The sequence below is a fragment of the Oncorhynchus mykiss genome, chromosome 7, assembly GCF_057628025.1.
Source record: "Oncorhynchus mykiss isolate SJ-2025 chromosome 7, ASM5762802v1, whole genome shotgun sequence".
NCBI classification, from domain to species: domain Eukaryota; kingdom Metazoa; phylum Chordata; class Actinopteri; order Salmoniformes; family Salmonidae; genus Oncorhynchus; species Oncorhynchus mykiss.
Window position 1 is genome coordinate 24,025,406 of NC_143028.1, and position 144,179 is coordinate 24,169,584.

At 40.3% G+C, this 144,179-nt stretch overlaps 4 protein-coding genes, 3 long non-coding RNA genes and 1 pseudogene across 8 annotated transcripts in view; 4 read left to right on the forward strand and 4 right to left on the reverse strand.

The window, feature by feature from the left end:
• LOC110527617 (uncharacterized) overlaps window positions 1–585 on the reverse strand; it is a 17,026-nt gene extending 16,441 nt beyond the window's left edge. Inside the window, exon 1 of the mRNA XM_021609015.3 lies at window positions 1–585. This exon is cut by the window's left edge and continues 6,257 nt beyond it. The gene's annotated coding sequence lies outside the window, so the exon portion shown is untranslated.
• A 12,755-nt stretch (window positions 586–13,340) lies between these two features.
• LOC149982356 (uncharacterized) lies at window positions 13,341–20,487 on the reverse strand. The gene is made up of 2 exons (XM_090240558.1): window positions 19,929–20,487; window positions 13,341–15,984 (listed from the first exon to the last, which is right to left on the reverse strand). The coding sequence occupies exons 1-2, from the start codon at window positions 20,257–20,259 to the stop codon at window positions 14,447–14,449; spliced, it is 1,869 nt and encodes a 622-aa protein (XP_090096684.1). The 5' UTR covers window positions 20,260–20,487; the 3' UTR covers window positions 13,341–14,446.
• Window positions 20,488–20,804: 317 nt separating this feature from the next.
• LOC149982357 (uncharacterized) lies at window positions 20,805–81,934 on the forward strand. Its single transcript, XR_016497157.1, has 2 exons — window positions 20,805–21,084; window positions 81,634–81,934. It is a non-coding gene; the product is annotated as an uncharacterized LOC149982357 (long non-coding RNA).
• Window positions 22,161–26,222, reverse strand: LOC149982358 (uncharacterized). Of its 2 annotated transcripts, none has more exons than XR_016497153.1 (3): window positions 25,768–26,222; window positions 22,796–25,536; window positions 22,161–22,494 (listed from the first exon to the last, which is right to left on the reverse strand). It is a non-coding gene; the product is annotated as an uncharacterized LOC149982358 (long non-coding RNA). The 2 variants fall into 2 exon arrangements; XR_016497154.1 differs by lacking the exon at window positions 22,161–22,494 and having other exon boundaries at window positions 23,985–24,326; window positions 25,180–25,536.
• Window positions 53,174–65,164, forward strand: LOC110527621 (uncharacterized). Its single transcript, XM_021609022.3, has 2 exons — window positions 53,174–53,764; window positions 63,392–65,164. Exons 1-2 carry the CDS (start codon window positions 53,437–53,439, stop codon window positions 64,456–64,458), a joined length of 1,395 nt encoding a protein of 464 aa, XP_021464697.3. The 5' UTR covers window positions 53,174–53,436; the 3' UTR covers window positions 64,459–65,164.
• LOC110527153 (uncharacterized) lies at window positions 80,467–97,146 on the reverse strand. Its single transcript, XM_036983126.2, has 2 exons — window positions 96,517–97,146; window positions 80,467–85,096 (listed from the first exon to the last, which is right to left on the reverse strand). Exons 1-2 carry the CDS (start codon window positions 96,896–96,898, stop codon window positions 83,883–83,885), a joined length of 1,596 nt encoding a protein of 531 aa, XP_036839021.2. The 5' UTR covers window positions 96,899–97,146; the 3' UTR covers window positions 80,467–83,882.
• A 2,601-nt stretch (window positions 97,147–99,747) lies between these two features.
• On the forward strand, window positions 99,748–111,054 carry LOC149982359 (uncharacterized). Its single transcript, XR_016497148.1, has 2 exons — window positions 99,748–100,235; window positions 107,893–111,054. It is a non-coding gene; the product is annotated as an uncharacterized LOC149982359 (long non-coding RNA).
• A 4,180-nt stretch (window positions 111,055–115,234) lies between these two features.
• Window positions 115,235–116,489, forward strand: LOC149982360 (uncharacterized; annotated as a pseudogene).
• Window positions 116,490–144,179: the final 27,690 nt, after the last annotated feature.

Here is a 144,179-nt window from a genome sequence, read left to right on the forward strand (position 1 = left end):
CGGAAGTTTACATACACTTAGGTAGGAGTCATTAAAACTTGAAAATAAAAGAGAGCCGCACACTCTTGGAGCTCAGATGCAAAAATGTAATACCAACGTTTCGACAGCCAAGCTGTCTTCATCAGGGTATGAAACAACACATTTCTTGTTATCAAACTATAGTTTTGGCAAGTCGGTTAGGACATCTACTTTGAGCATGACACAAGTCACTCACCCTCTACTTGTTGTTTTACTGTGACATCCCCCTCTTCCTTCTCCTCTTTCACGACAATGTTCAGCCCCAGAGCTTCTTTCTACGTCCAGCAGACCCCCTCTTCTTTAACAGGAGGGGAGAAGTTTAGGGAGCTCATGGCGGGGATGTTAGCTAGCTATCTAGTTAGCATGAGCGACTATGCAAATTTAAGACATCTGCCTGACTAAATATTAAAATAAAGTAAATATTAAAATAAATTAGGCAGAAGTATGTCTAAAACACATCGGCAAATATGCACTAAAACAGTGTAAAGAGCGTGAATGTTGTAGCTGTTCGCTAGAAAGCTACCGAGGTGTCTGACTTGCTGTTGTTGTTTGTTGTTGTTGAAGGAGCGTCCCGTCCACTAGATTATACGTCACACTGGCAGGATCGTCATCAGCTGACTGGAGTGGGTAACGCGGAAAAGGAAATGTTTATTTAATTTCTTGACAAAAAGGGGTATTTTTAAAATGTATTTCATTAAATAATATTATATTGATACGTCCAAAGGAAAGCATGTGTTGATTGATTAGTGAAGATTTGTAATGAATGAGAATGTATACTTGACATCTAACGCTGCATTTAAGGCATTGTCATATTAATTCAGTCAAACTAACGCTCTGCAGCCTCGTTTAACAATGATCTACGTTCTATGAAAGCTGCTAGGAGCAAACTGGAGAATAGCTAGAGGAAAACGAAGCTAACTGTGCATCCTCAGGCCCTGGTATATCATCAGACTGCATACAAACCTAACTGCATCCCCAGGCCCTGGTATATCATCAGACTGCACACAAACCTAACTGCATCCCCAGGGCCTGGTATATCATCAGACTGCATACAAGCCTGACTGCATCCCCAGTCCCTGGTAAATCATCAGACTGCAAACAAACCTAACTGCAACCCCAGGCTCTGGTAAATCAATAGACTGCATACAAAGAGGCACTGCACACAAGTTATACTTTACCAATCTCATTGCAAAAAAGTTTTATTTTATTTTTTATTTCACCTTTATTTAACCAGGTAGGCTAGTTGAGAACAAGTTCTCATTTGCAACTGCGACCTGACCAAGATAAAGCGTAGCAATTCGACACATACAACAACACAGAGTTACACATGGAATAAACAAAACATACAGTCAATAATACAGTAGAACAAAATAAAACAAAAAGTCTATATACAGTGAGTGTAAATGAGGTAAGATAAGGAAATAAATAGGCCATGGTGGCAAAGTAATTACAATATAGCAATTAAACACTGGAATGGTAGATCGGCAGAAGATGAATGTGCAGGTAGAGATACTGGGGTGCAAAGGAGCAAAATAAATAAATAAATACCAGTATGGGGATGAGGTAGGTAGATAGATGGGCTGTTTACAGATGGGCTATGTACAGGTGCAGTGATCTGAAAGCTGCTCTGACAGCTGGTGCTTAAAGCTAGTGAGGGAGATGTGAGTCTCCAGCTTCAGAGATTTTTGCAATTCGTTCCTGTCATGGGCAGCAGAGAACTGGAAGGAAAGACGACCAAAGGAGGAATTGGCTTTGGGGGTGACCAGTGAGATATACCTGCTGGAGCGCGTGCTACGAGTGGGTGCTGCTATTGTGACCAGTGAGCTGAGATAAGGCGAGGCTTTACCTAGCAGAGACTTGAAGATAACCTGTAGCCAGTAGCCAGTGGATTTGGCGACGAGTATGAAGCGAGGGCCAACCAACGAGAGCGTACAGGTCGCAATGGTGGGTAGTGTATGGGGCTTTGGTGACAAAACAGATGGCACTGTGATAGACTGCATCCAGTTTGTTGAGTAGAGTGTTGTAGGCTATTTTATAGATGACATCACCGAAGTCGAGGATCAGTAGGATGGTCAGTTTTACGAGGGTATGTTTGGCAGCATGATTGAAGGATGCTTTGTTGCAATATAGGAAGCCAATTCTAGATTTAATTTTGGATTGGAGATGCTTAATGTGAGTCTGGAAGGAGAGTTTAGTCTAACCAGACACCCAGGTATTTGTAGTTGTTCACGTATTCTAAGTCAGAGCCATCCAGAGTAGTGATGCTGGACGGGCGAGCAGGTGCGGGCAGTGATCGATTGAATAGCATGCATTTAGTTTTACTTGCGTTTAAAAGCAGTTGGAGGCCACGGAAGGAGAGTTGTATGGCATTGAATCTCGTCTGGAGGTTAGTTAACACAGTGTCCAAGGAGGGGCCAGAAGTATACAGAATGGTGTCGTCTGCGTAGAGGTGGATCAGAGAATCACCAGCAGCAAGAGCAACATCATTGATGTATACAGAAAAGAGAGTCGGCCCGAGAATTGAACCCTGTGGCACACTCATAGAGACTGTCAGAGGTCCGGACAACATGCCCTCCGATTTGACACACTGAACTCTATCAGAGAAGTAGTTGGTAAACCAGGCGAGGCAATCATTTGAGAAACCAAGGCTGTCGAGTCTGCCAAAAATAATTTTGTGATTGACAGAGTCGAAAGCCTTGGCCAGGTCGATGAATATGGCTGCACAGTCTCTTATCGATGGCGGTTATGATGTTGTTTAGAACCTTGAGCGCTGCTGAGGTGCACCCATTACCATCTCTGAAACCAGATTGCATAGCGGAGAAGGTATGGTGGGATTCGAAATGGTCAGTCATTTGTTTGTTAACTTGGCTTTTGAAGACCTTAGAAAGGGTAGGATAGATTTAGGTCTGTAGCAGTTTGGATCTAGAGTGTCACCCCCTTTGAAGAGGGGGATGACCGCGGCAGCTTTCCAATCTTTGGGAATCTCAGACGATACAAAAGAGAGGTTGAACAGGCTAGTAATAGGGGTTGCAACAATTTCGGCAGATCATTTTAGAAAGAGAGGGTCCAGATTGTCTAGCCCGGCTGATTTGTAGGGGTCCAGATGTAGCTCTTTCAGAACATCAGCTATCTGGATTATGGTAAAGGAGAAATGGTGGGGACTTTGGCGGGTTGCTGTGGAGGGTGCCGGGCAGTTGACCGGGGTAGGGGTAGCCAGGTGGAAAGCATGGCCAGCCATAGAGAAATGCTTATTGAAATTCTCAATTATAGTGGATTTATCAGGGGTGACAGTGTTTCCTAGCCTCAGAGCAGTGGGCCGCTGGGAGGAGGTGCTCTTATTCTCCATGGACTTTACAGTGTCCCAGAACTTTTTTGAGTTAGTAATACAGGATACAAATTTCTGTTTGAAAAATCTAGCCTTAGCATTCCTAACTGCCTGTGTATATTTGTTCCTAACTTCCCTGAAAAGTTATGAAGAAAGACAGACATAAAGGCCACTCGGGTCCTCAATGAAGAGGTAGGGCAAGAGCAGAATTGCTGCACATGTAACGTTTCCAAATGGGATAGTATTGTCCATGTAACATTTCCAAAATGGGATAGTATTGTACATGTAATGTTTCCAAAATGGGATAGTATTGTACATGTAACGTTTCCAAAATGGGATAGAATTGTACATGTAACGTTTCCTAAATGGGATAGTATTGTCCATATAACGTTTCCAAAATGGGATAGTATTGCCCATGTAACGTTTCCTAAATGGGATAGTATTGTCCATATAACGTTTACTAAATGGGATAGTATTGCCCATGTAACGTTTCCTAAATGGGATAGTATTGTCCATGTAACATTTCCAAAATGGGATAGTATTGTACATGTAATGTTTCCAAAATGGGATAGTATTGTACATGTAACGTTTCCAAAATGGGATAGAATTGTACATGTAACGTTTCCTAAATGGGATAGTATTGTCCATATAACGTTTCCAAAATGGGATAGTATTGCCCATGTAACGTTTCCTAAATGGGATAGTATTGTCCATATAACATTTACTAAATGGGATAGTATTGCCCATGTAACGTTTCCTAAATGGGATAGTATTGTCCATATAACGTTTCCTAAATGGGATAGTATTGCACATGTAACTTTTCCAAAATGGGATAGTATTGTACATATAACGTTTCCAAAATGGGATAGTATTGTACATGTAACATTTCCTAAATGGGATAGTATTGTCCATATAACGTTTCCTAAATGGGATTGTATTGTACATGTAATGTTTCCTAAATAGGATAGTATTGTCCATATAACGTTTCCTAAATGGGATTGTATTGTACATGTAATGTTTCCTAAATAGGATAGTATTGTCCATATAACGTTTCCTATATGGGATAGTATTGTACATGTAACGTTTCCTAAATGGGATAGTATTGTCCATGTAACGTTTCCAAAATGGGATAGTATTGTCCATGTAACGTTTCCAAAATGGGATAGTATTGTACATGTAATGTTTCCAAAATGGGATAGTATTGTACATGTAATGTTTCAAAAATGGGATAGTATTGTACATGTAACGTTTCCAAAATGGGATAGTATTGTACATGTAACGTTTCCTAAATGGGATAGTATTGTCCATATAACGTTTCCAAAATGGGATAGTATTGTACATGTAACGTTTCCTAAATGGGATAGTATTGTCCATATAACGTTTCCAAAATGGGATAGTATTGCCCATGTAACGTTTCCTAAATGGGATAGTATTGTCCATATAATGTTTCCTAAATGGGATAGTATTGTACATGTAACGTTTCCTAAATGGGATAGTATTGTCCATATAACGTTTCCTAAATGGGATAGTATTGCCCATGTAACGTTTCCTAAATGGGATAGTATTGTCCATATAACGTTTCCTAAATGGGATAGTATTGCCCATGTAACGTTTCCTAAATGGGATAGTATTGTCCATATAACGTTTCCTAAATGGGATAGTATTGCACATGTAACTTTTCCAAAATGGGATAGTATTGTCCATGTGACGTTTCCAAAATGGGATAGTATTGTACATGTAATGTTTCCAAAATGGGATAGTATTGTCCATGTGACGTTTCCTAAATGGGATAGTATTGTCCATATAACGTTTCCTAAATGGGATAGTATTGTACATGTAACGTTTCCAAAATGGGATAGTATTGTACATGTAACGTTTCCTAAATGGGATAGTATTGTCCATATAACGTTTCCAAAATGGGATAGTATTGTACATGTAACGTTTCCTAAATGGGATAGTATTGTCCATATAACGTTTCCAAAATGGGATAGTATTGCCCATGTAACGTTTCCTAAATGGGATAGTATTGTCCATATAATGTTTCCTAAATGGGATAGTATTGTACATGTAACGTTTCCTAAATGGGATAGTATTGTCCATATAACGTTTCCTAAATGGGATAGTATTGCCCATGTAACGTTTCCTAAATGGGATAGTATTGTCCATATAACGTTTCCTAAATGGGATAGTATTGCCCATGTAACGTTTCCTAAATGGGATAGTATTGTCCATATAACGTTTCCTAAATGGGATAGTATTGCACATGTAACTTTTCCAAAATGGGATAGTATTGTCCATGTGACGTTTCCAAAATGGGATAGTATTGTACATGTAATGTTTCCAAAATGGGATAGTATTGTCCATGTGACGTTTCCTAAATGGGATAGTATTGTCCATATAACGTTTCCTAAATGGGATAGTATTGTACATGTAACGTTTCCTAAATGGGATAGTATTGTCAATGTAACGTTATGCCCCCTTGTGAGTTAATAGTATTGCATGCTGTAGCAGGCTTTATAAAGAGGAAGACCACCATTGACGATTCAGTTCGTTGTAACATCTCGTCTGGACAGGTTACCGTCCTTAGTTAGTTAGTTAGTTAGTTAGTTAGTTTGCGCGTTCATTTTCACAAAAGTGAGAACTGCTCTAGATTGGAAACTTACGTTAATGAATGTAAAACCATGTTGGCTTTATGGAAACGATATGCAATATATGGGAAATAATATAGTAGAGGGAAATAAACCAAACCTAGTTGTGCCTAGTTAGGACATAACGTTATCTAGCTAGATAACGGTACTGTACTGTAGCTCATACAACGCCGACGGTCAAACCCAGCTTTCTAATATTTACGGTAATTAACTATAGTAACGTTATGGAAGATATTCACAGAAAACCATCATTGTCTTCGTTACTCATTATTATTATGTTATATTATTATTATATAAATTATTTAGAGACATATTCAGAGCCAAACATCAACCCAACTGAACCTTTTTAACTTGTTGTCAAATCCAAACTTGTCACCATCAAGTTCTTTTAAGAACCTTTTGGGGCTGTTTTTCATTGACCAAGAACCCCAGGGTTTATAGGGGATCTGAGAACAACTCCAGTTGAACCCTTCATTTTTAGAGTGTAGTCGGCTCTATTCACTTTCAGATTCAAACATGCTGATTCGCATCAACGATCAAGTCAGCTGCTGCTCCTCCAATACAGTATGAGGTGAGACGGTAAACTGATGTTGAACTGGGCAGTAGGTCATTCATTCTTCACAGTCTGGTCTACCATTGTTGTTATTGAAAAAGCCTACTGCACATTGTGGTGGAGATTCTAACCAATCAGGAGAGACTTTGTAATTTCTTCAAACAATCAAACTTTATTTGATAAGAATTGCAATAATGTAGCTGGTCAGCCCTACACTCTGAGGTGGAAGGCCGAGAGCTCGATGACACAAGGAGTTCAGAAGCCTTATATAGTCAAACTATCTTGTGCATATAGAAAACACGTGATCTTGGTATGTGTCTGTGTGTGGAGAACGAGACACAGACGAACTGTGAATTGGTCGTCTCGTTCTGTAGCAACAGCGAGTTATTCTAGTTTTCCAGTGAGGTGTCAAAACAACAGGAAATCACTCTCGAAACAGTTCCTCTGAAGTAGATCAACGGTTCCCTGAATTGGGCCAAGCGCCTTTGGCCTGTCTGCCGAGAGGGTGTGTGGTTGCACACCCACACAAACATACACATAAACTTCTCAACCTTAAAGAGATCCTTCAACACATAAGAAGTCATATCAACTTAAAGAGGTTGTTAACATAGGATTTTCCCTCACAACATTGCACAGAGATAAATCAGACCGAGTCTGAACTGTGTGATGTAGTAGGGAGTTGTAGTTTCTCTAGAGATAAATCGGATCCAGACTGAACTGTGTGATGTAGTAGAGTTGTAGTTTCCAACAGGCCAATATTCAACATAATTATGTTTTATGCACTAAACTAACTACAATGACCATAATCCATTGCGTGCCTACTTGTCTTGTCTGTGTTTCTTTTACACCTGCTATGTGAAAGAGACGAATGAATGCACAATGGTCAAGAATGCACAATGGTCAATGCTATCTGGGATCCTTGGGACATCACTACCCTAAACCCTAACCGTAACCCCTTCCTTAACCATTTTAAATGTCAACTTCAATGGGCTATGGACGTCCCGAGGATGTATCTCTACCTGAAAATACATGATCTAAGTGACTGATAGTTGGTATTCAGCAGTCATAAAGCCTTATTTACTTTAATGAACTACTAAAATAGGGATTTTGTCAGACAGCAACTCTACACTTTATTGACTGACTGATCCATTCATCCTTCCATCCCTCCTCAGTCTTCCTCTCCTCTGAAGATCCAGTGAGGGTGGAGCTCAGTCAGAGAGCTGTTGAGGGACTGGTAAGGAAGAACACTTCTACAGCCAGAGAGGTGAGAGGTCACACATGGTTTAAATGGTAAATATTTATGTCCCCTTAGCGGTTCATCACAGAAGCAAAAGGTAATATGTTCCATCTATGTTTATTTACATTAGTGCCAATTGTCCACTGATATTGGTGTAATTTCTCACCCCTTTTGGCTGTATGAAAGTGAATTTCCCCTCAGACACACGCATTTGTTCTTTGTTATTAACCGAGCCACTGCCTGTTCACCCCAGTATCATTCAGAAGGCGAGGTCAGTACAGGTGCATCAAAGTTGGGACCAAAAGACTGAAAGAAGCTGTTTTTCTCAAGGCCATCAGACTGTTAAACAGGCATCATGAAATCATTGGCCCTTTAATAATGTTTACCTATCTTGCATTTCTCATCTTATATGTATAAACTGTATCTCAGTCTATGCTGCTCTGACATTGTTTATCCATATATTTATATATTCTTATTCCATTACTTAGATGTGTGTATTGGGTACATGTTGTGAAATGGTTAGATATTACTGCACTGTGGGAACTAGAAGGACAAGCATTTCGCAACACAGTCATAACATCTGCTGAACACCTGTATGTGACCAATAACATTCGATTTATTATGAAGGTAATTTGTGTAGAATGTATTTTTCCACGCTCATTCACCCCACACCTCTTTACATTGCTTATTTATATTCAGTGACCTGACTGCATCCAGACTGTCAAAGGCCCATCCTGGTAGATCTGAACCTAATGCAGGTTGGAGTGATCAGATGACAGAAGTCACATTTAGGTGCCAGGTGTAACTGAGGCAGTGCTCCATATCCATTACTTTGAGTGTTTCTGTGTTGCAGGGGCAGTCAAGAAATGGAACGGCAAGGCCACAGAACATGATATAAGCAGAGCTGTGCGAGACCACCTCAAGCCCCTGGTAGAGCCGGGGATGGTGTGAATGGGTTGGTTGAAAAGTGATACTAAACTTACATACCATGCACTATTTTGACAGTGGGAGAAAAACTGAAGTTACAGTTTTTCATACCAAGATATGTGTTGCCTTGAAAGAGTCTTGATTGTCAGTCATTGGGTTAATTTGTTTTGCAATATGTTTAAATCAAAATCAAGATTTAATTATAGGAGTACATTTCAGACATGGATGCAACACAATAGCTTCACAGGAAAAAAACAATTTAAAAAATGAAAATAAACAGAATTATTTAGTACATAACATAAGATTTAATAAAACAGAAGATCAACAACTGAAAGACTAATGAGCACCTTAAGGAAATGCCATTGATTAAAATGTTAATTGGATGCAATATCCAACTGAAAATATAAGCTCGTTTTACTCCATTGTTACGTTCCCCAGCAAGAAAACCAGAAATGTCACTTAAATAGAAGAGGGAACTAACAAAGAGTCACTGACAAGAACCACAACTAAACTGGTTGGGTTTAAGGAGGGGTTCTGAAAGACACTATGGGGGTGTCCACTGAACGTTGACTAGCAACAACAACTGGGACCTAAAAGACACCCACTAAATCTGCCCAAGAAGAAGCAAACAAAATAAAAACCCACAAGAAACTTAAAGACAGGAAGCAAACCAAAAAGTGGTTAAAATAATTTATTACAATCAATACCATTCATACTATTACAAAATCATAATTCTCATTCATTCTTAATTAATTGTATTTACAAAAACATCAAACAAAAACAAACCTCAGGGGAGTATCGTCCCTCCCCGTCATACCTAACCAATACCTAACCCTTTCCCTATCTCCCCTTCCCTAATCTATCCCCTTACCAAACTCACTCTAACACTCCCAGCCCTAAACCCCCTTTCCACCTCTCCCGTGCCGCATGCTTCCCCCACTTCCTCTCCTCCCTCTTCATCTTCCCCCTCAAATCACCTTGCACCCTTCTCACTATCCCTTCCACCCCCCAATCTCTCCCTGTCTTGACTAAATTCTGCCTGGCTTCCCACAGTCCCTTTTTAAAGAGACTCATGAGAAGCCACAGCAGAAACCTGTCCCTATCCGTTCCCTTTGCTCTCCCTACGCCTCTCTCTAGCCTAGCCCATGTCAAAACAAAATCACTCCTAACCACACCTAGCATTACCCGTGCCCTAGCCCAGACTAGTCCGGCAAAGGCACAGTCCCAGAAGGCATGGCGCACAGTCTCCTCCCTGCCACAAGAGGATCTTGGACAGGTGGGGGATTGCACCAAACTATACCGGTACAAGATGGCACGTACCGGCAAGCACTTATGGAGGCCCAACCAATTCAGGTCCTTGAGCCTATTGTCCAGGCCCCGCGCCTGCACTCCCTCCCAGACCACTGACGAGATGCCCGCTACAGGCGCAGGACTCCCTGCCTGCCTGACCTCCTCGTACAGGTGCCTGTGGTCTAAACCTACTCGGGCAACTTCAACCTCGGGGTGCGCACGCAGCCACTTGGCCGCATGGCCAAAATGCCACGGCAGCTGTTCTGCCCGAGGACCCGCGTTAGACCACACCATTACGCTTCTCGCCTTATACGAGAAGAACACCCGCAGGAGGTAACCGGACGGGTGTATAACCGGACGAGCAAGCTCCGTCAACAAGAAAGAAACAAAAATGGCGTCCAGCTTGAGGGGGAAATGTGGTACCCCCCTACCTCCCTCCCCGATGGGACAGATCATGCGTGCCCTGGCGACCCACTCGCACCTGCCACTCCACATAAACTGAAACACAAGCCTCACTAGAGGCCTCCTCAGACAAGCCGGCAATGGATAGATGTATGCCACATACAAAAGAGACGGCAACACATCCACCTTTAGGACCAGGACTTTGCCCATAAAAGACAAATACCTAGCCTTCCACATTGCTAGCTTCCTCTGTACCACTGCGATACGCATGTTCCAGTTTAGCGTCGCTGAGCCGGAGGTCTCAAAATGAACCCCGAGAATCCTCAGGGCCCCTTCACAGAGAGATAACCCCCCAGGCACATCCGTTCTACCGTGCCATCTTCCGAAAAACTTGACGGAAGACTTTGCATGGTTCAGAACTGCTCCCGACGCTCTGGTGAAATCCCCAAAGATGGCAAGGGACCTTGTCAGGCACGAGTCCTTGCACAACAGCAAGGAAGTGTCGTCGGCGTACTGCGTCATCTTAACACGCAGCCCACCGCTTCCAGGGATCAACAAGCCTTCCACCCCTGTGTCTGCCCTAATGGCAGCCCCCAGAGGCTCCATGTACAGAACGAAGAGGAGAGCCGAGAGTGGGCATCCCTGCCTGACCCCAGACGAGAGGTCAAAAACGTCACCTAAGTGACTATTTACACTAACTCGACACCCCGCTCCGACATATAAAGTACGGATCCATCCTATAAACTTCTCCCCAAATCCTAATCTACCTAACACCCTGAATAGAAAAGATCTATTCACGCGATCAAAAGCTTTCGCCTGATCTAGCGCTGCTACCATTAAAGGCAGCCCTCTATCTTCAACCCAAGCGATGGAATCCCTGATCAACTGTAGGTTCCATCTTATAGAGCGGCCCTCTACCCCGCACGTCTGATCCTCGTGGACGACGTAGGGAAGGGCTGTGCGCAACCGGTCTGCTATTATAAAAGCCCTTATCCTCCCCTTGACTAAATCCCACCACTCTAACACCCCCTCGCACATGGACCGGAGGCCGTCAAGCCTCCGAAAGAAACAAAAAGATGCATCAACGAAAGCCTGCTCCTCCAGTATATCCCGATCTAACTTCCAGTACCCCCTACCGAAGAGGCAGACTGGCGACCCCACCTGCAGGAACACCCCGTCGTGATCCGTGAAGAAAACAGGCCACAGCCGCCCAGACAACTGACCCAAAGACCTGGATACAAAAATGTAGTCGAGCCTCCGCGCAACCCCCCTGGAGTTGCGCCATGTAGGACCGACCATTGCCGGAGTAGTGTGCAGGCCACCATCAACCAGACCATGGCAAGCCATTAGCCCAGAGATGGCACCTGCACTGCTATCACCGCCTAACCCTAAATCTATATTAAAGTCTCCTCCTATCACCAAGTGCCTGTTTGTAACACACAGGGGCGCCAGACAGTCCACCATCTCCCTCCTGTCTGCCGCCACATGTGGCCCATACACCCCAATTAACCTATATCTAGCTTCTCTAAACTTAACATCTATCCCCAAAACTCTACCCTGCATTATTACAAAAGTGTTCTCTATTTTAACCTCTCTATGCCCACACAAAATCCCTACTCCTGTTGAGTGCACCCCTCCTATGCCCCAAAAAGATTCCCCCTTATCCCACTCCCTCTTAAATCTACACACATCCCCACCATCCCTCAGGTGAGCCTCCTGTAAAAAACAGAAATCAAACCCCACACCCTCTAAATAACAGAAAACCGCCCTCCTTTTAACATTATCCCTTAACCCCCTAACATTTAGACTAAAAAAAGAAACAGAACTATTCATTTAATTATTTACAACAAATAAAAAACCCAAAACCCAAAGAAAAACCAGGAGACTCACCCGATGCTCCCCTGGTCCATCTCCACCGGCGGGGACGTCCTCTCCTCTCCTGACGCCCCCCCGTCCTCCATCCCAACCCATGATCCAGGCAATGTGTTGGGTCCTCCCTCCCCACCCACCATCCCCCCCTCCCTGTTTGCCTCGGGGCTGCATATAGGGGACCCCATCTCCCCAAACAGGAGTTGGGATCCCTCTAGCAAACAACCCACCGACCCCTCACTGGAGTCATCCACTAAAATGCAAGGGGCTGAGGCAAACCGGGAGGACAAACAGGGGTCCTTTTCTTTACGCTTCCTTTGCCATCTTCAATACATCATCATGTTTCTCTTGCTTGTGAAACGTCACATCAAAACCCTTTTCATTTGGGTTGCCTTGAAGGTAGAGTACTTCCTTCACCTCTATCCTGAGGCATCCCATCAATATGGTCCTTCCAAAAGTTTCCCTGCCCCAAGGTTCCATCTCCTTTTCAGTCCATGAAAATCTTACGGTATTTGCTATACCAATCTCCGGAACCGACCAGGTTTGCTTGTTTGTATTCATTTTTCTTCTTCAAAAAAAAACTCTCTTCAGAAAGAAGCTTCAACCTGAAATGAAAACATCTTCAACCAAAAAGTTGGCGCAACTAAAGGTGTTGACTCTCCACATCTTTCAAGACAACTGGAGTACTGGGCCAGACACTCTTAAATAGAACCTGGACCAGCTCAGGTGAAACACCTTCCCACTAACGAGATGGACAAGCCAGCACAGGTGTAACACATACTAACGAGGTGACAGCAATCAGTGCGTCCTACGTGCTAACGAGCTAGACGTGCTAACAAGCTAGACGTGCTGACGAGCTAGAGGTGCTAACGAGTTTGACGAGCTAACATCAAAACATAAATGGAAAATCCAAAGCCTGTAACACCTTCCCCCTTAAGACAACAAATACAGTGCCTTGCGAAAGTATTCAGCCCCCTTGAACTTTGCGACCTTTTGCCACATTTCAGGCTTCAAACATAAATATATAAAACTGTATTTTTTTGTGAAGAATCAACAAGTGGGACACAATCATGAAGTGGAACGACATTTATTGGATATTTCAAACTTGTTTAACAAATCAAAAACTGAAAAATTGGGCGTGCAAAATTATTCAGCCCCCTTAACTTAATACTTTGTAGCGCCACCTTTTGCTGCGATTACAGCTGTAAGTCTAACCCTAACCCTACGTTGAAATTACGTTGTTTTAAAGTAATTTAAAAAATGACCCGAAAATACATATTTTCAACAACATTTTGCTCGGTGGAATAGCCCCAATGTTAAAACACAGTTTTAACGTGTCCAAATCAATAAACAATATTCAGAAACAGTTTGGGTTATATTGAAAACCTAAACATAAAATGTGCTATGTAAACAAACATCTGTTTGTAATAATCATATTACTTGTATTTTTTAAACAAGCTCCTTATAAACTGCACAAGCATCAGAAACACTGTTGTTTTGACAAGTAGCAATAAATCACCGATATCAATTAGGGGGGAAATCAGGTTGTACACAAGAAACTAACACAACTAAAAAAACAAACACGGAAATGGGAGATATCTTTCCCCTCACTGGTTAGAGGACAACCTGCAGAAGACAGTCAGCTACATTTTGGAGTGATGCATAAAAATGTAGGGGTCGCTAAACAAACGAACACAACACTTATTTGTCATAACTCATGCAAAAATAATGTGTGCAAGAGGAGGGAGAGTAGGTTGCACGTCCTGTTAAAACCAACAGCTCAAAAACCACACGGAACCTGGGAATAATGCCTACATCCCTGGTTAGAGGACAATTTGTATAAAACAGACTGCTTCATTTTGATTCAAGTGGGTCGCCAACATCTCTTTTTTTGGTAGTCACTTTTTGTTAAATCACATAAATAGTAACTCTTTCAATTCAGAACCTGGATTTTTCCGTGAGGCGAATATAAATTGAAATAAATAGAACAGGGGGCAAATGATTATGGATCGACATTGTGACATTATCAAAATACTCCTTGTACAACATTGACATGAATTCATTGATATCATGAAACAACTCCTTCGTGTATGAATTTTCTGATGTTTGATCCGAGGTATTTTATCAGAGTATCTCTGGTCACACTGATCACAGCTGGGATTTCTCTCAGGTATGTGTTACATGGTATAAAGTTCGCTTGCTAGACGGAGTAAAACTCTTCCCGCATTCAGCACAGCTATAAGATTTCTCTCCTGTGTGTGTTTTCTCTGGTGTGACATCAGGCTGGTCGACTGAGTAAAACTCTTCCCACATTGAGCACAGCTATAAGATTTCTCTCCTGTGTGTGTTCTCTGGTGTATAGTTAGATAGCGAGATGTAGTAAAACTCTTCCCACATTGAGCACAGCTATAAGGTCTCTCTACTGTGTGTGTTCTCTGGTGTATAGTTAGATAGCGAGATGTAGTAAAACTCTTCCCACATTGAGCACAGCTATAAGGTTTCTCTCCTGTGTGTGTCCTATGGTGTGATATCAGAGTGGTTGACCGAGTAAAACTCTTCCCACATTGAGCACAGCTATAAGGTTTCTCTCCTGTGTGTGTTCTCTGGTGTATAGTTAGATAGCTAGACGTAGCGAAACTCTTCCCACATTGAGTACAGCTAAAAGGTTTCTCTCCTGTGTGTGTTCTCTGGTGTTTAGTCAGACAGGAAGACCCAGTAAAGCTCTTCCCACATTGAGCACAGCTATGAGGTTTCTCTCCTGTGTGTGTTCTCTTGTGTATAGTCAGACTGCTAGAAGTAACAAAATTCTTGCCACATTCATAACAGCTATAAGGTTTCTCTCCTGTGTGTGTTCTCTGGTGTTTAGTCAGACTGCTAGATGTAACAAAACTCTTCCCACATTGATCACAGCTATAAGAATTCTCTCCTGTGTGTGTTCTCTGGTGTATAATTAGATACCTAGAAGTAGTAAAACTCTTCCCACATTGATCACAGCTATAATATTTCTCTCCTGTGTGTGTTCTCTGGTGTATAGTTAGATACCTAGAAGTAGTAAAACTCTTCCCGCATTGAGCACAGCTATAAGGTTTCTCTCCGGTGTGTGTTCTATGATGTGATATCAGAGTGGTTGACCGAGTAAAACTCTTCCCACATTGAGCACATCTATAAGGTTTTTCTCCTGTGTGTGTTCTCTGGTGTGTAGTTAGATAGCTAGAGGTAGTGAAACTCTTCCCACATTGAGTACAGCTAAAATATTTCTCTCCTGTGTGTGTTCTCTGGTGTTTAGACAGACAGGTAGATGCAGTAAAGCTCTTCCCACATTGAGCACAGCTATAAGATTTCTCTCCTGTGTGTGTTCTCTGGTGTATAGTCAGACTGCTTGATGTCACAAAACCCTTCCCACATTGATCACAGCTACAAGATTTCTCTCCTGTGTGTGTTCTATGGTGTGATATCAGGCTGGTTGACTGAGTAAAACTCTTCCCACGTTGTGTACAGCTAAAAGGTCTCTCTCCTATGTGGATTGTCTGATGAATTTTAATGCCTGATGAGGTGAATCTCTTCCCACAATCAGAGCAGCGGTGAGTTCTCTTCCCTGTGGGTCTCTGCTGGTGTTTCTTGAGGTGTTCTGATGTGGAGAGACTCTTCTCTGCCTTGTCAGCATCATGATGTTGTTGAAGCTTCCCAGAGGATCTACGATAGTCACGTCTCTCTCCTGGATGAACAACAAAGTCAGACAGATGGTTAAAGGCCCACAACAGCAGAAATCCATTGTAAAAGTTAAAAATAAAAAAAAAGTAAAAATGAGCAAGAAGTGTCATATTTTGCCTTGTTTTCACGTTAGTAGTAACATCGATTATTGAGGTATTCAAGTTGTGGAAAACCCTAAGCAATGTGCCAGACGACTTTTGATCTCCAATATAGGACAATTTCGGTGTTCGCTAACATTGCGGCACAAGGGCGATGCACACACAATTTGGTTGTAGGAACTCCTCCCTGCTAATGAGGAAACCGCTAGTTATGGATGTAGTATATCTGCTAATGAGGAAACCACTAGTTATGGATGTTGTATATCTGCTAATGAGGAAACCGCTAGTTATGGATGTACTATATCGGTTTCCTCATTGACAGATAGTTATGGATGTACTATATCTGCCAGGGGCAAAAAAGGTGAGCAAAGATTTGTTTTTAACAATGTATTCTGAATGTGAATGGGGGAAAACTCAGGGGAGTAACCTCTATTTCCAGGTTGTTTATGAGTGCATTTCACACTACTTTGGATTATAATTGTAAGGCTCGTTTGAATGTCCTACTTAATATAATGTTTGTGTTATTGTCACAAATCAACTGCTTTATACTTTTTTTTTTAAACATTTCAACCAGTAAAATGCTATTTGGCTAGCATATCCATCAGCCTGACAATTAGGGTTTGTACACTAAGTGTTTGCCAATTTGGCACAAAACTTCACCTAACAACAACATAGACCCACTGTAGAACCCCTAACAACAACAAATTAGACCTACTGTAGGACCCCTAACAACAACATGCAGTGGGGAGAACAAGTAGATGATACCACTGCCGATTTTGCAGGTTTTCCTACTTACAAAGCATGTAGAGGTCTGTCATTTTGATCATAGGTACACTTCAACTGTGAGACGGAATCTAAAACAAAAATCCAGAAAATCACATTGTATGATTTTTAAGTAATTAATTTACATTTTATTGCATAACAAAAGTATTTGATACATCAGAAAAGCAGAACCTAATATTTGGTACAGAAACTTTTGTTTGCAATTACAGAGATCATACGTTTCCTGTAGTTCTCGGCCAGGTTTGCCACACTGCAGCAGGGATTTTGGCCCACTCCTCCATACAGACCTTCTCCAGATCCTTCAGGTTTCGGGCTGTCGCTGGGCAATACGGACTTTCAGCTCCCTCCAAAGATTTTCTATTGGGTTCAGGTCTGGAGACTGGCTAGGCCACTCCAGGACCGTGAGATGCTTCTTACGGAGCCACTCCTTTGTTGCCCTGGCTGTGTGTTTCGAGTCGTTGTCATGCTGGAAGACCCAGCCACGACCCATCTGCAATGCTCTTACTGAGGGAAGGAGGTTGTTGACCAAGATCTCGCGATACATGGCCCCATCCATCCTCCCCTCAATACGGTTCAGTCGTCCTGTCCCCTTTGCAGAAAAGCATCCCCAAAGAATGATGTTTCCACCTCCATGCTTCATGGTTGGGATGGTGTTCTTGGGGTTGTACTCAATCCTTCTTCTTCCTCCAAACACTGCGAGTGTAGTTTAGACCAAAAAGCTATATTTTTGTCTCATCAGACCACATGACCTTCTCCCATTCCTCCTCTGGATCATCCAGATGGTCATTGGCAAACTTCAGACGGGCCCGGACAAGTGCTGGCTTGAGCAGGGGGACCTTGCGTGCGCTGCAGGATTTTAACCCATGACGGCGTAGTGTGTTACTAATGGTTGTCTTTGAGACTGTGGTCCCAGCTCTCTTCAGGTCATTGACCAGGTCCTGCCGTGTAGTTCTGGGCTGATCCCTCACCTTCCTCATGATCATTGATGCCCCACGAGGTGAGATCTTGCATGGAGCCTGATTACGCATACAGAAGTAGGACTAGTCTACCTTGCCTGCGCGCAAATGTAGGTCTATAAATGTGCCCATTTGGGGATGTCTGATAGTATTTCAGATTGTCTTAACGCACCACCACTAATGAGCTGAGGAGCTTCTCATAGCAAATTTCTCTTCACCTCAAACAGCAAGTAAACAAAGTCTACTCAAAATCAATTGCAAGTGAGAATAGTTCTTTAAAGTACTTCAAAAACATTTCCAGCTCTCGCTCTTTCGATAACCAAAGGGAAAAATGTAATGCTGATCCAGTGGAAATGTCATAAAATACCAGAGTACCTCTTATCCCTTCCACAAATAGCCATATATTTTTTTTTACATAGTTGGCAATGGCAATAAAAGTAACTTTTCTAAATTTTCATTTAGATTTAGAATGTAGATTAATCGCAGACAAGGATTTTGAGATACTATTATCAATTAAATGAAACTGTTCCATGAAAATGTGAATATTAAAATCATAACTGGCATGCAGATCAGTATAAATGGTAAGATAAATTTGCACTCCAAATGTAGGTTGCCCGACTACTTGTGTCGACTATTACCAGCACCGTCAGAATTTATGATCGCCAGCAGGAGGTGGTGGTTCAGGAAGAGTTCTCTCTCTTCTGGTTGGGCATATTGATGTAAATGCATGAAATAAATATGATACAATGACTTATCAACAGCTCTAACAATTTGACCCCCACAGGAAATTTTAACTGGCAATTCTAGTATATACTATATATCCTAGAAACCTGGTTAAACTATCATTATGACATCATGGATGGATTCTAGAATATACTATATAGCCTAGAAACCTGGTTAAACTATCATTATGACACCATGGATGAATTCTAGTATATATGATATCGCCTAGAAACCTGGTTAAACTATTATTATGACATCATGGATGAATTCTAGTATATATGATATAGTCTAGAAACCTGGTTAAACTATTATTATGACATTATGGATGAATTCTAGAATATACTATATAGCCTAGAAAACTGGTTAAACTAGCATTATGACATCATGGATGGATTCTAGAATATACTATATAGCCTAGAAACCTGGTTAAACTATCATTATGACACCATGGATGAATTCTAGTATATATGATATCGCCTAGAAACCTGGTTAAACTATTATTATGACATCATGGATGAATTCTAGTATATATGATATAGTCTAGAAACCTGGTTAAACTATTATTATGACATCATGGATGAATTCTAGAATATACTATATAGCCTAGAAAACTGGTTAAACTATCATTATGACCTCTTGGATGAATTCTAGAATATACTATATAGCCTAGAAAACTGGTTAAACTATCATTATTACCTCATGCATGGCCAGTCCTTGTATTCATAGTGTAGTGAATTCGGGGGGTAGCCCTGAGCTGAACTCAAACCTGGGTCCAGCGACTGTCAAGCCAACACCTTATAAGTGTTACACCAAGATGTCTGAAATTCTTGACGAGGTCGCTAGATGTTGGGTTACGGTTTCTACAATAGCGTTCTCTATGAATCTGAGAGAGGTTACACTTCTCCTTCCCCCATCCCTCAGATGTTTACCAAACAGAGTCTCTGTGCAGCCATTTTGTTGCTGTTTAAAAAACACAAATCCCAGCAATCGGCAGATCAGACAATAACAAATCTGTAATTTCACCATTGTTTTGGTAAAAAGATGATTATGGGGTTGGAGAAATGTAACTACAGACAGACAGACCTATGGATGCAAGGACTGACCATCGATGATATCAACATTATAGTTAACCATGTTGAGGCTATACAGTGTTGATTTACATTGTTTCTAAACATTCGAGTAAAAAAAGCTTATTTGGGGATCCGATGGGGTACAACAGCTGAACTAAGCTCATGAAGCATGTGTTATATTCTTCAAGAATCAATGGCTATAAATAAATAATTTAAAAGTCACGATATGGATGTAGCAATTGCAGATTTCCGCTTTAACACCAAACATCAGTACAACAACTGCAGAGTTTGTGCCCCTGTTTTTAGGACAGTACTTACTAGTGTTCAAAACCATCTTATGGCTAAATTCACCGTTAGAACCATTGGATGCGGTTTGGGAAACCGGGCCCAGATATCCAGTTTCCTCCTTCTCTTCTTCCTCCTCCTTTTCCGGTTTAACAGTCATCTCCCACTCCTCCTCTTTCAATCCATAAACTGCCTCCTCCTCTCCTTTTACTGTAACATCCTCCTCTCCTTTTACTGTAACATCCTCCTCCTCTTTCACTCTGAACGCGTCTTCATCTTCTTTCACTGTAACAGCATCACACTCTACTTCTTGTTTTACTGTGATATCCTCTTCATTAGAAGGAAAGTAGCTTAGTGACCGCATGGTCGGGATGTTAGCTATGCTAATGCTAACTTAACCAGTCCGCTAGCTGAATAATAACAACAACACCGTAAATATTAAATTAAATCGGATAACTAACTAGACGACAGAAGTGGTTTTAAAACACAGTGACTAATATACACTAACGCGTCTAAAGAGCTTTATTGGTTCAGCTATTTCGTCTAGCAATCTACCGAGGTGGCTGACTAACTTGCTGCTGTTGAAAGAAGCGTTCCGTCCACTAGATTATACGTCACACTAACAGCATTGCCTTAAAGTCGCAGACCGCCATCTGCTGACTGGAGTGGGTAACGCAGTTGGGTAAATGTATATTTAATTTTCAGACAAAAAGTTAAAGGGTAGGAATCTTTGACGTCAATAGGCCTAAAATATTAATTAGCCCCCACTAAATAAATCAATATCAGTCAATATATTTTTTATGTGATTTCCTTTTTTCGTCAACTGCTCCATCGCATCTTAATCTTACGATCGGGCCAGCACTAGGACCAGGGTAGGCTGCTGCTGCACTAGACTTTCTTCAGCAATGATGGCGGACAGAAATACTAGGAGAGAGGGGTACCTCTACACAGAACTGAACTGGATCAAATATGGCGGAACAGAAATACTAGGAGAGATGGGGTACCCCTACACAGAACTGAACTGGATCAAAGATGGCGGACAGAAATACTAGGAGAGATGGGGTACCCCTACACAGAACTGAACTGGATCAAAGATGGCTGACAGAAATACTAGGAGAGATGGGGTACCCCTACACAGAACTGAACTGGATCAAAGATGGCGGACAGAAATACTAGGATGGAAGCAAATGTATGGGATTGTGACGTCATAACGAATCATGCAAAAACATGTACAGTTGACAGGAATGTTAGTTAATGTAGAGACAAACTATACTGCATTTTTGAAATCATTTAATCATAAAGTTAATAAGCTATAAGCTAACATTAGCCAGCTAGCTAGGCTAGCTTTATGGGTGTTGTGACATGAGTATGAAATTGTCATTCTGGTTGTTTTAGGGACTCCTGAAACTCCAGCAAACCAGGCTGTAGTTTTGTGAAACAGTGGATGTATAGAATCTAGCTAGCTGAAGAATTTACTGCAAATTGAATGTTAAATTTTGTAAGCTTGCCTTGCTGATATTTGCCATGCAGATAGCTTAAATAACGTAGCTAGCTATGTTCTTGCTTATTGTGCAGTGGATTATAAAAATCCCTGTATGCCTATGGATGTTTAGCTAGCTATCTAGCTGATCTGTGTATGGACCCAAACGTTTGGTATACATATTAGTTCAGAACCTAGCTATGAACCTCAGCTATCATAGCCAGTTGTATAAACTTCAAAACAGCCTGAATGACATTAATGAAGCCTATGGATTGAGTAGAATATAATATCATGTTGTGCCAAGGATGCAAGTCGTATATACATGTAGTTATTACCATGCATGAGATCCCCACATTGTAGCCTGTAAATTTAATATATTCACTGATCATGTACTCTACCTTGGTAAATAAAGGTGCAGTTTAGGTATGAATGTCTTTGAGATTATTTTTCAGTCATATCCAATACCAGGAGTATCAAATTCCAGTCTTTAAATGACTGTGTCTGCATATATGTATTACAATTATACACTTCAACAGTGTTTACCAATCTTGGTTCTGGGACATCAATGGTTACACATTCTAACTAATAGACTGGAAACAGGAGTTAACTAGTTAATTCATATATCCAGAAATATAATGTTAAAAAACAGAACACTACACTTCCTATGCATCATGTAAATACTCTAACACCGGTTCATCTCTATCTAATGACCTTCATCTGCATTGATCTGATAAACACAGGATAGGTGGAGTATTTCATCACATTACACTTCATTTCAACCAGTAGAGAATGTGAAACACTTTATTGAAAAGCTCATTATAAAAATGTTATAAATACAAGTTCAATCTGTACTTCAATGCACAGAGATTGTGCATTATAAAAACAGAGGAAGAATTAGGAGGTGGCGAGAGAGGTGTAAAAGACAGAAGGGGAAAGAGGTAAGCACATAGGAGCAGGGAAGGCAGCACATGATTAATGAATCACAGTGCTACCTAAATATTCTCTCAGTTCATCACAATTACATAATAGTGTCTCTCGTCGGCCCAAAGGTCATCTTAAAAGCGGGTGAGGTGGCGATGATGGGACTGGGGGTTGGCATCCTCTCACATCAAAATATATCTGCAGATGAGAGACAGATGGAGAGAGAGAGCATGTTTAAGCCTTGGGTTTTTATTTTTTATTCTAACATTGTTAGTCATCATTCAGGAGGTGAAATGCAAAACTGACCTGGTATCATTAACTCTGGGACTACTGCATCTATCTGTATTTCAATATAAAGCATCTCTTTAATAATACTTCCTGTATAATATAAACTGACCTTGGATCATTAACTCTGGGACTACTGCATTTCTAGCTGTATTTCAATGTAAAGCATCTCTTTAATAATACTTCCTGTTGACCTGACCAAGGGACCTCTCACCTCTGATCATGCTGTGACCTCTATGTAGCCAGTTCAGATGCAGGAGGGGTTCACCGACACAGCTGATATAACCTAAAGGATTTAGGGAGACAGGGATGAAGTGAAGGAGAGAGACTGTTATTGAGAAAATAAGGTAGTTAAAGCCACAGTGTTCAACAGGAATCTGTATGTGGCCTCACCTGGTGTCCACACCACACTAAGTGGCTGCAGAGTACTTTATGCTGAAAAACATGAACGGACCCACAAGGACAAACAATATAGCGTAGTTATAGAAATAATGAAGTGTCTTACTATTGGAAGGTGGAAGAAGCCACAGTTTTCCACCTGAGCCTGCTTACTGCACAACAAAATCCATCAACCAGATTGATTCATGAGTGTGTTATAAGTTATAGGGTGTCTAATTGTTCTATATTTGTTTCAATATGGGTGATTTAAAATAGCCTGTTTGGTTTTTGTTTGGTTTTTGTACAGACATCACACCCTTACTTAAACAGCACCCTCACATGAGAAGTAGAAATCAAAGGGAGAGAAACTGCGAATTGAATAACTGTAGTTGACATTGCTAAGTAAATGGAAGAATACTCTTATTGCAATGTGAATGGCTCTTAAAAGAGCCTTTGGTTGTGCATAGTGTAGTCTATGGTGTTGCCAGGGAACAGCACCCTCTTTGAAGAAGTAGGAGGTGAAGATCTCTTGCACACGGATTGCCTCTCTTGCTGCATTGATGGACCCCATCCCCATCCTTGAAACATCCTTGTTACGGGATTTTTTTATGAATAATGACTAAATAATGTTTACAGTTAACGTAGAATTATAACTAACAGAATTCTACCCTGTATTTCTAGTAGTGTTAAATAATGTTTGTTCATTAGGAAGGGGTTATGTAGCATAGATCTAGGAAGAAAGGAATGTATGTGAGTGTAGAAAGAGAATGAAGAGGAGCATTAACCTATGTTTGAACCGACCTGGCTGTAACTCTGGAGAGATAAGATAGGACAGGGAGAGCCCCTCCAGAGCTCTAGTATCTGGGGGAGACTGGAACTGTCAGCTGAGTGGTTATAAACTGTGGTGAGACTCGTGAGAAAATCCCTATATTTGTGTGTATGTATGTGCGTAGGTTAGAATGTTATAAAAGGAACGTATTTGTGTATGCACGGCAGAGCTCTCGCAAATAAAATTGGATCTGATCAACTGTGAGCTGGGAATTCTGTCTGTTTTATTTGAAACCAGAACTTTACAACCTCTGGGTATCAGACGGATAAAGATAATTGGAATTTATGAACATTGATTACAAAATTACTGAACAATCCTGCAGAGCAGCAGACTTCTCCTCTGGCACTTGGCGGTGAGCTGCAGGTCCCCTCCTGGTCCTAGAGTCCATCTTCATGAAGTTACGCAGGACACCGGTAGCCTTAACACACCTTAATTCCTCCAGGAGGCAGTCCCAGATGACCCTGGTCACCCGACCTTGCAGTGCCCTACACGGTAACTGTAGGCAAACGTTTTGAAGGAATCTCCAGTTACAAGGTATCTGTAGGAATATGGAAAACAATGTAATTACTAGACTGTTACATCACCAGGTCATTATGGATTACTAAAGTATAATATCCCTGATAGCAAATCATGATAACATTGGATTGATAGATGCATGGGCATACATACAGTGGGGCAAAAAAGTATTTAGTCAGCTACCAATTGTGCAAGTTCTCCCACTTAAAAAGATGAGAGAGGCCTGTAATTTTCATCATAGGTACACTTCAACTATGACAGACAAAATGAAAAATGAAACGTGGCTGGGTCTTTCAGCATGACAATGATCCCAAACCCACCGCCCGGGCAACGAAGGAGTGGCTTCGTAAGAAGCATTTCAAGGTCCTGGAGTGGCCTAGCCAGTCTTCAGATCTCAACCCCATAGAAAATCTTTGGAGGGAGTTGAAAGTCTGTGTTGCCCAGCAACAGCCCCAAAACATCACTGCTCTAGAGGAGATCTGCATGGAGAAATGGGCCAAAATATCAGCAACAGTGTGTGAAAACCTTGTGAAGACTTACAGAAAACGTTTGACCTCTGTCATTGCCAACAAAGGCTATATAACAAAGTATTGAGATAAACTTTTGTTATTGACCAAATACTTATTTTCCACCATAATTTGCAAATAAATTCATAAAAAATCTGTGATTTTCTGGATTTTTTTTCTAATTTTGTCTGTCATAGTTGGAGTGTACCTATGATGAGAATTACAGGCCTCTCTCATCTTTTTAAGTGGGAGAACTTGCACAATTGGTGGCTGACTAAATACTGTTTTGCCCCACTGTATGTGCATGTGTAGCATGTGACAATAACAGGATCATATCAAGGACGGCATCACAAATGAATACAGAAATACCACTTGAAGCTTGATAATGAGTTGATCATTTGAATCAGCTGTGCAGTGCTGAGGCAAAAACAACAATATGCCCCTCGTTGAGTCCCCTGGACTGAGAACCACTGCTCTTCATTGGGACCTCTTCATATGTAGACTGGCTTTCATAGCGCTATTTATCTGAGGACAGAAAACCTCACAAGAAACAGACTTCATTATAGTCAAATTACACCACACTGAATATTATGTTACTATTGTCTTAGTCCTCACTTCTAGGAACATGAACTACACAAAAGTACCTGCCTTATCCAGAATAGCCTCCTCTCTCACTGACAGTTGGGGCTGCTATCCTTTCACCCTCCATGGCTGTTAGCTGGCTACCTACAAATGCATTTGGAGTTTGTTTTTTCAGTGATAAATAGATAACTAGCTAATATTAAGTTAGGTAGCTGGTGAAATTGAATTCACTTAGATAGCTATCTATCTATACAGTATTTGAAGTTGGTTAGATAGGTCATTTAGCAGCTCATTTGAGTTAGCCTGCACTGTAGCTAGTTAGCTAATAATACATTGTTGTTTTTTTACATTTTCAAAATCTATTTACTTACTTACTTGAATAGGTTATCCCAGCCATGTGGACAACTGGAAATAGGGAACCAAAGTTTGTCACCAGAGCGTTTTAGAGGATTTTAGAGGATTTTACTATTGAACTATGTACCCATTTGATAACCAGACCTTCATACAAACTTGTTCTGCTGAATTCTTGCCGGAGTCACAACGGGCGGCCTAAGCGGCACACAGCAATTTACCGCTATTTATCTAGTGTACATTCACCCTCAGTCACCTTGTCCTAGAGAGATTTACATGGTTATCAAAACATCACACCACGGTGAGCCTAAACAAAACACAGCGCTGTGGGAAAAATTAATGGTGGAAAAACGATGTGAACCATTTCCCTGTTTGACCTGTAGTTGTTATGGATATTATGACTCTACAGCGCCCCACAGTGGACGGGTCACAATATGTTACATTGATAAAGCACACTTTATTTAACCTCAATGTTATCTTGTTTTTACATGGCGTTGTAGATTGCAGCGGTATACAGGATGTATTTTGTGTTTTCAGTGTGTTTTTAACCCTTTCAGACAAAATGGATTCATCACAATGATAAAATAGTGCACTAACATTACAAAAAGGTCAAGTCTGACAGCCCAAACAAACACACACATTCTCAGTCAACAACACAAGTCAGAACACAGCCTCTCGATTCTCTCAACCTGCTTGCTCCTTTTTGTTTTGTCAACTTTTCATTTGGGGGGTTAAGTTTGAGACCGGGGGCCTGTTGCACAAAAGTAGAATTAAGACATCCGGGATAAATGACTCAGCTGAGCTCAATGAAGCCAAAACATGTGCGTCCAGGCTTAATTGGTTGCACAAAGACCAAGCCAGGATGAGCAGACACGGATTCATTAAGCCAGGTGAAACCAATCCTGGATAGGTGCGCGCTCACGGCTCACTCAAATAGACCCCGCCACAGATCACAGATTAACTGATTTACCATGGCAACTAGAGCCGCGTACTTTTCCCCGTCGGAAGCACAAATCCTCATGGAGGCATACGAGGAGGTAAAAGATATAATTAAGAAGAAAGGCAACACCGCCACAGTGATAAAGCAAAGAGAAAAAGCGTGGCAAAGTATTGCAGACCGCCTGAATGCGTAAGTAGTGCACAATTACACACTCACCGCTCCGCTGAAACATCACAATTACAATTCAAATATTTAATTCACATCTCCAAAAATGCAGTTGTACTGTAATTATGAAACGGTTAATTTTTTTTATTGAAATGCACTGCAGATATGAGTGAAATTGTGTAAAGTAACTCCATCACACTGTATAAAGCTATGATAAAATTTTTGATATTTTTACTGAAAACAAGACAAAAATACCAAGTAATTTTTTGCAGTGTGACTCCATTAAGTGTGTGTGTGTGTGTGTGTGTGTGTAGATTAAACATGAACGGGCCAAAACGGACATGGCAGCAGGTCAAAATCAAATACAAGAACATTCTGCAGAATGGTATGGTCCCTGACTAATATTTAACAAAGCACAAGCATATATTGTACCCAGAAGGTGCCTGCTCACACATTGTCTGTACTGTTTTAGCAGTGAAAAAGAATACCCACAGACAAGGCACGGGTGGTGGGTCACCAAAGGCTGACCTTACCCCAGCAGAGGACATGGCCTTGGAGCTAAATAAAGGCAGGCCCGTCTTAGAGGGGATCCCTGGGGGGAAAGAGACGAGCATAGGTTCCTCCCAAGATGCCACCCGCTTCATTCAAGGTATGTCCTTCCATCTCTACATGGGATACAACCACATTCATATTGAATCAATTTGGACTGTCTGACTTTGGTTTACCTATTGCCTTGCAGTGTCTGGCAGCACTGTGTTCCTGTTAGAGCCACCAGCACAAGCACCAGACGATGCTGATCCAGTGAGTACTCCATCAAAGGCATACTGTAGGCCTGGCATGTCTTGTCTACTAGCTTCAATATGAATCCGATTAAATGTGATAGGGTGAAGGCCCCAGTGCAGCAGCAACAGCACATGATGGAGACGATGATGAGGAGGAGACCATCTCTCTGGATTCCAGAAGGCATGAGGTATCATGTTAAGACTGTGAAAGTACTATTTACTCTACAATGGTGAGGAGTCCTCATCAAAATCAAAAAATCTAATTTCTTTTACAGGACCCAGATGCTATACAGTGGGAAAACCAGCCTGGCAACATAGTGCGTATTAATAAAAGGACACCACATCCTGCCAAATTCCAGCTGCGCTAATTGTATTGTGTTCACAGAGCTCACAAGCTATCAGAAAGTTGTATGGCAACCACCTCCGGTGCCAAAAAGAACTGGCAGACATAGACATTCAGTACAAGAAGAAAAAGATGGAAAATCTTGCACTGGAGTTCGAAATAAAAAAGAGGACAATTAGGAAACTGGACCTTGAAATAAAAAAACTTGAGAGGGAGGTGAGATATGCCTTCAATGTACACTGTATGCTAACTGTAACACAAATGTATTAATCATTATTTTTCTTTCCTCCCCCAGCTCCAAGAAGATGACACAGCTCAAAATAAAAATTAGGTATATTCTCGTAAAGTCAAGTGAGCCATGACATATGAGCTCTTATTGTGAGCACACAGGACGGTGGCATCTTTCTAAGGTTTTTTTTTATTTTCCCAGCAATCAGTACAACCAAGTCATCGTTATAAGGCATTGCCCTCTTTTGCCCACCCCCCCCAGCACCAGGTGTGGCCACTAGCCTATATGAAGGCCCAAAATTGTGTGTTCCTTTCTGCTCTGACAATGGCATGCCCATTCGTGCGAGATGTGGTGGATGAAGAAGCACTTGTGCTGAGGAGACCCTTCAGGTGAGAAAGGGTCTTCAGGGACCGGTTGGACCCACTGGCCTTCCCTGATGACCATCTATATGAAAGATACAGGTTTTCTGCAGATGGCATCAGGTATCTATGCAGACTACTGGGTCCCAGGATTAAGCACCGCACTGCACGGAGCCATGCACTGAGTGTGGAGCAAATGGTTTGTGTGGCCTTGCGCTTTTTTGCTAGTGGAGCCTTCCTGTACTCAGTGGGGGATGCAGAACAGCTGAACAAGGCCACAATTTGCCGCACAATAAGGAGTGTGTGTCTGGCTATCAAAGCATTAGCAGATGTCTTCATCTCCTTCCCTGGCCACAGAAGACTCTGTGACATCAAAGAGGAGTTCTATAGGATTGCAGGTAAGAGGATCTACAAATTACAGGACAACTGTTAACACATAGTAGGATACTCATTACTTTGTGTGACAGGTTTCCCCAATGTCATTGGTGCAGTGGACTGCACACACATAAGGATAAAAGCCCCCTCAGGTGCCCATGAGGCCGATTTTGTGAATAGGAAATCCTTTCACAGCATTAATGTTCAGGTGAACATAACTTTTTGATATTGTCCATTGACGAACACTCTGCATTGCCAGTGATGTGCATTGATTGGTGTAATATTCCTCATCTTATGATTTCAGATGGTCTGCAATGCTGACTGTGTGATCAGCAATGTTGTGGCAAAATGGCCTGGCTCAGTCCATGACTCCAGAATCTTTCGGGCCTCTGAAATCTATCAGTGCCTATCACAAGATAAGCCACACAACCCCTATTTATAACCATCATGGCTGTGTCAAGAATATCACTGTGTTTATGAGGTAGTAATGATGAGATTTTGTGTTGACAGGTGAATTCTCTGGTGTGTTGCTGGGAGACAGGGGGTATGGCTGCCAGCCTTTTCTCCTGACACCTTTCACAGACCCCCAGGAAGCACAGCAGGCCTACAACCATGCCCATGCCAGGACCAGGGCCAGAGTTTAAATGACCTTTGGCCTCCTGAAGGCACGCTTTCACTGCCTTCACAAATTAAGGGTCAGCCCTGTTAGGGCATGTGATATTACTGTGGCTTGTGCTGTCCTCCACAATGTGGCCTGCCTGAGGAAGGAGAGGGCCCCCAGAGTGCCACCAGCCATGGACTGGGACAATCCGGCAATCTTCCCTGATGACGACAGTGGTCGGCTGCTGAGGGACCAATATGTGTTGAATTATTTTAGTTAGTATGTGTGCTTTCAATTTTGGTTAAATATGTCCTGCGGTGGCAGAGGAATTTGGGTTTTTTTGGGTTCGTTTTTTGACGAATTTGGCCTCTTATGATGTTTGTGCGGTATACTGTGTGTAATACAAGGCTGCAGGGAGGCTACTGCATCCATTCATTTGTCTGTTCAGTTGATGTGTATGGATTTGTCCTGCATTTATTTTAGTGTGCAGACATGCAGGGTGTGTTATACACATTCAAAGGTCTGTATATGTATCATTTTGTATAATATGCTTAGATTCTGTGCTTTCCATCTTGTAGAGTCACTGTGACTTCAGTTTTGAAAGGAGCTGATGGTTTACCTGCTTTGTTTTGTCCTTATTCAATAAAGGAACATAATGTTACACATTGTGTTTTTATATTCATATGGAATGTGTATTTGTTTATATGACAGAGTACTAGGGCCACACTGAAGAAAAAGGATAAAGTCATAAATTTATGAGGCTGGTTCTTTCTGCAGAAAAGCTACATATTGTTTTTACAGTTTTGATACTTATGACAATGTGATACTTAATATTCTGGCACATCAGCATGTCTTTGTTTATGAAACCATACAGAAGTACAATTTCACGAAATGCCCCACATCTGTCATTTTAACAACTGTCCTCCTTTAAAACAACTGGTTACAATATTATGACTTGTGTTTTTTTCCCCTCTGTGGCCCTAATATTCTAGCATTTTATATATAGCCTTATAGTCTATGGGAAACTGTAAATTATCTAATGATAGCAACATCATCTAAAAATCATTTTTTATCCAAAATCATTGAAATTAATGATCACAAACGTTTAAATAACAGTGGGTCTAGTTATATGTGATAACAATGTATAGTGAGCAGTGAAATAACTATTGGTTTCCATTTGTGGTGACTGCTGACTGACATTAGGGATGAGATTAAATAGATCCTGGAATTTAGCCTGGTCTGGAGCAGGCTAGCTCCACAGAATAAATCTCCATGGTAATTTATACCATAACATATCCTCCTGCCCCCTATCCATCTTTAGTGCAACCGGATTACGGATCAATTGAGCCAGGATCACCAAGATATCCTGGCTTAATCCCTTATCCTAGTTTTGTGCAACAGGCCCCGGAGCTACAAGGCATGCTTCCAAATCGCTAAGCAGTAAACTTCAAAGCAGTGTGCCTGTGTCACTTTATCAGCAGCACGTCATCAATAACGTCGGAAGATTAATTTCATCAAACAACCACTTGATTGGTTTGGTATTGGGCTCGTTCGAGACTGCAGGAGACACTGCAGGTGACTGCTGACTGACTCAACTACAAATCACCTTGCATCATAAATAAATCCTCATTATTATTTATAAATCAGTCAGCCAGTCACCGTTTACCCACAATGCAGCATGGATTTGATGCTCTCGAACACGGCCAGTGGTTTAATATATGACATAATGGCTACGCTGCTACGTTGTGGGACGTCATCTATAAAAATGTGGTTGTTCTAAATTCTGTGTTGCTCAAAGCCTTGAGTAATGAACCTATTTTTGACACAATTAGCTGGAAAGCATCAATGCTTCAGGAAGCTTTGTTTCCCCATCACTACTTTTCAGCATGTTCTCTGTGAAGTAGACTACGGGAGTTTTGTAACGTTTTCCACCTTGGCTAACTAGTGGGTTCTAACTTAGTGGGTTCTAACTGGTCTCCTGTTGTTGGGCTCCAGCTCGCTGACCATAGATAGTTGGCTAAATAGCTAATGTTAGCTGGCTGGCTAAGATAACTAAATATAGCTAACATTCTTTGATATTTTGTTAGATGGCGTTATGTATTTCCAAAACGTTGGTTTACTTTAATCACTCAAGTCATGAGCGCAAACGATTGGTTTAATTTGAAGTTCTACATGTGAAGATATTTATGTTGTAGTTGACATCATAGGGAATAGGCTGGTCCTCCATATTACATCACACCTGACTTTGGCATTCTTCTGAATTCTGATTGGTTTTATGTATTAACTTAAAAAATAGAACAGTGGTGTGTAACTTTGCAATGGAACTTAAAACATTTTTTGGGAAAAATATTTTATTTGATCTTTTATATACTTTACCGTAACTTAACCATTTTATTACCCTCCATCACTCACTTTCAATTTTTCGATAATAAAGCATTTGACCTTTCCACTGCGTCAACAATGGAGGATTGGTTGATTTCCAGTTGAAGTATTTAAGATGATTGAGGAGAAAAGTATCGTCCAACCATCGGGTAACTTGTTTCATGCACATCAAAGGTGAGGGTGAATTTCAGATGTTCACTGCATGTATTGATGAAGGAGTGGAATCGATGAAGTTCCTCTGCTGTCCCCTGGAATAGAAGTAACACGTAAAAATGAAGTCTTTTTTAAGAGCCTGATGAGCTGCTAGAATGGATTGTTAGGGCTGACAATCACGTTCTTCTCAAACAACCCCGCATACAGATTGGCATAATTAGATGCAAGTTTTTAAACTGCAATGACCATAATCCATTGCGCATTTTAAACATTTTCTTTACTCAAATATGACAATTGGGTACTTTTTACACCACTGTTTCTTTTACACCTGCTATGTAAAAGAAACAGAAGAATGCAATGATGGTCAATGCTATCTGGTACCCTAACCACTACTGTAACCATTTTAAATGTCAACTTCAACGGGCTAGGTAGGTCCCAAGAATGTGGCTCTACCTGTAAATACATGATCTAAGTGATTGATAGTTGGTATTCAGCAGTCATAAAGCCTAATTTACTTTAATGAACTACTAAAATAGTGATTTTGTCAGACAGCATAGACTGTAGCTCTACACTTTATTGACTGACTGACCAATTCATTCTTCCATCCCTCTTCAGCCTTCCTCTCCTCTGAAGACCCAGTGAGGGTGGAGCTCAGTCAGAGAGCTGTTGAGGGGCTGGTTAGGAAGAACAGTTCTACAGCCAGAGAGGTGAGAGGTCACACATGGTTTAGATGGTAAATATTTATGTCTCCTTAGCGGTTCATCACGTAAGCAAAAGAGAGTATGTTCCATCATCTATGTTTATTCACATTAGTGCAAAATGTCCACTGATATTGGTGTAATTTCTCACCCCTTTTGGCTGTATTAAAGTTAATTTCCCCTCAGACACATTTGTTCTTTGAAATTATGAAGGTAATTTGTGTAGAATGTACTTTTCCCCACATCTCTTTACATTGCTTATTTATATGCGGTGGCCTGACTGCATCCAGACTATGTCAAAGGCCCATCCTGGTAGATCTGAACCTAATGCAGCTTGAAGTGATCAGATGACAGAAGTCACATTTAGGTGCCTTGTGTAACTGAGGCCATAGATGCTCCACATCCATTACTTTGAATGTGTTATATAATATGACTAAATGTGTTTCTTTCTGTGTTGCAGGGGCAGTCAAGAAATGGAACGGCAAGGCCACAGAACATGACATAAGCAGAGCTGTGGGAGACCACCTCAAGCCCCTGGTAGAGCCGGGGGTGGTGTTTACCACTCCACCACGCCTTCAGCAGGCTTGAAAAGTGGGATTGATCTGTTTGATCCATTTGTTTGTATCAATTTTCAGTAGTTGAATATTTTGACGTAATGTTGATTTGAACATTTTTCATCTTCAACAAATGGGTGGTTGAAAAGTGATACTAAACATACATACCATTGTGGAAGATTTACTGAATTTACACTAAGATGGAGCAAGATGTGTGTTGCTTTTGCACATATTTGTTCATTGGTTTAGCAAGAGTCTGTTGGTCAGTCATCCGGTTCATTTGTTTTGCAATATGTTCAAATCAAAATAAAGCTTTATTTATACAGCAAATGTCAGACATGGATGCAACACAATGGCTTCACAGGTAAAAACAAGTAAAAAAAACAAATTAAATAAACAATTATTTAGTACACAAACAGAATTATAACTGAAAGACTAATGAGCATTCTACAGAATTGCCATTGATTAAAATATTAAGAATTGGATGCAATATCTATCCCAAAATATAAGCTTGTTTCACTCCATTGTTTGTTGCTAAGTTCCCCATCAAGAAAACCCAAATATCCCTAATATAGAAGAGTGGAACAAACAAAGAGTCACGGACAACAAAAATTAAACAGGTGGGGTTTAAGGAGGGGTTCTGAAAGACACTATGGGGGTGTCCACTGAAAGTTGACTAGTAACAACAACTGGGACCTAAAAGACACCCACCAAATCTGCCCAAGAAGCAGCAAACAAAAGAAAAACCCTCAACAAACTTAAAGACAGGAAGCAAACAAAAAAGGTGGTTAAAATAATTTATTACAATCAATACCATTCATACTATTACAAAATCATAATTCTCATTCATTCTTAATTAATTATATTTACAAAAACATCCAACAAAAACAAACCTCAGGGGAGCATCGTCCCTCCCCGTCATACCTAACCAATACCTAACCCTTTCCCTATCTCCCCTTCCCTAATCTATCCCCTTACCAAACTCACTCTAACACTCCCAGCCCTAAACCCCCTTTCCACCTCTCCCGTGCCGCATGCTTCCCCCACTTCCTCTCCTCCCTCTTCATCTTCCCCCTCAAATCACCTTCCACCCTTCTCACACGCTTCCAGGGATCAACAAGCCTTCCACCCCTGTGTCTGCCCTAATGGCAGCTCCCAGAGGCTCCATGTACAGAACGAAGAGGAGAGCCGAGAGTGGGCATCCCTGCCTGACCCCAGACGAGAGGTCAAAAACGTCACCTAAGTGACTATTTACACTAACTCGACACCCCGCTCCGACATATAAAGTACGGATCCATCCTATAAACTTCTCCCCAAATCCTAATCTACCTAACACCCTGAATAGAAAATATCTATTCACGCGATCAAAAGCTTTCGCCTGATCTAGCGCTGCTACCATTAAAGGCAGCCCTCTATCTTCAACCCAAGCGATGGAATCCCTGATCAACTGTAGGTTCCATCTTATAGAGCGGCCCTCTACCCCGCACGTCTGATCCTCGTGGACGACGTAGGGAAGGGCTGTGCGCAACCGGTCTGCTAAAACCTTTGCAAGAATCTTGTAATCTACGCACAGCATGGTCAATGGCCGCCAGTTGCCAAGGTCAGTTGCTTCCCCCTTCTTATAAAGAAGTGACAGCACACCAACAGCCATTGATCCCCCCGGGACCCCCGTCTCAAGGATGGCCTTCAAGACTTCGAGAACCACTGGTCCAAGTATACCCCAAAACTTGAGGTAAAACTCAGCCGGCAGCCCATCCATCCCAGGCACCTTCCCTTTTCCCATCCTCCTAAGAGCGCTCTCAACCTCTTCTAGTGAGATCTGGGCCTCCATCACGTCTCTAATGTCCTCTGGCAACCGCCGGTACAAGTGTTCTAAAAACACGTTTCCCTGCTATACATCTATTTCCCTTTCCTTAAATAAACCTTGGAAATGATCAGTTGTCACCCTGACCATTTCCTCTGGTTTACTTACTATACTACCATTTTCTTCCCTAACTCCCTTCATTACCTTCCTACTCTGTCTGGCCCTAACCGACCTAAAGAACATAGCGGAACAAGTCTCATTATGTTCTAGAAAGCCACTATGCGCACGCTCCAGGAAAGCTCGAGCCTTCTGCTCCTGCAGCTCCCTGAGCTGCGCCTTTAGGGCTGCGAATCTCTCCCAGTCAATCGACCCGCCGAGGTTGCCTGCCTCGTACTCGAGTTCAATTAACCTTTGGATACGATCCACCTCCCTCCTTTCCTCCCTTTTTTTCCTTCTACAATATCCTATTATAAAAGCCCTTATCCTCCCCTTGACTAAATCCCACCACTCTAACACCCCCTCGCACATGGACCGGAGGCCGTCAAGCCTCCGAAAGAAACAAAAAAATGCATCAACGAAAGCCTGCTCCTCCAGTATATCCCGATCTAACTTCCAGTACCCCCTACCGAAGAGGCAGACTGGCGACCCCACCTGCAGGAACACCCCGTCGTGATCCGTGAAGAAAACAGGTAACAGCCGCCCAGACAACTGACCCAAAGACCTGGATACAAAAATGTAGTCGAGCCTCCGCGCAACCCCCCTGGAGATGCGCCATGTAGGACCGACCATTGCCGGAGTAATGTGCAGGCCACCATCAACCAGACCATGGCAAGCCATTAGCCCAGAGATGGCACCTGCACTGCTATCACCGCCTACCCCTAAATCTATATTAAAGTCTCCTCCTATCACCAAGTGCCTGTTTGTAACACACAGGGGCGCCAGACAGTCCACCATCTCCCTCCTGTCTGCCGCCACCTGTGGCCCATACACCCCAATTAACCTATATCTAGCTTCTCTAAACTTAACATCTATCCCCAAAACTCTACCCTGCATTATTACAAAAGTGTTCTCTATTTTAACCTCTCTATGCCCACACAAAATCCCTACTTCTGTTGAGTGCACCCCTCCTATGCCCCAAAAAGATTCCCCCTTATCCCACTCCCTCTTAAATCTACACACATCCCCACCATCCCTCAGGTGAACCTCCTGTAAAAAACAGAAATCAAACCCCACACCCTCTAAATAACAAAAAACCGCCCTCCTTTTAACATTATCCCTTAACCCCCTAACATTTAGACTAAAAAAATAAACAGAACTATTCATTTAATTATTTACAACAAATAAAAAACCCAAAACCCAAAGAAAAACCAGGAGACTCACCCGATGCTCCCCTGGTCCATCTCCACCGGCAGGGACGTCCTCTCCTCTCCTGACGCCCCCCCGTCCTCCATCCCAACCCATGATCCAGGCAGTGTGTTTGGGCCTCCCTCCCCACCCACCATCCCCCCCTCCCTGTTTGCCTCGGGGCTGCATGTAGGGGACCCCATCTCCCCAAACAGGAGTTGGAATCCCTCTAGCAAACAACCCACCGACCCCTCACTGGAGTCATCCACTAAAATGCAAGGGGCTGAGGCAAACCGGGAGGACAAATTACCCTCCCCTCCCCCCCCCGCCACTCTCTTAACCCCCCCTCCCCCTCCACACCCCCCTCCCTCTCACTTCCTGCCAAGCTCCCCCTCTTTATCCCTTTCTTCTTTGGTGAAGGAGGTAGCGGGGAGACACAACGTCCCATCCCCGCTAACTCCTCCACCAAATCCCTCATTTCGACCTCGAGGAAGCCTGGCAGGCTGTCCCCCCACTCCTTCCCCCCATCCCCCCCCCCCCTCCCACCCCGTCCCCTCCCACCTCCACTCCTCCCTCCTTCTCCGTCACTGTCCCCGTTCCCTCTTGAACTCCTTCTCGTACCACTGTCCCCTTCTCCCTCTTCTCAGCTCCTCCACCTTCTTCCGTCCCCTTTTTCTTCTCTCCTTCTGTTCCATTCTTTTCTTCTCCTCGCCTCTTTCTTCCCACCTCATCCTTCTTCCCATCTTCTTCCTGCGCCGTCTTTTCCCCTGTGCCATCCATGCAATCCGCACGCGTCCTTTCTTTCCTCCCCCCATCCCCCGCTTCCCCCCCAGCTGCAGACGCGTATGACCTGTGACAAGCCGGGCAATCACGCCACAGGTGTGCTCTTGAGCCACACCCGTGGCAAGCCTTGGGCTCGTCACACTCCTTGGCCTCGTGCTCTTCCGACCCACAAAAACGACATTTCTTGGCGCTGCACGAGGCCAGGATATGGCCGTAGGCCATACAACGCCTGCAGAACGGGGGCTGACGTGCATAGTAGAGTGTTCCCCTGTCAGCCCCCAGGGAGAACATCGCCGGAGGATGGAGGTAGCCATCCACACTCTTCGGGGACTTCCTGAGTAACGCCTGGAACCCTCTCCTCCCGTTCCAGAAACCCAGGGAGTCCCTGAGGTACCTCGCTGAGGAGACATTGTCCATGTATCTCCCCAGAAAGGCCCTCACTTCTTCATCCTTCACGTGCGGATTGTACATGTTTACGGTGACCACCCTGAAGTTGTTCTTTGCCAGGCTGGTCACCGCATAATGGCACAGGGGTCCTTTTCTTTCCGCTTCCTTTGCCATCTTCAATACATCATCATGTTTCTCTTGCTTGTGAAACGTCACATCAAAACCCTTTTCATTTGGGTTGCCTTGAAGGCAGAGTACTTCCTTCACCTCTATCCTGAGGCATCCCATCAATATGGTCCTTTCAAAAGTTTCCCTGCCCCAAGGTTCCATCTCCTTTTCAGTCCATGAAAATCTTACGGTATTTGCTATACCAATCCCCGGAACCGACCAGGTTTGCTTGTTTGTATTCATTTTTCTTCTTCTTCAAAAAAAGCTCTCTTCAGAAAGAAGCTTCAACCTGAAATGAAAACATCTTTAACCAAAAAAGTGGCGCAACTAAAGGTGTTGACTCTCCACATCTATCAAGACAACTGGAGCCCTGGGCCAGACATTCTTAAATATAACCTGGACCAGCTCAGGTGAAACACCTTCCCACTAACGAGATGGACAAGCCAGCACAGGTGTAACACATACTGACTAACAAGGTTACACCAGTCAGTGCGTCCTACATGCTAACGAGCTAGACGGGCTAACGAGCTAGACGTGCTGAAGTCCAAACCTCAAAACATAAATGGAAAAACCAAAGCATGTACACCTTCCCCCTTAAGACAACAAATATATCCTATATTTTTGTTGGACAAGTTTACTCACCACCAACAGAAAACAACTTCCATTTCATATAATAATCAACTACAATGCTTCACCTTCTACAATATAAACATGGTGTGTACTGGCTGTCAACAATTAAAATCAAGAAAAAACATGTATTTCTAAATAATAATATTCAATCATATAACTATTGAATCTTATCTTTTCTCATTTTTCTTTCTATAGAATCCTAAAACTTCTGGAACTCTCGTCTTCCTAAAACTCACTCGCTTCTAGAACTCTTGGAACGAGCCCAAACAAAACTCATCTCCAATACGGAAAAATGTGCAGTCAAAATGAATTGTGATCCATGGTAACCCACTGGCTAAACACAAAACTTTTTGACTGCCCAACCGTGAGACAAACAGAAACCAAGGTTTCCTTACCACGGACATGTCTGATTTCAAGAGGAAACTCCTGCAATATTCATAGTAATTTTACACTTCACTGCGGAGCTTCTCTCTCTTTTCAGGGTTCACTCGATAGGCATGTTGTTGGATCGTGGCCCAGTCCCCGATGTCATGGTCTGGTACATTTGGGTTGGCACATGTGAGAATTAACCCTGATATTCTAAAAGCAGGGCAACAATGTCAATATAATTGTACCAAAAACTTGTCTGTTGTTTGCATGAATAATTTTCATGACTAAATGTTACATGAAATGTAAATATGAAATATTTGATTGCATAGTCTTATTTTCAAACTCTTTTCAATTACATTTTTCTAGGTGAGATAGCCCAATGTCAAAACACAGTTTTAACGTGTCCAAATCAATAACCAAACCTAAACATAAAATGTACAAACATCTGCCACAATAATCATATTACTCGTATTTTTTAAACAAGTTCCTTATAAACTCCAGAAGCACCAGAAACACTGTTGTTTTAATAAATAGCAATAAATCATTGATATCAATTAGGGGGGAAATCAGGTTGTACGTGCTGTTGAAACTAACACAACCAAAGAAACATGGAAATGGGAGATATCTTTTACCTCACTGGTTAGAGGACAACCTGCAGAAGACAGTCAGCTACATTTGGGAGTGATGCATTTAAATGTAGGGGTCGTTAAACAAAGGAACGCAACACTTATTTGTCATCACTCATCGATATCATGTTGAAATCAATTGTGTGACAGGAGGGAGATGAGGTTGCACGTTCTGTTAAAACTAACAGCTCAAAACCCACAAGGAATCTGGGAATAATGTGTCCATCAGTGGTTAGAGGACAACTTGTAGAAAACAGCTAGCGACATTTTGAAGTGCGGCATTTTGATTCAAGTGGGTCACTGATGTGGTAAGGGTAACCCAACTATTTTTTTGTTAATACCTTTTTGTTAAATCACGTAAATAGTACTCTTCCATTTCAGAGCCTGGATTTTCTCCCTGAGGCAAATATCCATATCATGTTGAAATCAATAGAACAGGGGACAAACGATTAGGATTCTACATTGTGACATCATTAAAATACTCCTTCTACAATGTTGAAACATTCTACATTGTGACATTAATTCATTGATATCATGAAACATCTCCTTCATGTATTTTCTGATATTTAGTTAGAAATATTTTATCAGTGTGTCCCTTCAAGTAAAACTCATCCCACATTGAGTACAGCTAAACTATTTCTCTCCTGTGTGTATTCTCTGATGAATTGTAATGCCTGATGAGGTTCATCTCTTCCCACAGTCAGAGCAGCAGTGAGTTCTCCTCCCTGTGTGTCTCTGCTGGTGTTTATTGAGGTGTTCTGATCTGGAGAGACTCTTCTCTGCCTCTTCAGCATCATGATGTTGAGGCTCCCCAGAGGATCCGCGACTGTCCCACCTCGCTCCTGTGTGAATGACAAAGTCAGACAGACGGTTAAAGGCCCACAACAGCAGAAATCCATTGTTTATTTGAGGTAGAAGGTGATGCCCAGATCATACCCACAAAGTTGTACAACAATTCACGTTTGTTAAACTATTTGACCATTAAGACAGTCAACTTAGAAACAGTCATATCTTGTCTTGTTTTCACATTAGTAGTAACTAGAAATAAGTTATTAAAGTTTATGAAATCCCTAGCAGTGTGCCAGACGACTTTTGGTCTCCAATATCGGCCCCTTTCTGTGTTTGCTAAAATTGCAACACGAGGGCAATGCGCACACAATTTGATTGCAGAAACACCTCCCTACTAATGATGAAACCGCTAGTTATGGATGTAGTATATCTCCCTGGAGCAAAAAATGGTGAGCAACGATTTTTGTTTTTCACAATGTATTCTGAATATTACAGCGCAAGATCAGGAGTGCAACTCAAGGAAACTCACATTAATCTCTGTGTCTATTCACTAATTCACCACCATGGGGGAAAACTCAGGGGAGTTCTCATTGGCTGACAGCAAAAAGAGCCTCCATTTACAGGTTGCTTATAAGTGCATTTCACATTAAATATGGATTATAATTGTAAGGCTCGTTTGAATCACCTGCTTAATATGTTTGTGTTCTTGTCGCAAATCAACTGATTTATAGTTAAACACTTCAACTAGAAACATGCTCTTTGACTAGCTTTGCCATCAGCCTGACAATAAGGGTTCGTACACTAAGTTTTTAACCAATTGGCCCATAACTTCACCTAACAACATAGACCTACTGTAGGACCCATAACTTCACCTAACAACAACAACAGACCTACTGTAGGACCCATAACTTCACCTAACATATAAATACTGTAGGACCCATAACTTAGGTGACTAACTAAACAGCTACAGTATTAAGTATTATGTGTAATTATTGTAGAACTGCGTTAATGACAGTATCCATTTGGGTGTTGTCAATAAAGTTAAAAACCATTGGATTTAACAAACTCTGAAATTATTTATAATTTCTGTGCCCATGAAAACTGTTTTCCCAGCGTAATATAAGGAGACACTAAATGTTACGTAGTTCGAGTGCATTTCAGAGATCTGAATACAAAAAAACTGTCCGACAGCAAGATCCAGTATTTAAGTTGAAGTTCATCATATAACAAGCTTAACGTTATGACTATAACTACTGTTCCCTGAAGGAGGGAAACTCGGTACAATATACTATTAAATCCAAATGTTATGACTATAACTACTGTTCCCTGAAGGAGGGAAACTAGGTACAACATACTATTAAATCCACGCCTCACTGGAAGCCCCCCCTTCCACAGGTGATGGGTGTGAGGTTTGGATTTATTCCTTAAATATAATACCGCTCTTCACCGACCCAGGAAGGGGCGGGGCCAAACATGTGTTTTGTACCTCGTTTCCCTCCTTCAGGGAAGAGTAATTATAGTCATAAAGTCACGCTTCCTTTCAGTACAAGATACTATAGGGAAATACAATCATTCCCCAGGTCGACCCAAACGTATACTAAATGAAATGGCCTATGGCAGACAACCCAGACATGACCCTGCAAGATGCGTGAGTTTTGTACATTTTTTCATAGTCTTTGGTTTGAAACACTCATGTCAATGCGCTGAGTAAGGACAGGCAACTGATTAAATAACAAAAAAACGCCCTCCTTTTAACATTATCCCTTAACCCCCTAACATTTAGACTAAAAAAAGAAACAGAACTATTCATTTAATTATTTACAACAAATAAAAAACCCAAAACCCAAAGAAAAACCAGGAGACTCACCCGATGCTCCCCTGGTCCATCTCCACCGGTGGGGACGTCCTCTCCTCTCCTGACGCCCCCCCGTCCTCCATCCCAACCCATGATCCAGGCAGTGTGTTTGTTTGTCCCCCCACTCCTTCCCCCCACCCCCCCCCCTCCCACCCCCTCCCCTCCCACCTCCACTCCTCCCTCCTTCTCCGTCACTGTCCCTGTTCCCTCTTGAACTCCTTCTCGTACCGCTGTCCCCTTCTCCCTCTTCTCAGCTCCTCCACCTTCTTCCGTCCCCTTTTTCTTCTCTCCTTCTGTTCCATTCTTTTCTTCTCCTCGCCTCTTTCTTCCCACCTCATCCTTCTTCCCATCTTCTTCCTGCGCCGTCTTTTCCCCTGTGCCATCCATGCAATCCGCACGCGTCCTTTCTTTCCTCCCCCCATCCCCCGCTTCCCCCCCAGCTGCAGACGCGTATGACCTGTGACGAGCCGGGCAATCACGCCACAGGTGTGCTCTTGACCCACACCCGTGGCAAGCCTTGGGCTCGTCACACTCCTTGGCCTCGTGCTCTTCCGACCCACAAAAACGACATTTCTTGGCGCTGCACGAGGCCAGGATATGGCCGTAGGCCATACAACGCCTGCAGAACGGGGGCTGACGTGCATAGTAGAGTGTTCCCCTGTCAGCCCCCAGGGAGAACATCGCCGGAGGATGGAGGTAGCCATCCACACTCTTCGGGGACTTCCTGAGTAACGCCTGGAACCCTCTCCTCCCGTTCCAGAAACCCAGGGAGTCCCTGAGGTACCTCGCTGAGGAGACATTGTCCATGTATCTCCCCAGAAAGGCCCTCACTTCTTCATCCTTCACGTGCGGATTGTACATGTTTACGGTGACCACCCTGAAGTTGTTCTTTGCCAGGCTGGTCACCGCATAATGGCACAGGGGTCCTTTTCTTTCCGCTTCCTTTGCCATCTTCAATACATCATCATGTTTCTCTTGCTTGTGAAACGTCACATCAAAACCCTTTTCATTTGGGTTGCCTTGAAGGCAGAGTACTTCCTTCACCTCTATCCTGAGGCATCCCATCAATATGGTCCTTTCAAAAGTTTCCCTGCCCCAAGGTTCCATCTCCTTTTCAGTCCATGAAAATCTTACGGTATTTGCTATACCAATCCCCGGAACCGACCAGGTTTGCTTGTTTGTATTCATTTTTCTTCTTCTTCAAAAAAAGCTCTCTTCAGAAAGAAGCTTCAACCTGAAATGAAAACATCTTTAACCAAAAAAGTGGCGCAACTAAAGGTGTTGACTCTCCACATCTATCAAGACAACTGGAGCCCTGGGCCAGACATTCTTAAATAGAACCTGGACCAGCTCAGGTGAAACACCTTCCCACTAACGAGATGGACAAGCCAGCACAGGTGTAACACATACTGACTAACAAGGTTACACCAGTCAGTGCGTCCTACATGCTAACGAGCTAGACGGGCTAACGAGCTAGACGTGCTGAAGTCCAAACCTCAAAACATAAATGGAAAAACCAAAGCATGTACACCTTCCCCCTTAAGACAACAAATATATCCTATATTTTTGTTGGACAAGTTTACTCACCACCAACAGAAAACAACTTCCATTTCATATAATAATCAACTACAATGCTTCACCTTCTACAATATAAACATGGTGTGTACTGGCTGTCAACAATTAAAATCAAGAAAAAACATGTATTTCTAAATAATAATATTCAATCATATAACTATTGAATCTTATCTTTTCTCATTTTTCTTTCTATAGAATCCTAAAACTTCTGGAACTCTCGTCTTCCTAAAACTCACTCGCTTCTAGAACTCTTGGAACGAGCCCAAACAAAACTCATCTCCAATACGGAAAAATGTGCAGTCAAAATGAATTGTGATCCATGGTAACCCACTGGCTAAACACAAAACTTTTTGACTGCCCAACCGTGAGACAAACAGAAACCAAGGTTTCCTTACCACGGACATGTCTGATTTCAAGAGGAAACTCCTGCAATATTCATAGTAATTTTACACTTCACTGCGGAGCTTCTCTCTCTTTTCAGGGTTCACTCGATAGGCATGTTGTTGGATCGTGGCCCAGTCCCCGATGTCATGGTCTGGTACATTTGGGTTGGCACATGTGAGAATTAACCCTGATATTCTAAAAGCAGGGCAACAATGTCAATATAATTGTACCAAAAACTTGTCTGTTGTTTGCATGAATAATTTTCATGACTAAATGTTACATGAAATGTAAATATGAAATATTTGATTGCATAGTCTTATTTTCAAACTCTTTTCAATTACATTTTTCTAGGTGAGATAGCCCAATGTCAAAACACAGTTTTAACGTGTCCAAATCAATAACCAAACCTAAACATAAAATGTACAAACATCTGCCACAATAATCATATTACTCGTATTTTTTAAACAAGTTCCTTATAAACTCCAGAAGCACCAGAAACACTGTTGTTTTAATAAATAGCAATAAATCATTGATATCAATTAGGGGGGAAATCAGGTTGTACGTGCTGTTGAAACTAACACAACCAAAGAAACATGGAAATGGGAGATATCTTTTACCTCACTGGTTAGAGGACAACCTGCAGAAGACAGTCAGCTACATTTGGGAGTGATGCATTTAAATGTAGGGGTCGTTAAACAAAGGAACGCAACACTTATTTGTCATCACTCATCGATATCATGTTGAAATCAATTGTGTGACAGGAGGGAGATGAGGTTGCACGTTCTGTTAAAACTAACAGCTCAAAACCCACAAGGAATCTGGGAATAATGTGTCCATCAGTGGTTAGAGGACAACTTGTAGAAAACAGCTAGCGACATTTTGAAGTGCGGCATTTTGATTCAAGTGGGTCACTGATGTGGTAAGGGTAACCCAACTATTTTTTTGTTAATACCTTTTTGTTAAATCACGTAAATAGTACTCTTCCATTTCAGAGCCTGGATTTTCTCCCTGAGGCAAATATCCATATCATGTTGAAATCAATAGAACAGGGGACAAACGATTAGGATTCTACATTGTGACATCATTAAAATACTCCTTCTACAATGTTGAAACATTCTACATTGTGACATTAATTCATTGATATCATGAAACATCTCCTTCATGTATTTTCTGATATTTAGTTAGAAATATTTTATCAGTGTGTCCCTTCAAGTAAAACTCATCCCACATTGAGTACAGCTAAACTATTTCTCTCCTGTGTGTATTCTCTGATGAATTGTAATGCCTGATGAGGTTCATCTCTTCCCACAGTCAGAGCAGCAGTGAGTTCTCCTCCCTGTGTGTCTCTGCTGGTGTTTATTGAGGTGTTCTGATCTGGAGAGACTCTTCTCTGCCTCTTCAGCATCATGATGTTGAGGCTCCCCAGAGGATCCGCGACTGTCCCACCTCGCTCCTGTGTGAATGACAAAGTCAGACAGACGGTTAAAGGCCCACAACAGCAGAAATCCATTGTTTATTTGAGGTAGAAGGTGATGCCCAGATCATACCCACAAAGTTGTACAACAATTCACGTTTGTTAAACTATTTGACCATTAAGACAGTCAACTTAGAAACAGTCATATCTTGTCTTGTTTTCACATTAGTAGTAACTAGAAATAAGTTATTAAAGTTTATGAAATCCCTAGCAGTGTGCCAGACGACTTTTGGTCTCCAATATCGGCCCCTTTCTGTGTTTGCTAAAATTGCAACACGAGGGCAATGCGCACACAATTTGATTGCAGAAACACCTCCCTACTAATGATGAAACCGCTAGTTATGGATGTAGTATATCTCCCTGGAGCAAAAAATGGTGAGCAACGATTTTTGTTTTTCACAATGTATTCTGAATATTACAGCGCAAGATCAGGAGTGCAACTCAAGGAAACTCACATTAATCTCTGTGTCTATTCACTAATTCACCACCATGGGGGAAAACTCAGGGGAGTTCTCATTGGCTGACAGCAAAAAGAGCCTCCATTTACAGGTTGCTTATAAGTGCATTTCACATTAAATATGGATTATAATTGTAAGGCTCGTTTGAATCACCTGCTTAATATGTTTGTGTTCTTGTCGCAAATCAACTGATTTATAGTTAAACACTTCAACTAGAAACATGCTCTTTGACTAGCTTTGCCATCAGCCTGACAATAAGGGTTCGTACACTAAGTTTTTAACCAATTGGCCCATAACTTCACCTAACAACATAGACCTACTGTAGGACCCATAACTTCACCTAACAATAACATGGACCTAGTGTAGGACCCATAACTTCACCTAACAACAACAACAGACCTACTGTAGGACCCATAACTTCACCTAACATATAAATACTGTAGGACCCATAACTTAGGTGACTAACTAAACAGCTACAGTATTAAGTATTATGTGTAATTATTGTAGAACTGCGTTAATGACAGTATCCATTTGGGTGTTGTCAATAAAGTTAAAAACCATTGGATTTAACAAACTCTGAAATTATTTATAATTTCTGTGCCCATGAAAACTGTTTTCCCAGCGTAATATAAGGAGACACTAAATGTTACGTAGTTCGAGTGCATTTCAGAGATCTGAATACAAAAAAACTGTCCGACAGCAAGATCCAGTATTTAAGTTGAAGTTCATCATATAACAAGCTTAACGTTATGACTATAACTACTGTTCCCTGAAGGAGGGAAACTCGGTACAATATACTATTAAATCCAAATGTTATGACTATAACTACTGTTCCCTGAAGGAGGGAAACTAGGTACAACATACTATTAAATCCACGCCTCACTGGAAGCCCCCCCTTCCACAGGTGATGGGTGTGAGGTTTGGATTTATTCCTTAAATATAATACCGCTCTTCACCGACCCAGGAAGGGGCGGGGCCAAACATGTGTTTTGTACCTCGTTTCCCTCCTTCAGGGAAGAGTAATTATAGTCATAAAGTCACGCTTCCTTTCAGTACAAGATACTATAGGGAAATACAATCATTCCCCAGGTCGACCCAAACGTATACTAAATGAAATGGCCTATGGCAGACAACCCAGACATGACCCTGCAAGATGCGTGAGTTTTGTACATTTTTTCATAGTCTTTGGTTTGAAACACTCATGTCAATGCGCTGAGTAAGGACAGGCAACTGATTACGCATATAGAAGTAGTACTAGTCTACCTGGCCTGCATGTTCCAAGTTTGTTGTAGACAGGCCACGTGATTTATAGGATATTTATTTGCAATGTTTTTATTTGTTGGCTTTGTGTAGACTATTTTTTTTACACAGTTGGCAATGGCAATAAAAGTTATTTAGATTTGTATAATTTTCATTTAGATTTAGATAGAATGTAGATTAATCACAGTGATTAAAATCAGACAATGATTTTGAGATACTATTATAGATTAAATTAAACTGTTCCAGTAAAATGAACATATGAAAATCATATCTGTCATGCAGATCGGTAGAAATGGTCAGATAAATTTGCACTCCAAATGTAGGTTGCTGACTGCTTGTATAGCCTATTACCAGCAACGTCAGAATTTATGAAGGCCAGCAGGATGAGGTGCTTCGGGAAAAGTTTCTGTTCTGGTTGGGCTGTATTGATGTAATGGCATGAAAATAAATTGGCTGAATATTATCCAATGACTTATCAACAGCTCTAACAATTTGACCCCCACAAGAAATCTTCACTGGCAATTATAGAATATACTATATAGCCTAGAAACCTGGTTAAACTATCATTATGACCTCATGCATGGCCAGTCTTTGTATTCATAGTGTAGTGAATTCAGGGGGTAGCCCTGAGCTGAACTCAAACCTGGGTCCAGCGACTGTCAAGTCAACACCTTATAACTGTTACGCCAAGATGTCTGAACTTCTTGACGAGGTCGCTAGGTGTTGGGTTACGGTTTCTACAATAGCTTTCTCTATGAATTTGAGAGTGGTTACACTTCTCCCTCCCCCATCCCTCAGCTGTTAACCAAACCAACCTCTGGGCAGCCATTTTGTTGCTGTTTAAAAAACCCACACAACCCAGCAATCTGCAGTTCAAACAATAACAAATCTGTCATTCCACCACTGTTTTGGTAATAAGATAATTATGGGGTTGGAGAAATGTAACTACAGACCGACAGACCTATCGATGCAAGGAATGACCGTCCATGATATCAACATTATAGTTTCAACCATGTTGAGGCTATACAGTGTTGATTTACATTGTTTCTAAACATTGGAGCTAAAAAAGCTTATTTGGGGTTCTGATGGGGTACAACAGTTGAACTAAAAACCTCTTTGCGATAGGCGCAAATGTCTCAACTGGCCAATTGCCAGGGAAAATGCAGAGCGCCAGATTCAAACACAATACTATAAAATTCAAACTTTCATTAAATCACACATGTAAAAGTAAGATACTCAATTAAAGCTAAACTCGTTGTGAATCCAGCCAACATGTCAGATTTTAAAAATGCTTTTCGGCGAAAGCATAAGAAGCTATTATCTGATGATAGCACCAGCAGTAAACAAAGGGGTTAGCATATTTCAACCCTGCAGGCGCTACACACAACGTTGAAATAAAATATAAAACATGCATTACCTTTGACGAGCTTCTTTTGTTGGCACTCTAATATGTCCCATAAACATCACATATGGTCCTTTTGTTCGATTAATTCCCTTGATATGTATCCAAAATGTCCATTTATTTGGCGCATGTGATCCAGAAAAACACCAGTTCCAACTTGCGCAACGTGACTACAAAATATCTAAAAAATGAACTGTAAACTTTAATTTCAAACTACTTTTGTATTACAACTTTAGGTATTTTTTTAACGTAATATTCATTGCATGTTTTCGAATTCCCAAAATAAGGGATTAATGAAAAATTGAATTATCTGTTACAACTATGGTACTTATTGAATGTATCAATGAGCGCTGTTTCCGCCCGGGTTCAAACCGGGGACCTTTTGTGTGTTAATTCATAACCCATCATTTATACCTGTTAATTCATAACCCATCATTTATACCTGTTTGTTCATAACCCATCATTTATACCAGTTAATTCATAACCCATCATTTATACCTGTTAGTTCATAACCCATCTGTAACGGTTTTCTTCCTGGGAAGGAGAGGAGGACCAAAATGCAGCGTGGTTATTGTTAAGCATCTTTAATAAAGACGAAAACGTAAACACTATACAAATACAAAATAAGAAAACGTGGCAAAACCGAAACAGTCCTAACTGGTGCAGAGAACACAGAGACAGGAAACAACCACCCACAAAATACCCAAAGAATATGGCTGCCTAAATATGGTTCCCAATCAGAGACAATGATAAACACCTGCCTCTGATTGAGAACCACTCTAGGCAACCATAGACTTACCTAGACAACTACACTGAACACAACCCCATAATTCTAATAAACCCCTAGACAAGACCAAACACAATAAATCACCCATGTCACACCCTGGCCTAACCAAAATAATAAAGAAAACAGTAACCCCCCCCCAAAGGTGGGCGTCTATCCACGGTGGCGGCTCTGGCACGGGACGTGGACCCCACTCCAACATAGTCTTAGTCCGCTTTCTTATGAGGGTCGCCTTTGAGTGGCGACCCTCGCCACCGACCTTGGCCTAAGAACCCACTGGACTGAGGGGCAGCTCCGGACTGAGGGGCAGCTCCGGACTGAGGGTCAGCTCGGGACTGAGGTAGCTCAGGACTGAGGGGTAGCTCAGGACTGAGGGGTAGCTCAGGACTGAGAAGTAGCTCAGGCTGGTTGACGGCTCTGGCGGATCCAGGCTGACTGGCGGCTCTGGCGGATCCTGGCTGACTGGCGGCTCTGGCAGATCCTGGCTGACTGGCGGCTCTGGCAGATCCTGGCTGACTGGTGGCTCTGGAAGATCCTGGCTGACTGGCGGCTCTGGAATATCCTGGCTGACTGGTGACTCTGGAAGATCCTGGCTGACTGGCGACTCTGGCGGCTCATGACAGACGGGAGACTCTGGCGGCTCATGACAGACGGGAGACTCTGGCGGCTCATGACAGATAGGAGACTCTGGCGGCTCATGACAGACGGGAGACTCTGGCGGCTCATGACAGACAGGAGACTCTGGCGGCTCATGACAGACAGGAGACTCTGGCGGCTCATGACAGACGGGAGACTCTAGCAGCTCTGGACAGACGGGAGACTCTAGCAGCTCTGGTTCATAACCCATCATTTATACCTGTTAATTCATAACCCATAATTTATAACCCATCATTTGTACCTGTTAGTTCACAAACCATCATTTATACCTGTTAGTTCATAACCCATCATTTATACATGTTAGTTCATAACCCATCATTTATACCTGTTAGTTCATAATCCATCATTTATACCTGTTAGTTCATAACCCATCATTTATACATGTTAGTTCATAACCCATCATTTATACCTGTTAGTTCATAATCCATAATTTATACCTGTTAGTTCATAACCCATCATTTATACCTGTCAGTTCATAACCCATCATTTATACCTGTTAATTCATAACCCACAATTTATAACCTGTTAAGTAATAACCCATAATTGATAACCTATCATTTGTGCCTGTTAATAAACAACCCATCATTTATACCAGTTAATTCATAACCCATCATTTATATCTGTTAATTCATAACCCATCATTTATACCTGTTAGTTCATAACCCATCATTTATACCTCTTAGTTCATAACCCATCATTTATACCTGTTAGTTCATAACCCATCATTTATACCTGTTAGTTCATAACCCATAATTAAAACCTGTTAAGTCATAACCCATAATTGATAACCCATCATTTGTTCCTGTTAATAAACAACCCATCATTTATACCAGTTAATTCATAACCCATCATTTATACCTGTTAATTCATAACCCATCATTTATACCTGTTAGTTCATAACCCATCATTTATACCTGTTAGTTCATAACCCATCATTTATACATTAGTTCATAACCCATAGTTCATAACCCATCATTTATACCTGTTAGTTCATAACCCATCATTTATACCTGTTAGTTCATAACCCATCATTTATACCTGTTAGTTCATAACCCATAATTTATACCTGTTAGTTCATAACCCATCATTTATACCTGTTAGTTCATAACCCAAAAATTTATCAATTTTAGAATAAGGCTGTAACGTAACAAAATGTGGAAAAAGGGAAGGTGTCTGAAGACTTAACAAATGCACTGTATACCACTGGCAGAGTTTTCTACCTCTGGCAGAATTTTCTACCATTGGCAGTTTTGTATACAGTCACGTGATACGTGGTATAGAAGTCTAATCTTAGGAGAGTACTTGGGAGGCACTATACTGTTTGTATAGGTGTCTATCTGGTCATAACCACTGATACAGGAGCCCCTCCACCCTCTGGTGGGATGGACCATGTCTACAGAGAAACTTAGATTCAAATACTTAGATTTGTGTGTATTGGTTATATGTTGTGAAATTGTTAGATATAACTTGTCAGATATTACTGCACTGTCGGAGCTAGAAACACAAGCATTTCACTACACCCGCAATAACATCTGCTAAACACGTGTAAGTGACCAATAAATTGTTTTATTTTTATTTTTATTTCACCTTTATTTAACCAGGTAGGCTAGTTGAGAACAAGTTCTCATTTGCAACTGCGACCTGGCCAAGATAAAGCATAGCAGTGTGAACAGAACACTGAGTTACACATGGAGTAAACAATTAACAAGTCAATAACACAGTAGAAAAAAAGGAGAGTCTATATACATTGTGTGCAAAAGGCATGAGGAGGTAGGCGAAATATTACAATTTTGCAGATTAACACTGGAGTGATAAATGATCAGATGGTCATGTACAGGTAGAGATACTGGTGTGCAAAATAGCAGAAAAGTAAATAAATAAAAACAGTATGGGGATGAGGTAGGTAAAAATGGGTGGGCTATTTACCAATAATATGTACAGCTGCAGCGATCGGTTAGCTGCTCAGATAGCAGATTTTTGCAATTCGTTCCAGTCACAGGCAGCAGAGAACTGGAACGAAAGGCGGCCAAATTAGTTGTTGGCTTTAGGGATGATCAGTGAGATACACCTGCTGGAGCGTGTGTTACGGGTGGGTGTTGCCATCGTGACCAGTGAACTGAGATAAGGCAGAGCTTTACCTAGCATGGACTTGTAGATGACCTGGAGCCAGTGGGTCTGGCGACGAATATGTAGTGAGGGCCAGCCGACTAGAGCATACAGGTCGCAGTGGTGGGTGGTATAAGGTGCTTTGGTGACAAAACGGATGGCACTGTGATAAACTGCATCCAGTTTGCTGAGTAGAGTGTTGGAAGCAATTTTGTAGATGACATCGCCGAAGTCGAGGATCGGTAGGATAGTCAGTTTTACTAGGGTAAGTTTGGCGGCGTGAGTGAAGGAGGCATTGTTGCGGAATAGAAAGCCGACTCTAGATTTGATTTTCGATTGGAGATGTTTGATATGAGTCTGGAAGGAGAGTTTACAGTCTAGCCAGACACCTAGGTACTTATAGATGTCCACATATTCAAGGTCGGAACCATCCAGGGTGGTGATGCTAGTCAGGCGTGCGGGTGCAGGCAGCGAACGGTTGAAAAGCATGCATTTGGTTTTACTAGCATTTAAGAGCAGTTGGAGGCCACGGAAGGAGTGTTGTATGGCATTGAAGCTCGTTTGGAGGTTAGATAGCACAGTGTCCAAAAATGTGATTTTGATATTAAATAAACAGTCAACATGACTCCAAAGGATTTGAATTTGTTGAATTTGTTAATAGTCCATATTGATACAGAAACACTAAACCATGATTTATATTTATTAAGAACAAGTTGATTGACAAAGTCATGAAAAATTGGAAGAATTTAAAAATGATCCATGTCAGAAGTATGGTTCAAAGCAAATATGTAGTGAGTGTAAAGTTTGATTCGTTTTTAATGAGTGAGAATTTAAAACAATCAACACGTGATTCTCTTTGAACGAGTTAATATAATATTAAACCTTTATGAAATAAATGAAAAATTTACATTTTGGTTCCTCAACTGCGTTGCCCACTCCAGTCAGCAGATGGCGATGTGCGTCTTTTAGATACAGGCGACGCTGCCAGTGTGACGTATAATCTAGTGGACGGGCGCTCCTTCAACAACAACAGCTAGTCAGACACTTCGGTAGCTTTCTAGCAAACATAGCTACAACATTCACGCTCTTTACACTGTTTTTGGTGTATATTAGTCGCTGTGTATTAAACACACTTCTGTCGTATGTACTTGTTGGCCCATTTAATTATATGTTTACGTTGTTTGTCAGCTAGCTGGTTTGCTAAGTTATCTTAGAACTAAGCTAGTCGCTAATGCTAGCTAGCTAACATCCCCGACCATGAGTTCACCAAGCTACTCTCCTCCTGATAAAGAAGAGGTCTGCTGGACGGAGAAAGAAGCTTTCGTCAAAGAGGAGGAGGAAGAGAAGGATGTTACAATACAAAAAGAAGTAGAGGGTGAGGCTGTTACCGTGAAAGAAGAAGAGAAAGACGTTTCAGTGAAAGAAGAGGAAGACGCGTTCAGAGTGAAAGAGGAGGAGGATGTTACAGTAAAAGAAGAGGAGGAAGAGAAAGAGGAGGAGGATGCAGTTTATGGAGTGAAAGAGAAGGGGGAGATGACGGTCACATTGGAGGAAGAAGAGGAGAATGGAGATATGTTTAACACCAGTAAGTACCGTCTCTGCAGTCGTTGAACCAATATGCACTTGAATGTTGTTCTGTAGGAATGGCTGAAGCTACACTGTAACGTGTAGAACATCAAGAGTGGACCATCAACAAAACGTTAACAATTGATCAAATGCATCCAATGACAATGTCTGAAATACTGTAGTCCTCAATATCTCTTATTAGATTGTCCAAATATGTAGTCTTAAAGGAGCAATCAGCTTTTTGTTTTACTCCAATGTTTGTCAGTAAATATAAACAAACACTGTATATCCTCAAAACATGGTTAAAGCTATAATGTGGATGTCATGGATGGTTGCATTTCTCCAGCCCCATCCCTCAGCTTTTTACCGAAACAGGCAGGGAGTACGCTTTGTTATTGTTTCTACTAGAGGTCGACCGATTATGATCTTTCAATGCCGATACCGATTATTGGAGTACCAAAAAAAGGCGATACCGGTTAATCGGACGATTTATATATATATTTATATACACACACATTTTTGTAATAATGACAATTGCAACAATGCTGAATGAACAATGAACATTTATTTTAACTTAATATAATCCATATATAAAATCAATTTAGTCTCAAATAACGTGAGAACATATGTTAAAAGGAACCACCAGCTTTCATGGGTCTTCAATATTCCCAGTTCAGAAGTTTTAGGTTGTAGTGCAGAAAGCAGAGCTTGTCTGCATGCTCCCCTGTCAATCAGCTCCTCTGCTTATCATAAATGACCACCCCTCACTGAACACTCTCTCGCTTGGGACCTAAGAAGGTGAGGGACAAAGAAATGTCTTTGCCAGTGGAGCGAATGATTGAAGTCTGTCCTCATTCTGCTTCCACCACTCCAAAAGCAAGCCGCTCTTTCTGTCAATGACAGGCTCTGTGAGCTAATGCTCAAACTCAATTTCAAAACAACACTGGACTTCCGCCTTGCTCTCTTGGCTTCCAAGTATTCTAGCGTAGAGGCTGTCCACCAGACTGGGTGGCTGATCTACCTGGACTCTTTGCCTTTTTGCACCTGGATCTAGGTCCTCCTCTTCACTCGTCCCATCTGCTGTGGCTCTGGGATTTGGTTTCCTTAGTAGGTCAGACTCCTCCTTCAGCCACTCTTTTGCTTTCTCTAGTGCTGTCCCTGAGCTGAAGGCATAGCTCTTGTAACGTGGATCCAGGACAGTTCCAGCACCAGGCACTTTGTCTCCTCGGCCTTGGAGAACCTCCTTGTCAGACTGTCCAACATGGTCTTCTGAAGTTTTTATGCCTTGAGTAGAAGAACCCTCCTGCTGTAGCATCAGATTCAGCACCGACACACTGGGGATGCTTCATGCTGCAGTAGAGTTGTAGTGGCTCATCTCCAGTGTCACCTCCTCCATAGGTGCCAGAGTCTCAATTAGGTTAGAGACAATGTCCCACTGTGCAGCAGACAAACTGCTGATGTGTCTGTATTCACCTGCATACACACTCAGTGCATGCCTCTGTTCAAACATCCTTTGCAGCATGTGTAGTGTTGAGTTCCAGTGAGTTTGAACTGTTTGGATGATGCTGTGTTTGGGAAGGCCAAGCTCTTCCTGAATGGCCCTCAGCCTCTGTTTGGCCAGTACAGAGTGGTCAAAGTGAGTTGCACAGCTCTGACAGGATAGTCCATCATTGATTACAAGCTGTAGGGTGTGTGCACTGCAGCTGAAGTCTGGAAGCTCTGCCGGTCTCATACCTTTCACCATGTTTGCCCCACTGTCCCTGAGGACCAGCACTACACGTTCTGTGTGGATTTCCCAGTATTCCAACATGGTCAAAAACATCTCTCTGATGTAGTTTCCTGTGTGTGATCCAGTCATAGTCTTGACATTCAGCACAACCTGCTTTCTTGTCCAGACATTGTCAATGAAATCAGTGCCTGACCAGCAGTCAGTTGTGAATGCCATATGTGGAGCGTTGACTGGTGCCACCAGATTCTTCACTTTCATCACAACTCTTTCATGTGTTTTATCTAGCATTTCGGTGCAAAATAATGTTTTATCTTTGATCCTGTACCGGGGTTCAGCAAGAGTAATCAGCTGCTGAAAACCAACGTCAGACACCACTGTGAATGACTGTTTGTCAGTGGCAATAATCTCAATAATTGCTACATCCATCTTCTTGGCCGTCTGGTCTTTGTCCTGCCATTTTGCTTGTTTATTAAAAAGTTGTAAGATTGTAGTCTGTGACGTGTCTGTATCACTTTTTCCTTGTGAAGAATGTGTTTGCTTTTTCATCATTGCTTCCTTATAGGCTTTTGGGTCGGTGTTCTTAAGGTTATTCCTCAGGTTCGTGGTATTTTTTGATTTAGCCGTTGCTGACCCCATGCTTACATGTTTTTTTTTTTTTTTTTTTTTACAAATAAGACACCTTGCTTTCCCTGGTGCCAATTCCATGTAATAGTCCCACATTGGTGCACTGATTTTCTCTGCCACCTGTAAAACACACACACACAGCTCTGAAGTGACAACGATACTGAAGAGTCTGCTTAGGAGACAAATACTTTCAACTGTTTGAATAATAAAAATTGAGTTTAAGTTACCTGTGTTGAATGTTGAAAACAAAAACACATTTATATATGCAGGAAATCCTATTTTAATAGTGGGCATGGTAAGAATTGACTACCAAAGTGTGAGTCATAATCCCCATGACACCTAGCAAAATCTGAAAAGTGGTTCCTTCATTCATTTATTCCATAGGATATTTTTTAGATTCACTTAAAATAAGGTCTATGTTTCGTGTAGGTTTACACCACCTTGCCACTTTGATAACTGTGTAGATATCCATAGGACAAGGTAACTCTGATCAATATAAGCGAAGATCATTTTTTTTGTAGAATGGATTTATGAAAATATGTTGACAAATGTTACCTTATCCTAGTGAGATTTACACGGGTATCAAAATGCCGAGGCGTTTTAAGCCTGCATGAAACACAGACCTTATTGGAAGTAGATCAAGACCTTCTCTATGGAAGACATGAATGGTAAAATAACGAAGGAACCCATTTCAAGTTCAGCCGCGTGTTATTATAGGAATTATGACGCGTCTACTATTTCGCTCTAAACCATATACCTTTGACTATTACGAGCCTGCTGCTGCCTACCACCCCTCAGTCAGACTGCTCTATCAATTATCAAATCATAGACTTAACTGTAATATAATAAACACACAAATACGAGCCTTAAGTCACTATGGTCAAATCCGGAAACTATAATTTCGAAAACAAAACGTTTATTCTATCAGTGAAATACGGAACTGTTCCGTATTTTATCTAACGGGTGGCATCCATAAGCCTAAATATTGTTGTTACATGGCAAAACCTTCAATGTTATGTCATAATTATGTAAAGTTCTGGCAAATTAGTTTGCAACGAGCCAGTCAGCCCAAACTGTTGGATATACCCTGACTCTGCGTGCAATGAACGCAAGAGAAGTGACACAATTTGCCTAGTTAATATTGCCTGCTAACATGAATTTCTTTTAACTAAATATGCAGGTTAAAAAAAATATCCTTCTGTGTATTGATTTTAAGAAAGGCATGGATGTTTATGGTTAGGTACAGTCGTGCAACCATTGTGTTTTTTTCACAAATGCGCTTTTGTTAAATCATCCCACGTTTGGCGAAGTTGGCTGTTCGCAACAAGCCAGGCGGCCCAAACTGCTGCATATACCCTGACTCTGTTGCACAGAACGCAAGAGAAGTGGCATAATTCTCCTAGTTAAAATAAATTAATGTTAGAAGACAATGCTAACTAAATATGCAGGTTTAAAAATATATACTTGTGTATTGATTTTAAGAAAGGCGTTGATGTTTATGGTTAGGTACACATTGGTGCAATGACAGTGCTTTTTTCACTAATCGTTTTTGTTAAATCACCCATTTGGCGAAGTAGGCTGTGAATCAATGATAAATTAACAGGCACCGCATCGATTATATGCAACGCAGGACAAGCTAGATAAACTAGTAATATCATCAGCCATGTGTAGTTAACTAGTGATTATGTTAAGCTTGATTGTTTTTTATAAGATAAGTGTAATGCTAGCTAGCACCTTACATTGGCTCCTTGATGCATTCACATAACAGGTAGTCAGCCTGCCATGCAGTCTCCTCGTGGAGTGCAATGTAATCGTCCACAATCTGTGTCCAAAAATGCCGATCACCGATTGTAATGAAAACTTGAAATCGGCCCCAATTAATCGGCCATTCCGATTTAATCGGTCGACCTCTATGCTACACAGCGCGATATCAACCCTGAACATATTGGGTTGTATTTCTCCACTACTTCACTGTATTCCTGCCGTAAGCTCTGGACCATTACACTGGATAATCGCACCTAGCTAGCTGCTACCGAGTGGCCCAGTCCCGAAGCTAGCCTTGAGCCATCTACCGGCCTGCTCAGTGGACCCTATGATCACTCGACTACACAGCTGATGCCTCCCAGACTCTTCACTAAGACGACTAGAAGCCACTACATCACCGGTTTCCTGCCATAAGCTCTGGACCTTTGCACCGGACGCATCGGATTGGCTATAGTGGCTAACGCCCTTGTTCCGAAGCTAGTACCAGTTAGCCTCGAGCCAGGTGCATCTCTCAGCTAGCAAACAAAATTACTCCAGCTACAATACCTCTTTTGCCAATTGGCTTGGACCCTTTGTCAACACGGAGCCCCACCGATCCATCACGTCTGGTCTGCCGCCGTAATTCCGTCCGATATGCCCTCAACCGGCCTTTGCCGGACATCGGTGATGCCCTTGTCCCGACGCTAGCACCAGTTAGCCTCGAGCCAGGCGCATCTCCTGGCTAGCATAGTAACGACTACCTAACGGTTTCCCTGTTTCATACAGTTGAAGTCGGAAGTTTACATACACTTAGATTGGAGTCATTAAAACTCGTTTTTCAACCACTCCACAAATTTCTTGTTAACAAACTATAGTTTTGGCAAGTCGGTTAGAACATCTACTTTGTGCATGACACAAGTAATTTTTCCAACAATTGTTTACAGACAGATTATTTCACTTATTCACTGTTTCACTGTTTCACAATTCCAGTGGGTCAGAAGTTTACATACACTAAGTTGACTGCCTTTAACTTCTCTAGGGTATGTGGGACGCTACCGTCCCACCTGGCCAACATCCGGTGAAATTGCAGAGCGCGAAATTCAAAAATACTAAATTCAAATATTTAACATTCTTGAAAATATATGTTATACATCAAAATAAAGCTTAACTTCTTGTTAATCCAGCCAAAGTGTCAGATATCAAAAAGGCTTTACAGCGAAAGCACACCATGCGATTATCTGAGGACAGCGCCCGCATACAAACACATGAAAATCCTTTTTCAACCAGGCAGGTGCAACACAAAAGTCAGAAATAGCGATATAATTAATGCCTTACCTTTGAAATTCTTCTTCTGTTGGCACTCCAAAATGTCCCAAAACATCACAAATGGTCCTTTTGTTCGATAATGTCCTTCTTCATGTCCCAAAAATGTCAATTTATTTGGCGCTCTCAGAAATACACCGGTTTCAACTCGCCCAACATGCCTACAAAGTATCTAATAAGTTACCTGTAAACTTGGTCCAAACATTTCAAACCACGTTCCTAAACCAATCTCAGGTACCCTAAAACGTAAATAATCGTCGGTGATGCCCTTGTCCCGACGCTAGCACCAGTTAGCCTCGAGCCAGGCTCATCTCCCAGCTAGCATAGTGATGACTACCTAACGGCTTCCCTGGTTCATATATTGCTGTTCACTGGACCCTATGATCACTTAGCTACAAAGCTGATGCCTGCTGGACTGTTCATTAATCACGGTACTCCATTTTGTTTATTTTGTTTACCTGTCGGCCCCAGCCTCGAACTCAGGCCCTGTGTGAAGTTAACTGACCCTCTCTGCCCATTCATCACCATTTTACCTGTTGTTGTTGTCTTACCCATTGTTGTCTTAGCTTGCTCTCCCAATCAACACCTGTGATTGCTTTATGCCTCACTTTGTCTCTCTCTAATGTAAATATGCCTTGTATACTGTTTAGGGTAGTTATCATTGTTTTATTTTACTGCAGAGCCCCTAGTCCCACTCAACATGCCTAAGAGAGCTCTTTTGTCCCACCTCCCACACATGCGGTGACCTCACCTATCATAACAAGTGCCTCCAGAGATGCAACCTCTCTTATCATCACTCAATGCCTAGGTTTACCTCCACTACCCACACCCTACCATACCCCTGTCTGTACATTATGCATTGAATCTATCCTACCACGCCAAGAAATCTGCTCCTTTAATTCTCTGTCCGCAACGCACTAGACGACCAGTTAGCCTTTAGCTGTACACTCATCCTACTCCTCTGTTCCTCGGGTGATGTAGAGGTTAACCCAGGCTCTGTGTCCCCAGGCGCTCTCATTTGTTGACTTTTGTAACCGTAAAAGCCTTGGTTTCATGCATGTTAACATCAGAAGCCTCCTCCCTAAGTTTTAAATTAATTTCTCCAGAAATGTCTCTCACTATTGCCACCTGTTACAGATCCCCCTCAGCTCCCAGCTGTGCCCATGACATCATATGTGACTCGTTTGCCCTCCATCTATCTTCATAGTTCGTTCTGTTAGGTGACCTAAACTGGCATATGCTTAATACCCCGGCCATCCTACAATCCAAGCTGGATGCCCTCAATCTCACACAAATTATCAAGGAACCCACCAGGTAAAACCCTAAATCCGTAAACATGGGCACCCTCATAGATATTATCCTGACCAACTTGCCCTCCAAATACACCTCTGCTGTTTTCAATCAGGATCTCAGCAATCACTGCCTCATTGTATGCATCCGTTATGGGTTCCTGGTCAAATGACCACCCCTCATCACTGTCAAACGCTCCCTAAAACACTTCTGCGAGCAGGCCTTTCTAATCAACCTGGCCCGGGTATCCTGGAAGAATATTGACCTCATCCTGTCAGCAGAGGATGCCTGGTTGTTCTTTAAAAGTAATTTCCTCACCATCTTAAATAAGCATGCCCCTTTCAGAAAATGTAGAACTAAGAACAGATATTGCCCTTGGTTCACTCCAGACCTGACTGCCCTCGACCAGCACAAAAACATCCTGTGGTGTACTGCACTAGCGTCGAATAGTCCCTGCGATATTAAACTTTTCAGAGAAGTCAGGACCCAATACACACAGTCAGTTAGGAAAGCAACGGCTAGCTTTTTTAAACAGAGATTTGGCTTCCTGTAGCTCTAACTCCGAAAAGTTTTGGGACACTGTAAAGTCCATGGAGAATAAGGGCACCTCCTCCCAGCTGCCCAATGCACTGAGGATAGGAAACACTGTCACCACCGACAACTCCACGATAATCGAGAATTTTTTGACTAGGCTGTTCAAACTCTTTCGTATCGTCCGAGATTCCTAAAGATTGGAAAGCTTCCGCAGTCATCCCCCTCTTCAAAGGGGGTGACACTCTATACCAAACTGTTACAGACCTTTTTCCATCCTGTCCTGCCTTTCTAAAGTCTTTGAAAGCCAAGTTAACAAACAGATCACTGACCATTTAGAATCCAACCGTACCTTCTCCGTTGTGCAATCCGGTTTCCGAGCTGGTCATGGGTGCACCTCTTCCACGCTCAAGGTACTAAACGATATAACCGCCATCGATAAAAGACACTACTGTGCAGCCGTCTTCATCAACCTGGCCTGTTGTCCAGACCTCTGGCAGTCTCTATGGGGGTACCACAGGGTTCAATTCTCGGGCCGACTCTTTTCTCTGTATATATCATCGATGTCGCTCTTGCTGCAGGTGATTCCTTGATCCACCTCTACGCAGAGGACACCATTCTGTATACATCCGGCCCTTCTTTGGACACTGTGTTAACAAACCCCCAAACGAGATTCAATGCCATACAACACTCCTTCTGTGGCCTCCAACTGCTCTTAAACGCTAGTAAAACTAAATGCATGCTCTTCAACCGATCGCTGCCTGCACCCGCCCGCCCGACTAGCATCACTACTCTGGACGGTTCTGACTTAGAATATGTGGACAACTACAAATATCTAGGTGTCTGGTTAGACCGTAAACTCTCCTTCCAGAATCATATTAAGCATCTCCAATCCAAAATTAAATCTAGAATCGGCTTCCTATTTCGCAACAAAGCCTCCTTCACTCACGCTGCCAAACATACCCTCGTAAAACTGACTATCCTACCGATTCTTGACTTCGGCGATATAATTTACAAAATAGCCTCCAACTCTCTACTCAGCAAACTGAATGCAGTCTATCACAGTGCCATTTGTTTTGTCACTCATACCACCCACCACTGCGAACTGTATGCTCTCGTCGGCCGGCCCTCGCTACATATCCGTCGCCAAACCCACTGGCACCAGGTCATCTATAAGTCTTTGCCTGGCTGCCTTAACTCAGCTCACTGGTCACCATAGCAACACCCACCCATAGCACACGCTCCGGGAGGTATATCTCACTGGTCATCCCCAAAGCCAACACCTTCTTTGGCCGCAGTTCTCTGCTACCAATGACTGGAACGAATTGCAAAAATCGCTGAAGTTGGAGACTTATATCTCCCTCACTAACTTTAAGCATCAGCTATCTGAGCAGCTTACCGCTCGCTGCAGCTGTACACAGCCCATCTGTTAATAGCCCATCCAACTAGCTACCTCATCCCCATTTTTTTTGCTCTTTTGCATACCAGTATTTCTACTTGCACATCATCATCTGCACATCTATCACTCCAGTGTTAATTTCCAAATTTGTAATTACTTCGCTACTATGGCCTATTTATTGCAGTGCCTCCTTACTCCATTTGCACACTCTGTATATAGATTTTTCTATTGTGTTATTGACTGTACGTTTGTTTATTCCAAGTGTAACTCTGTTTTTTTGTCGCACTACTTTGATTTATCTTGGCCAGGTCACAGTTGTAAATGAGAACTTGTTCTCAACTGGCCTACCTCGTTAAATAAAGGTGAAAAACAAAATGTAATTAAAAATACATTTTAAAAATCATAACTTTTTTGACAACACCCAATTGGATACTGTCATTAACGCGGTTCTTAATACTGTAGCAAACATTATTTTAAGTAGGACATTCAAGCGAGCCTTACAATTATAATCCAAAGTAGTTTGAAATGCACTCATAAGCTTCCTGGAAATGGAGGTTACTTCCTGAGTTTTCCCCCATTCACATTCAGAATACATTGTGAAAACTAACATCGTTGCCATTTTTGCTCTAAACAGATATAGTACATCCATAACTATCGGTTTCCTCATTAGTGGGGAGGAGTTTCTACATCCAAATTGCATGTGCATCGCCCTCGTGCCGCAATTTTAGCAAACACAGAAAGGGGCCTATATTGGAGACCAAAAGTCGTCTGGCACACTGCTTAGAGTTTCAAAAACATGAATATCTTATTTCTAGCCTACAATCATCGATGATACTACTAAAATATGACTATTGTTGCTCATTTTAAGACAATTGTCAAATAATTTTAACATTCATAACAGGCGTCAATTGTTGTACAACATGGCTACGCTGTTGTCATCACCTTTTACAGTGGATTTCCACTGCTGTGGGCCTTTAACCAGCTGTCTGACTTTGTTGTTCACACAGGAGAGATATGGGACTATCGTGGATCCTCTGGGGAGCCTCAACAACCTCATGATGCTGAAGAGGCAGAGATGAGTCTCTCCAGATCAGAACACCTCAATAAACACCTGCAGAGATCCACAGGGAAGAGACCTCACTGCTGCTCTGACTGTGGGAAGAGATTCACCTCCTCATCAGGCATTAAAATTCATCAGAGAATCCACACAGGAGAGAAACCTTATAGTTGTGGTCAATGTGGAAAGAGGTTTACTCAGTCAACAGGCCTGATATCACACCAGAGAATACACACAGGAGATAAACCTTATAGCTGTGATCAATGTGGGAAGAGTTTTACTACATCTAGCACTCTGACCTTACACCAGAGAATACACACAGGAGAGAAACCGTATAGCTGTGGTCAATGTGGGAAGAGGTTTACTCAGTCAACCGGCCTGATATCACACCAGAGAATACACACAGGAGATAAATCTTATTGCTGTGATCAATGTGAGAAGAGTTTTACAACATCTGTCTCTCTGATTTTACACCAGAGAATACACACAGGAGAGAAACCTTATAGCTGTGGTCAATGTGGGAAGAGTTTTGGTCAATCTGGCAATCTGACAGTGCACCAGAGAATACACACAGGAGATAAACCTTATAGCTGTGATCAATGTGGGAAGAGGTTTACCACATCTGTCTCTCTGACAGTGCACCAGAGAATACACACAGGAGAGAAATCTTATAGCTGTGGTCAATGTGGGAAGAGTTTTGGTCAATCTGGCAATCTGACAGTGCACCAGAGAATACACACAGGAGAGAAACCTTATAGCTGTGATCAATGTGGGAAGAGTTTTACTACATCTGGCTCTCTGACTTTACACCAGAGAATACACACAGGAGAGAAACCTTATAGCTGTGATCAATGTGGGAAGAGTTTTACTACATCTGGCTCTCTGACTTTACACCAGAGAATACACACACGAGAGAAATCTTATAGCTGTGATCATTGTGGGAAGAGTTTTACTACATCTGGCTCTCTGACAGTGCACCAGAGAACACACACAGGAGAGAAACCTCGTAACTTATAACTGTTGTCAATGTGGGAAGAGTTTTACTACATCTAGCCAGCTGACTTCACACACAGGAGAGACATCTCTTAACTATAATCAATGTGGGAAGAGATACTCTGATAAAAGTTCTCTGATTAAACATCAGAAAATACATGAAGGAGTTGTTTCATGATATCAATGAAATAATGACACAATGCAGAATGTTTTAACATTGTAGTAGGAGTGTTTTAATGATGTCACAATGTAGAACCCTAATCGTTTGCCCCCTGTTCTATTGATTTAAGCATTATATGGATATTAGCCTCAGGGTGAAAATCCAGGCTCTGAATTGAAAGACTACTATTTATGTGATATAACAAAAGTGACTAACGAAAAAAGAGTTGTGTTACACTTAACACGTTGGTGACCCACTTGAATCAAAATGCAACACTGCAAAATGTTTAGGTTTTCAATATATCCAAACTGTTTCTGCATATTGGTTATTGATTTGAACATGTTAAAACTGTGTTTTTACATTACGCTATTCCAATTTAGCAAAATGTAATTGAAAAGAAGACTATGCCCCAAGTCCAATATACGTTCGGTTGAAAGTGAAAGTTGAGAAGATGTATTTTCCGGTAGTTTTTTCAATGACTTAAACATCTTAATTTCAATGTTCTTGCAGCCTATACACATGGACACAGTATAATAAATTGGTCTATAATACATTTTATTAACAATCCTACATCACTCCAGCATTTCTTGACAACATTCAAGTGCTAATTGTCTTTTTTCCACTACTGAAGTAACATGACTCAAGTCACTTTATATTTCAAACATTCAGCCTGACAAAAGATACATGTTTTATTATTCCATGCCTCACCATTAAGTGAATTATTGCCAATACATATTAACCTTTCTAGGGCGGAAACCCTCAACAACATTCCGCCGAAAAGGCGGAATTGATTGTTAATCTACCCATCTTGTCTGATTTCAAAAATGCTTTCCAGCGAAAGCACAACAATCCAGCCAGAGAAATATCCGCCATTTTGGAGTCAAAAGAAGTTAGAAATATTCACTTACCTTTGATGATCTTCATCAGAAGGCCCTCCCAGGAATCCCAGTTTGACAATAAATGACTGATTTGTTCCATAAAGTCCATAATTTATGTCCAAATAGCCACTTGTTGTTAGCGTGTTCAGCCCAGCAATCCATCTTCATGAGGCGTGAGCACTTCGTCCAAACAAAAACTCTAAAAGTTCCATTACAGGTTATAGAAACATATCAAACGATGTATGGAATCAATCTTTAGGATGTTTTTAACATAAATCATCAATAAGCTTCCAAACGGAGGATTCCTATGTCTGTAGAAAAGCCATGGAACGAGAGCTAACGCTGTCGGGAGCGCGCGTCATGAGACCAAGGCACTCTGCCAGACCACTGGCTCAAACAGCTCTCATGAGCCCCTCCTTTATAGTAGAATCCTCATTCAAGTTTCTAAAGACGGTTGACATCTAGTGGAAGCCTTAGGAAGTGCAACTGTATCCATATCCCACTGTGTGTTCGGTAGACCAAGCTTTGAAAAACTACAAATCTCAGATTTCCCACTTCCTGGTTGGATTTTTCTCAGGTTTTCACCTGCCATATGAGTTCTGTTACATTCACAGACATCATTCAAACAGTTTTAGAAACTTCGGTGTGTTTTCTATCCAATACTAATAATAATATGCATATATTAGCATCTGGGACAGAGTAGGAGGCAGTTCACTCTGGGCACGCTATTCATCCAAAAGTGAAAACGCTGACCCCTTTCACAAAAAGGTTTTAACAAAGGGGTGTACTTTAGCACGTATAGCTCGTTAGCATGTAGGGCGCACTGATTGGTGTCACCTCGTTAGTCAGTATGTGTTACACCTGTGCTGGCTTGTCCATCTCGTTAGTGGGACGGTGTTTCACCTGAGCTGGTCCAGGTTCTATTTTAGAGTGTCTGGCTCAGTGCTCCAGTTGTCTTGATAGATGTGTAGAGTCAACACCTTTTAGTTGCGCCACCTTTTTGGTTTAAGATGTTTTCATTTCAGGTTGAAGCTTCTTTCTGAAGAGAGCTTTTTTTTGAAGAAAAATTAATACAAACAAGCAAACCTGGTCGGTTCCGGGGATTGGTATAGCAAATACCGTAAGATTTTCATGGACTGAAAAGGAGATGGAACCTTGGGGCAGGGAAACTTTTGGAAGGACCATATTGATGGGATGCCTCAGGATAGAGGTGAAGGAAGTACTCTGCCTTCAAGGCAACCCAAATGAAAAGGGTTTTGATGTGACGTTTCACAAGCAAGAGAAACATGATGATGTATTGAAGATGGCAAAGGAAGCGGAAAGAAAAGGACCCCTGTGCCATTATGCGGTGACCAGCCTGGCAAAGAAGAACTTCAGGGTGGTCACCGTAAACATGTACAATCCGCACGTGAAGGATGAAGAAGTGAGGGCCTTTCTGGGGAGATACATGGACAATGTCTCCTCAGCGAGGTACCTCAGGGACTACCTGGGTTTCTGTATCCAGGTCTTTGGGTCAGTTGTCTGGGCGGCTGTTGCCTGTTTTCTTCACGGATCACGACGGGGTGTTCCTGCAGGTGGGGTCGCCAGTCTGCCTCTTCGGTAGGGGGTACTGGAAGTTAGATCGGGATATACTGGAGGAGCAGGCTTTCGTTGATGCATTTTTTTGTTTCTTTCGGAGGCTTGACGGCCTCCGGTCCATGTGCGAGGGGGTGTTAGAGTGGTGGGATTTAGTCAAGGGGAGGATAAGGGCTTTTATAATAGGATATTGTAGAAGGAAAAAAAAGGGAGGAAAGGAGGGAGGTGGATCGTATCCAAAGGTTAATTGAACTTGAGTACGAGGCAGGCAACCTCGGCGGGTCGATTGACTGGGAGAGATTCGCAGCCCTAAAGGCGCAGCTCAGGGAGCTGCAGGAGCAGAAGGCTCGAGCTTTCCTGGAGCGTGCGCATAGTGGCTTTCTAGAACATAATGAGACTTGTTCCGCTATGTTCTTTAAGTCGGTTAGGGCCAGACAGAGTAGGAAGGTAATGAAGGGAGTTAGGGAAGAAAATGGTAGTATAGTAAGTAAACCAGAGGAAATGGTCAGGGTGACAACTGATCATTTCCAAGGTTTATTTAAGGAAAGGGAAATAGATGTAGAGCAGGGAAACGTGTTTTTAGAACACTTGTCCCGGCGGTTGCCAGAGGACATTAGAGACGTGATGGAGGCCCAGATCTCACTAGAAGAGGTTGAGAGCGCTCTTAGGAGGATGGGAAAAGGGAAGGTGCCTGGGATGGATGGGCTGCCGGCTGAGTTTTACCTCAAGTTTTGGGGTATACTTGGACCAGTGGTTCTCGAAGTCTTGAAGGCCATCCTTGAGACGGAGGTCCCGGGGGGATCAATGGCTGTTGGTGTGCTGTCACTTCTTTATAAGAAGGGGGAAGCAACTGACCTTGGCAACTGGTGGCCATTGACCATGCTGTGCGTAGATTACAAGATTCTTGCAAAGGTTTTAGCAGACCGGTTGCGCACAGCCCTTCCCTACGTCGTCCACGAGGATCAGACGTGCGGGGTAGAGGGCCGCTCTATAAGATGGAACCTACAGTTGATCAGGGATTCCATCGCTTGGGTTGAAGATAGAGGGCTGCCTTTAATGGTAGCAGCGCTAGATCAGGCGAAAGCTTTTGATCGCGTGACTAGATCTTTTCTATTCAGGGTGTTAGGTAGATTAGGATTTGGGGAGAAGTTTATAGGATGGATCCGTACTTTATATGTCGGAGCGGGGTGTCGAGTTAGTGTAAATAGTCACTTAGGTGACGTTTTTGACCTCTCGTCTGGGGTCAGGCAGGGATGCCCACTCTCGGCTCTCCTCTTCGTTCTGTACATGGAGCCTCTGGGGGCTGCCATTAGGGCAGACACAGGGGTGGAAGGCTTGTTGATCCCTGGAAGCCGTGGGCTGCGTGTTAAGATGACGCAGTACGCCGACGACACTTCCTTGCTGTTGTGCAAGGACTCGTGCCTGACAAGGTCCCTTGCCATCTTTGGGGATTTCACCCGAGCGTCGGGAGCGGTTCTGAACCATGCAAAGTCTTCCGTCAAATTTTTCGGAGGGGGTTATCTCTATGTGAAGGGGCCCTGAGGATTCTCGGGGTTCATTTTGAGACCTCCGGCTCAGCGACGCTAAACTGGAACATGCGTATCGCAGTGGTACAGAGGAAGCTAGCAATGTGGAAGGCTAGGTATTTGTCTTTTATGGGCAAAGTCCTGGTCCTAAAGGTGGATGTGTTGCCGTCTCTTTTGTATGTGGCATACCCATTGCCGGCTTGTCTGATACCCATTGAACGGATAGGGACAGGTTTCTGCTCTGGCTTCTCATAAGTCTCTTTAAAAAGGGACTGTGGGAAGCCAGGCAGAATTTAGTCAAGACAGGGAGAGATTGGGGGGTGGAAGGGATAGTGAGAAGGGTGGAAGGTGATTTGAGGGGGAAGATGAAGAGGGAGGAGAGGAAGTGGGGGAAGCATGCGGCACGGGAGAGGTGGAAAGGGGGTTTAGGGCTGGGAGTGTTAGAGTGAGTTTGGTAAGGGGATAGATTAGGGAAGGGGAGATAGGGAAAGGGTTAGGTATTGGTTAGGTATGACGGGGAGGGACGATGCTCCCCTGAGGTTTGTTTTTGTTTGATGTTTTTGTAAATACAATTAATTAAGAATGAATGAGAATTATGATTTTGTAATAGTATGAATGGTATTGATTGTAATAAATTATTTTAACCACCATTTTGGTTTGCTTCCCGTCTTTAAGTTTGGTTTGGTGTGGTTTTTTGTTTTGTTTTCCTCTTCTTTGGCAGATTTAGTGGGTCTCATGGTGGGTGCCTTTTATGTCCCAGTTGTTGTTACTAGTCAACTTTCAGTGGACACCCATAGTGTCTTTCAGAGCCCCTCCTAAAAAACAAGCTTGTATTTTGGGTTGGATATTGCATCCAATTAGTATTTTAATCAATGGCATTTCCTTAGAATGTTCATTAGTCTTTCAGTTGTTAATCTTGTTATTTTATCCTGTTTGTGTACTAGATATTTCTGTTTATTTTCATTGTTTTTTCCTGTGAAGCCATTGTGTTGCATCCATGTCTGACATGTGCTGTATAAATAAAGCTTGATTTGATTTCAACAAATGAACCCAATGACTGACCAATCAACAGACTCCTGGTCCCTCTTAGTATGAAAATCAGTATCAACCCCATGTCAAAGGATTCAACTTCTGAACATCGAAACAAACAGATGGATAAAGCAGATCAATCCCACTTTTCAAGCGTGGTGGAGTGGTAAACACCTCCCCCGGCTCTACCAGGGGCTTGAGGTGGTCTCCCACAGTTCTGCTTATGTCATGTTCTGTGGCCTTGCTGTTCCATTTCTTGACTGCCCCTGCAACACAGAAACACATTTAGTCATATTATATAAAACATTCAAAGTAATGGATATGGAGCATCTATGGCCTCAGTTACCCCTGGCACCTAAATGTGACTTCTGTCATCTGATCACTACAAGCTGCATTAGGTTCAGATCTGCCAGGATGGGCATTGTGTTCGGAATTTGTGTCTGGCCACCAAATATTCATAAGCAATGTAAAGAGATGGGGTGAATGAGTGGGGAAAAGTACATTTGACACAAACGACCTCCTAGTGGTTAGAGCGTTGGACTAGTAACCGGAAGGTTGCAAGTTCAAACCCCCGAGCTGACAAGGTACAAATCTTTCGTTCTGCCCCTGAACAGGCAGTTAACCCACTGTTCCTAGGCCGTCATTGAAAATATGAATTTGTTCTTTACTGACTTGCCTAGTTAAATAAAGGTAAAATTAAAATAAAAAAATAATATCAAAGAACAAATGTGTGTGCCTGAGGGGAAATTAACTTTCATACAGTCAAAAGGGGTGAGAAATTACACCAATATCAGTGGACAATTTGCACTAATGTAAATAAAAATAGATGATGGAACATATTCCCTTTTGCTTATGTGATGAACCCCTGTACCTGTACACAACCAATCTGTAAATAGCACCCGACTACCTCATCCCCATGTTATTACTTACCCTCTTGCTCTTTTGCACCCCAGTATCTCTACTTGCACGTCATCATCTGCACATCTATCACTCTAGTATTAATGCTAAGTTGTAATTATTTTCGCCTCTAGGGCCGATTTATTGCCTTACTCTTCTACATTTGCACACACTACATAGATTTTTCGATTTTTCTTTTGTGTTATTGACTGTACGTTTGTTTATGTGTAACTGTGTCGTTGTTTGTGTCGCACTGAGAACTAAATGAGAACTTGTTCTCAACTGGCCTACCTGGTTAAATAAAAAATAAAAAGGGGACATAAATATTTACCATCTAACCATTTTTTACCTCTCACTTCTCTGGCTGTAGAAGTGTTCTTCCTAACCAGTCCCTCAACTGCTCTCTGACTGAGCTCCACCCTCACTGGGTCTTCAGAGGAGAGGAAGACTGAGGAGGGATGGAAGGATGAATGGATCAGTCAGTCAATAAAGTGTAGAGCTGCTGTCTATGCTGTCTGACAAAATCACTATTTTAGTAGTTCATTAAAGTAAATAAGGCTTTATGACTGCTGAATACCAACTATCAATAACTTCGATCATATATTTTCAGGTAGAGATACATCCTTGGAACGTCCCTAGCCCATTGAAGTTGACTTTTAAAAGGGTTAAGGTTAGGGTTTAGGGTAGGGATATCCCAAGGATCCCAGATAGCATTGACCATTGTGCATTAGTCTCTTTCACATAGCAGGTGTAAAAGAAACACAGACAAGTAGGTGTGCAGGTCATTATGGTCATTGTAGTTTAAAAATAGCATCTAATTATGCCAATCTGTATGTGGGGCTGTTTGAGAAGAATGTGATTGTCAGCCCTAACAATCCATTCTAGCACCTCATCAGGCTCTGGAAAAGGCTTCATTGATGACGTGTTCCTTCTATTCCAGGGGACAGCAGAGGAACTTCATCAATTCCACTCTTTCATCAATGCAAGCAGTGAACATCTGACATTTACCCTCTCCTTTGATGCACATGAAACAAGTTATCTGGACATTTTGATTAAGAGGGAGGGGAGTGGCTTTAGCACAGACCTATACAGGAAGCCGATGTACAGGAATTCCCTGTTACGCAGAGACAGCTTACACCCTAGCTGTCTGAGATACATTGGTATCGAACATGTTAAGACTCCTAGGGGAGGGATGTCACGTGATGCAGCAAAGCTAAGACAGAGCTCCCGATAAATCTTTAACAAACTTGTACTAAAACTCGATAACTTCACCCATACTGATTACTACACTTTAGCCAAGTGTGATGATATGCCTACAAGTCAAAAAAAGACAAGGGAAGCACTGAAACAGGCCAAGAGTCGGCGAAGAACCTCTGGCCATGGCCTCTTCGGAAACACAAAATGGCCTTATTACTGCTAGCTGGGCTGTGTCCCACTACCCTGCCTTATTACTGCTAGCTGGGCTGTGTCCCACTAGCCTGCCTTATTACTGCAGAACTAGTAGGACTGTTTTGCTGGATTATACTATAGCTGAGATCCCAATACCCATGTAAACATAGCTTACTGACTGATCAATGAGGTCAGATCCCAATACTCATGTAAACATAGCTTACTGGCAGATCAATGAGGTAAGATCCCATGTAAACATAGTTTACTGACAGATCAATGAGGTCAGATCCCAATACCCATGTAAACATAGCTTACTGGCTCAGCAATGATGTTAGATCCCAATACCTATGTATTGCGAACAGGTCGATTGTAGTGGTAGCCGTTTCGATGGTGACGTACTTTACAGTTATTTCGACCGCAGTGGTTATTGGAGTCGTGGTTTCCTGGAAGAAACCGTTGTTGTGCATCATCTTTCAACGCTCCAATACCTGATAATGACCAAACCTGTGTAGGATATTTGGGAATTAAACTTGAATTAACCTGAAAGCATTGCTTCATAGTAGAAACATCTGTTAGGTTGCTATAATGTGTAAAGACCCACCTCATTGGTTAATATTCCCTGTAGTAGAAACATCTGTTGTGTTGGTAGAATGTGGAAAGACCCACCTCATTGGTTAATATTCCCTGTAGTAGAAACATCTGTTGCGTTGGTAGAATGTGGAAAGACCCACCTCATTAGTTAATATTCCCTGTAGTATAAACATATTTTGGGTTGGTAGAATGTTTTACATTCATATTTATTACAAATCTGCAGTTGTCTGACTATTCTATTATTATTTAATGAAAGAAATATAAAATGCACTTTTTGTCTGGAAATAAAATAAACATTTATCTGCGTTAACCACTCCAGTCAACAGATGGCGTTGTGCGTCTTTCAGGCGAAGCGATCTGCATGACGTATAATCTAGTGGACAGAACACTTCTTTAACAACATCTAGTCAGCCACCTCGGTAGCTTCCCAGCGGAAACATTCAAGCTGTTCAGACTGCTTCGGTGAATATTTGCCTCTGTATTTGAAACATAATTATGTCTTTTAACTACTTTCCCCATTTAATGTCATATTTCCGTTTAGTCAGGTAACGGTAGCTGGCTTGATAAATTAGCCTATCACTAGGCTAGTCGCTAACTAGCTAGGTTAGCAGGCTAACAACCCCAACCATGAGCTCGCCAAGCTACTCACCTTCTGCTAAAGAGGTCTGCTGGGCGGAGAAAGAAGGTATTTGGCTGAATGTTGTCGTGAAAGAGGAGAATGAAGAGGAAGATGTCACAGTAAACAAAGAAGTAGAGGGTGAGGCTGTTCGTGATGGAAGAGGAAGAAAAAGTTTATACTTTTTTGGACTTGAAAGAGGAGTATCCCATAGCTAGATAGCATTAGCTATAAAGTATTGTTCAGTTTGTTCTCCTAAACAAAGTTCCTATCTCGTTCTTGGTACCACTTAGGACCAAAACATTACCCCATCTAATGGCATATATCAATTGTCAATTCTAGATACTCCCATCTCAAATACACCTCCTCCTGGACAAGTTCACCGAGACAGTGAGCCTCTTAGGTCATATACTAGATCAAGATAAGGGCAACCTCAGAGGGGACATACAATAGTTACAGACACATTCCCATATGAAGACAAGCCTGACCTCTCCCCTCTCTGGGCCCCTAGTGACTAAGCCCTAGCAGAGAAGGGATAACTGCAAACTGCCAACAGTATTATCCAAAAGAAGACATTCTGATGACATATCTCACATAAGCATTATTATGTAAATAAAACATTTATTTATGAATGTTACCTAACTAATTCTGATTCATCCCCAACAAAGAACAGATACGATTTTGTTCTTAACTGACCTGCCTAGTTAAATAAAGGTTATATTTAAATAAATAAAATAATATTTTTTGACAAACCGTTTTTTACAAATCCGTCAAGGCAACAACTTTGAGAAGGGAAAGGAAAGGTTTCAAACCAATTCATGAATGTTATTGAATCTGGGTATGTTTCGCCTTTAATGTAATGGCATGAAATAAATTGGCTGAATATTACACAATGACCTATCAACAGCTCTAATAATTTGACCCCAACAGGAAATCTTCACTGGCAATTCTAGAATATACTATATATCCTAGAAACCTGGTTAAACTATCATTATGTCATCATAGATTAATTCTAGAATATAATATATATCCTAAAAACCTGGTTAAACTATCATTATGACATCATGGATGGATTATAGAATATACTATATATCCTAGAAACCTGGTTAAACTATCGTTATGACATCATGGATGGATTATAGAATATACTATATATCCTGGAAACTTGGTTAAACTATCGTTGACATCATGGATGAGTTCTAGAATACACTATATATGTGTATAAAACCCACATAGCAATCAAACAACCAATCTGCAGTTCAAACACTGTTTTGGTAATAAGATGATAGGGTTGGAGAAATGTAACTACTTTCAAATTCATAGACATACCTATGGATGCAAGGACTGAACATCCATGATTTCAACATTATAGTTTTATCCATGTTGATGCTATACAGTGTTGGTTTACATTTAGACATTGGAGTAAAACAAGCTTATTTTGGGTTCTGATAGGGTACAACAGTTGAACTAAGCTCATGAGGCATGTGTTAAATTCTTCAAGAATCAATGGCTATAAATAAATAATTGAAAAGTCCAAAAATTGATGTAGCAGTTGCATATTTCCCCTTTAACACCGCATATCAGTTCAACAACTGCAGAGTTTGTGCCTCTGTATTTAAGACAGTACTTCTGTTAGTCAGGGCCCGGTTTCTCAAAACCATCTTACGACTAAGTTCACCATTGGATGCCTTGGATGTGACAGTCATCTCCACCTCATCTTTCACTCCAAAAACTGCATCCTCCTCTTTCTCTTCCTCCTCTTCTTTTACAGTAACATCCTCCTCCTCTTTCACTGAAACGTCTTTCTCTTCTTTAACTATAACAGCCGCACCCTCTACATGTTTGTGTAATGTAACAGCCTCCTCTTCCTCCTCCTCTTTCACGAGAGCTTCTTTCTCCGTCCAGCAGACCCCCACCTCTTCTTTAGCAGGACGAGAGAAGCTTAGTGAACTCATGGTCGGAGATGTTAGCTAGCTAGGCTAATGCTGACTTAACGAGCCAGCAAGATGACTAAAAACAACAGCACCGTAAATAGGAAATTAAAATGGATAACTAACTAGATGACAGAAGTGGGTTTAAACCACAGTGGCTAATATACTATAAAGCGTCTAAAGAGCTTTATTGGTTTGGCTATTTTGTCTGGCAAGCTACCGAGCTGGCTGACTAACTGTTGCTGCTGTTGAAAGAAGCGTTCCGTCCACTAGATTATACGTCACACTAACAGCATTACCTTAAATTCCCACACTGCCATCTGCTGAGGGTAATCCCATCTGGAGTGGGTGACGCTGTTGAGTAAAATGTATATTTTATTTTCAGACAACAAGTCAAAGTGTAGGAAGCATGAGTCTTTACTCACCAGTGTAACAAAACGGTATGGTTAAAGCCTTTAGTAACTTAGTTGTAGTGAAGATCTGGTTACCTATAAGCACAAACATGTTTTTCCATTATTACTTATTTATTAATTTATTTTGGGTAATCTTCTAAACTACCCACAATGCAGTATTTGTCAACGTCATATCGATGATCAACTCTGTGCTACTTAGTTTGCATGCCAGTGTAACGGTGTAATGAAGTTACATTTTTTTATATATTTAACCCTTATTTAACTAAGCAGGTCAGTTAATTAAGGACAAATTCTTATTTACATTGACGGCTTACCCCGGCCAAACCCTAACCCAGACGATGCTGGGCCAATTGTGCGCTGCCCTATGGGACTCCCAATGAGGCTTGTTATGATACAGCCTGGATTTGAACCAGGTTCTGTAATGACACCTCTAGTACTGAGATGCTGTACCTTAGACCGTTGCTCGTATGTTTACATTACACTCGGTGTAATACACTCAGTGATAAAGGTATGGGATTCTGGGTAATCCACAGCAGATTTTGGGGGAATCTGAAAATGGGATAGAAATGTATAAAGTTGACATTACATCATAAAATCCACGTTTTAAATCATACATAACATGTAATTTATGTTTTAGTAACTACTGTTGTTGGTTTGGCGTCAAATAAGCCATTCGTTATATGTTATTTGCCGAATCTCAGTTTTTCATGTGGGTTTTATGCTAAAGTTCACTCTTTCAAGTTGGAAACTAACTGGAAAATGCATCGTCTTTAGGAGTGATATTTTTACCCTGTCGACTACTGATCATACATCCACACTGTGTGTCCCGTCAATGCAGGTAATTTATGACAAATGTATAAAGTATATGTTTTATAAACTCTTGAACACCAGCCAGTTTATTAGCCCGGTTTTGTTAGTTTAGGTGTGTTATACATCTTCGCCACCAGAGGGGGACATTGAGTAATTTTCCAGGTTAATTTTAAATATTTTGATACTAAAATGGATGACAGTTTATTCTGATGTTGTGAATATGAGATTACACATGGAAACAGTGTATTCGTTTTATTATAGTAAATGAGGAATTATTAGGAATTGTTAAATCCACCATATGATTTTTTTTGTTAGTATATTATAGGGCAGATTTATGGAGAATTGCTGTGGGAGTGCTATTTATATCACATCACTACTGATCATTCATCCATACTGTGTGTGTCCCATCATTGCAGTTTTGGAAATAAATGAACTGTCCATTCATTGCTCCTTCCTGTGTTGACTCACTGACTTGAAAGACGGGACCAGGAAGGTCACACTAGGTCGATATCTAGCTCAAGCGTGCAAATGTTAACCACACCTCATGCTTTTCATGAACTGTGTGGTTGTGTTATCTAGTAGGAACCCGTTAGCACGGTAGGCTCTGGTGCCTTCTTGCTGTGGGTTCAAAACGACAGAGGAAATCAACTCGATTCATTTCGTCGAACAACCACCTGATTGGTTTGGTGTTGGGCTTGTTCAACATTGCAGCCGACATTGCAGGCTGCTGCCAATTGACTGATCTACAAATTACTATACATCATAAATAACTACTCATTATTATTTATAAATCAGTCAGCCAGTCAATTTACCCACAATGCAGCATGGATTTGATGCTCTCGATCAAGGCCAGTGGTTTAGTAGAAGACATGAAGGCTACGCCGCACAAGCGCTACGTTGTGGGATGTCATCTGTAATAATTTGTCTGTTCTAAATTCTGTTTCGCTCAAAGCCTTGAGTAATGACCCTATTTTTGACACAATTGGCTGGAAAGTGTCAATGCTTCAGGAAGCTTTGTTTCCCCATCATTACTTTTCAGCATGTTCTCTGTGAATTAGTCTATGGGAGTTTTGTAACTTTTACAACCTTGGCTTACTGCTAGTTGGGTTCTAACTGGTCTCCGGTAGTTAGGCTCCAGCTCGCTAGCCATAGCTAGTTGGCTAAATAGCGTTAGCTGGCTGTCTAAGATAACTGCATCTTATGTATTTTCAAAACTGTGGTTTACTTTACTCACTCAAGTTATGAGTGCAAACGATTGGTTTAATATGAAGTTATACATTTGAAGTTATTTCTGTTGTAGTTTACATCATAGGGAATAGGCTGGTCCTCCATATTACATCACACCTGACTTTGGCATTCTTCTGGATTCTGACTGGTTTAATGTAATAAAACCAAAAATAGAACATATAACTACTTCACACCTGCCCAGACCCACTAGAACACACCTCCATCTCCATTAACTACTTCACACCTGCCCAGACCCACTAGAACACACCTCCATCTCCATTAACTACATCACACCTGCCCAGACCCACTAGAACCCACCTCCATCTCCTGCATCACTCTCCACCACATGGCCTATGCACTATTTTATTTCTCTCTGTCGCCCAGCCCTTTAATTTTTAGATAATAAAGCATTTGAACTTTCCACTGCGTTAACAACGGAGGATTGGTTGATTTCCAGTATTCCACCACACATGTGCTACACTGAAATTATCCTTCTACATATGTACTGTAATGGAATTATCCCTCTATATATGTACTGCACTGGAATTATCCCATTGGCTGGCAGAAACTAAATCAATGCTGTCTCAGTGAGTTTTGTGATTGGTTACATTTCAGTCACATGTGCATAAGGAAGAAGGGTGTCTGATTGTCTGCAGGTCAATGTAACTGAGAAATATCATCCTTGTAATTATTCTGTAAATATCAGCAGTGGGAATGATTGTGAAACATGATAATTAATGATTTCTGAACAACCATTTTGTCTTTAATGTTCATCAAGAGTATCTTATCAACTTTATTTCACTTGGTGATGTTTCATTATAGAGAACATAACATGTATTATGTATATAATGTATATTATGTATATAATAATACAATACAATACATGACATCTACAGTGGCAAGAAACACAACCCTTTGGAATGACATCTAAGTAGCTGAATATGTTTTTCTTTCACCGAGGCAATAATGGTGTTGATGGGAGGACACCACAGAAGAAGACACTGCTGTCCAAAAAAATCATTGCTGCAAGTCTGAAGTTTGCAAAAGTGCACCTGGATGTTCCACAGCGCTACTGGCAAACAATTCTGTGGATATATTAAACTAAAGTTGAGTTGTTAAGAAGGAAAACAACACTATGTGTGGCGAAAAGAAGGCCCAGCACATCAACATCAAAACCTCATCCCAACTGTAAAGTACGGTGGAGGGAGCATCATGGGGGCTGCTTTGCTGCCTCAGGGCCTGTACAGCTTGATATCATTGACGGAAAAATGAATTCCCAAGTTTATCAAGACATTTTGCAGGCGAATGTTAGGCAATCTGTCCTCCAATTGAAGCTCAACAGAAGTTGGGTGATGCAACAGGACAACGACTCAAAACACAGAAGTAAATCAACAACAGAATGTATCTAGTTTATCATTGTTGATATTGAAAAAGCCTATTGCACATTGTGGTGGAAATTCTAACCAATCGGGAGAGACCTTTCTTTAAACAATACACCATTATTTGATAAGAATTGCAATACTGTAGCTGGTCAGCCCTACACTGAGGTGTAAGGCCGAGAGCTCGATGACACAAGGAGTTGAGAAGCCTTATATAGTCAAACTATCTTCTGCATATAGAAAACACGTGATCTTGGTATGTGTCCGTGTATGGAGAACGAGACACAGACTAACTGTGAATTGGTCGTCTCGGTCTGTAGCAACAGCTAGTTATTCTAGTCTTCCAGTGAGGTGTCAAAACAACAGGAAATCACTCTAGACAGTTCCTCTGAAGTAGATCAACGGTTCCCTGAATTGGGCCAAGCAACCGCCTTTGCACACCCACAAACACATACATATAAACTTCTCAACCTTAAAAAGATCCTTCAACACATTAGATAGAAGTCATATAAACTTAGAGGTTAACATAGATTTTTCTCTCACAACATTGCACAGAGATAAATCTGATCCAGATTGAACTGTGTGATGTAGTAGGGAGTTGTAGCTTCTCTAGAAATAAATCAGATCCAGACTGAACTGTGTGATGTAGTAGGAAGTTGTTTCCAACAGACCAATATTTGACATAGTTTCGCACATAAAACATAATTACAATGACCATAATCCATTGCGTACCTACTTGTCTTGTCTGTGTAAAGCCTTAATTACTTTAAAGAACTACTAAAATAGTCATTTTGTCAGACAGCAGCTCTACACTTTGACTGACTGATCCATTCATCCTTCCATCCCTCAGCCTTCCTCTCCTCTGAAGACCCAGTGAGGGTGGAGCTCAGTCAGAGAGCTGTTGAGGGACTGGTTAGGAAGAACACTTCTACAGCCAGAGGTGAGAGGTCACACATGGTTTAAATGGTAAAAATGTATGTCCCCTTAGTGGTTCATCACATAAGCAAAAGGGAATATGTTCCATCATCCATGTTTATTTACATTAGTGCAAATTGTCTACTGAGATGGGTGTAATTTCTCACCCCATTTGGCTGTATGAAAGTTAATTTCCCCTCAGACACACACATTTGTTCTTTATTATTATGAAGGTCATGTGTCAAATGTACTTTTCCCTACTCATTCACCACATCCCTTTACACTGCTTATGCAATGTCAGTGGCCTGACTATGTCAAAGGCCCATCTTGGTGGATCTGAACCTAATGCAGCTCTGAGTGATCAGATGACAGAAGTCACATTTAAGTGCCAGGTGTAACTGAGGCCATAGATGCTCCATATCTTTAATATGACTAAATGTGTTTCTGTGTTGCAGGGGCAATCAAGAAATGGAACGGCAAGGCCACAGAACATGACATAAGCAGAGCTGTGGGAGACCACCTCAAGCCCCTGGTAGGGCCGGGGGTGGTATTTACCACCCCACCACGCCTTCAGAAGGCTGAAAAAGTGGGATTGATCTGTTTGTTTCTGTTTTCTGTAGTTGAATCCTTAGACATGGGATCGATACTGATTTTCATAGTAAAGAGGGACCGTTGATTGGTCAGTCATTGGGCTCATTTGTTTTGCAACATGTTCAAATCAAGTTTTATTTATAGAGCACATTTCAGACACGGAAGCAACACAATGGCTTCACAGGAAATAACAATAAACAGAAATATTTACTACACAAACAGAGGATAAAAAACAGAAGAATAACAACTGAAAGACTAATGAGCATTAAGGAAATGCCATTGATTAAAATATTAATTGGATGCAACATCCAACCCAAAACATAAACTTGTTTTACTACATTGTTTGTTGTTACGTTCCCCAGCAGGAAAACCAGAAATGTCAAATAGAAAAAGGAATTAAAGAATCACTGACAACAACCACAACTAAACAGGTGGGGTTTTAGGATGGCTCTGAAAGACACTACGGGGGTGTCCAATGGAAGTTGACTAGTAACAACAACTGGGACCTAAAAGACACCCACCATGAGACCCACTAAACCTGCCCAAGAAGAGGCAAACAAAAGAAAAACCAACACCAACCACCAAACTGGAAGTCTTCTGACTAGCTTGGAAAGACAGTACTGTGCAGTACCGAAGAGCCCTTACTGCTGCTCGATCATCCTATTTTTCTAACTTAATTGAGGAAAATAAGAACAATCCGAAATTCCTTTTTGATACTGTCGCAAAGCTAACTAAAAAGCAGCATTCCCCAAGAGAGGATGACTTTCACTTTAGCAGTGATAAATTCATGAACTTCTTTGAGGAAAATATTATGATTATTAGAAAGCAAATTACGGACTCCTCCTTAAATCTGCATATTCCTTCAAAGCTCAGTTGTCCTGAGTCTGCACAACTCTGCCAGGACCTAGGATCAAGAGAGACGCTCAAGTGCCGTGGCGGAGGTCTTTGTGGGCTATACTCAGCCTTGTCTCAGGATGATAAGTTGGTGGTTGAAGATATCCTTCTAGTGGTGTGGGGGCTGTGCTTTGGCAAAGTGGGTGGGGTTATATCCTTCCTGTTTGGCCCTGTCCGGGGGTGTCCTCGGATGGGGCCACAGTGTCTCCTGACCCATCCTGTCTCAGCCTCCAGTATTTATGCTGCAGTAGTTTATGTGTCGGGGGGCTAGGGTCAGTTTGTTATATCTGGAGTACTTCTCCTGTCCTATTCGGTGTCCTGTGTGAATCTAAGTGTGCATTCGCTAATTCTCTCCTTCTCTCTTTCTCTCTCTCGGAGGACCTGAGCCCTAGGACCATGCCCCAGGACTACCTGACATGATGACTCCTTGCTGTCCCCAGTCCACCTGGCCGTGCTGATGCTCCAGTTTCAACTGTTCTGCCTTATTATTATTCGACCATGCTGGTCATTTATGAACATTTGAACATCTTGGCCATGTTCTGTTATAATCTCCACCCGGCACAGCCAGAAGAGAACTGGCCATCCCACATATGCTCTCTCTAATTCTCTCTTTCTTTCTCTCTCTCGGAGGACCTGAGCCCTAGGACCATGCCCCAGGAATACCTGACATGATGACTCCTTGCTGTCCCCAGTCCACCTGACTGTGCTGCTGCTCCAGTTTCAACTGTTCTGCCTTATTATTATTCGACCATGCTGGTCATTTATGAACATTTGAACATCTTGGCCATGTTCTGTTATAATCTCCACCCGGCACAGCCAGAAGAGGACTGGCCACCCCACATAGCCTGGTTCCTCTCTAGGTTTCTTCCTAGGTTTTGGCCTTTCTAGGGAGTTTCTCCTAGCCACCGTGCTTCTACACCTGCATTGCTTGCTGTTTGGTGTTTTAGGCTGGGTTTCTGTACAGCACTTTGAGATATCAGCTGATGTACGAAGGGCTATATAAATAAATTTGATTTAAAGACAGGAAGCAAACCAAACAGGTGGAGCAACTAAAGGTGTTGACTCTACACATCTATCAAGACAACTGGAGCACTGGGCCAGACACTCTTAAATAGAACCTGGACCAGCTCAGGTGAAACACCTTCCCACTAACGAGATGGACAAGCCAGCACAGGTGTAACACATACTGACTAATGAGGTGACACCAATTAGTGCACCGAAGACACATTTCAGTTGAATGCATTTAGTTGTACAACTGACGAGGTATCCCCCTTTCCTACGTGCTAAAGTCCAACCTCAAAACATTAATGGAAAAACCAAAGCCTGTAACACCTTCCACCTTAAGACAACAAATATATCCTATATTTTTGTTGAACAAGTTTCTTACCACCAACAGAGAACAACTTCCATTTCACATTATAATCAACTGCAACGCTTCACCTTCTACAATATAAACATTGTGTCTACTGGCTGTCTAAAGTGAAAAACAAAAACACATTTCTAAATAATAATATACAATTTTATCTTTTCTCCTTTTTCTTTCTATAGAATCCTAAAACTCACTTGCTTCTTGAACTCTCGTCCCCCTAAAATACAGAAAAGAATAAGAGATAAAACCCATGTCCAATATGGAAAAACCCCAGAGACAATCAGCAACCAAGTTGTCCTTACCACAGACAGTCTGATTTCAAGTATAAACTTTTGCAATATCTCTATTAACTTTACATCTCACTGCAGAGCTTGTCTCTCCTTTCAGGGTTCACTCGATAGGCACGTTGTTGGATCGGGGCCCAGTCCCCAATGTCATGCTCTAGTACATTTGGTTTGGCACATCTGAGAATGAACCCTGATATTTTAAAAGCAGGGCAACAATGTCAATATAATTGCACCCCAAAATTGTCAGTTGGTTGCATAAATAATTACGATTACTAAATGTTACATGAATTGTAAATATGAAATATCAAAACTAAATGTACACCCCTTTGTTAATATGTATTGGCAATAATTCATTTAGTGGTGAGGCATGGAATAATCTTTTGTCAGGCTGGATGTTTGAAATATGAGGTGATTTGAGACATGCTTCTTTAGTAGTGGAATAAAGACCATTAGCACTTGAATGTTGTCAAGAAATACTGGAGTGATGTCACATTGTTAATAAAATTGATTATAGACTAATTTATTATACTGCGTCCATGTGAATAGGCTGCAAGTATGTTGGATTTTTTATTTTTCAAATAATTGAAAAAATGACCCGAAAAGACTAAAACCGAATGTGTTTGGAAGTCGGGCATAGTCTTCTTTTCAATTACATTTTGCTAGGTGGGATGGCCCCAGTTTTAACGTGTCAAAATCAATAACCAATATTATGCAGAGACAGTTGTGATATATTGAAAACCTAAACATAAGTGTATACACAAACATCTGCCACAATAATCACATTACTTTTAAACAAGCACCTTATAAACTGCACAAGCACCAGAAATGCTGCTGTTTTGACAAGTAGCAATACATCACTGAAATCGAGTTGTACATGCTGTTGAAATGTTGTGAGGTTATTGAAATACTCCTACTACAATGTTAAACCATTCTACATTGTGACATTTCATTGATATCATGAAACAACTCCTTCATGCATGTATTTTCTGATGTTTAATCAGAGATCTTTTATCAAGGTATCTCTGGTCACATTGATCACAGCTATAAGGTAACTCTCCAGTGTGTATTCTCTGGTGTGACATCAGGCTGTTTGACCGAGTAAAACTCTTCCCACATTTATCACAGTTATAAGGTTTCTCTCCTGTGTGTGTTCTCAGGTGTAATGTCAGCTGGCTAGATGTAGTAAAACTCTTACCACATTGATCGCAGCTAAAAGGTTTCTCTCCTGTGTGTGTTCTCAGGTGTAAAGTCAGCTGGCTAGATGTAGTAAAACTCTTCCCACATTGATCACACCTAAAAGGTTTCTCTCCCGTGTGTGTTCTCTGGTGTATAGTTAGACAGCTAGACCTAGTAAAACTCTTCCCACATTGATTACAGCTAAATGGTTTCTCTCCTGTGTGTGTTCTCTGGTGTAAAGTTAGACAGCTAGACCTAGTAAAACTTTTCCCACATAGATTACAACTATAAGATTTCTCTCCTGTGTGTGTTATCTGGTGGACTATCAAGGAGCTTGACGCAGTAAAACTCTTTCCACATTGATCACAGCCATAAGATTTCACTCCTGTGTGTGTCCGCTGGTGTACTATCAGGTTGTTTAGCTGTGTAAAACTCTTCCCACATTGATCACAGCTATAAGGTTTCTCTCCTGTGTGTGTCCGCTGGTGTACTATCAGGTTGTTTAGCTGAGTAAAACTCTTCCCACATTGATCACAGCTAAATGGTTTCTCTCCTGTGTGTGTTCTCTTGTGTATAGTTAGATAGCTAGATGTAGTAAAACTCTTCTCACATTGATTACAGCTATAAGGTTTCTCTCCTGTGTGTGTCCGCTGGTGTACTATCAGGCTGATTAGCTGAGTATAACTCTTCCCACATTGATCACAGCCATAAGGTTTCTCTCCAGTGTGTATTCTCTGGTGTGATTTCAGGGTTTGTAGACGAATAAATGTCTTCCCACATTGATCACAGCCAAAAGATCTATCTCCTGTGTGAATTCTTTGATGTATTTTAAGGTCTACTTTAGAGTTGAATCTCTTCCCACATTCAGAGCAGCAATTGGATTTCTTCCCTGTGGGTCTCTGCTGGTGTTTCTTGAGGAGTTCTGATCTGGAGAGACTCTTCTCTGCCTCCTCAGCATCATGATGTTGTTGAGGTTCCCCAGAGGATCCACGATAGTCCCGTCTCTCTCCTATGTGAACGACAAAGTCAGACAGATGGTTAGTGATCCCTTCCCGCGCCAATCCCGTTATTTGACAACAATAGCAGAGTGCCAAATTCAAAAACAGAAATACTCATAATAATAAATAAATCATACAAGTGTTATACATGGGTTTAAATATGAACTTCTTGTTAATCCGGGCACAGTATCAGATTTTAAAAAGGCTTTACGGCGAAAGCAAACCATGCTATTATCTGAGGATAGCACCCCATCAAACATACACATGAAAATCATAATTCATCTCGCCAGGCACAACACAAAAGTCAGAAATAACATAATTCATGCCTTACCTTTGAAGATCTTCTTCTGTTGGCACTCCAATATGTCCATCGAACATCACAACTTTTTGTTTCGATAAATTCTGTCGTTATATATCCAAAATGTCAATTTATTTGGTGCGTTTGATTCAGAAATACACCGGTTCCAACTCGTCCAACATGACTACACATGATCTAATAAGTTACCTGTAAACTTGATCCAAACATTTCAAATAACTTTCCTAATCCAACTTTAGGTATTTTTAAATGTAAATAATCAATTTAAAACGGAATAAACTGTGTTCAATACCGGAGGAAAACAAAGTGGAGCTTTTAGGTCGCGCGCCTCAACCACAACAGTACATACACTTCACCCTCGTTCGGAACAGGGCTACTTCTTCATTTCTCAAAGGAAAAAACATCAACCAATTTCTAGACTGTTGGCATCTAGTGGAAGCGATAGGAACTGCAAGCAAATGCCTTAGAATTCTAGATTTCCATTGAGAAGAGAATGACCCCCCCAAAAAAAATCCTGGATGGTTTTTTCTCGGGGTTTCGCCTGCCAAATAATTTCTGTTATACTCACAGACATCATTCAAACAGTTTTAGAACCTTCAGTGTTTTCTATCCACATCTACTAATAATATGCATATCCTAGCTTCTGGGCCTGAGTAGCAGGCAGTTTACCTTGGGCACACTTTTCATAGCCTGAAGAAGTTTTGAAGGCCCACAACAGCAGAAATCCACTGTTTATTTGAGGTAAAAGGTTATGCCCATAGCGTACCCACGAAGTGGTACAACAATTGACGTCTTAAATGATTTGACAATTAAGACAGTCAAGTTAGCAACAAGTCACATTTTGTCTTGTTTTCATATTAGTATTAATTAGAAACAAGTTATTAAAGTTGCAGAAACTCTAAGCAGTGTGCCAGAAGACTTTTGGTCTCCAATATAGGCCACTTTCTGTGTTTGCTAAAATTGCAGCACGAGGGCGATGCACACGCAATTTGGTAGCAGAAACTCCTCCCTGCTAATGAGGAAACAGCTAGTTATGGATGTAGTATATTTGGTTGTAAAAAAACTCCTCCCTGCTAATGAGGAAACTGCTAGTTATGGATGTAGTATATCTGGTTGGAGCAAAAATGGTGAGCGAAGATTTGTTTTTCACAATGTATTCTGAATATTACAGAGCACAATCAGCGTAAGATCAGGAGTGCTACTCAAGGAAACTCACATTAAGCTCTGTGTCTATTCACCAGTTCACCACCATGGGGAAAAACTCAGGGGAGTTCTCGTCGGCTGACAGCAAATATAGCATCCATTTCCAGGTTGCTTACAGTGGGGCAAAAAAGTATTTAGTCAGCCACCAATTGTGCATGTTCTCCCACTTAAAAACATGAGAGAGGCCTGTAATTTTCATCATAGGTACAGTTCCACTATGACAGACAAAATGAGAAAAAAAATCCAGAAAACCACATTGTAGGATTTTTAATGAATTTATTTGCAAATTATGGTGGAAAATAAGTATTTGTTCAATAACAAAAGTTTATCTCAATACTTTGTTATATACCCTCTGTTGGCAATGACAGAGGTCAAACGTTTTCTGTAAGTCTTCACAAGGTTTTCACACACTGTTGCTGGTATTTTGGCCCATTCCTCCATGCAGATCTCCTCTAGTGCAGTGATGTTTTGGGGCTGTTGCTGGGCAACACGGACTTTCAACTCCCTCCAAAGATTTTCTATGGGGTTGAGATCTGGAGACTGGCTAGGCCACTCCAGGACCTTGAAATGCTTCTTACGAAGCCACTCCTTCGTTGCCCGGGCGGTATGTTTGGGATCATTGTCATGCTGAAAAACCCAGCCACGTTTCATCTTCAATGCCCTTGCTGATGGAAGGAGGTTTTCACTCAAAATCTCACGATACATGGCTCCATTCATTCTTTCCTTTACACGGATCAGTCGTCCTGGTCCCTTTGCAGAAAAACAGCCCCAAAGCATGATGTTTCCACCCACATGCTTCACAGCAGGTATGGTGTTCTTTGGATGCAACTCAGCATTCTTTGTCCTCCAAACACGACGAGTTGAGTTTTTACCAAAAAGTTACATTTTGGTTTCATCTGACCGTATGACATTCTCCCAATCATCTTCTGGATCATCCAAATGCTCTCTAGCACACTTCAGACGGGCCTGGACATGTACTGGCTTAAGCAGGGGGACACGTCTGGCACGTCCATTTCCTAATAATTGCTCCCACAGTTGATTTCTTCAAACCAAGCTGCTTATCTATTGCAGATTCAGTCTTCCCAGCCTGGTGCAGGTCTACAATTTTGTTTCTGGTGTCCTTTAACAGCTCTTTGGTCTTGGCCATAGTGGAGTTTGGAGTGTGACTGTTTGAGGTTGTGGACAGGTGTCTTCTATACTGATAACAAGTTCAAACAGGTGCCATTAATACAGGTAACGAGTGGAGGACGGAGGAGCCTCTTAAAGAAGAAGTGGGACACAATCATGAAGTGGAACGACATTTATTGGATATTTCAAACTTTTTTAACAAATCAAAACTGAAAAATTTTCAGTGCAGAAAACTCTCTCCAGAAGTTCAGTGAGGATCTCTGAATGATCCAATGTTGACCTAAATGACTAATGATGATAAATACAAGTCTCCGTATAAATGCACCTGCACTGTGATAGTCTCAGAGGTCCGTTAAAAGCGCAGAGAGCATCATGAAGAACAAGGAACACACCAGGCAGGTCTGAGATACTGTTGTGAAGAAGTTTAAAGCCGGATTTGGATACAAAATATTTCCCAAGCTTTAAACATCCCAAGGAGCACTGTGCAAGCGATAATATTGAAATGGAAGGAGTATCAGACCACTGCAAATCTACCAACACCTGGCCGTCCCTCTAAACTTTCAGCTCATACAAGGAGAAGACTGATCAGAGATGCAGCCAAGAGGCCCATGATCACTCTGGATGAACTGCAGAGATCTACAGCTGAGGTGGGAGACTCTGTCCATAGGACAACAATCAGTCGTATATTGCACAAATCTGGCCTTTATGGAAGAGTGGCAAGAAGAAAGCCATTTCTTAAAGATATCCATAAAAAGTGTTGTTTAAAGTTTGCCAAAAGCCACCTGGGAGACACACCAAACATGTGGAAGAAGGTGCTCTGGTCAGATGAAACCAAAATTGAACTTTTTGGCAACAATGCAAAACGTTATGTTTGGCGTAAAAGCAACACAGCTCATCACCCTGAACACACCATCCCCACTGTCAAACATGGTGGTGGCAGCATCATGGTTTGGGCCTGCTTTTCTTCAGCAGGGACAGGGAAGATGGTTAAAATTGATGGGAAGATGGGTGGAGCCAAATACAGGACCATTCTGGAAGAAAACCTGATTCTGAGTCTGCAAAAGACCTGAGACTGGGACGGAGATTTGTCTTCCAACAAGACAATGATCCAAAACATAAAGCAAAATCTACAATGGAATGGTTCAAAAATAAACATATCCAGGTGTTAGAATGGCCAAGTCAAAGTCCAGACCTGAATCCAATCGAGAATCTGTGGAAAGAACTGAAAACTGCTGTTCACAAATGCTCTCCATCCAACCTCACTGAGCTCGAGCTGTTTTGCAAGGAGGAATGGGAAAAAAATTCAGTCTCTCGATGTGCAAAACTGATAGAGACATACCCCAAGCGACTTACAGCTGTAATCGCAGCAAAAGGTGGCGCTACAAAGTATTAACTTAAGGGGGCTGAATAATTTTGCACGCCCAATTTTTCAGTTTTTGATTTGTTAAAAAAGTTTGAAATATCCAATAAATGTCGTTCCACTTCATGATTGTGTCCCACTTGTTGTTGATTCTTCACAAAAAAATACAGTTTTATATATTTGTGTTTGAAGCCTGAAATGTGGCAAAAGGTCGCAAAGTTCAAGGGGGCCGAATACTTTCGCAAGGCACTGTAAATTCATTAAAAATCCTACAATGTGATTTTCTGGATTTTTTTTTCTCATTTTGTCTGTCATAGTTGAAGTGTACCTATGATGAAAATTACAGGCCTCTCATCTTTTTAAGTGGGAGACCTTGCACAATTGGTGGCTGACTAAATACTTTTTTGCCCCACTGTATACTACTATACTATTTGTTTTACTGTCGCAAATCAATTGCTTTATTCTTCAACACTTCAACCAGTAAAATGCTCTTTGGCTAGCTTTACCATCAGCCTGACAATGAGGGTTTGTACACTATGTGTATGCCAATTGGCCCATAACTTAACTTAAAAATAACATAAACCTCGAGTACACGTCCTGGTAATCTGTCTGGCCCTGCGGCCTTGTGAATGTTGACCTGTTTAAAGGTCTTACTCACACCGGCTGCGGAGAGTGTGATCACACAGTTGTCTGGAACAGCTTGTGCTCTCATGCATGTTTCAGTGTTATTTTCCTCGAAGCAAGCGTAGAAGTACTTTTGCTCGTCTGGTAGAGCGTCGGAGCCGGTGTAGTACGATTCGATCTTAGTCCTGTATTGACACTTTGCCTGTTTGATGGTTCGTCGGAGGGCATAGCGGGATTTCTTATAAGTTCCCGGGTTAGAGTCCTGCTCCTTGAAAGCAGCAGCTCTTGCCTTTAGCTCAGCATGGATGTTGCCTGTAATCCATGGCTTCTGGTTGGGGTAAGTAAGTATGGTCACTGTGGGGACGACGTCATCGATGCACTTATTGATGAAGCCAATGACTGATGTGGTGTAGTCCTCAATGCCATCGGAAGAATCCCGGAACATAATCGACTGTGCCAGCAAAACAGTCCAGTAGCTTCGCATCTGCTTCATCTGCTTTTTCTTGACCACTGGTGTTTCCTGCTTTCATTTTTGCTTGTAAACAGGGATCAGGAGGATAGAATTATGGTCAGATTTGTCAAATGGAGGGCGAGGGAGAGCTTTGTACGCGTCTCTCTGTGTGAGGAGAAAAGGTGGTCTAGAGTTGTTTTCCCTCTCATTGCACATTTAACATGCTGGTAGAAATGAGGTAAAAACAGATTTAGATTTCCCTGCATTAAAGTTCCTGGCCACTAGGAGCGCTGTCTCTGGAAGCATTTTCCTGTTTGCTTATGGCAGAATATAGCTCATTGAGTGTGGTCTTCGTGCCAGCATCAGTCTGTGGTGGTATGTTGACAGCTACGAAAAATACAGACAAACTCTCTAGATAGATGGAGTATCTCATGATAAGCTGTAGACAAACTACCTCAGGCGAGCAAAACCTTGAGACTTCCTTAGATATCGTGCACCAGCTGTTATTTACAAAAATACATAGTCCCACACCCCTGGTCTTACCAGACGCCGCTGTTCCATCCTGCCAATGCAGCGTATAATCAGCCAGCTGTATGTTGATAATGTCATCAGTCAGCCACGACTCCGTGAAGCATTCGATATTACAGTTTTTAATGTCTCGTTGGTATGTTAATCTTCCTCGTAGGTTATCGATTTTATTTTCCAAAGATTGCACGTTTGCTAGTAGAATTGAAGGCAGTGGGGGTTTACTCGACCGCATACGAATCCTCACAAGGCAGTCCGATCTCCGCCTCCTTTTTCTCAGTCTTCTCTTCACGCAAATGACGGGGATTTGGGCCTGAAAGCAATATGTACCTCACATAGGGCTCTTCGGACTCGTTAAGGAAAAAAATTATTCCAGCTCGAGGTGGTGAGTAATCAATGTTCTGATGTCCAGAAGTTATTTTCGGTCATAAGAGACGGTAGCAGCAACATTATGTACAAAATAAGATTTAAAAAAATAAGTTACAAACAAAGCAAAACAAACGAACAAAAACACAATTGGTCAGGAGCAGGTAAAACGTCAGCCATATTCTTCGGCACCATTCTTGCGTTCTTACCCGCTACTCAAAGTGCTCTGAACAAATTAAGGGAATATTCTCACGGGGCAGAAATCTCAGAGATCAATTGGTAAACTCTGATTTACCACCCCACAATACTCCTGCACAACATCTATTTGCACCTCTCCCGGATGGAAACTACAAGTGTAATGGCTGCGCTCAATGCAATGGCACTTGTAAATGTAGATCCTTCAAACACCACCAAACAGGGAAACAGATCCCAATCAAAGGTGTTATCACATGCTTCACTAAGGCAGTTATTTATCTTATAACTTTTTGGAAGCGAACCCCTTATTTCTTCCCTACATTATATCGGCATCAAACACATCACCGTCCCTAAGAGAGGGGGTGACCTCGACAATTTATTGTTAAGAACTAGAGGCTGCCTGGATGTTTAATTTAAAGAGCCTTACTCCCGTCGGTCTCAACGTAGCCATTACTGTTATATTGCTATTCATTGTAAATGTTTGGAGGTCTATATAGCCAAATTGTATCTATGACCGTATGCTATCCATTTATGTTTTTATATGTTCTATTTATATCTGTAAATTAACCAATGATATCAGGCCACACTCGGACATGATTACAGACACCTGTGTGTTTCCTTTGACACAATATAAACCAGTTACGTGCAGTGTTTGTCATTATACCCTGATGAAGACAGCTTGTCTGTGAAAACGTTGCTATTGGGTTATTAAATTATTGCATCTGAGCTCCTAGAGTGTGAGGTTCTCCTTTTATTTTTCAGGCCACCGTGGTCTGACAACTTGGATGGAAAATTACTGAGGATAATAGCGGACGACATTGCCACTCCTATTTGTGATATCTTCAATATAAGCCTACTAGAAAGTGAGAAATCCCTACCTTGTCACAACGCAACTGATTGGCTCAAATGCATTAAGGAAAGACATTTCACAAATTAACTTTTAATTATTACAGTTTCTGTGACAAATGGGGAATTAGTTATTGATTTATACCAATTTAAATTGAATTTTATCTTACTCATAGCTATAGCCAGGGCATTGTGATTAGGAAACTATGAGAACCACACAAAGTCCAGGGGGTGATCACGCTCTACCACTAAGGGTCAGTTTAGTTGGCACAACGTAAGATAGTCTTGTGTTCCAATTGTTTGTTTTAGTAGCATGAATCGGTCCTGTTCACACTGAGGTGAAGAGCGGAATAATTGAAGGAATGAATCCAAGCTTAACGCTCATCACCTGTGGAGGGCGGGACTTCCAGCCAGGCGCGGATTTCATTGGCCTTTTCAGGTGGGATTTTAGATCCTTCAACCGAAGTCGCGACTCCCCATAGTATGTTGTACCAAAGATGACTGACCCTTAAGGGAACAACACTGCCATAAATACAAGGAAAATCAAGTAGTGTTTTATGATAAAAAAAAAAATACAAATACAGCAAGGATTTGGGTTTAAGAGAAGGGTTTAAAACAAAGGTTTCAAACAATTTATAAATGTTATGTAGGTATGTTTCACCTTTAATGTAATGGCATTGAAAATAAATTGAAAACAGGCGAATAGCTGTGTTTGAATGCCCATACTAACATACTGTAACTACATACTTAATGAGTATATACTACATACTATTAGTTAATTGTAGTGTACTGTAACTACATACTTAATGAGTATATACAACATACTATTAGTTAATTGTAGTAGACTAACTACATACTTGAGTATATGAGTATATACTAAAGACTTAATTGTAGTAGACTGTAACTACATACTTAATGAGTATATACTACATACTATTAGTTCATTGTAGTATACTGTAACTACATATTTAATGAGTATATACTACATACTATTAGTTAATTGTAGTATACTGTAACCAAACCGTTTCCTTTCAGTTGAGCGCTCTTCTCCTGTCTACCGGAAGTTCATGCTGTTGCATTGCAACCTCTTGCTAGCTAGTTAGCATAACACATTACTAGTTAGACATTTTACGATTTCAGCTTGTGGTTTCTTAAATTTAATCTTGAATACCAGAGTGCTTCATAAATTCAGACCGTTGTCAGATTGTCTGTTTATAAATTCATCCCGTTTCTCTCTCGGGGCTACTGGCCGCTCCGGCCGAGGAGTTGGGTTGATTTGACCGTTCTGACCTCAGCTTGCTGGCTACTTCCAGACACAAATGAGACTCTGACCATTTTACTCGCCCTAGCAGAGCTGGTTAGGGAGTTTTCATGTCATCCAGAGTGACTGTAACTGTGCTGTTGGAAAACATTTAAATTACGTTTTTTTTTTTGCCTCCGTTTACTGACACCTGGACATATTGAACGGGTGTTGAGCGCTAGTAAATTCATTATTCTGCTCTCTGGTACTCAGACGAGAGAGCTCTGAAATCAGAGTAGAGAGCCAGAGAGGATTTATGAAAGCATCCGAATGTCCATTGAGAAAGCACAACGACTATACCATTTAGCTAAGAATGACGGGAATAATCAAGCCAATAAACGTTGGGTAGTTAGAATATAGTTAATATACTGGCAAGTTTGATGTATAAGTAGCCAACTAACGTTAGGTAGCGAGTTAACATACCGGTGCATACTGCTGTAATAAAATGCTAACAAATTGTCAGACAAAATAACGTGTAAGGTAACTTATTTGAAAAGTCATTACATTGCTCAACATTTTCTTAACATTTGTTATAATTAGTTAAAACAATGAATTTGTATCGGCTCTCGTTGGACTTCGGCTGAATATGTTCCGCCATTTTCTTCAAATCTGAAAACGATGTGAAGCCACGCCCATTTCCTGAAGAATTGCATTATGGGCCCTAACGTACTGCGTGTTTACGTCATATTATGGTGAATTGAGAACGACATCCGGGAACTTTTGGCATACTAAACATCATACTATGACCAATAAGCATACTATATACTCAATTAACATCACAAATAGCAGTTAGTATGAGTATTCTAACACAGCTAATGACTAATCAACAGCTCTAACAATTTGACCCCCACAGGAAATCTACACTGGCAGTTATAGAAAGACCCATTTACTATATAACCATTGATTATTGAAAAGTATAACTTATAAATGCCTCAAATGTTTCAACTGTATTACCCCATCAGAAACGAAAACATAATCTTGTATAACGCCACTGTTTGTAATCAAGCACTGTATAGCCTCGAAATCTTGTTAAAACTATCATTTTGACCTCATGGACGGCCAGTCCTTGTATTTATAGTGTAGTGAATTCACGGGGTAGCCCTGAGCTGGACTCAAACCTGGGTCCAGCGACTGTCAAGCCAACACCTTAACTTCTTTGGGGTAGGGGGCAGTATTGGGAATTTTGGATTAAAAACATGCCCAAATTAATCTGCCCGCTACTCAGCCATAAAAGCCAGAATATGCATATAATTAGTAAATTTGAAAACTGTTTCAATGATGTCTGTGAGTATAACAGAACTCATATGGCAGGAAAAAACCTGAGAAAAAATCCAACCAGGAAGTGGGAAATCTGAGGTTTGTAGTTTTTCAACTCAGCCCCTATTGAAGATACAGTGGGATATTAGTTATGTTTCACTTCCCAAAGCTTCCACTAGATATCAACAGTATTTAGAAACTGTTTTGAGAATTCTACTCTAAAGGAGGGGCTCATAAGGGCTTTGAGTGAGTGGTCTGGCAGAGTGCCACATTCTCGGTCTGGCACGCTCACGTGAAAGGTAGCTATGTTCCACTTCATTTGTACAGACAATTTAAATTGTCTGGTTGGAACATTAATGAAGATTTATGTTAAAAACACCCTAAAGATTGATTCTAAACATCGTTTGACATGTTGCTACGGACTGTAACAGATGTTCTTTTGACTTTTCGTCTGCTCCGAGTGAATGCGCGTCATGAATGTGGATTACTGGACTGAACGCGCCAACAAATGGAGCTATTTTGACATAAATGATGGACATTATCGAACAGAACAAGCATTTATTGTGGACCCGGGATTCCTGAGAGTGCATTCTGATGAACATCAAAGGTAAGTGAATATTTATCATGCAATTCTGAAATCTGTTGACTCCAACATGGCGGAAATCTGTTTGGCTTGATTTTTGTCGTCTGAGCGCCGTACTGAGATTGTGCTTTTCAGGAAAGTTTTTTTTAAATCTGACACAGCGGTTGCATTAAGGATAAGTGCATCTATAATTCCATGCATAATACTTGTATTTTCATCAACATTTATTATGAGCATTTCTGTAACTTGTTGTGGCTCTCTGCAAAAATCACCGGACTACTGAACGTAACGCGCCAATGTAACCTCAGATTTTTGGATATGAATATGAACTTCCCGAACAAAACATACATGTACTGTGTAACATGAAGTCCTATGAGTGTCATCTGATGAAGATCAAAGGTTAGAGATTAATTGTATCTATATTTCTGCTTTTTGTGACTCCACTCTTTGGTTGGAAAATGGCTGAATGCTTTCTGTGACTTGGCTCTGACATAATGGTATGTTCTGCTTTCGCCGAAAAGCGTTTTTGAAATCGGACACTGTGGTTGGGTTAACGAGAATTTGATCTTTAAAATGGTGTAAAATATTTCTATGTTTGAGGAATTTTAATTATGGGATTTCTGTTGTTTTGAATTTGGCGCCCTGCAGTTTCACTGGTTGTTAAGAGGTGGGACACTCACGTCCCGAACAATAGCTTTCTACAATAGCTTTCTCTACGAATTTGAGAGTGGTTACACTTCTCCTTCCCCCATCCCTCAGCTGTTTACCAAACCAAGTCTCTGGGCAGCCATTTTGTTGCTGTTTAAAACCCAGGTTGTCCCTTTAAAAAAGGCCACAATCAACCAATCTGCAGTTCAAACAATAACAAAGCTGTAAATCCACCACTGTTTTGGTAATAAGATGATGATGGGTCTGGAGAAATGTAACGACTCAAATTCATAGACAGTCCTACGGATGCAAGGACTGACCATCCATGATTTCAACATTATAGTTTTAACCATGTTTTGATGCTATAGTGGTTGATTTACATTGTTTCTAAACATCGGAGTAAAAACGCTTATTGGAGTAAAAAAAGCTTATTTTGGGTTCTGATGTGGTAGGACAGTTGAACTAAGCTCATGAGGCATGTGTTATATTCTTCAAGAATCAATGGCTGCCTATAAATAAACACATTAAAGTCTAAATATGGATGTAGCTATTGCATATTTCCCCTTTAACACCAAACATCAGTTCAACAACTGCAGAGTTTGTGCCTCTGTATGTAAGACAGTACTTACTAGTGTTAACCAGGGCCCGTTCAACGTTAGAACCATTGGATGCCATAACATGCCTTTGGGAAACCGGGCCCTGATATCCAGTTTCATCCTCTTCTTCTTTCAATGTGACAGTAATCTCCCCATCCTCCTCTTTCACTCCGAAACATGCCTCTTCCTCTTCTTTCACTGTAACATCCTCCTCTTTTACTCTGAACACGTCTTCCTCTTCTTTCACTGAAACGTCTTTCTCTTCTTTCACTGTAACAGCCTCACACTCTACTTGTTTTTGTATTGTGACATCCTCCTCTTCCTCTTTCACAACAACGTTCAGCCACAGACCCTGTTTCTCCGTCCAGCACACCTTCTCTTCTTCAGCAGGAGGAGAATGGCTTAGTGAACTCATGGTTGGGGATGTTAGCTAGCTATGCTAATGCTAACTTAACCAGCCCACTAGCTGACTAATAACAACACCGTAAATATTACATTAAAACGGATAACTAACTACGTTACACGACAGAAGTGGGTTTAAAACACAGTGGCTAATATACTATAAAGCGTCTAAAGCGCTTTATTGGTTTGGCGATTTTGTCTAGAAAGCTACCGAGGTGGCTGAGTAACTGTTACTGCTGTTGAAAGAAGCGTTCCGTCCACTAGATTATACGTCACACCAACAGCATTGCCTTAAATTCCCAGATCGCCATCTGCTGACTGGAGTGGGTAACGCAGTTGTGTAAAATGTACATTTTATTTTCAGACAAAAAGTTAGTGTAGGGAGTATGTGTTTTTACTCAACAGTGTGGTTAAATACTTACTAACCTAGTTGTTGTCACGATATGGTTTCCTATAAATACAAACAGTTATGTTTTTGCGTTATTACATTTCGGGAATTATTCTAAACTACCCACAATGCAGTATTTCTCAACGTCAAATGGATGATCTACTGTGTGTTACTGAGTTTGTATGCCAGTGTAAAGGTGTAATGAAGTTACATTTTTAAATCTCTAGGCAGGTTAGTTAAGGACAAATTCTTATTTACAATGACGGCCTACCCCGGCCAAACCCAGACGATATTGGGCCAATTGTGCGCTGACCTATGCGACTCCAAATCACGGCTTGTTATGCTACAGCCTAACCAGGGTCTGTAGTGAAGCCTCTAGCACTGAGATGCAGTGCCTTAGACTGCTGCGCTGCTCGTGTGTTTACGTTACACTCAGTGATAAAGGTATGGGATTCTGGGTAATCAGCATATTTTTTGAGAATTTGACAATTTTACCTTTATTTAACCAGGCAAGTCAGTTAAGAACAAATTCTTATTTTCAACGACGGCCTAGGAACAATGGGTTTAACTGCCTGTTCAGGGGCAGAACGACAGATTTGTACTTTGTCAGCTCGGGGATTTGAACTTGCAACCTTTCGGTTACTAGTCCAACACTCTAACCACTAGGCTTCCCTTCAACACAATACCTCATAATGATAAAGCAAAAACAGGTTTTTCAAATGTAACAAAACAACAATTGAAATATTACATTTACATATAGTACCAGTCAAAAGTTTGGACATACCTACTCATTCAAGGGTTTTTATTTGACTTTTTTCTACATTGTAGAATAATAGTGAAGACATCAAAACTATGAAATAACACATATTGAATCATGTAGTAACCAAAAAAGGTTAAACAAATCTAAATATATTTTATATTTGAGATTCTTCAAAGCAGTCACCATTTGCCTTGATGACAGCTTTGCACACTCTTGGCATTCTCTCAACCAGCTTCATGAGGTAGTCACCTGGAATTCACTTCAATTAACAGGTGTGCCAAGTGAAATGTTAATTTGTGGAATTTCTTTCCTTCTTAATGCGTTTGAGCCAATCTGTTGTGTTGTGACAAGGTATGGGTGGCTCTCATGAGGATTGCCACAGGAAAGGAAGACCCAGAGTTACCTCTGCAGCAGAAGATACATTCATTAGAGTTAACTGCACCTCAGATTGCAGCCCAAATAAATGCTTCACAGAGTAACAGACACATCTCAAGATCAACTGTTCAGAGACTGCGTGAATCAGACCTTCATGGTTGGTTGAATTTCTGCATGCAAAAACACTGTTTACAAAACCCTTGTTAAAGAACAAGAAGGCTCACACACTGTTTACAAAAAAAAATGTTTTTTTTTCAAAAACAAGGACATTTCTAAGTGACCTCAAACTTTTGAATGTTAGTGTACATCTACATGATGTATTGTTACACCATATAGGAGCAGTATAGACCTTGTCTGTTCATTATATACATCTACATGATGTATTGTTACACCATATAGGAGCAGTATAGACCTTGTCTGTTCATTATATACATCTACATGATGTATTGTTACACCATGTAGGAGCAGTATAGACCTAGTCTGTTCCTTATATACATATACAAAGAGTCTGAATATTTTACAAATGCACTGTATATTGCTGGCAGAGTTTTCTACCATTGGCAGTTTTGTACACAGTCATGTGATATGTGGTATAGAAAAGTCCAATCTTAGGAGAGTACATGGGAGGCACTATACTGTGTGTCTGCAGGTGTCTATCTGGTCAAAACCACTGATTCAGGTGCCCCTCCACCCTCTGGTGGGATGGATCATGCCTACAGAGAATCCTAGATCCAAATACTTAAATTTGTGTGTATTGGGTATATGTTGTGAAATTGTTAGATATTACTTGTTAGATATTACTGCACTGTCGGAGTTAGAACCAAGCATTTTGCTCCCCCCCCCAATAACATTTGCTAAACAAGTGTATGTGACCAATAAAATGTGATTTTGATTTGAAATAAACATCCTAATTATCAAAGGTGCTTTTGGCTGGGGTGAAAATGACTCCAAAGGATTTGAATTTGTTAAAAGTCCATATTGATACAGAAACACTAAACCATGATTTAGATGTATTATTAAGAACAAGTTGACAAAGTCATGAAAAAATGAAAGAATTGAATAAACCACATTTTGGAAATGATACAAGTTATGCCTCTGGGTTCAAAATGATCCATGTCAGAAGTATGGTTCAATGCAAATATGTAGTGGGTGTAAAGATTGTTTTAAATTCTCACTCATTAAAAACGAATCAATCAACACATGCTTCTCTTTGAACTACTTAATTTAATATTAAACCTTTATGAAATAAATGAAAAATTTACTTTTGGTTCCTCAACTGCGTTCCCCACTCCAGTCAGCAGATGGCGATATGCGTCTTTTAGGTTCAGGCGACGCTGCCAGTGTGACGTATAATCTAGTGGACGGGACGCTCCTTCAACAACAACAGCTAGTCAGACACCCCAGTAGCTTTCTAGCAAATATAGCTACAACATTCACGCTCTTTACACTGTTTTGGTTTATATTAGTCGCTGTGTATTAAACACACTTCTGTTGTATGTACTTGTTGGCCCATTTAATTATATATTTACGTTGTTTGTCAGCTAGCTGGTTTGCTAAGTTAGCTTAGAACATCTCCGACCATGAGTTCACTAATCTACTCTCCTCCTGATAAAGAAGAGGAGGTCTGCTGGACGGAGGAAGAAGCTTGCGTCAAAGAGGAGGAGGAAGAGGAGGCTGTTACAATATAAAAACAAGTAGAGGTTGAGGATGTTACAGTAAAAGAAGAGGAGGATGCCATTTTTGGAGTGAAAGAGGAGGAGGGGGAGATGACTGTCACATTGAAAGAGGAGGAAGAAGAAGAGGATGTTGGAGATCTGTTTAACACCAGTAAGTACCGTCTCTGCAGTAGTTGAACCAATATGCAGTAAAGGGGTTGTACACTTTAATGTTGTTCTGTAGGAATGACTGAAGCTACATTGTAACGTGTAGAACATCAAGAGTGGACCATCAACAAAACATTAACAATTCATCAATTGCATCCAATGACAATGCCTGAAATACTGTAGTCCTCAATATCTCCTATTAGATTAGCCCAGTATGTACTCTTAAAGGGGCAATCAGCAGTTTTTACATCCATTTTGGAACTTATACATTAATGATATGTGCCCATCTGTTTCTTGAAGAATTCACTTATAAATGCCTCATGAGCTTAATTCAACTGTCGTACCCCATCAGAACACAAAATATAAGCTTTTTTTACTCAAATGTTTGCCAGTAAATATAAACAACCACTCTATCCTCAAAGCATGGTTAAAACTAAAATGTTTATCATGGATGGTTGCATTTCTCAATTATCAATTCTCAATTGCAATACATTTCTAGAAACATAAATTCCGTTACTTTCATATCACATCAACATAAGTTCACACAATACTTAAATATCATATCAAAATAATTTCACATAATACAGTCGTGGCCAAAAGTTTTGAGAATGACACAAATATTAATTTCCAAAGTTTGCTGCTTCAGTGACTTTAGATATTTTTTCAGATGTTACTATGGTATACTGAAGTATAATTACAAGCATTTCATAAGTGTCAAAGGCTTTTGTTGACAATTACATGAAGTTGTTGCAAAGAGTCAGTATTTGCAGTGTTGACCCTTCTTTTTCAAGACCTCTGCAATCTGCCTTGTCATGCTATCAATTAACTCCTGGGCCACATCCTGACTGATGGCAACCCATTCTTGAATAATCAATGCTTGTATGTCAGAATTTGTGGGTTTTTGTTTTGTCCTCTTGAGGATTGACCACAAGTTCTCAATGTGATTAAGGTCTGGGTAGTTTCCTGGCCATGGACCCAAAATATATATGTTTCATTCCCCGAGCCACATATTATCACTTTTGCCTTATGGCAAGGTGCTCCATCATGCTGGAAAAGGCATTGATCGTCACCAAACTGTTCCTGGATGGTTGGGAGAAGTTGCTCTCGGAGGATGTGTTGGTACTATTCTTTATTCATGGCTGTGTTCTTAGGCAAAATTGTGAGTGAGCCCACTCCCTTGGCTGAGAAGCAACTCCACACATGAATGGTCTCAGGATGCTTTACTGTTGGAATGACACAGGACTGATGGTAGCACTCACCTTGTCTTCTCCAGACAAGCTTTTTTACGGATGCCCAAAACAATCGGAAACGGGATTCATCAGAGACAATGACTTTACCCCAGTCTTCAACAGTCCAATCCCTGTACCCTTTGCAGAATATCAGTCTGTCCCTGATGTTTTTCATGGAGAGAAGTGGCATCTTTGCTGCCCTTCTTGACACCAGGCCATCCTCCAAAAGTCTTCACCTCACTGTGCGTGCAGATGCACTCACACCTGCCTGCTGCCATTCCTGAGCAAGCTCTGTACTGGTGGTACCACAATCCCGCAGCTGAATCAACTCTAGGAGACGGTCCTGACGCTTGCTGGACTTTCTTGGGTGCCATGAAGCCTTCTTCACAACAATTGCACCGCTCTCCTTGAAGTTCTTGATGATCCGATAAATGGTTGATTTAGGTGCAATCTTACTGTCAGCAATATCCTTGCCTGTGAAGCCCCTTTTGTGCAAAGCAATGATGATGGCACGTGTTTCCTTGCAGGTAACCATGTTGACAGAGGAAGAACAATGATTCCAAGCACCAACCTCCTTTTGAAGCTTCCAGTCTGTTATTCAAACTCAATCAGCATGACAGAGTGATCTCCAGCCTTGTCCTCGTCAACACTCACACCTGTGTTAACAAGAGAATCACTGACATGATGTCAGCTGGTCCTTTTGTGGAAGGGCTGAAATGCAGTGGAAATGTTTTTGGGGATTCAGTTCATTTGCATGGCAAAGAGGGGACTTTGCAATTAATTGCAATTCATCTGATCACTCTTCATAACATTCTGGAGTATTTGCAAATTGCCATCATACAAACTGAGGCAGCAGACCTAGTGAAAATGTATATTTGTGTCATTCTCAAAACTTTTGGCCACGACTGTACTTTCATATCACATCAAAATAATTTTACATAATACTTTCATATCACATCAAAATAGGTAACAAGTCGCGACTCCCCAAACGGTAAACCAAATTAGTTTCTCGTCATTTCTCCTTCCTTCAGGCTTCTTTTTCTTCTTTGGACTTTATATGGTGGTTGGCAACCAACTTTAAGGTGCATTACCACCATCAACTGGACTGGAGTGTGGACCTCAGTTCATCTTTCAGTCACCCACGTGGGTACATACCAAGACAGTCATGAAGAGGGCACAACAAAACCTTTTCCCCCTCAGGAGACTGAAAAGATATGGAATGGGTCACCAGATCCTCAAAAGATAATACAGCTGCACCATCGAGAGCATACTGACCGGTTGCATCACCGCCTAGTATGGCAACTTCTCGGCATCTGACCGTAAGGCGCTACAGAGGGTAGTGTGAACGGCCCAGTACATCACTGTGGCCAAGCTTCCTGCCATCCAGAACCTATATAATAGGCGATGTCAGAGGAAAGCTCACAAAATTGTCAGAGACTCCAGTCACCCAAGTTTTAAACTATTTTCTCTGCCACCGCACGTCAAGTGGTACCGGAGCGCCAAGTCTAGGACCAAAAGCATCCTCAACAGCTTCTACCCCCAAGCCATAAGACTGCTGAACAATTCATAAAATCTCCACCGGACAATTTACATTGAAAACCCCCACACCCCTCCCTTTTGTGCACTGCCGCTACTCGCCGGTTGTTTGTTACCTATGCATAGTCACTACGCCCCCACCTTCATGTACAGATTACCTCAACTAGCCTGTACCTCCGCACACTGACTCGGTACCGGTGCCCCCTGTATATTGCCTCGTTATTGTTATTCTCATTGTGTTACTTTTTATTATGACTTTTTTTATTTTAGTCTACTTGGTAAACGTTTTCTTCTTCTTGAACTGCACTTTTGGTTAAGGGCTTGTAAGTAAAGCATTTCACAGTAAAGTCTAAGTTGGTGTCTTGAGGCACTTGTAAAAAACGGTTTGTCATAAAACACTATACATCCTTTTTTTAAATGTTGCTGACAACCCTCCCCAGAGGTATCTCATTATTGGGATTCATTGCTGATTCCTACCTGTAGCTCGCTATGAGGTGTCTAGTGATACAGGTTATAGGTTACGAGGCGCTTTGTCACCAGTACCTATGACTGGTTGATAGGCGAATCCTCCATGCTTATTATGGAACAAGTAATTAGGGGGAAACTATTTAGTAAACTGAAATAAAATAAAAACCTGTTTGTAAACTGAAATAAAATAAAAACGTGTTTGTAAACTGAAATAAAATAAAAACGTGTTTGTAAACTGAAATAAAATAAAAACCTGTTTGAAAAATGAAAACTATCTTTGACTCCAAAACTAAAATAGCCTAAAATAATAACCAGCATGAATTATGTTCAGTTAGAAATTATTCAATCTTAACTTTGGGCAAAAATAGAATTGGGTTTCAAATATTTTTTATGTGGTTTAAAGCTTCTGAACCTGGTGGCTGGTAAATGCTGCCATGGGAGGGCAATGTTTCAATAGACCTAGCTTGTGTATCACTATCACTTGCTATCACCAGAAATACTTTAAGAAATTAGGATATTGGAAACTCCTTTTGATTTGTATTAACAGCTTAAAGAAAAGAACATTGGCATGAATTACCCTCTGTGAACAAGAAGCACAACATTACAAATATTTTCAAAGATGTGAGATAATTAACTTGTTCTCTGTAATATCGTATAGCTTTGCAATCGTGACATTACGTACTTTCAAGGAAAATAGGCATGTTTCTCAACTCATACTCTGACTTTAAAAATTGATTTTCGTGAGAATTAGCTTGGGAACTGCGTGTCACAGCATGACAATGTGAAGGCGATTGGTCGACAGTCTATTGGACAGTCGTTATATACACTGACATTTTCTGGAATAGTTTTTATTTGAAAATGTTTTCGTTTACTTGCCTGCCTATTGAATTTGGAATGCATTGTACTGTTCATCTCTGAAACTCACTGAGATAATTCCTTTGATTTAGCAGTAGCAATACAGGGATATAACATCTACAGAAAAGACAGGAATGCTTATGGGGGAGCTGTTGCTGTATACAGTGCATTCATAAAGTATTCAAACCCCTTGACTTTTTCCACATTTTGTTACGTTAAAGTCTTATTCTAAAATTGATTAAATTGTTGTTTTTCCTCAATATACACAATAACCCATAATGAGAAAGCAAAAACAGGATTTTAGAAAATGTTGCTAATTATTCATAGTGTTCATAAGTATTCAGACCCTTTACTCAGTACTTTGTTGAAGCACTTTTCGTAACGATTACCGCCTTGAGTCTTCTTGTGTATGACGTAACAAGCTTGGCACACCTGCGTTTGGGGAGTTTCTCCCATTTCTTCTCTGCAGATCCTTTCAAGCTCTGTCAGGTTGGATGGGGAGCGTCACTGCATGGCTATTTTCAGAGATGTTTGATTGGGTTCAAGTCCGGGCGCTGGCTGGGCAACTCAAGGTTATTCAGAGACTTGTCCCAAAGCCACTCCTATGCTGTCTGGGCTGTGTGCTTCGGGTTGTTGTCCTGTTGGAAGGTGAACCTTCGCCCTAGTCTGAGGTCCTGAGCGCTCTTGGGCAGGTTTTCATTAAGGATCTCTCTGCACTTTGCTCTGTTCATCTTTCCCTCGACCCTGAATAGTCTCCCAGTCCCTGCTGCTGAAAAACATCCACACAGCATCATGCTACCACAACCATGCTTCACCTTTTGGATGGTGCCAGGTTTCCTACAGATGTGTGACTTGGCATTCAGGTCAAGGAGTTCAATCTTGGTTTCATCAGACCAGAGAATCTTGTTTCTCATGGTCTGAGTCCTTTGGGTGCCTTTTTGATAAACTCCAAGCAGGCTGTCATGTGCATTATACTGAGGAGTGGCTTCCGTCTGGCCTCTCTAACCTAAAGGACTGATTGGTGGAGTGCTGCAGAGATGGTTGTCCTTCTGGAAGGTTCTCCCTTCTCCACAGAGGAACTCTGGAGCTCTTAGTTGTTCTAAACTTCTTCCATTAAAGAACGTTGGAGGCCACTGTGTTCTTGGGGACCTTCAATGCTGCAGACATTTTTTGGTACCCTTCCCCAGATCTGTGACTCGACACAATACTGTATCTGAGCTTTATGGACAATTCCTTCGACCTCAAAGCTTGTTTTTTTGCTCTGACATGCACTGTTAACTGTAGATAGCTGTGTGCCTTTACAAATCATGTCCATTCAATTGAATTCATTGAGTATCAAACATTTCACTTTTTCATGAGCATTATTTTTTTAAATCCATTTTAGAATAAGTAATTTAGCAAAATGTGGAAAAAGGGAAGCGGTCTGAACTTTCTGAATGCACTGTATGTTCTTGGGCTGTTCCTGACTAAAACAAAATCTTGGTCAACCAAGAGTCGTCTTTTCTTTCTACCAAGGGAGTGGTTGGAATTTTATGACGTGTATTTTTTCCATATATAATCACACCCCATGTGTTTTAATTAAATCAACTATATGTACTGAACTTGTCTGATGCTTTAAGCACGCTGTTTGATTAAATAATTAAGACACACAAATTACTTGAGGGAGCTGGTCATCCAGAAAAAGTCTTCCCTCCTCCTCCTCCTCCCGCTGCTGCTGGACATCGTAAATTCTGCCGTTATGTTCCTGAAGTTTTTAGTAATTAACTACACCAGCGGTCGGCAACCTTTTCAATTTGGAGTGACAATGTATCTTACAATTTCTACCAATCTGCGTGCCAGTTATGATTTTCATGTGGAACAGTTTCATTTAATTTATAATAGTATCTCAAATTCTTTGTCTGTGATTAATCTACATTCTATCTAAAAGTAACTTTTATTGCCATTGCCAACTAAAAAATAGCCTACATAAAGGAAACATATAAAAACATTGCAGCCTGCAGTTAGAAAATATCCTGATTTAAAAAGAAATCACATTCGCTAAGCATGACCTGTCTACAACGAACTTGAAACGTATCAACTATCTTCTGGGTCGGCAGAAACTGGAGATAGCAAGCTTGCAACATTGTATAAAATATTCTGGGCCCTCAGTTTCCCGCCCTAGTGAGTTTGGGACAGACACAGCTGTTGGATATTTGTGAAAGGGATAAGAAATAATCAGGAATTTTATGACATTTACACTGGATCAGCGCATTACATTTTTCCCTTTTATGCTGAGTGGTTATCGAAAGGGCGAGAGCTGAAAATATTTTACGAAAATACTTTGAGGAACTATTGTCATTTGCAATTGATTTTAATAAGATTTTGTTTACTTGTTGTTTTGAGGTGAAGAAAAAAATACTTTGGGAAGCTCCACATCTCATTAGTGGTGGTGCGACAATCAGAAATACTATCAGACATCCTCAAATGGGCACATTTATAGGCTTACATTTCTGCTCAGTCCAGGTAGACTAGTCCTACTTCTATATGTGTAATCAGGAATGCATCCTTACTCAACATTGACAGGAGCGTTTCAAACAAAAGACAATGAATAAATTGACAAAACTAACGTATCTTGTAGGGTCAGGTCTGGGTGGTCTGCCATGGGCCGTTTCATTTAGTATCCGTTTGGGTCAGCATGGGGAATGATTGTATTTCCCCATAGTATGTTGTACCGAAGTTGACCGACTGAAAGGGAGTGTAACTTTATGACTATAATTACTGTTCCCTGAAGGAAGCAAACGAGGTACAACACCTGTCCCCCACCCCCTTTTCCTGGAATGGTGAAAAGCGGTATTGAAGGAATAAATTCATCCTCACGCTCATCACCTGTGGAAGGCGGGGCATCCAGCGATACACAGATTTAATAGTTTGTTGTACCTAGTTCCCTCCTTGTTTCCTTCCTTCAGGGAACAGTAGTTATAGTCATAATGTGTGGATTTAATAGTATGTTGTACCTAATAGTATGTTGTACCTAGTTTGTCATTAACGTGGTTTTTCAATAATTACACATAATACTTAATACTGTAGCTGTTTTGTTATAGTCACATGTTCAACAATCATCAGCTGATCCAGGAAATCATTTTCGAATGACAGTAAAATGACAAACATCACGACATGCAACGTCAACTAAAGTGCTTCTTCATTCATTACTCTGGTAAAGACAGTTATGCCGTGCTCCACGTTGGATCCAACATCCCTAACAAATTGATGTTTATAATGTGTTATTGTCTGCTTGATTTACAGTAGGGTCCCTTTAGTCTGTTTGGACACAGAGATACTTAGCTCATAATGTGTAGAGAACTGTTCCTTGATGGATAGGCTATTGTACAACACACACGTGTTCCAGTATGTCTGTAGTTATTGTGGTTCGGTGAAGTTATGGGTCCTACAGTAGGCCTATGTTATTGTTAGGTGAAGTTATGGGCCAATTTGTTAAACACTTAATGTACAAACCCTCAGTTTCAGGCTAATGGCAAAGTAGATTTTGGCTGTTGTGGGCCTTTAAACATCTGTCTGACTTTGTTGTTTACACAGGAGAGAGAGATGTGACTATCGTGGATACACTGGGGAGCCTCAACAACAACGTGATGCTGACAAGGCAGAGAAGAGTCTCTCCAGATCAGAACTCCTCAAGAAACACCAGCAAAAACCCACATGGAAGAAATATTACCACTGCTGCTCTGACTGTGGTAAAATATTCAACTATTCATTAAAACTTAAAATACATCAAAGACATCACACAAGAGAGAAACCATATGGCTGTGCTCAATGTGGGAAGAGTTTTGTTAAATCTAGCTATCAAACTATACACCAGAGAACACACACAGGAGTGAAACCATACAGCTGTAATCAGTGTGGGAAGAGTTTTTCCACATCTGGCTATCTAACAAAACACCGCAGAACACACACAGGAGATAAATCATATAGCTGTAATCAATGTGGGAAGAGTATTTCTTCTTCTTGCTATCTAACTATACACCAGGGAACACACACAGGAGAGAAACCTGTGGTCAAAGTGGGAAGAGTTTTACTCGGCCAAACAGCCTGAATATACACAAGCTGACACACACAGGGGAAGAGATACTCTGATAAAGATCTCTGATTAAACAGAAAATACATGAAGGAGTTGTTTCATGATATTAATGAAATAATGTCACAATGTAGAATGTTTTAACATTGTAGTAGGAATATATTAATGATGTCACAATGTAGAATGTTTAAACATTGTAGTAGGAGTATATTAATAATGTCACAATGTAGAAGCCTAAACGTTTGTCCCCTGTTCTATTGATTTCAGCATGATATGGATATTAGCCTCAGGGTGAAAATCCAGGCTCTGAATTTAAAGAGTACTATTTATATGATTTAACAAAAAGTGACTAACAAAAAATGAGTTGTTACACTTGAATCAAAATGCAACACTTCAAAATGTAGTGATCTGTTTTCTACAAGTTGTCCTCTAACCAGGGATGTACACATTATTCCCAGATTCCATGTGGTTTTTGAGTTGTTCGTTTTAACAGGACGTGCAACCTCCTCTCGGCACAATTGATTTCAACATGATATCGATGAGTGATGACAAATAAGTCTTGCGTTCCTTTGTTTAACGACCCCTAAATTTAAATGCATCACTCCAAAATGTAGCTGACTGTCTTCTGCAGGTTGTCCTCTAACCAGTGAGGTAAAAGATATCTCCCATTTCCATGTGTTTTTTTAGTCCCAACAGGATGAACAACCTGATTTCCCCCCTAATTGATATCAGTGATTTTTTGCTACTTGTCAAAACAACAGCGTTTCTGGCGCTTGTGCAGTTTATGAGGTGCTTGTTCAAGTTATATGATTATTGTGGAAGATGTTTGTGTATATAATACATTTTACCCCAAACTGTTTCTGCATTTGGGCTATTGATTTGCACACGTTTAAACTGTGACATTGGGGATATCCCACCTAGAAAAATGTTGTTGAAAATAAAACTATGCCCGACGTACAATATAAGCTTGGTTTTAGTTGAAAAGAAAACTATTTAATTTCAACGTACTTGCAGCTTATACACATGGACACAGTATAATAAATCGGTCTATAATCGATTTTATTAACAATCCTAATAAGTTGAGTCATAAATATAAAATATATATTTGTTGTCCTAAGGGGAAGGTGTTACATTCTTTGGTTTTTCCATTTATATTTTGAGGTTGGACTTTAGCTCGTTAGCATGTAGGATGCATTGATTGGTGTCACCTCGTTAGTCAGTATGTGGTCCATCTCGTTAGTGGGAAGGTGTTTCACCTGAGCTGGTCCAGGTTCTATTTAAAACCTGTTGAATCTAGGGGGCACTATTTTCATTTTTGGAAAAAGAATGTTCCCAAAGTAAACGGGCTATTTTGTCAGGACAAAATGCTAGAATATGCATATAATTGACAGATTGGGATAGAAAACACAGTTTCCAAAACTGTACAAATATTGTCTGTGAGTATAACATAACTGATATTGCAGGCAAAAGCCTGAGAAAAATCCAATCAGGAAGCTCTGCGTTCCTATGCGTCCCTATTGAGCAGTGAATGAGATATCGACTAGATTGTCTAGTGTCACAATACATAGTTTCAGGCTTTTATTTTGAAAAATGAGCCTAAACGTCAACATTGCGTCAGTGGTCAGCTGTAGTCTCTCAGAGTGTTTTGTGCGTAAGAGACAAATGCGGCCATTGTTTCTCTCTTTCCTACTAAGAAGCCATCTGTCCCGGTTGATATATTATCGAATAGATATTTGAAAAACACCTTGAGGATTGATTATAAACAACGTTTGCCATGTTTCTGTCGATATTATGGAGCTAATTTGGAATATTTTTCGGCGTTGTCGTGACCGCAATTTTCGGTCGAATTCTCAGCCAAACGTGAAGAACTAACGGAGTTATTTCGGCTACAAAAATAATATTTTTGGAAAAAAAGGAACATTTGCTATCTAACTGGGAGTCTTGGGAGTGAAAGCATCCGAAGCTCATCAAAGGTAAACGATTTAATTGGATTGCTTTTCTGATTTTCGTGACCAGGTTGCCTGCTGCTAGCTAGGCATAATGCTATGCTGGCTATCGATAAACTTACACACATGCTTGTCTTGCATTGGCTGTAAAGCATATTTTAAAAATCTGAGATGACAGGGTGATTAACAAAAGGCTAAGCTGTGTTTTAATATAGTTCACTTGTGATTTCATGAATATAAATATTTTCTCGTAATATTTATGTCCGTTGTGTTATGCTAATTAGTGTCAGTTGATGATTACGCTCCCAGATCCGGGATGGGTAGTTACAAGAGGATTTATTAAGAGTGTCTGGCCCAGTGCTCCAGTTGTCTTGATAGATGTGGAGAGTCTCCACCTTTTTGGTTTCGTCCTGTCTTTAAGTTTTGTTTTCCACTTCTTGAGAAGATTTAGTGGGTCTCATGGTGGGTGTCTTTCAGGTCCCAGTTGTTGTTACTAGTCAACTTCCAGTGCCTCTCCTAAAAAACAAGTGTATATTTTGGGTTGGAAATTGCATCCAATTAATATTTTAATCAATGGCATTTCCTTAGAAAGTTCATTAGTCTTTCAGTTGTTAGTCTTCTGTTTGTTGTGTACTAAATATTTGTTGTTGTTTTTTTTCTGTGAAGCCATTCTGTTGCATCCATGTCTGAAATATGCCGTATAAATGAATGACCAATCAACAGACTCTTGGTCCCTTTTACTATGAAAAATAGTATCAAGCCTGCTGAAGGCGTAAACACCACGCCCAGCTCTACCAGGGGCTTTAAGGTGGTCTCCCACTGCTCTGCTTATGCCATGTTCTGTGGCCTTGACGTTCCATTTCTTGACTGCCCCTGCAACACAGAAAGAAACACATTTAGTCAACACTCAAAGTAATGGATTTGGAACATCTATAGTTACACCTGGCACCTAAATGTGTCTTCTGTCATCTGATCACGCCAAGCTGCATAAGGTTCAGAGCTACTAGTCTGGATGCAGTCAGGCCACTGAATCTGCATAAGCAATGTAAAGAGATGGGGTAAATGAGTGGGGAAAAATACATTTTACACAAATTACCTTCAGAAATCAAATGTTGTTGGTCACATACAGGTGCTCAGCAGATGTTATTGGGGTGTAGCGAAATGCTTGTTCTTCTAGTTCCCACAGTGCAGTAATATTTAACTAAATGCTTGTGTTCCTAGCTCCAACAGTGCCGTAATATCTAACTAAATTCTTGTGTTCCTAGCTCCAACAGTAAAGTAATATCTAACTAAATGCTTGTGTTCCTAGCTCCAACAGTGCAGTAATATCTAACAATTTCACAACAAATACCTAATACACACAAATCTAAGTAAAGGAATTATGAATATATAAATATATGGATAAACAATGTCAGAGCAGCACAGACTGAGATACAGTTTATACATATGAGATGAGAAATGCAAGATAGAACATAAACATTATTAAAGGGCCAATGATTTCATGATGCCTGTTTAACAGTCTGATGGCCTTGAGATAGAAGCTGTCTTATGGACCCAGCTTTGATGCACCTGTACTGACCTCGCCTTCTGAATGATAGTGGGGTGAACAGGCAGTGGCTTAGGTAATATCAAAGAACAAATGTGTGTGTCTGAGGGGAAATTAACTTTCATACAGCCAAAAGGGGTGAGAAATTACACCGATACCAGTGGAAGTCTTCCGACTAGCTTGGAAAGACAGTACCGTGCAGTATCGAAGAGCCCTTACTGCTGCTCGATCATCCTATTTTTCCAACTTAATTGAGGAAAATAAGAACAATCCGAAATTCCTTTTTGATACTGTCGCAAAGCTAACTAAAAAGCAGCATTCCCCAAGAGAGGATGGCTTTCACTTCAGCAGTAATAAATTCATGAACTTCTTTGAGGAGAAGATCATGATTATTAGAAAGCAAATTACGGACTCCTCTTTAAATCTGCGTATTCCTTCAATGCTCAGTTGTCCTGAGTCTGCACAACTCTGCCAGGACCTAGGATCAAGAGAGACGCTCAAGTGTTTTAATACTATATCTCGACACAATAATGAAAATAATCATGGCCTCTAAACCTTTAAGCTAAATACTGGACCCTATTCCAACTAAACTACTGAAAGAGCTGCTTCCTGTGCTTGGCCCTCCTATGTTGAACATAATAAATGTCTCTCTATCCAACAGATGTATACCAAACTCACTAAAAGTGGCAGTTAAAAGGCTCTCTTGACCCAGAAAATATAAAAAACTATCGGCCTATATCGAATCTTCCATTCCTCTCAAAAATTTTTGAAAAGGCTGATGCGCAGCAACTCACTGCCTTCCTGAAGACAAACAATGTATACGAAATGCTTCAGTCTGGTTTTAGACCCCATCATAGCACTGAGACTGCCACTTGTGAAGGTGGTAAAGGTACCTTTTAATGGCATCAGACCGAGGCTCTGCACCTGTCCTCGTGCTCCTAGACCTTAGTGCTGCTTTTGATTCCATCGATCACCACATTCTTTTGGAGAGATTGGAAACCCAAATTGGTCTACACGGACAAGTTCTGGCCTGGTTTAGATCTTATCTGTCGGAAAGATATCAGTTTGTCTCTGTCCTCTGACAAATCAACTGTAAATTTCGGTGTTCCTCAAGGTTCCGTTTTAGGACCACTATAATTTTCACTATATATTTTACCTCTTGGGGATGTCATTCGAAAACATAATGTTAACTTCCACTGCTATGCGGATGACACACAGCTGTACATTTCAATGAAACATGGTGAAGCCCCAAAATTGCCCTCGCTAGAAGCATGTGTTTCAGACATAAGGAAGTGGAGGGCTGCAAACTTTCTACTTTCAAACTCGGACAAAACAGAGATGCTTGTTCTAGGTCCCAAGAAACAAAGAGACCTTCTGTTGAATCTGACAATTAATCTTAATGGTTGTACAGTCGTCTCAAATAAAACTGTGAAGGACCTCGGCGTTACTCTGGACCCTGATCTCTCTTTTGAAGAACATATCAAGACTGTTTCAAGGACAGCTTTTTTCCATCTACGTAACATTGCAAAAATCAGAAACTTTCTGTCCAAAATGATGCAGAAAAATTAATCCATGCTTTTGTCACTTCTAGGTTAGACTACTGCAATGCTCTACTTTCCGGCTACCTGGATAAAGCACTAAATAAACTTCAGTTAGTTCTAAATACAGCTGCTAGAATCCTGAATAGAACCAAAAAAATTGATCATATTACTGCAGTGCTAGCCTCCCTACACTGGCTTCCTGTCAAGGCAAGGGCTGATTTCAAGGTTTTACTGCTAACCTACAAAGCTTTACATGGGCTTGCTCCTACCTATCTCTCTGATTTGGTCCTGCCGTACATACCTACACGTACGCTACGGTCACAAGACGCAGGCCTCCTAATTGTCCCTAGAATTTCTAAGCAAACAGCTGGAGGCAGGGCTTTCTCCTATAGAGCTACATTTTTATGGAATGGTCTGCCTACCCATGTGAGAGACGCAAACTCTGTCTCAACCTTTAAGTCTTTACTGAAGACTCATCTCTTCAGTGGGTCATATGATTGAGTGTAGTCTGGCCCAGGAGTGTGAAGGTGAACGGAAAGGCTCTGGAGTAACGAACCGCCCTTGCTGTCTCTGCCTGGCCGGTTCCCCTCTTTCCACTGGGATTCTCTGCCTCTAACCCTATTACAGGGGCTGAGTCACTGGCTTACTAGGGCTCTTTCATACCGTCCCTAGGAGGGGTGCGTCACTTGAGTGGGTTGAGTCACCGATGTGATCTTCCTGTCTGGGTTGGCGCCCCCCCCTTGGGTTGTGCCGTGGCGGAGATCTTTGTGGGCTATACTCGGACTTGTCTCAGGATGGTAAGTTGGTGGTTGAAGATATCCCTCTAGTGTTGTGGGGGCTGTGCTTTGGCAAAGTGGGTGGGGTTATATCCTTCCTGTTTGGCCCTGTCCGGGGGTGTCATCGGATGGGGCCACAATGTCTCCTGACCCCCCCTCCAGTCTTTATGCTGCAGTAGTTTATGTGTCGGGGGGCTAGGGTCAGTTTGTTATATCTGGAGTACTTCTCCTGTCCTATCCGGTGTCCTGTGTGAATTTAAGTATGCTCTCTCTAATTCTCTCTTTCTCTCTTTCTTTTTTGCGATACCAACTCCAGTCAGCAGATGGCAATGTGCATCCTTCAGGTGATTCTGCCACTGTGAGTTATAATCTAGTGGACGGGACGCTTCTTCAACATCAACAGCTAGTCAGCCACCTTGGTTCATCAACAGCTAGTCAGCCACAGCTAATCAACAGCTAGTCAGCCATCTTGGTTCACTTTAACTTTATGGAAAAAGGTTAAATAAATCTAGCAACTCCTCTCATACTGGGAAGAACCCCCCCCCCCCCCAACAAAACTATAACATTTTCAGGCCTTAAGGGCAGTTTTATTTCAATTGTAGTACCTGGACGGAGAAAATCCAATAAGCGTTTTATAGTTTCATCCTTAGAGTAACTTACTCCCATCAGTTTCTGAGAAAACTGCCCAGACTTTGTAGACTGTTAAATAATGCCTATTGTCTATGTGATGTTGCATGTTAGCACTCAGTTTCAATAGCGGTCACGTTCGTTTTGTTATTTTGTTTGTTTGTCTAGTGTACTTTGTGTTTTTCGTCATTCATTAAAAGTATGTATTCACACCACGCTGTGCTTTGGTCTCCTCACTACGACGATCATAACAGAATAACCCACCAACAATCGACCAAGCAGCGTGGTAACGGCCAGCAGCAGCGGCAAAGGACACAGGACTCTGGATGGCGAAGGACCCTGGGCACAGCCAGGGGAATATCGCCGCCCTAAAGCAGAGCTGGAGGCAGTGAAAGCAGAGAGGCGCCGGTATGAGGAGGCAGCACGGCAGCGTGGCTGGAAGCCCAAGAGGCAGCCCCATCGTGGTGAAGCCAGGTAGGAGACCTGCGCCAACTTCCCTTGCTTACCGGAGAGAGAGGACGACCGGGCAGGCACCGTGTTATGCGTTGGAGCGCACAGTCTCCCCAGTGCGTGTGCATAGCCCGGTGAGGTACATTCCAGCTCCTCGTATCGGCCGGGCTAGAGTGGGCATCGAGCCAGGTGCCATGGAGCCGGCTTTACGCATCTGGTCTCCAGTGCGTCTCCTCGGGCCGGCGTACATGGCACCAGCCTTACGCATGGTGTCTCAGGTTCGCCAGCACAGCCCAGTACGGGCTATTCCACCTCGCCGCACTGGCCTGGCTACCGGGAGCATTCAACCAGGTAAGATTGGGCAGGCTCGGTGAGGCTCAAGAGCTCCAGTGCGCCTGCACGGTCCAGTCTATCCAGTGCCACCTCCACGCAACAGCCCTCCGGTGGCAGTCCCCCGCACCAGGCTACCTCTCCGTCTCATTCCTACAGGGGCTCCCGCCTGTCCAGCGTTGCCCGAGCCTTCCTCCTGCCCGGCGCTGCTAGAGTCTCCCGTCTGTCCTGAGCCGCTAGAGTCTCCCGTCTGTCCTGAGCCGCTAGAGTCTCCCGTCTGTCCTGAGCCGCTAGAGTCTCCCGTCTGTCCTGAGCCGCTAGAGTCTCCCGTCTGTCCTGAGCCGCTAGAGTCTCCCGTCTGTCCTGAGCCGCTAGAGTCTCCCGTCTGTCCTGAGCCGCTAGAGTCTCCCGTCTGTCCTGAGCCGCTAGAGCCGCCAGTCAGCCAGGAACCGCCAGAGCCGCCAGTCAGCCAGGACCCGCCAGAGCCGTCAGCCAGCCAGGAGCCGCCAGAGCCGTCTGTCAGCCAGGACCCGCCAGAGCCGTCTGTCAGCCAGGACCCGCCAGAGCCGTCTTCCAGCCAGGAGCCGCCAGAGCCGTCTGTCAGCCAGGACCCGCCAGAGCCGTCAGCCAGCCAGGAGCCGTCAGAGCCGTCAGCCAGCCAGGAGCAGCCAGAGCCCCTCAGTCCGGAGCTGCCCCTCAGTCCAGAGGCCCTCCTCAGTCCAGTGGGGCCTTTAAGTAGGGCCCATCTTAGGCCCAAGGTCGGAGGCAAGGGTAGTCACTCTAAAGCGGCCCTTGAAGAGGGCAATGACTGTGGTGGAGTGGGGTCCACGTCCCGCGCCAGAGCCGCCACCGTGGCCAGATGCCCACCCAGACCCTCCCCTATAGGTTTAGGTTTTGCGGCCGGAGTCTGCACCTTAGGGGGGAGGGGTACTGTCACACTCTGACCATTATTTGCGTTGTTGCATGTCTAGTTAGTCTGTTTCTATGTGTTTTGGCCTGATATGGTTCTCAATCAGAGGCAGGTGTTTGTCGTTGTCTCCGATTGGGAACCATATTTAGGTAGCCTGTTTTGTATTGTGGTTCGTGGGTTATTGTCTATGTGATGTTGCATGTTAGCGGTCACGTTCGTTTTGTTATTTTGTTTGTTTGTTTAGGTTAATTTGTGTTTTTCGTCATTCATTTAAAGTATGTATTCACACCACGCTGCGCTTTGGTCTCCTCACTACGACGATCGTGACAGTTCCCAAAGTGTCTCCCTGAGATCCCAACTACAATGCTTCACCCTCTACAATATAAACATGGTGTCTACTGGCTGTCAACAATTAAAAACAAGAAAAAACACGTATTTCTAAATAATAATATACAATTTTATTTTTCTTTCCTTTTTCATTCTATAGAATTCTACAACTCACTAGCTTCTAGAAGTCACATCTTCCTAAAACTCACTAGATTCTAGAACTCTCGTATTCCTAAAACTTACTAGCTTCTAGAACACCTCTGCTGTTTTCAATCAAAATCCCAGCGATCACTGCCTCATTACCTGCATCCGTAATGGGTCTGCGACAAAACGACCACCCCTCATCACTGTCAAACGCTCCCTGAAACACTTCTACGAGCAGGCCTTTCTAATCGACCTCATCCCGTCAGTAGATGATGCCTGGCTATTCTTTAAAAGTGCCTTCCTCACCATCTTAAATAAGCATGCCCCTATCATTAAATGTATGAATGATGGGTTATGATTTAACAGGTATAAATGATGGGTTATGAATGAACAGGTATAAATGATGGGTTATGAATTAACACGTATAAATGATGGGTTAAGAATTAACAGGTATAAATGATGGGTTATGAATTTACAGGTTTAAATGATGGGTTATGAATTTACATGTATAAATGACGAGTTATGAATGACCAGGTATAAATGATGGGTTATGAATGACCAGGCATAAATGATGGGTTATGAACTAACAGGTATAAATGTCGGGTTATGAATTAACAGGTATAAATTACGGGTTATGAATTAAAATACTTAAATGATGGGTTATGAATTAACAGGTATAAATGGTGGGTTATGAATGAACAGGTATACATGATGGGTTATGAACTAACAGGTATAAATGATGGGCTATGAATGAACAGGTATAAATTATGGGTTATGAATGAACAGGTATAAATGATGGGTTATAAATTAACAGGTATTAATGATGGGTCATTAACTAACAGTTATAAATGATGGGTTAGGAATGAACAGGTATTATGATAGGTTATGAATTAAAATATTTAAATGATGGGTTATGAATTAACAGGTATACATGATGGGTTATGAACTAACAGGTATAAATGATGGGTTATGAATTAACAGGTATAAATGATGGGTTATGAATTAACAGGTATAAATGATGGGTTATGATTTAACAGGTATAAATGGTGGGTTTTGAACTAACATGTAAAAATTATGAGTTAAGAATTAACAGGTATAAATGATGGGTTATGAATGAACAGGTATAAATGATGGGTTATGAACTAACAGGTATAAATGATGGGTTATGAATTAACAGGTATAAATGATGGGTTATGAACTAACAGGTATAAATGATGGGTTATGAATTAACAGGTATAAATGATGGGTTATGAATTAACAGGTATAAATGACGGGTTATGATTTAACAGGTATAAATGGTGGGTTTTGAACTAACATGTAAAAATTATGAGTTAAGAATTAACAGGTATAAATGATGGGTTATGAATTAACGGGTATTAATGATGGGTTATGAACTAACGGGTATAAATGATGGGTTATGAATTAACAGTTATAAATGATGGGTTAGGCATGAACAGGTATTATGATAGGTTATGAATTAAAATATTTAAATGATGGGTTATGAATTAACAGGTATAAATGATGGGTTATGAATTAACAGGTATAAATGATGGTTTATGAATTAACAGGTATAAATGATGGGTTATGAACTAAAAGGTATAACTGATGGGTTATGAATTAATAGGTATAAATGATGGGTTATGAACTAACATGTATAAATGATGGGTTATGAATTAACAGTTATAAATGATGGGTTAGGAATGAACAGGTATTATGATAGGTTATTAATTAAAATATTTAAATGATGGGTTATGAATTAACAGGTATAAATGATGGGTTATGAATTAACAGGTATAAATGATGGTTTATGAATTAACAGGTATAAATGATGGGTTATGAACTAAAAGGTATAACTGATGGGTTAGGAATTAATAGGTATAAATGATGGGTTATGAACTAACAGGTATAAATGATGGGTTATGAATTAACAGGTATAAATGATGGGTTATGAACGACCAGGTGTAAATGAAGGGTAATGAACTAACAGGTATAAATGATGGGTTATGAATGAACATGTATAAATGATGGGTTATGAATGAACAGGTGTTAATGAAGGGTTATGAACTAACAGGTATAAATGATGGGTTATGAATTAACAGGTATACATGATGGGTTATGAACTAACAGGTATAAATGATGGGTTATGAACTAACAGGTATAAATGATGGGTTATGAATTAACAGGTATAAATTGTGGGTTATGAACTAAAAGGTATAAATGATGGGGTATGAATGAACAGGCTTAAATGATAGGTTATGATTTAACAGGTATAAATGACGGGTTATGATTTAACAAGTATAAATGACGAGTTATGAATGACCAGGTATAAATGATGGGTTATGAATTAACAGGTTTAAATGATGGGTTGTGAATGAACAGGTATAAATTATGGGTTGTGAATGAACAGGTATACATGATGGGTTATGAATGAACAGGTATTAATGATGGGTTATGAATTAACGGGTATTAATGATGGGTTATGAACTAACGGGTATAAATTATGGGTTATGAATTAACAGGTATAAATGATGGGTTATGAACTAACAGGTATACATGATGGGTTATGAATGAACAAGTATAAATGATGGGTTATGAACTAACAGGTACAACTGATGGGCTATGAATTAACAGGTATAAATGATGGGTTATGAATGAACAGGTATAAATGATGGGTTATGAACTAACAGGTATAAATGATGGGTTATGAATGAACAGGTATAAATGATGGGTTATGAATGAACAGGTATAAATGATGGGTTATGAACTAACAGGTATGAACGATGGGTTATGAATTAACAGGTATAAATTATGGGTTATTAATTAAAAGGTATAAATGACGGGTTATGAATTAACATGTATACATGGTGGGTTATGAACTAAAAGGTATAAATTATAGGATATGAATTAACAGGTATTAATGATGGGTTATGAACTAACAGGTATAAATGATGGGATATGAATTAACAGGTATTAATGATGGGTTATGAATAAAAATATTTAAATGATGGGTTATGAATTAACAGGTATAAATGATGGGTTATGAATTAACAGGTATAAATGATGGGTTACGAATGAACAGGTATAAATGATTGGTTATGAACTAACAGGTATAAATAATGGGTTGTGAAATTAACATGTATAAATGATGGGTTATGAATTAACAGGTATAAATGATGGGTTACGAATGAACAGGTATACATGATGGGTTATGAATGAACATGTATAAATGATGGGTTATGAATTAAAAGGTTTAAATGATGGGTTATGAATTAAAAGGTTTAAATGATGGGTTATGAATTAACATGTATAAATGATGGGTTATGAACTAACAGGTATAAATAATGGGTTGTGAATTAACATGTATAAATTATGGGTTATGAATTAACAGGTATTAATGATGGGTTATGAACTAACAGGTATAAATGATGGGATATGAATTAACAGATATTAATGACGGGTTATGATTTAACAGGTATAAATGACGAGTTATGAATTAACAGGTATAAATGACGGGTTATGATTTAACAAGTATAAATGACGAGTTATGAATGACCAGGTATAAATGATGGGTTATGAATTAACAGGTATAAATGGTGGGTTATGAACTAACAGGTATAAATGATGGGTTATGAACTAACAGGTATAAATGATGGTTTATGAATTTATAGGTATAAATGATGGGTTATGAACTAACAGGTATAAATGATGGGTTATGAACTAACAGGTATAAATGATGGGTTATGAACTAACAGGTATAAATGATGGTTTATGAATTAACAGGTATAAATGGTGGGTTATGAACTAAAAGGTATAAATGATGGCTTATGAATTAACAGGTTTAAATGATGGGTTATGAACTAACAGGTATAAATGATGGGTTATGAATGAACAGGTATTATGATGGGTTATGAATTAACACGTATAAATTATGGGTTATGAACTAACAGGTATAAATGATGGGTTATGAATTAACAGGTATTAATGATGGGTTATGAACTAACAGGTATAAATGATGGGTTACGAATGAACAGATATTATGATGGGTTATGAATTAAAATATTTCAATGATGGGTTATGAATTAAAAGGTTTAAATGATGGGTTATGAATTAACAGGTATAAATGATGGGTTATGGACAAACAGGTATACATGATGGGTTATGAACTAACAGGTATAAATAATGGGTTGTGAATTAACATGTATAAATGATGGGTTATGAACTAACAGGTATAAATGATGGGTTATGAACTAACAGGTATAAATGATGGTTTATGAATTAACAGGTATAAATGGTGGGTTATAAACTAAAAGGTATAAATGATGGGTTATGAATTAACATGTATAAATGATGGGTTATGAACTAACAGGTATAAATGATGGGATATGAATTAACAGGTATAAATGATGGGTTATGAACTAACAGGTATAAATGATGGGTTATGAATGAACAGGTATAAATGATGGGTTATGAATTAAAAGGTTGAAATGATGGGTTATGAACTAACAGGTGGAAATTATGGGCTATGTGTCATGTATTGTCATGTTGTGTCTTGTTTCTGTCCTTTCCCTTCACCCTGTCTCCCTCTGCTGGTCGTTGTTAGGTTACCTTTTCTCCCCCTCTTTCCCCCAGCTGTTCCTTGTCTCCTCCTAACTACCTCGTCACCCCTTTTCCCACCTGTTCCCTTTTTCCCTCTGATTAGTCCTCTATCTCTCTCTGTTTTTGTTTCTGTCTTTGTCGGATTCTTGTTTGTGTTATTCATGCCTGAACCAGACTATCGTCATGTTTGCTGCAACCTTGTCCTGTCCTGTCGGAATCTGCCGGTCCATCTGAGCCTACGTATGTTTTGTTATTAAAGAAGCCCTGTTTACGTTAGTTCGCTTTTGGGTCCTCATTCACGCACCTTAACAGAAGAATCCGACCAAGAATGGACCCAGCGACTTCGGATCCTCTCCACTCAGCCGTCGAGATCCAGGGAGCGATGCTAGGCAGACACGAGCAGGAATTGTCTGCTGCTCGACATGCCGTTGAGACCCTGGCCACCCAAGTCTCCAACCTCACAGAACAGGTTCACCATCTCCGCCTCGATCCACCGGCCACTTCCAGGGCTTTCGAATCTCCGGAGCCCAGAATCAATAACCCGCCGTGTTACTCTGGGGAGCCCACTGAATGCCGCTCGTTCCTCACCCAGTGTGATATTGTGTTTTCTCTCCAGCCCAACACTTACTCCAGGAGCACTGCTCGTGTCGCCTACGTCATATCTCTCCTTACTGGACGGGCTCGTGAGTGGGGCACGGCAATCTGGGAGGCAAGGGCTGAGTGTACTAACCAGTATCAGGACTTTAAGGAGGAGATGATACGGGTTTTTGATCAATCTGTTTTTGGGGAGGAGGCTTCCAGGGTCCTGTCTTCCCTATGTCAAGGTAATCGATCCATAACAGACTACTCTATTGAGTTTCGCACTCTTGCTGCCTCCAGTGGCTGGAACGAGCCGGCTTTGCTCGCTCGTTTTCTGGAGGGTCTCCGCGCAGAGGTAAAGGATGAGATTCTCTCCCGGGAGGTTCCTTCCAGCGTGGATTCCTTGATTGAACTCGCTATTCGCATTGAGCGACGGGTTGATCTTCGTCACCGAGCTCGTGGAAAGGAGCTCGCGTTCTCCGTTGCCCCCCTCTCCGCATCACTACCATCTTCCTCTGCCGGCTCGGGTGCTGAGCCTATGCAGCTGGGAGGTATCCGCATCTCGACTAAGGAGAGGGAACGGAGAATCACCAACCGCCTCTGTCTCTATTGCGGTTCTGCTGGTCATTTTGTCACTTCATGTCCAGTAAAAGCCAGAGCTCATCAGTAAGCGGAGGGCTACTGGTGAGCGCTACTACTCCTGTCTCTCCTTCAAGATCCTGCACTACCTTGTCGGTCCATCTACGCTGGACCGGTTCGTCAGCTTCCTGCAGTGCCTTAATAGACTCTGGGGCGGAGGGCTGTTTTATGGACGAGACCTGGGCTCGGGAACATGACATTCCTCTCAGACAGTTAAGGGAGTCCACGGCCTTGTTCGCCCTGGATGGTAGTCCTCTCCCCAGGATTCAGCGTGAGACGCTACCTTTAACCCTCACTGTTTCTGGTAATCATAGCGAAACCATTTCTTTTTTAATTTTTCGTTCACCTTTTACACCTGTTGTTTTGGGCCATCCCTGGCTAGTTTGTCATAATCCTTCCATTAATTGGTCTAGTAATTCTATCCTCTCCTGGAACGTCTCTTGTCATGTGAAATGTTTAATGTCTGCTATCCCTCCTGTTTCCTCTGTCTCTTCTTCACAGGAGGAGCCTGGTGATTTGACAGGGGTGCCGGAGGAATATCACGATCTGCGCACGGTGTTCAGTCGGTCCAGGGCCACCTCTCTTCCTCCACACCGGTCGTATGATTGTAGTATTGATCTCCTTCCGGGAACCACTCCCCCCCGGGGTAGACTATACTCTCTGTCGGCTCCCGAACGTAAGGCTCTCGAAGATTATTTGTCTGTAGCTCTTGCCGCCGGTACCATAGTCCCCTCCTCCTCTCCCGCCGGAGCGGGGTTTTTTTTTGTTAAGAAGAAGGACGGGTCCCTGCGCCCCTGCATAGATTATCGAGGGCTGAATGACATAACAGTGAAGAATCGTTATCCGCTTCCTCTTATGTCTTCAGCCTTCGAGATCCTGCAGGGAGCCAGGTTTTTCACTAAGTTGGACCTTCGTAACGCTTACCATCTTGTGCGCATCAGGGAGGGGGACGAGTGGAAGACGGCGTTTAACACTCCGTTAGGGCACTTTGAATACCGGGTTCTTCCTTTCGGCCTCGCTAACGCTCCAGCTGTCTTTCAGGCATTAGTCAATGATGTCCTGAGAGACATGCTGAACATCTTTGTTTTCGTTTACCTTGACGATATCCTGATTTTTTCACCGTCACTCCAGATTCATGTTCAGCACGTTCGACGTGTCCTCCAGCGCCTTTTAGAGAATTGTCTTTTTGTGAAGGCTGAGAAGTGCTCTTTTCATGCCTCCTCCGTCACATTTCTCGGTTCTGTTATTTCCGCTGAAGGCATTAAGATGGATCCCGCTAAGGTCCAAGCTGTCATTGATTGGCCCGTCCCTAAGTCACGCGTCGAGCTGCAGCGCTTTCTCGGCTTCGCGAACTTCTATCGTCGTTTCATCCGTAATTTCGGTCAGGTGGCAGCTCCTCTCACAGCCCTTACTTCTGTCAAGACGTGCTTTAAGTGGTCCGTTTCCGCCCAGGGAGCTTTTGATCTCCTCAAGAATCGTTTTACATCCGCACCTATCCTTGTTACACCTGACGTCACTAGACAGTTCGTTGTCGAGGTTGACGCGTCAGAGGTGGGCGTGGGAGCCATTCTTTCTCAGCGCTCCCTCTCTGACGACAAGGTCCACCCTTGCGCGTATTTTTCTCATCGCCTGTCGCCGTCGGAACGTAACTATGATGTGGGAAACCGCGAACTGCTCGCCATCCGCTTAGCCCTAGGCGAATGGCGACAGTGGTTGGAGGGGGCGACCGTTCCTTTTGTCGTTTGGACTGACCATAGGAACCTTGAGTACATCCGTTCTGCCAAACGACTTAATGCGCGTCAGGCGCGCTGGGCGCTGTTTTTCGCTCGTTTCGAGTTCGTGATTTCTTATCGTCCGGGCTCTAAGAACACCAAGCCTGATGCTTTATCTCGTCTCTTCAGTTCTTCAGTAGCCTCCACTGACCCCGAGGGGATTCTCCCTGAGGGGCGTGTTGTCGGGTTGACTGTCTGGGGAATTGAGAAGCAGGTAAAGCAAGCACTCACTCAAACTCCGTCGCCGCGCGCTTGTCCTAGGAACCTTCTTTTCGTTCCCGTTCCTACTCGTCTGGCCATTCTTCAGTGGGCTCACTCTGCCAAGTTAGCCGGCCATCCTGGCGTTCGGGGTACGCTTGCTTCCATTCGCCAGCGTTTTTGGTGGCCCACCCGGGAGCATGACACGCGTCGCTTCGTGGCTGCTTGTTCGGTCTGCGCGCAGACTAAGTCCGGTAACTCCCCTCCTGCCGGCCGTCTCAGGCCGCTTCCCATTCCCTCTCGACCGTGGTCTCACATCGCCTTAGATTTTGTCACCGGACTGCCTTCGTCAGCGGGGAAGACTGTTATTCTTACGGTTGTCGATAGGTTCTCTAAGGCGGCTCATTTTATTCCCCTTGCTAAGCTTCCTTCTGCTAAAGAGACGGCACAAATCATCATCGAGAATGTTTTCAGAATTCATGGCCTTCCGTCAGACGTCGTTTCGGACAGAGGTCCGCAATTCACGTCTCAATTTTGGAGGGAGTTTTGCCGTTTGATTGGGGCTTCCGTCAGTCTCTCTTCCGGCTTTCACCCCCAGTCTAACGGTCAAGCAGAACGGGCCAATCAGACTATTGGTCGCATCTTACGCAGTCTTTCTTTTCGCAACCCTGCGTCTTGGTCAGAACAGCTCCCCTGGGCAGAATACGCCCACAACTCGCTTCCTTCGTCTGCGACCGGGCTATCTCCTTTTCAGAGTAGCCTCGGGTACCAGCCTCCGCTGTTCTCATCTCAGTTCGCCGAGTCCAGCGTCCCCTCCGCTCAGGCTTTTGTCCAACGTTGCGAGCGCACCTGGAAGAGGGTCAGGTCTGCACTTTGCCGTTATAGGGTGCAGACTGTGAGGGCTGCTAATAAGCGCAGAACTAAGAGTCCTAGATATTGTCGCGGTCAGAGAGTTTGGCTCTCCACTCAGAACCTTCCCCTTAAGACCGCTTCTCGCAAGTTGACCCCGCGGTTCATTGGTCCGTTCCGTATTGCTCAGATCATTAATCCTGTCGCAGTTCGACTTCTTCTTCCGCGATATCTTCGTCGCGTCCACCCGGTCTTCCATGTCTCCTGTGTCAAGCCCGTTCTTCGCGCCCCCGCTCGTCTCCCCCCCCCCCCCCCCATCCTTGTCGAGGGCGCACCCATCTACAGGGTCCGTAGGATTTTGGACATGCGTCCTCGGGGCCGTGGTCATCAGTACCTAGTAGATTGGGAGGGGTACGGTCCTGAGGAGAGGAGTTGGGTTCCCTCTCGGGACGTGCTGGACCGTGCGCTGATCGATGATTTCCTCCGTTGCCGCCAGGTTTCCTCCTCGAGTGCGCCAGGAGGCGCTCGGTGAGTGGGGGGGTACTGTCATGTATTGTCATGTTGTGTCTTGTTTCTGTCCTTTCCCTTCACCCTGTCTCCCTCTGCTGGTCGTTATTAGGTTACCTTTTCTCCCCCTCTTTCCCCCAGCTGTTCCTTGTCTCCTCCTAACTACCTCGTCACCCCTTTTCCCACCTGTTCCCTTTTTCCCTCTGATTAGTCCTCTATATCTCTCTCTGTTTTTGTTTCTGTCTTTGTCGGATTCTTGTTTGTGTTATTCATGCCTGAACCAGACTATCGTCATGTTTGCTGCAACCTTGTCCTGTCCTGTCGGAATCTGCCGGTCCATCTGAGCCTACGTATGTTTTGTTATTAAAGAAGCCCTGTTTACGTTAGTTCACTTTTGGGTCCTCATTCACGCACCTTAACACTATGTATGAACAGGTATAAATGATGGGTTATGAATCAACGGGTATAAATGATGGGTTATGAATGAAAGGGTAAAAATGACGGGTTATGAACTAACAGGTATAAATGACAGGTAATGAATTAACAGGTATAAATGATGGGTTATGAATGAACAGGTATAAATGATGGGTTATTAATTAAAAGGTATAAATGACGGTTATGAATTAGCATGTATACATGGTGGGTTATGAACTAAAAGGTATAAATTATGGGTTATGAACTAACAGGTATAAATGATGGGTTATGAACTAACAGGTATAAATGATGGTTTATGAATTAACAGGTATAAATGATGGGTTATGAATTAACAGGTATAAATGATGGGTTATGAATGAACAGGTATACATGATTGGTTATGAACTAACAGATATAAATGATGGGTTATGAATTAACAGGTATAAATGATGGGTTATGAACTAACAGGTATAAATGACGGGTTATGAATTAACATGTATAAATGATGGGTTATGAACTAACAGGTATAAATGATGGGATATGAATTAACAGGTATTAATGATGGGTTATGAACTAACAGGTATAAATGATGGGTTAGTAATTAACAGTTATAAATGATGGGTTAGGAATGAACAGATATTATGATGGGTTATGAATTAAAATATTTCAATGATTGGTTATGAATGAACAGGTATAAATGATGGGTTATGAATTAAAAGGTTTAAATGATGGGTTATGAATTAACAGGTATAAATGATGGGTTATGGACAAACAGGTATACATGATGGGTTATGAATTAAAAGGTTTAAATGATGGGTTATGAATTAACAGGTATAAATGATGGGTTATGGACAAACAGGTATACATGATGGGTTATGAACTAACAGGTATAAATAATGGGTTGTGAATTAACATGTATAAATGATGGGTTATGAACTAACAGGTATAAATTGTGGGTTATGAACTAAAAGGTATAAATGATGGGGTATGAATGAACAGGTTTAAATGATAGGTTATGATTTAACAGGTATAAATGACGAGTTATGAATTAACAGGTATAAATGACGGGTTATGATTTAACAAGTATAAATGACGAGTTATGAATGACCAGGTATAAATGATGGGTTATGAATTAACAGGTTTAAATGATGGGTTGTGAATGAACAGGTATAAATTATGGGTTGTGAATGAACAGGTATACATGATGGGTTATGAATGAACAGGTATTAATGATGGGTTATGAATTAACGGGTATTAATGATGGGTTATGAACTAACGGGTATAAATTATGGGTTATGAATTAACATGTATAAATGATGGGTTATGAACTAACAGGTATAAATGATGGGTTATGAACTAACAGGTATAAATGATGGTTTATGAATTAACAGGTATAAATGGTGGGTTATAAACTAAAAGATATAAATGATGGGTTATGAATTAACATGTATAAATGATGGGTTATGAACTAACAGGTATAAATGATGGGATATGAATTAACAGGTATAAATGATGGGTTATGAACTAACAGGTATAAATGATGGGTTATGAATGAACAGGTATAAATGATGGGTTAAGAATTAACAGGTATTAATGATGGGTTATGAACTAACAGGTATAAATGAGGGGTTATGAATTAACAGGTATAAATGATGGGTTATGAATTAAAAGGTTGAAATGATGGGTTATGAACTAACAGGTGGAAATGATGGGCTATGAATGAACAGGTATAAATGATGGGTTATGAATCAACGGGTATAAATGATGGGTTATGAATTAAAAGGTTGAAATGATGGGTTATGAACTAACAGGTGGAAATTATGGGCTATGAATGAACAGCTATAAATGATGGTTTATGAATTAACAGGGATAAATGATGGGTTATGAATGAACAGGTATAAATGATGGGTTATTAATTAAAAGGTATAAATGACGGTTATGAATTAGCATGTATACATGGTGGGTTATGAACTAAAAGGTATAAATTATGGGTTATGAACTAACAGGTATAAATGATGGGTTATGAACTAACAGGTATAAATGATGGTTTATGAATTAACAGGTATAAATGATGGGTTATGAATTAACAGGTATAAATGATGGGTTATGAATGAACAGGTATACATGATTGGTTATGAACTAACAGATATAAATGATGGGTTATGAATTAACAGGTATAAATGATGGGTTATGAACTAACAGGTATAAATGACGGGTTATGAATTAACATGTATAAATGATGGGTTATGAACTAACAGGTATAAATGATGGGATATGAATTAACAGGTATTAATGACGGGTTATGAACTAACAGGTATAAATGATGGGTTAGTAATTAACAGTTATAAATAATGGGTTAGGAATGAACAGATATTATGATGGGTTATGAATTAAAATATTTCAATGATTGGTTATAAATGAACAGGTATAAATTATGGGTTATGAATTAAAAGGTTTAAATGATGGGTTATGAATTAACAGGTATAAATGATGGGTTATGGACAAACAGGTATACATGATGGGTTATGAACTAACAGGTATAAATAATGGGTTGTGAATTAACATGTATAAATGATGGGTTATGAACTAACAGGTATAAATGATGGGTTATGAACTAACAGGTATAAATGATGGTTTATGAATTAACAGGTATAAATGGTGGGTTATGAACTAAAAGGTATAAATGATGGGTTATGAATTAACATGTATAAATGATGGGTTATGAACTAACAGGTATAAATGATGGGTTATGAACTAACAGGTATAAATGATTGGATATGAATTAACAGGTATAAATGATGGGTTATGAACTAAAAGGTATAAATGGTGGGTTATGAATGAACAGGTATAAATGATGGGTTATGAACTAACAGGTATAAATGATGGTTTATGAATTAACAGGTATAAATGGTGGGTTATGAACTAAAAGGTATAAATGATGGCTTATGAATTAACAGGTATAAATGATGGTTTATGAATTAACAGGTATAAATGATGGGTTATGAATGAACAGGTATAAATGATGGGTTATGAATGAACAGGTATAAACGATTGGTTATGAATTAACAGGTATAAATGATGGGTTATTAATTAAAAGGTATAAATGACGGGTTATGAATTAACATGTATACATGGTGGGTTATGAACTAAAAGGTATAAATTATGGGTTATGAATTAACATGTATAAATGATGGGTTATGAACTAACAGGTATAAATGATGGGTTATGAACTAACAGGTATAAATGATTGGATATGAATTAACAGGTATAAATGATGGGTTATGAACTAAAAGGTATAAATGGTGGGTTATGAATGAACAGGTATAAATGATGGGTTATGAACTAACAGGTATAAATGATGGTTTATGAATTAACAGGTATAAATGGTGGGTTATGAACTAAAAGGTATAAATGATGGCTTATGAATTAACAGGTATAAATGATGGTTTATGAATTAACAGGTATAAATGATGGGTTATGAATGAACAGGTATAAATGATGGGTTATGAATGAACAGGTATAAATGATGGGTTATGAACTAACAGGTATAAACGATTGGTTATGAATTAACAGGTATAAATGATGGGTTATTAATTAAAAGGTATAAATGACGGGTTATGAATTAACATGTATACATGGTGGGTTATGAACTAAAAGGTATAAATTATGGGTTATGAACTAACAGGTATAAATGATGGGTTATGAACTAACAGGTATAAATTATGGGTTATGAACTAACAGGTATAAATGATGGGTTATGAACTAATAGGTAAAAATGATGGGTTATGAACTAACAGTTATAAATGATGGTTTATGAATTAACAGGTATAAATGATGGGTTATGAATGAACAGGTATAAATGATGGGTTATGAATGAACAGGTATAAATGATGGGTTATGAACGAACAGGTATAAATGATGGGTTATGAACTAACAGGTATAAATGACAGGTAATGAATTAACAGGTATAAATGATGGGTTATGAATGAACAGGTATAAATGATGGGTTATTAATTAAAAGGTATAAATGACGGGTTATGAATTAACATGTATACATGGTGGGTTATGAACTAAAAGGCATAAATTATGGGTTATGAACTAACAGGTATAAATGATGGGTTATGAACTAACAGGTATAAATGATGGTTTATGAATTAACAGGTATAAATGATGGGTTATGAATTAACAGGTATAAATGATGGGTTATGAATTTACAGGTTTAAATTATGGGTTATGAATAAACAGGTATAAATGATGGGTTATGAATGAACAGGTATACATGATGGGTTATGAACTAACAGGTATAAATGACGGGTTATGAATTAACATGTATAAATGATGGTTTATGAACTAACAGGTATAAATGATGGGATATGAATTAACAGGTATTAATGATGGGTTATGAACTAACAGGTATAAATGATGGGTTAGTAATTAACAGTTATAAATGATGGGTTAGGAATGAACAGATATTATGATGGGTTATGAATTAAAATATTTTAATGATGGGTTATGAATGAACAGGTATAAATGATGGGTTATGAATTAAAAGGTTTAAATGATGGGTTATGAATTAACAGGTATAAATGATGGGTTATGAACTAACAGGTATAAATGATGGGTTATGAACTAACAGGTATAAATGATGGTTTATGAGTTAACAGGTATAAATGGTGGGTTATGAACTAAAAGGTATAAATGATGGGATATGAATTAACAGGTATAAATGATGGGTTATGAACTAACAGGTATAAATGGTGGGTTATGAATGAACAGGTATACATGATGGGATATGAATTAAAAGGTATAACTGATGGGTTATGAATTAATAGGTATAAATGATGGGATATGAATTAACAGGTATAAATGATGGGTTATGAACTAACAGGTATAAATGATGGGTTATGAACTAACAGGTATAAATGATGGGTTATGAACTAACAGGTATAAATGATGGTTTATGAATTAACAGGTATAAATGGTGGGTTATGAACTAAAAGGTATAAATGATGGCTTATGAATTAACAGGTATAAATGATGGGTTATGAATGAACAGGTATACATGATGGGATATGAACTAACAGGTATAAATGATGGGTTATGAATTAACATGTATAAATGATGGGATATGAATGAACAGGTATAAATGATGGGTTAAGAATTAACAGGTATTAATGATGGGTTATGAACTAACGGGTTTAAATGAGGGGTTATGAATTAACAGGTATAAATGATGGGTTATGAATTAAAAGGTTGAAATGATGGGTTATGAACTAACAGGTGGAAATGATGGGCTATGAATGAACAGGTATAAATGATGGGTTATGAATGAACAGGTATAAATGATGGGTTATGAACGAACAGGTATAAATGATGGGTTATGAACTAACAGGTATAAATGACAGGTAATGAATTAACAGGTATAAATGATGGGTTATGAATGAACAGGTATAAATGATGGGTTATTAATTAAAAGGTATAAATGACGGGTTATGAATTAACATGTATACATGGTGGGTTATGAACTAAAAGGCATAAATTATGGGTTATGAACTAACAGGTATAAATGATGGGTTATGAACTAACAGGTATAAATGATGGTTTATGAATTAACAGGTATAAATGATGGGTTATGAATTAACAGGTATAAATGATGGGTTATGAATGAACAGGTATACATGATTGGTTATGAACTAACAGGTATAAATGATGGGTTATGAATTAACAGGTATAAATGATGGGTTATGAACTAACAGGTATAAATGATGGTTTATGAATTAACAGGTATAAATGATGGGTTATGAATTAACAGGTATAAATTATGGGTTATGAATTTACAGGTTTAAATTATGGGTTATGAATAAACAGGTATAAATGATGGGTTATGAATGAACAGGTATACATGATGGGTTATGAACTAACAGGTATAAATGACGGGTTATGAATTAACATGTATAAATGATGGTTTATGAACTAACAGGTATAAATGATGGGATATGAATTAACAGGTATTAATGATGGGTTATGAACTAACAGGTATAAATGATGGGTTAGTAATTAACAGTTATAAATGATGGGTTAGGAATGAACAGATATTATGATGGGTTATGAATTAAAATATTTTAATGATGGGTTATGAATGAACAGGTATAAATGATGGGTTATGAATTAAAAGGTTTAAATGATGGGTTATGAATTAACAGGTATAAATGATGGGTTATGAACTAACAGGTATAAATGATGGGTTATGAACTAACAGGTATAAATGATGGTTTATGAGTTAACAGGTATAAATGGTGGGTTATGAACTAAAAGGTATAAATGATGGGTTATGAATTAACATGTATAAATGATGGGTTATGAACTAACAGGTATAAATGATGGGATATGAATTAACAGGTATAAATGATGGGATATGAACTAACAGGTATAAATGATGGGTTATGAATTAACATGTATAAATGATGGGATATGAATGAACAGGTATAAATGATGGGTTAAGAATTAACAGGTATTAATGATGGGTTATGAACTAACGGGTTTAAATGAGGGGTTATGAATTAACAGGTATAAATGATGGGTTATGAATTAAAAGGTTGAAATGATGGGTTATGAACTAACAGGTGGAAATGATGGGCTATGAATGAACAGGTATAAATGATGGGTTATGAATGAACAGGTATAAATGATGGGTTATGAACGAACAGGTATAAATGATGGGTTATGAACTAACAGGTATAAATGACAGGTAATGAATTAACAGGTATAAATGATGGGTTATGAATGAACAGGTATAAATGATAGGTTATTAATTAAAAGGTATAAATGACGGGTTATGAATTAACATGTATACATGGTGGGTTATGAACTAAAAGGCATAAATTATGGGTTATGAACTAACAGGTATAAATGATGGGTTATGAACTAACAGGTATAAATGATGGTTTATGAATTAACAGGTATAAATGATGGGTTATGAATTAACAGGTATGAATGATGGGTTATGAACTAACAGGTATAAATGATGGGTTATGAACTAACAGTTATAAATGATGGTTTATGAGTTAACAGGTATAAATGGTGGGTTATGAACTAAAAGGTATAAATGATGGGTTATGAATTAACATGTATAAATGATGGGTTATGAACTAACAGGTATAAATGATGGGATATGAATTAACAGGTATAAATGATGGGTTATGAACTAACAGGTATAAATGGTGGGTTATGAATGAACAGGTATACATGATGGGATATGAATTAAAAGGTATAACTGATGGGTTATGAATTAATAGGTATAAATGATGGGATATGAATTAACAGGTATAAATGATGGGTTATGAACTAACAGGTATAAATGATGGGTTATGAACTAACAGGTATAAATGATGGGTTATGAACTAACAGGTATAAATGATGGTTTATGAATTAACAGGTATAAATGGTGGGTTATGAACTAAAAGGTATAAATGATGGCTTATGAATTAACAGGTATAAATGATGGGTTATGAATGAACAGGTATAAATGATGGGATATGAATGAACAGGTATAAATGATGGGTTAAGAATTAACAGGTATTAATGATGGGTTATGAACTAACGGGTTTAAATGAGGGGTTATGAATTAACAGGTATAAATGATGGGTTATGAATTAAAAGGTTGAAATGATGGGTTATGAACTAACAGGTGGAAATGATGGGCTATGAATGAACAGGTGGAAATGATGGGCTATGAATGAACAGGTATAAATGATGGGTTATGAATGAACAGGTATAAATGATGGGTTAAGAATTAACAGGTATTAATGATGGGTTATGAACTAACGGGTTTAAATGAGGGGTTATGAATTAACAGGTATAAATGATGGGTTATGAATTAAAAGGTTGAAATGATGGGTTATGAACTAACAGGTGGAAATGATGGGCTATGAATGAACAGGTATAAATGATGGGTTATGAACTAACGGGTTTAAATGAGGGGTTATGAATTAACAGGTATAAATGATGGGTTATGAATTAAAAGGTTGAAATGATGGGTTATGAACTAACAGGTGGAAATGATGGGTTATGAACTAACAGGTATAAATGACGGGTAATGAATTAACAGGTAAAAATGATGGGTTATGAATGAACAGGTATAAATGATGGGTTATGAATTAACAGGTATAAATGATGGGTTATGAATTAACAGGTTTAAATGATGGGTTATGAATAAACAGGTATAAATGATGGGTTATGAATTAATAGGTATAAATGATGGGATATGAATTAACAGGTATAAATGATGGGTTATGAACTAACAGGTATAAATGATGGTTTATGAGTTAACAGGTATAAATGGTGGGTTATGAACTAAAAGGTATAAATGATGGGTTAGGAATGAACAGATATTATGATGGGTTATGAATTAAAATATTTTAATGATGGGTTATGAATGAACAGGTATAAATGATGGGTTATGAATTAAAAGGTTTAAATGATGGGTTATGAATTAACAGGTATAAATGATGGGTTATGAACTAACAGTTATAAATGATGGTTTATGAGTTAACAGGTATAAATGGTGGGTTATGAACTAAAAGGTATAAATGATGGGTTATGAATTAACATGTATAAATGATGGGTTATGAACTAACAGGTATAAATGATGGGATATGAATTAACAGGTATAAATGATGGGTTATGAACTAACAGGTATAAATGGTGGGTTATGAATGAACAGGTATACATGATGGGATATGAATTAAAAGGTATAACTGATGGGTTATGAATTAATAGGTATAAATGATGGGATATGAATTAACAGGTATAAATGATGGGTTATGAACTAACAGGTATAAATGATGGGTTATGAACTAACAGGTATAAATGATGGGTTATGAACTAACAGGTATAAATGATGGTTTATGAATTAACAGGTATAAATGGTGGGTTATGAACTAAAAGGTATAAATGATGGCTTATGAATTAACAGGTATAAATGATGGGTTATGAATGAACAGGTATAAATGATGGGATATGAATGAACAGGTATAAATGATGGGTTAAGAATTAACAGGTATTAATGATGGGTTATGAACTAACGGGTTTAAATGAGGGGTTATGAATTAACAGGTATAAATGATGGGTTATGAATTAAAAGGTTGAAATGATGGGTTATGAACTAACAGGTGGAAATGATGGGCTATGAATGAACAGGTGGAAATGATGGGCTATGAATGAACAGGTATAAATGATGGGTTATGAATGAACAGGTATAAATGATGGGTTAAGAATTAACAGGTATTAATGATGGGTTATGAACTAACGGGTTTAAATGAGGGGTTATGAATTAACAGGTATAAATGATGGGTTATGAATTAAAAGGTTGAAATGATGGGTTATGAACTAACAGGTGGAAATGATGGGCTATGAATGAACAGGTATAAATGATGGGTTATGAACTAACGGGTTTAAATGAGGGGTTATGAATTAACAGGTATAAATGATGGGTTATGAATTAAAAGGTTGAAATGATGGGTAATGAACTAACAGGTGGAAATGATGGGTTATGAACTAACAGGTATAAATGACGGGTAATGAATTAACAGGTAAAAATGATGGGTTATGAATGAACAGGTATAAATGATGGGTTATGAATTAACAGGTATAAATGATGGGTTATGTATTAACAGGTTTAAATGATGGGTTATGAATAAACAGGTATAAATGATGGGTTATGAATTAATAGGTATAAATGATGGGATATGAATTAACAGGTATAAATGATGGGTTATGAACTAACAGGTATAAATGATGGTTTATGAGTTAACAGGTATAAATGGTGGGTTATGAACTAAAAGGTATAAATGATGGGTTAGGAATGAACAGATATTATGATGGGTTATGAATTAAAATATTTTAATGATGGGTTATGAATGAACAGGTATAAATGATGGGTTATGAATTAAAATGTTTAAATGATGGGTTATGAATTAAGAGGTATAAATGATGGGTTATGAACTAACAGGTATAAATGATGGGTTATGAACTAACAGGTATAAATGATGGTTTATGAGTTAACAGGTATAAATGGTGGGTTATGAACTAAAAGGTATAAATGATGGGTTATGAATTAACATGTATAAATGATGGGTTATGAACTAACAGGTATAAATGATGGGATATGAATTAAAAGGTATAACTGATGGGTTATGAATTAATAGGTATAAATGATGGGATATGAATTAACAGGTATAAATGATGGGTTATGAACTAACAGGTATAAATGATGGGTTATGAACTAACAGGTATAAATGATGGTTTATGAATTAACAGGTATAAATGGTGGGTTATGAACTAAAAGGTATAAATGATGGCTTGTGAATTAACAGGTATAAATGATGGGTTATGAATGAACAGGTATACATGATGGGATATGAACTAACAGGTATAAATGATGGGTTATGAATTAACATGTATAAATGATGGGCTATGAATGAACAGGTATAAATGATGGGTTAAGAATTAACAGGTATTAATGATGGGTTATGAACTAACGGGTTTAAATGAGGGGTTATGAATTAACAGGTATAAATGATGGGTTATGAATTAAAAGGTTGAAATGATGGGTTATGAACTAACAGGTGGAAATGATGGGCTATGAATGAACAGGTATAAATGATGGGTTATGAATGAAAGGGTAAAAATGACGGGTTATGAACTAACAGGTATAAATGACGGGTAATGAATTAACAGGTATAAATGATGGGCTATGAATGAACAGGTATAAATGATGGGTTATGAATAAACAGGTATAAATTATGGGTTAAGAATTAACAGGTATTAATGATGGGTTATGAACTAACGGGTTTAAATGAGGGGTTATGAATTAACAGGTATAAATGATGGGTTATGAATTAAAAGGTTGAAATGATGGGTTATGAACTAACAGGTGGAAATGATGGGCTATGAATGAACAGGTATAAATGATGGGTTATGAACTAACGGGTTTAAATGAGGGGTTATGAATTAACAGGTATAAATGATGGGTTATGAATTAAAAGGTTGAAATGATGGGTTATGAACTAACAGGTGGAAATGATGGGTTATGAACTAACAGGTATAAATGACGGGTAATGAATTAACAGGTATAAATTATGGGTTATGAATGAACAGGTATAAATGATGGGTTATGAATTAACAGGTATAAATGATGGGTTATGAATTAACAGGTTTAAATTATGGGTTATGAATAAACAGGTATAAATGATGGGTTATGAATGAACAGGTATACATGATGGGTTATGAACTAACAGGTATAAATGACGGGTTATGAATTAACATGTATAAATGATGGGTTATGAACTAACAGGTATAAATGATGGGTTATGAATTAACATGTATAAATGATGGGTTATGAACTAACAGGTATAAATGATGGGATATGAATTAACAGGTATAAATGATGGGTTAGGAATGAACAGATATTATGATGGGTTATGAATTAAAATATTTTAATGATGGGTTATGAATGAACAGGTATAAATGATGGGTTATGAATTAAAAGGTTTAAATGATGGGTTATGAATTAACAGGTATAAATGATGGGTTATGAACTAACAGGTATAAATGATGGGTTATGAACTAACAGTTATAAATGATGGTTTATGAGTTAACAGGTATAAATGGTGGGTTATGAACTAAAAGGTATAAATGATGGGTTATGAATTAACATGTATAAATGATGGGTTATGAACTAACAGGTATAAATGATGGGATATGAATTAACAGGTATAAATGATGGGTTATGAACTAACAGGTATAAATGGTGGGTTATGAATGAACAGGTATACATGATGGGATATGAATTAAAAGGTATAACTGATGGGTTATGAATTAATAGGTATAAATGATGGGATATGAATTAACAGGTATAAATGATGGGTTATGAACTAACAGGTATAAATGATGGGTTATGAACTAACAGGTATAAATGATGGGTTATGAACTAACAGGTATAAATGATGGTTTATGAATTAACAGGTATAAATGGTGGGTTATGAACTAAAAGGTATAAATGATGGCTTATGAATTAACAGGTATAAATGATGGGTTATGAATGAACAGGTATAAATGATGGGATATGAATGAACAGGTATAAATGATGGGTTAAGAATTAACAGGTATTAATGATGGGTTATGAACTAACGGGTTTAAATGAGGGGTTATGAATTAACAGGTATAAATGATGGGTTATGAATTAAAAGGTTGAAATGATGGGTTATGAACTAACAGGTGGAAATGATGGGCTATGAATGAACAGGTGGAAATGATGGGCTATGAATGAACAGGTATAAATGATGGGTTATGAATGAACAGGTATAAATGATGGGTTAAGAATTAACAGGTATTAATGATGGGTTATGAACTAACGGGTTTAAATGAGGGGTTATGAATTAACAGGTATAAATGATGGGTTATGAATTAAAAGGTTGAAATGATGGGTTATGAACTAACAGGTGGAAATGATGGGCTATGAATGAACAGGTATAAATGATGGGTTATGAACTAACGGGTTTAAATGAGGGGTTATGAATTAACAGGTATAAATGATGGGTTATGAATTAAAAGGTTGAAATGATGGGTAATGAACTAACAGGTGGAAATGATGGGTTATGAACTAACAGGTATAAATGACGGGTAATGAATTAACAGGTAAAAATGATGGGTTATGAATGAACAGGTATAAATGATGGGTTATGAATTAACAGGTATAAATGATGGGTTATGAATTAACAGGTTTAAATGATGGGTTATGAATAAACAGGTATAAATGATGGGTTATGAATTAATAGGTATAAATGATGGGATATGAATTAACAGGTATAAATGATGGGTTATGAACTAACAGGTATAAATGATGGTTTATGAGTTAACAGGTATAAATGGTGGGTTATGAACTAAAAGGTATAAATGATGGGTTAGGAATGAACAGATATTATGATGGGTTATGAATTAAAATATTTTAATGATGGGTTATGAATGAACAGGTATAAATGATGGGTTATGAATTAAAATGTTTAAATGATGGGTTATGAATTAAGAGGTATAAATGATGGGTTATGAACTAACAGGTATAAATGATGGGTTATGAACTAACAGGTATAAATGATGGTTTATGAGTTAACAGGTATAAATGGTGGGTTATGAACTAAAAGGTATAAATGATGGGTTATGAATTAACATGTATAAATGATGGGTTATGAACTAACAGGTATAAATGATGGGATATGAATTAAAAGGTATAACTGATGGGTTATGAATTAATAGGTATAAATGATGGGATATGAATTAACAGGTATAAATGATGGGTTATGAACTAACAGGTATAAATGATGGGTTATGAACTAACAGGTATAAATGATGGTTTATGAATTAACAGGTATAAATGGTGGGTTATGAACTAAAAGGTATAAATGATGGCTTGTGAATTAACAGGTATAAATGATGGGTTATGAATGAACAGGTATACATGATGGGATATGAACTAACAGGTATAAATGATGGGTTATGAATTAACATGTATAAATGATGGGCTATGAATGAACAGGTATAAATGATGGGTTAAGAATTAACAGGTATTAATGATGGGTTATGAACTAACGGGTTTAAATGAGGGGTTATGAATTAACAGGTATAAATGATGGGTTATGAATTAAAAGGTTGAAATGATGGGTTATGAACTAACAGGTGGAAATGATGGGCTATGAATGAACAGGTATAAATGATGGGTTATGAATGAAAGGGTAAAAATGACGGGTTATGAACTAACAGGTATAAATGACGGGTAATGAATTAACAGGTATAAATGATGGGCTATGAATGAACAGGTATAAATGATGGGTTATGAATGAACAGGTATAAATTATGGGTTAAGAATTAACAGGTATTAATGATGGGTTATGAACTAACGGGTTTAAATGAGGGGTTATGAATTAACAGGTATAAATGATGGGTTATGAATTAAAAGGTTGAAATGATGGGTTATGAACTAACAGGTGGAAATGATGGGCTATGAATGAACAGGTATAAATGATGGGTTATGAACTAACGGGTTTAAATGAGGGGTTATGAATTAACAGGTATAAATGATGGGTTATGAATTAAAAGGTTGAAATGATGGGTTATGAACTAACAGGTGGAAATGATGGGTTATGAACTAACAGGTATAAATGACGGGTAATGAATTAACAGGTATAAATTATGGGTTATGAATGAACAGGTATAAATGATGGGTTATGAATTAACAGGTATAAATGATGGGTTATGAATTAACAGGTTTAAATTATGGGTTATGAATAAACAGGTATAAATGATGGGTTATGAATGAACAGGTATACATGATGGGTTATGAACTAACAGGTATAAATGACGGGTTATGAATTAACATGTATAAATGATGGGTTATGAACTAACAGGTATAAATGATGGGTTATGAATTAACATGTATAAATGATGGGTTATGAACTAACAGGTATAAATGATGGGATATGAATTAAAAGGTATAACTGATGGGTTATGAATTAATAGGTATAAATGATGGGATATGAATTAACAGGTATAAATGATGGGTTATGAACTAACAGGTATAAATGATGGTTTATGAGTTAACAGGTATAAATGGTGGGTTATGAACTAAAAGGTATAAATGATGGGTTAGGAATGAACAGATATTATGATGGGTTATGAATTAAAATATTTTAATGATGGGTTATGAATGAACAGGTATAAATGATGGGTTATGAATTAAAAGGTTTAAATGATGGGTTATGAATTAACAGGTATAAATGATGGGTTATGAACTAACAGGTATAAATGATGGGTTATGAACTAACAGGTATAAATGATGGTTTATGAGTTAACAGGTATAAATGGTGGGTTATGAACTAAAAGGTATAAATGATGGGTTATGAATTAACATGTATAAATGATGGGTTATGAACTAACAGGTATAAATGATGGGATATGAATTAAAAGGTATAACTGATGGGTTATGAATTAATAGGTATAAATGATGGGATATGAATTAACAGGTATAAATGATGGGTTATGAACTAACAGGTATAAATGATGGGTTATGAACTAACAGGTATAAATGATGGTTTATGAATTAACAGGTATAAATGGTGGGTTATGAACTAAAAGGTATAAATGATGGCTTGTGAATTAACAGGTATAAATGATGGGTTATGAATGAACAGGTATACATGATGGGATATGAACTAACAGGTATAAATGATGGGTTATGAATTAACATGTATAAATGATGGGTTATGAATGAAAGGGTATAAATGATGGGTTAAGAATTAACAGGTATTAATGATGGGTTATGAACTAACGGGTTTAAATGAGGGGTTATGAATTAACAGGTATAAATGATGGGTTATGAATTAAAAGGTTGAAATGATGGGTTATGACTTAACAGGTGGAAATGATGGGCTATGAATGAACAGGTATAAATGATGGGTTATGAACTAACGGGTTTAAATGAGGGGTTATGAATTAACAGGTATAAATGATGGGTTATGAATTAAAAGGTTGAAATGATGGGTTATGAACTAACAGGTGGAAATGATGGGTTATGAACTAACAGGTATAAATGACGGGTAATGAATTAACAGGTAAAAATGATGGGTTATGAATGAACAGGTATAAATGATGGGTTATGAATTAACAGGTATAAATGATGGGTTATGAATTAACAGGTTTAAATGATGGGTTATGAATAAACAGGTATAAATGATGGGTTATGAATTAATAGGTATAAATGATGGGATATGAATTAACAGGTATAAATGATGGGTTATGAACTAACAGGTATAAATGATGGTTTATGAGTTAACAGGTATAAATGGTGGGTTATGAACTAAAAGGTATAAATGATGGGTTAGGAATGAACAGATATTATGATGGGTTATGAATTAAAATATTTTAATGATGGGTTATGAATGAACAGGTATAAATGATGGGTTATGAATTAAAAGGTTTAAATGATGGGTTATGAATTAACAGGTATAAATGATGGGTTATGAACTAACAGGTATAAATGATGGGTTATGAACTAACAGGTATAAATGATGGTTTATGAGTTAACAGGTATAAATGGTGGGTTATGAACTAAAAGGTATAAATGATGGGTTATGAATTAACATGTATAAATGATGGGTTATGAACTAACAGGTATAAATGATGGGATATGAATTAAAAGGTATAACTGATGGGTTATGAATTAATAGGTATAAATGATGGGATATGAATTAACAGGTATAAATGATGGGTTATGAACTAACAGGTATAAATGATGGGTTATGAACTAACAGGTATAAATGATGGTTTATGAATTAACAGGTATAAATGGTGGGTTATGAACTAAAAGGTATAAATGATGGCTTGTGAATTAACAGGTATAAATGATGGGTTATGAATGAACAGGTATACATGATGGGATATGAACTAACAGGTATAAATGATGGGTTATGAATTAACATGTATAAATGATGGGCTATGAATGAACAGGTATAAATGATGGGTTAAGAATTAACAGGTATTAATGATGGGTTATGAACTAACGGGTTTAAATGAGGGGTTATGAATTAACAGGTATAAATGATGGGTTATGAATTAAAAGGTTGAAATGATGGGTTATGAACTAACAGGTGGAAATGATGGGCTATGAATGAACAGGTATAAATGATGGGTTATGAATGAAAGGGTAAAAATGACGGGTTATGAACTAACAGGTATAAATGACGGGTAATGAATTAACAGGTATAAATGATGGGTTATGAATGAACAGGTATAAATGATGGGTTATGAATGAACAGGTATAAATTATGGGTTAAGAATTAACAGGTATTAATGATGGGTTATGAACTAACGGGTTTAAATGAGGGGTTATGAATTAACAGGTATAAATGATGGGTTATGAATTAAAAGGTTGAAATGATGGGTTATGAACTAACAGGTGGAAATGATGGGCTATGAATGAACAGGTATAAATGATGGGTTATGAACTAACGGGTTTAAATGAGGGGTTATGAATTAACAGGTATAAATGATGGGTTATGAATTAAAAGGTTGAAATGATGGGTTATGAACTAACAGGTGGAAATGATGGGTTATGAACTAACAGGTATAAATGACGGGTAATGAATTAACAGGTATAAATTATGGGTTATGAATGAACAGGTATAAATGATGGGTTATGAATTAACAGGTATAAATGATGGGTTATGAATTAACAGGTTTAAATTATGGGTTATGAATAAACAGGTATAAATGATGGGTTATGAATGAACAGGTATACATGATGGGTTATGAACTAACAGGTATAAATGACGGGTTATGAATTAACATGTATAAATGATGGGTTATGAACTAACAGGTATAAATGATGGGTTATGAATTAACATGTATAAATGATGGGTTATGAACTAACAGGTATAAATGATGGGATATGAATTAAAAGGTATAACTGATGGGTTATGAATTAATAGGTATAAATGATGGGATATGAATTAACAGGTATAAATGATGGGTTATGAACTAACAGGTATAAATGATGGTTTATGAGTTAACAGGTATAAATGGTGGGTTATG

Excerpts from the sequence above, each read along its gene's own strand:
- LOC110527153 (XM_036983126.2), bottom strand. The coding sequence starts at position 96,898 with ATGAGTTCACTAAGCCATTCTCCTCCTGCTGAAGAAGAGAAGGTGTGC. Across the intron at positions 85,097-96,516 it reads ACGGGCCCTGGTTAACACTA|GAGAGAGACGGGACTATCGT; the intron begins GTAAGTACTGTC and ends TCGTTCACATAG.
- LOC149982356 (XM_090240558.1), bottom strand. The coding sequence starts at position 20,259 with ATGCGGTCACTAAGCTACTTTCCTTCTAATGAAGAGGATATCACAGTA. Across the intron at positions 15,985-19,928 it reads TAAGATGGTTTTGAACACTA|GAGAGAGACGTGACTATCGT; the intron begins GTAAGTACTGTC and ends TTGTTCATCCAG.
- LOC110527621 (XM_021609022.3), top strand. The coding sequence starts at position 53,437 with ATGAGTTCACCAAGCTACTCTCCTCCTGATAAAGAAGAGGTCTGCTGG. Across the intron at positions 53,765-63,391 it reads TGGAGATATGTTTAACACCA|GAGAGATATGGGACTATCGT; the intron begins GTAAGTACCGTC and ends TTGTTCACACAG.